We start from the raw sequence: 144,179 nt of genomic DNA on the forward strand, positions 1-144,179 counted from the left end.
TCTCGCCACCCGGGAGTAGCAGTTGTGCAAGAAGGGAAGGAGGCAGAGGGTGCAGATGAGAGTTCCGGAGCTCTGCATCTGGGAGGCCCGGGGTGCTGCTCCCCCTTCCTGCAGTGTGGCTGTGCACCTCTTCATGCAAATAAACCGGGTGCCCTGAGAGCTTCCCAAGAAACCCCCTTTGCAGGAGAAAGGCGGTCCCGGTTTGGGGCTTTTGCAACCTGCGACCGGGAGAGTCCTAATATGACCTGATCTGAACCAATACCACCACCGACTGGCATCTCATACTTGGCTCCCTTAACCTTGTCCATTATGCACCCCTGAGAAACCTGCCTTCCCTCAGCCACTTCTCCCCTCGCTTCAGAGAAGTGCTGCTCTAAAACTACGAAGGAGACGTTCCACTTCCTAGCGGGGACTCCATGAGGGAGGAGACGCCGCGACGGGGAGGGCTTACCGGGTTACCTCTGACTGTGCACAGCTCCGATGAATCCTTCAGGCCTGACCTAGAGGGAGAGCTCTCACACCGCGAGGCCAGCTCCCCTGGAGAGGTTTCCATCTTCTTTAGAAGCACAACCAGGTGCCGGGAAAATGAAGAAGAATCCATTTGGATTCCGCATGAACAGTGTTCACAGGGGATCCCAAAGTGGTCCTACCTCTTGTTAAAGCTTAGGCAGCAGTGATGTAATGAAAAGCAGTATGAATTTACCACTCCAATAAAGGGGTGTTCTCGCTTCTCTTAAAAACATTTCCTGGGGTGCCTGGGTGGCTCAGTTGGTTAAGCAACTGCCTTCAGCTCAGGTCATGATCCTGGAGTCCCAGGATCGAGTCCTGCATCAGGCTCCCAGCTCAGCAGGGAGTCCACTTCTCCCTCTGACCCTCTTCCCTCTCATGCTCTTTCTCACTCTCTCTCTCTCAAATAAATAAATAAAATCTTCAAAAAAAAATTTCCTGGAAGGAACTGGTCTGGTTGTTGCTTATAACCATAGTAAATAATTAGCGAATACAAATCCAATGACAAAAAGTGCTAACAGAAAAGTGACAGCAATCCTAGAACAGAGTGGTCACAGTGTAACGGTGTCTTTCGAGGTTGAGGCCTTGTTTAAAATGTAGGTTTCATTATGATTCAGGCATGGTGAGGCCAACAGGTCAGGTGACTGCCCCTGGAAAGATTTTTGTTATGGTTCCTGGGGAGGGGGAGGGCGGTGCATGGCACACCACACCGGGCCATGCAGGGAAGGACCAGGGTTGGCTAGGAGACAGAGCAAGTGGAAAACCTGGTTTTTATTGTGGGCTCTGAGGGATGGAGTGCATGAGACGGTGTAAGCAGGCTTAGGGGTGGCTAGTTTCGGAGGGCTCTGGGACACAGGGGCTGTCCCTCATTGTAAGGTGTGTGGCCTTGAGGTGATTAGGGCAGGTGGACACAGGAGGGGTGTGAATACGGGGCTGGCTGGTTTGTATACAGAAGGCGCCCTGGCTGGCAGGTCCGGCTCCAGTCAGCAGGGCCCCAGGATGACAAAGCATCAGAAACACATGCTTAATACAGGTCTCTGTTCCATAAATCGTTTATGTGATTTATATGATGAACCTGTGTCTTCTAATCCTAATGAAATACTCTGTCTGTGGTTCCTTTTTTTAATGTATGACACTAATTTTATTGATGATTTAGTTTAAAAAGCTAACGATTTGTGGCTGAAGGGAAAGTAATACAATGATAGGACTTGAATTTTTAAAAAATCTTTCTCAACACTTTGTTCCTCAGTAATAACTTGCAATCTGTTTTCTGTGAAATGGCAGCAAACATTCTTTGATAAGACTTTGCACACGGTATTGATGTTCAGTGGTTTTTACAGATTAGCGTTCAAAGACTACTTGCACCACAGGCTTAGAAGAGTGACTTCTGTGGTTTTTCACAAGGTTGTTCACCAAAGGGCCAATAATTTCTGTGAGGTGAGGTGATGATGTTTTTTTTTATGGTCCTTGCCTGTTATTCTGGGGACCATGAAGGCACTTGACTTTAGTGTTTGTAAAACGCATCCTCCTGATCCCTCCTCGTAAACACCCGTCGTACCTTGCTGGTTGCTACCCACCGTGGCTCTGAGCCCTTCCTGGGGCTGACTGAACCCGACGTCGGAAGGTTCCTGAATCCAGTCTGGCCTAGATATTCTCACAGACACGGAGACACTGGGTCTGCAACATCAAGTTGCGCCATTCGTGCCACCATGTTTTAGACTTTTCTGGTCCTTGCTGCAGGAGAAGGAAACACCTACCCAATGACCCGCTCCTTCACTTCCCCGACGGCTTGCTCACACCACCGCCTCTCCTCTTGCCCTCTTCCAAGCTCCCGGATCTCCATGCACTTTTGTTTCACCGAATGACAGAAGGTGAAAGAGGGATTTTTAGATGAGAAGCGTAACCAACATTTACAGACCACTTCCTGTGGGCTCCATGGCTCCTCGTGGTCCTCGGAGGCCTGCCGCTGTTCTCCCCATTTCCCGAATGAGCAGTCGAGGTGTAAGGAGGTCAGCCTGCCCGAGGTCACACACGGACTCGAGACTGTTCTGAAGCCTCCACGTTTCACCTCAGCGTGTCCTTGTACTTACTTTTATCAGGTAACGGTTCGTAATGAAAATCCTACGTATCACCTTTGGCAAGTATATCGAGTGGACACTCAGGGACCCGTCTCCCCAGCCCTCTGCCCCACCTGGCACAGCGCCCCTCACCAGCGTCCACACATTTGCTCTGCCTCACCCACGCTTTCAGTGCTGCGTGCAAAGGCCAGGCTTATTTTCCTTCTTTCCTTATTTTCCTTAAAACAAAACAAAAACAAGACCAAAATCAAAACCCTCCTTATGTCCGTGGTTCTTAACATGACAGGGACAGAGCCCTCTGGGCATCTTGTGAGAGCGATGGACCGATGCCAGGACGGATTACATATCCATTAAACCTTGGGAAGGATGCTGAGGTTTCGCGCACGCCCTGAAGGGTGGGGAGCCAGAGAGAACCACTTACGGGTTACACGGAGATAATCCAGTGATACTGAGAGCTGTAGGCTGGGCATCGAGGGCAAACTGGGGGAGTCCTCACCTTCCTCGGGCTTCATCCCTAGACTCGCATCGCTGTTCAAGCCTCACCTGGAACCTTCTCCCACAGGCACCTGGCCCACTCATTGTCCTCCTAGTGATCCCATCTTGATGGTGTGGCAGTGACAGCCCTCTCTGGAGGTGATGAAGGCTCTAGGTGGGCTGTCAGGCCCAGTATAAATGCTAATTAATCAATGCTTACCCATCCCCTAGGCTCGGCCTGAAACTCCGCCGCCTCCATCAGATCTCCTGACCGCACCGAACAGCAGGCTCTCCTTCCGTGGGCCGTGACAGCGCGGGCGGTACGCGTGGCTTGTGTGCTGTGAGTCCTGCCTCGCTATCCCGCAGGCTTCAGAGCACACGCGCTGGAGCCAAGATTCCAGATCCACTCACTGCGCAACTTTGGGGAAGGTACGGGATAACGTCCCTGGGCGCTGATTTTTTTCAGCAGCTAGCTGATAGGGTTGCTGTGCGGATCGAGTACTTTCTTGTCTGTATTTAGAACAGTAGTCGGCACCGAGAAAGAACTTAACTAGTCACTGAAGGCAGTCATCTTGTCAACGCCTATTTAAAAAAAACAGTCCTATCAGCCCTTCTCAATGCTGTATACACAGGGGGCATTCAGAACACTCTCCCCAAGTTTCCGACCACACCGGTGGCCGACAGGGTCAAGACTGCTGAGTGCCGCCGGCTCCTGCCCTAACCACCTGTTTGCAAAGGAGCCTACCTCCAGCCGAGCAAGGAAAGAGGCCAGACCTGCTCTAATGCTCTTCGCGTCCCCTCGTCCCCACACCCCGAGGCCCAGCTCCCCAGCGGACGGCTGGTGCTGCCTCGCTCTGTCTTCTCTGATCCTCACAGAAGGGCAGGGGCAGCTGCCAGGGCCGACTGCGACCCCCATCCGACGTGGGGAAACAGCGGGGGGTAGCGCGACCTGCTGCACACACAGCCCGCACGCACCGTCCGCTGGTGCGGGGGAGGCCTCGGGTCACCCCAACTCCCTCCCTCCTCCACCATCCCTGCTGCTGCTTCAGGCTGCGAGCTTCGCTGTTGTTTCTCCAGCCCGAGCTTAGCCTCCTTCCCGCCGCGCGTCCCTGTTGCTGTTTCAATGCGCCACCGGGTACCGGCCTCCCAAACCGCCACCGTCTTGCTGAGTTACAGCTCCTTGTTTGCAACTATCCGGAGACACCCGAAACCCCAAGCCTGCCCCTCTGGCGTCACCGTCCCGTCGCCAGCTGCCCTTCGCGTGTTTGCCATTCTCCGCACTCCCAGCTGCCTGCTCGCTCTCCCACTTGGTATCTGCCCCTGACTCCTGCAGCCAGCCAGTCACCCACCTCTGCTCCGGCAGGCTCTGGAACATTCTGTACACTCGCCCCCGTTCTGGTCACCCTCCCTTCGGTCACGCAGCCTCCTGATGGGTCCTCTACTTCGAGTCCCTCCTGCTCCTGCAACAGCTGCGATCTTCCTGAGGTCGAGATTCTCCCTTGGAGCCCGGGTTCCTGAGAGCCGCCTCCCAGGACGGTGGGACCCAACACTCAGACTTGCTATAGGCTGACCCTTGTACAGTGTGGGGGTTTGGGGTGCCGATCCCTGTGCAGTAGAAAACCCCTGTAGAACTTCTGACTCTCCCCAAATGTAACTACTAATAGCCTATTGTTGACCGGAAGCCTTACCCATAACGAATAGTTGTGAAACACACAACTAACGTATATTGTATGTTCCTATAATAAAGCTAGAGGAAATGTTAAGAAAATCCTAACATGCATTCACAATACTCTACTTTCTGGAAAAAGAAAACCCAGTTATAAGTAGACCCATGCAGCTCAAAGGTCAACTGTACTATGTGCTACGATCCTACCTAAGAGCTAAAATCTTTCAGAGTCCTGTTGCTAACAGTTTGAAATCATCATCCAATCTCAACCCTCATGGCTATTTTCTTGAGAGGTCAGGCTCAGGCATTTTCTGTGGGCAGCTAGCACGGACGCAGTGCTGTGACGTCGTGGGCTGCCACAAACCCGCACAGCACCCTTCCCACCGGCGGCACCCCCACCTGCCGCTTCTGTTCCCCCCCATCCGTGAACTCACCTTCCGCCTGTTCTTCTCCTGCTGCCAGGGTCTGCACTCCCACCTCCTGCCCCCACTCCTGTCCCAGCCAAGTCTCCCGTCCTTCCACACCCCGGCCTGTGGCTCTATTCCTGGCTTTCCTGCACAGCACCCCGTTTTCCCACGAGACTTCCTCCGAGTCGTCTTCTCCACAAGAAGCCCCAGGCAGCCCGCGCTTGGTCGGGCCTGTCCCACCTGAGCCGGCAGGAGCGGGGCAGGTGCTCGCCAGATGCTGGCGGACCCGCACGCCCACCTACAAGGCCTTGGCAGACCCACGCCGCGGCGGGACCGCTTGTCCCTTCTCTCTCGTCAAGGTGATAGAAAGCACGCTCCGACACAGGTGGAACAAAACCTGCCACGACTTCACAAGAGAATGACTGCCGTGTAGAAAAATCCAGAGCACGTCTTCTACGATTTCGTCCGAGACGAATAATCCGTTGGGCATGATGCGAGGGTACATATGGCCCCGTTTTCATCAGGTTACCGTATGGTGTAAGGATCTGAAGTGTATGTACACATTTCAGAACTTAGCCTAGATTTTTAAAAAAACCAATTTACTAAGAATCAGTACTAGATAACTCTCTACAGAAAGGACAACTGAACACTGAGGGTCTAATTTCTTAAGTACTGTATTTATTAAAACTGTATCAAAATGGATTTAAAGCACTCTTGCACCAATTACTTTTTTCCCCTCAAAAACCTACTGCAAAATTATAGTAACGTTAAAATCTAAGTTTCTTAAAGATCTTTGGGAAACCCTATAACGAGCTCCTCAATTTAACACTCAGCTTTGACTGAGGAGTCCAGCTGTTGGCCAGAAACCTGTACGTGGTCTTTCAGACCCAGTGCAGGCAATTACAGAGGGTGGCCCAGGGAAGCGGCCCTCCCCACCCCTGCCCCGCAGACAGCTACTGTGTGGCAGTCTCTGGGGCACCTGCAGTCAAGGACTCGGCGCCTGGGCCCCGCCGTGGCTCTTCCGCCTCCGTGAACTCCTGGCCTACCCACCTTCCCTCCGAGTCTCCGTATCTCTTGCACAGGCACCCTTGCTGAGCCCTCGGTGGGCTGGGGAGCACTGCCCCTGGTTTAGGCTCTTGCTTGTCCTAGAGCGGTGAGCGATTAGAGACTTCACGATGAATTCACTTGGCTCCTCCCAGCTTTACTGAGGTAGAATTGACAAAGCTGTAACATATTTAAAATGTACAATGTGATGATTTGATAGACAGTAGTCCCCCTTTATCTGTGCTTTCAGATACCCGTGGTCAACCAGTCTGGAAGCAAATGATCTTCCTGCTGCATCATCAGAGGGTCGGGAGCAGCCTACCGCCGCGTCCAAACGCCCACGTCTTCCCCCTCACTCCGTCTCTTCACGTGGGCATTTTATCACCTCGCACCACCTTGAGAAGGGTGAGTGCAGGGTACTCTGAGATGCCACATTCACGTAACTTGTATTTCAGAATACGCTGTAACTATTCTGTTTGATTATTAATTATTGTTAATCTCTTACTATGCCTACCTTATAAATTAAACTTTATCAAAGATATTTATGTATAGAAAAAACCTCCATTATGTATTGGGTTCGGTACTATCTGTGGTTTCAGGCACTCACCGGGGGTCTTGGAACGTACGCCTGTGGATGGGGGGCGGGGGACAGTTGTACATACACACGGGCTGTGAAAGGGTTCCTACCCTCAAATTAACTAGCCCACCCATCACCTCAATTACCACCCCCCACATTTTTTTTTTTTTTTTTTGGTGGGGAATGCTTCAGATCTACTAAGCAAATTTCCACTATACAATACAGAATCATCAACCATAATCACATTAGATTCACTCAGAACTAACTTATCTTCTAGCTGAAAGCCTGTACCCAACGTGGAGGGCATGACGCTCAGGGAAATAAGCTGGATGAAGACAAAATATCACACAGTATCACTTCTCTGTAGCATCTTAAAGCCGAACGCCTAGAAACAGCAGAGTGGTGCTGCCAGGGGCTAGGGGGAGACTGGCCTGTTGTCTGAATCCGCTCCTTGGACATCTGGCAGCTCGGCCCTCTCGGGCTCCTGACAAAGACGCTCACAACTACTTCATTCTCCTGAACGTGCGTTCTTGCCTCTCATTTTGAAAAGCATGTTGTAACAATGGCCGTAGGGGAAAACAAGAGAATCTGGAGAAATGAGTTCTCTCATTAAATTAACAATGTAGCTCCAGAAGGTCTTCTCATTTTGGAGGCAGGGCCTTCTCGTCTGCAAAAGGAGGTTACCTGACTAGATGTTATTGAATGTTCCTTTCAGATCCAATATGCCAAGATTCTATGAATCATGCTTCTAAAACTACCTTCTGAAAAAGTTTAAAAAATAAAGCAGCAGAATGAAGCGAAACATTTTTTAAAAATTATGTTTACAAGGTAACCTTTACAAAGTAGCTTTTAAAAATAAATCATCTCACAACTCAAATGCCTGATAGTGTTGCCCTCACACTGGCGGGCAAATATTTATTGTATGTCTGCCACATGCCAGGCACATATACACGGCGTTTCCTCTCCTCGCCCGTGAAAGAACACTTAGCGCTTCTTCCAGGTAAACTTTCTGCGGGCTCCCTCTTGGCCTGGCTTCTTCCGTTCTCTGACGCGTGGATCAGCAGTCAGCAGTCCAGCTGCAGTGTAGAAAGAGAAGCCTTCATGAACCATGGAAAAGGCACATTGCCTAGCAGGCAAGCAACCAGACCTGTAATAATTTACCAGCCTGGTGTAAGTCTCATGACAGCAGTTTGCTCTCACTCTTTTAGGATAGTTCCCCCATTTCAGAGACAAACACCAGGTACATTGTTTGAGTCTGTTCTCCTCCTACAAGGACTATGGTTCCTTGTAGGTTTTTAAGCCTGTTCAACTTAAGTCTGCCCTTGTGTGGGTGGTCACTGTTCACCACAACTGCACTGACGCTGCCCGCTTATTATTACAGGTGTGAAAGTTCTAACAGAGACACGAGGCAGAAAAGAAACACTATACGGTGGAGTAAGAGGAAGGATATGGACACTGTAGATTTAAGAACATGAATATACAAATATACACAATACAGTATGACTTATCAAACCTGAGAAAAGAAACTTCTGGAAGCTTTCACTCTCCTAATCATCAAGAACGATTATGATTTCTAAGCAACTGATAAGTTACTCTCAGCATACGGCCCAAATAATGCACCCCCGTGGTGGCTGGAACCACAGATTTCAAGAATACCAGCCATGAGAAAGCGCTTACAATGCTTTTATAAATATGTAAACAAACCATAGTTTTTCCTTGTCTTTTTTACTCTTCCAACACTAGCACTTCCTTTCCCTGTAGACAAGGTGTGGGTATTTTATTAGGAGTATCTGAAAGGGTGTAAAGCAAAGGCAAACTCCAATCACTCGTTATAAACCCGTAAGTTTTTGCATTTACTTATCTTTTAAAAGGGCATGGTATAAATATTTTAGACAAAATGCATATAAGACTTGTCTAAATTCGAGTTTGAATTATAAGCAATATTGCTTTATTACCCTTCAATATGCCCACTAAGTCAAACTGGCAGAATTATGAAGGACATTAATCCTACAAAATGGTGAATTTTTTATAAGCAAATGGATTTGTAAGAGACTTCAAGAATCGGCTAGCCTAAGCCATAAGTGGTGCTTCTGTGCAGCGCGGTATTGGGACCGAGGGGCTCACGCGGGAGGGCAGGGGGTGCAGAGGCCATCTTACTTGCCCGGAGAGGAAGTGTGGGGCCCAGAGGCGCTAACAGCTGGTTAGGAGTGCCCCCAGCGCTTTCTTCCCGTCAACAGTTCGAAGACGGTCTTCAGCTAGAACCGCCCTAATTTATCCTTAAGTGCTTAAAGCAGTGCCCTAACGAACAAACTGGCCTACTCTTCCTCACCCTGCAGACTCTTGGGTTCCTGACGAGGTGACGGTCACCCAGTGAATCAGACAACATACAATTCAAAGTCATCACAGTGGAAAAACGGAAATCACCAATAATGTTGGAAAGATACAGTATGGGCTTCATTATCACATCGAATAGTTACAAGTCTCTATGATAAAAGAAATCACTCCCTGATTCAACCGTTAAGCGCCTGGTAAGCTGGCTACGCGGTTAGGCCTTAAAGGCCAAAGGAAATGTTCTCTGATGCCGGGAGGGCCTCCTTTTCTTTTTCTAATTCAAATTCCCTTCACAGAAATCAAAACTGAGAAGCGCGTATGGTTCTGGAGCAGAGAGAAACCAGCAAACTGAAACGCCACGTATTTAAGTGAGTATTTTCTGATTTCAGGAAACCAGTGCGGGAACCGGTGAATGCTCACGGATAAGGCGGAGACAACCACCCGCCGCCGCTCCCACGGCAGCTCGTACCTTGTCTCATCCACTCGACCTCTTCCTCGGTGATAAAGCTGCACAAGGCTCTTGCCAGCGCCAGGCGTATGGCTCCGGCCTGGGACGACCGCCCACCGCCCGAGACTGTGCAGGTCGCGTCATGTTTTCCAAGCCGGTCGAGGAAGTGGAAGGGGAACATCAGCTGTTCTCTAGAACACATCCAAGGAAAGGCAGCTCACTATCAAGACACGTGTGTTACAAACTGGTCACGTGGTCAGCATTTATAGAAAGTGTATCGCGCACGCCCACGTGCATACTTCAGTCAACCCATTACAGGATCAACTCCTGGTGTTTCTGATGTTGAGACTGCTCTGCGGACAGCCACATTTCTTCTTCTTGGAGCAATACACACCCTCTCAGAGTTGAGCCCTTTTCTCTCATGAGAACACTGCAAAGCTTGAAAATAGCCTTGTAGAAAAGTCTCAGAGCTGGGAAATTCCTCTGATCAGCTGACTCTTCCTGGATTCAGTAATCAATTATCAATGCGTTAGATTCACTGAACAAAGCATACCATCACATATCTGTGTAACGTACGGTGCTCATCCTGATGTGGTTTTCACAGTTACTAGAACACATTCAACTCCTACCCCCGAAACACCCATTCCTACGACTGGTTCTTAAATTGGCAGGTGTCAGGCAACACGGTGCACAACGCCAGCCAGGCCCGCTTACCTCGGCAGTCTGGAGGTAAGGGAACACAGACAGAACACGGTCCGGACCTTCTCTTGTTCAACCCAGCAAGTGTCTGCTGAACACCATTTATGTACCAGGTCTAATCACCACTGCCTCTGTCAGGTATGCTGATCTTGCCATTTGCCCTAATATCTCTACTGAATATTTATAAAAGCCGATTCATTTTGCACTGACTTGCTTTATCTGACAGTGTTAGCTTTCTAGACCCCAAATAAAACTTATACGATAATGATGCTGAAAGACACATACGGACAGGACATTCAAGTGTTACTCCTCAGGCTACAAGGGCAAAATAATCGCATGCAGACAGATGGACAGAACCTTCTCTCTGAACAAGACCTTCCAAGAACACAGTTAATTAGAATCTGCAATAGTGCTGTTTCAACAGGAATGTTGCTTCAACAGGGATGACACAACAGCAAACACGGGCCTGAAACAACATAAATCCATACTGCTTTTTTGAATAAAGCAACCAAATAAAAGATAGCAGTGTTATAAAAATAGTACTGTTCTATGTAATAGCCATATTATCATAATAACTGAAGAAAATTTAGAGACTGATAATGTAATTCCGCCATTCCATTTTTTCATCAGGGAAAGACAGGCCAAGACAGAATGTCCAGGATAGTGTCTCTGCGTTGCCTGACACAGGTAAGTGGTTAGTGTTGTAAGTGACATTACTGAGCAGCTCTGACCCCCACTTGTTTGGGAGCTTAAACACTTACCTGTGTTCATTCCTCAAAGTCTAAGATTCCCTAACAAATGCTTATATAAAGAAATGGAGACAAACTCAGATCCTCTAATCTACTCCGGATACACTACAGTGCCTGAGCCACGCACGGGTCAAAGTAAGACAGACCACCAAGAAGGGTCTGGACAGTTGGGAAGTGGGTGCACACCGAGGAAGAAAACTTTCTATGGAGGTGTGACCCAAAGGGTAACAACTGAAGATGATTATACATAGCTATCGACTTTAATCCGGACTGCAAACAAATACGTACAAAAACAGGCTTCATCTGCTCTCGGGTGTCTCAGACGGAATCCTGAGTTAAAACCATCACACTTACTTAATCAAAGCTACTTTGAAAAAAATATAAAACAATCTCCTATCTTCTCTGAACACAACTCCTTATGGCACCAATTCAAAAGCATGTAACTTAGCCAATGTACAAATACATGCTCTTTTTGATTTTTCTTTAATCGCTTAGAATGCTAACCTTATCTCCACTATTACATGGCTAGTGCTGTGTGAGGAACGTATTTCTTTTGTATAGATGATCAAGTAAGAGTTGCTTTAGTGGTTGGCTGACAGAGCAGAGGCCTTTCCAAATCAGAAGGGTTATTAATCTTTGTATTCCACAGTACTAGAGACTTAGTAATAAATGCCCACTGTATAAGTGAATGAATGAATAAACAAAAATTTTCTGATAACACTGGGAAGGCAACAAAGTCAACGTTTGTTCCAATGATCTATTTGTGCAAACAGCCTGAAGAAAGGGCTCTGGAAAGAGAGCTTGCCATCCAGCTGACTTGTAGGCGAGCATCTGAGAGATCATGTCCAACTCTCTCCTACGAACTAGCAAAGTGACCTTTAAGTATCTGGGCTAAGGTCACACAGCTAGAAAACAGAACTAGAAGTGAGATCACCTGATTCTCAGTTCAGCTGTCTTCCTACTGGACAGTGGTCACCTTGCTGCTGAATCTGTAAGCTCCTGAGCTGCTCCTGCACGTGCAAAGGCCAGCCCAGGGCTAGCACGGTTACCCCCAATTCCTACAACCGCTTCAAGATGACAAGACGGTCTGGGTGCCCATTTCCACCAAGACTCTCTACTTAGGCTTTCCAATCAGAGAAGAAGTTTCTTGATGATAGAAATCATATCTTAAATAGCTCTGATATCTCCAAAATGCCCAGAACGAGATGGTGCACACAGAGAGTCCTTAGTAAATGCCTGCTGAATTCAAATTGGAGAATAAGTTCTAAGGATACCATTGAATTAGGAGATCAAGCCATACCTGAGATTTATGATTAAATCATCAGAAGTTAAATCTGAAAGCAAACTATTAGGTTATTATTGGTCAAATGCCATTTCTCCAAGCAGTTCCCAGTGCTCACATTCTGGGTCTCTGTCTGGCTTTTCTAAAGGGAAAGAAGAGCTTCCTCTACCCACTTCCCTGTGAGAAGGATGGCAGAATTAGTCTACACCATTTGAATGTAGTTAAGAGTGGGTTACTCCTGGGGTGCCTGGGTGGCTCAGTCGTTAAACGTCTGCCTTTGGCTCAGGGTGTGATCCCAGCGTCCTGGGATCGAGCCCTGCATCAGACTCCCCACTCGGTGGGAAGCCTGCTTCTCCCTCTCCCACTCCCCCTGCTTGTGTTCCCTCTCTCGCTGGCTGTCTCTCTGTCAAATAAATAAATAAAATATTTAAAAAAAAAAAAAAAAAGAGTGGGTTACTCCTCGACACAGACGCACATACCGATAAAATAAATATACATTGCCCGAAGTCATTATTCGGTCCAGAAACTTGCATGACATTAACAGGGTCCTCTTTTCCTTACACAAGCATTGGGGTCAGTGGAGCTTTTGCCCCTTTTCACCTTAAATAGTGCACTATACATTCAGGAAACGGGAGGATTAAGAAGAAGGGCCTAATCATGCAGAACTTGTGTTACTTGTGGAGAATGACAGTAACTACTAGAAAAATGATAACCATCTCCGAAAGAGGCCTTTAGACAGTGACGCAGAGATCGAAGATGAGCCTACTCAGAGGACTTGAACTCTAATACTTATTTATGATTAATGTCTATTTCTCCACGGGATACAAAGTTCAAAAAATAAAACTGCCATATTTGGCACTGAGAACTAAAGCAGAACCCGATGAGCTCTTATTTAAACACATCAATGTCAGGTTTCTTTGCTTGCTCAATATGTAATCAGTTTCCTCTGAGCGATAAAGCAGGTTTTTTCCTAATATTTATGCTGGTAAGGGCTAAGGTTGTTTTTGTTGTTTTGCGCACATTGGCCTCCCACCTCCCCTTCCCCGCAAGAGGGAAACAAAAGGTGGGACTCTACTTCCTTTCATTCTGGCATAGTGTGCATTTCAGAAAGATTCATCTAAAATACTCAACTTCCAGTAGGATCTGATGAAGAGAGGAAGAAGATTCAATTAATGAGGAATTCTAGAGATGCTTTTTTAAAATCTGGAAAATGACCTAAAAAAAACAGCAACAGCTTCCCTCTAGCTAGTTTGATTTAAATTAATTACATTGGTAAAGAGAAACCACCATTCAGACATATATAATCAGAAAACCACAAGCCTTTTAGTAAAACGTATAAAGACAAAATGCAAACGCAAAACCAGAAACGAACCTGTCTTGTGTCACTGGGAAGTAAAGCAGATAATCGATTCCATTTATGCTTATCTTCCCACTTCCGTGCTCATAAACAACCGCTTCGGCTTTTGCACTCTTTCTTTTACCTTAGTAAATATAAAACTTCTATTAGTAAAAATCTTCAAGGTGAATGTTCTGAGATAGTAAAACGACATTAGATTTTTTTCCCCCAGAAAGACAATATACTATTACACTGTATGTGGATAGTTCTAGGAGTATGACAAGTCAAACAAAAATAAAACAGGCCAACTACACCATAATCGATGCAATAGACCTTATTATGGGGTAATTTTGTTCCTCAACTCCATTTTAGGAACACCACAATGATTGAAAATTAGTTTCAACAAGCAACGAAGTAATTCGTATTTATTTATGTTACTTTAGAAAAACAACCAATTTACAGTGTTCTTTTATAATCAATAAAAACATATCTAGTCATATAACTTTTAAAAATATATGAATAGTATGATAAAATATAATTGGTAGAAATGAAAAGAATCCTCAGGAAAGGTCCCATTTCTTTGAAAGCATTAGCGGAAATGCCCAAGGAAGAAGGCTCAGTTGTGAAGAGCTGCAGGTCTATCAGGCCTTAGAAGCTGCACCATAACGAATGTCTGTGTGGCTCCAAGGAAGATGTGAGGTCGAGGACCTCAAGTGTTCACTCTTCACAGTTTCGGTATCTGACAAGCAGATTCCCCGAGCATTTTCATTTTACATGGGAAACCTTTATTACAAACATTTTTTGTTTCTGCCAGTTGAAAATGTGAAAACAAAAAGATTTCACGTAAGTCTGTAAAAATAAAAAGTGTTAACAAGATGGGGTAGGTACGCATCTACATTTTTTCTTGGGACATGAGAAGGTTCAGATTTTTGAAACTTCAACAGAGTCTTAAAAATTAGAAAACCCAATGTAGCAGTAGCAAAAAACAAATGAATCCACTGAATACCAGGGAGCGACAGCAAATAAAAATAACTGTCGTTTCTCAGTTTTCACGGAATTTCTTTTCTCTCCACGGGACGTCATTACCTTCGCTGGTGCTGAAGGCCGTTCCTTGCTCGTCGTACTGCAGAGCTTCAATCAGCTGTTTTTTTGATTGAACAGTTATACTCCTACGGAATCTCTGCACAAATTCTTCTTTGGCACCACAGTGCAGTGTCAATAACCTTTCTAGCAGCCGAATGAACTGTGCATACTGCGGACAATAAAGGAAAAATTCATTAGAAGATGCAAGTGTAATTGCATTTGCTAAATTTTTTTCTATTTTTGTATACCTGATCTTTCCAATGTTGCTTTTCTTGATGAATTTTGACAGGATGACACTTCGGCACCTTCACGCTGCTTTTAAAACAGCATGCAGACACAACACTTCCCCTGTGTATCCCTCAGTGCCCAATCTTTTCTTTTGAGAAACAAAAGAGACTTACCCAGCAAAGAAAATTCAGTTTCTCTGTATTATAATTACATGAAATTGAGATTTAAATTCATTTTCAAAAAATATTTAGATGATCTTCAAGTGTAATTTCTACTCTTTTAATAACTGGATCAAGAGGAGGTTTCACAATAATTTCCAGTTAAGTTATGTATAGTAAAATAGGAAGAGTTTGATTTCGAGAAAATGTACCTCTTAAATTATATTTCATAATACATTTGGCAAATATATCTTTAGCTGTTCAAGCTGTGTTACTTTAACGTTTATGATTTCCTTTAAAACTGAACAATCAAGCTATTTAAAAATTCAAGAGATACTTGACTTAAAGGGCAACCTCTTGAAATAAATTATCCCCGCTACTCTGTGTGTTTTTTTTAATAGTTCTCGAACATGTGATTAGAAAGTAAACAACTTGGTATTAACCCCTTAAAATTAGATGCCAGAGTAATCATTCGGAAGTGTTTATGCAGAAGGCGACAACTAATACTCAAGATCCCTAGTTATGCGGGATGTGAGACCCGATTTTTGATAACCTTGTGCTTTTGTCACCCCTAAAAATCATACTCTTCTTTGTTGCCTCTGACTTTATCGTGAACATCTGCCATTAATAATTTGAAATGCGGAAAAAATCTCAACAGTAAGTTTAAAAAGACTGCTTCAATTGCTGCTTCCTGGGCTGTCACAATAAAAGGGGAATTTTCTATGTGAGGGGGACAGACTTCGCCACGTGTGGTACCTGGACTGACACAGCTCTGCTCCTCCCCTCCATCTCCAGGCCTGTGCCCTCTGCTCTCGGCGGTTCTCTCAGTTCCACTGACTATGAACATACAGAGGGGTAGCTACGAGTCTGGCATGGCCTTTGTGACGTGCTGGGGTAAGGTTTATGAAGTCCCTGCCTCCCCCTGCCTCCCTCGTATCTTGATACCAGTCAGCAGCTTCAGGACTTCTTCTGCTCTCCAGTACCCCCAGGTACAGCGGACTGTCATCTACACACCTACTGTCTATGTATACGAGGTATACATACCATTATGTGTATGCATAGAAAATGCATATATTTGTTTTGTCTTTCCAGTTGTACAACTCTAAAAAAGTCCTTAGGATGTTTTCAAGATGGAAAAACAAAAAAACCCAAAAAACAAACTTGTATTATTAAAAAATCAAAGCAGCCAAAAAACATAGGAAACAATGAAATGATATGTTCAATGAGGAAGCAAAGAGAGATTTTTCAGTTAGATCCAAATGCAGCAATAGCGACTTGGCAGTTAGGATATTAGAAATTAACTCCAGATCTACCACTCACCAAATGCCTGACACCTTGTTAAGCAAATTGCAACGTTTCCAAATCATTAATTTCTCCAATATGTTAAATGAGAAAAAGAGCAATTTAAGTACAAGACTTAACATCAACACGGGTGGCAAGGTACTAACAATGTTAGCCAGTGCCATGGAAGAAAAAACCCTTCTTGGAACAATTTGTGAAATTTACACTCAAATCTTCTAGAAATAATCTAAATTTAGAACATCAACATATTTAAAACATCAAATTTCCTCAGATAATATTGGCGTATATTAGAGCATTCAGCAAAAGAGCACTCCAATGAAAATCCAAAGCAGGGGGCACAAACTTTATAAGGGATGAGACTCACCTGGGGAGCTGGTTAAAAATATGAATTCTGAGCGAGGTCTGAATCTTAGGAAACTGCATTTTCTGACCAGTTTTCTGGCTGCATTTTAAGTAATTCTGACACAGGTGGTTTCGCAGATTCCAAGATGAAAAATACCGCCCTTCTAGGTACTGCATATAAGCCAGGGAGCAGCAAATTGCATGAAGGCAACCATGTGCTCCTTCCTTTTTCTATTTAACCTGTGGTAACTCCTTACACTTGTCATTATTAGCTTGTAAAATTAGCTATCCGTTTTACTGACGGAGATGAAAAATGGCATCTGCCACACTTGCCTAGAACCGCTGGCAGAGGACAGCAAGAGCGCTTGAGGAGAGGAGGGCCTGGACAGCAGGCAGGTCACCTTCCTGACCGCAATAAGGCCCTTTGGCAGAAATCAACTATAAATATGTTTTAGAAAGGAAAACTGTCTTAGGAACACCTGCCTCTGAGAAACAGGACTGTGACGATCCTAAATACAGCAATTGTCTGCATTCTTACGGCACAGGTCCCCGTAAATTTAAAAGATTAATTACTCACATCTTGATCTGACAGTTTTTCCACTAACATTTCTTCTAGTTCCTCCTTAATCAGCCATCTGCTGCCAATCAGGTCTCTGTTAAAATATCACATATATTCTCTTTTAACCAGGCAATTAGAGTTCTAGCACAAAAGATCCCACATGTAGTAGCGATTCTTGATTGGGAAACAAATTTTTATATTCTAGAGCATTAAAATTTCACTCCAGTAAACTATTTTTGAGAAGTGTTATTTCACCCCCTCATTCTACTTTGGAAAAGACACCCAGTCTAGCAAATGTTTTGTTGGAGGACAGAAACACGCTCTTATGGAACTCATCCGATACACCAAGCCACCGGGTTTCTTACAAATTAACATCGCACTTCATTATTTACTTCAAAGAAGAGCGATGGACACAAAGTTGGCCTGCCAGTGGACAAAGGAGTAATCAAGTCCAAATAAAGAGCTGGTGGTCATATGTGCAACTTCGACGAGGGATTCTCGAAGACCTGCGTCTTCTGCATAAGAAGTGAAGCACCAGGCCAAAACAACTGGGCCGACAGATCTAACCCATCACTGTCTGCCCAATGGAAGTCCAAATCTTAACATTCACATGCCTTAATTGTTTTTGGTATTTCAGTAAATATACAGCTATATAAACAAAAATTCTGAGGACCCCATCTTTAAATATAAGTGCCATTTAATACATAAGTCCGGAATGAAGATAAAAATAACAGCTGCAATATCTACTTCCACCCAAACAAAAAACTCACCTGTTATTCTGACCCCTAACTTTAATGATCAGTGCTGAACTAGGGAACACACTTCTAGGCTTTAAGTATGCCTCAACACCACCAATGACAAGTGGAATGTTTTTCATTCAAATTTTGCATGTATTTTAATCAGAGAGAAGAACTTACTTGGTTTTAGTTTTTTCTGAAAATAGACCTTTGGCTTGCAACTGATTCTGATGTTTTTCTGCTTCTAGTAGCTTTCCATATGCTTCCTGTGGCAAATAAAATACACACGCTAAAATAAGGGCTATGGTACCTTATGACTTCTACTTCGTATTTTCCCTGTGAGCATCCCTCGTTTCAGAAGGGACCTCCTCACAGAATCTAGCTGCACAGCAAATAATACTGAAAATGCTTTTTAATTATACTATTTCCCACTCAAACTGAAGAATGGTAATGTAATTTCAATGACAATTTAGTATCATACATAATAGTATACGTTAACTGATTTTAGATAACTCTGTAAGACATTTACTCTATAAAGAACTCTACAAAAAAAACTCCATGAGGGTGATAAACACAAAAGAAAGCTACAAACTATTTTCCTTTAAGTTCCATAAACAAGACCAAAAATTTTCCCGTAAAATAAATCATAATTTATATAGCAACATGCACTTTAAACTTAGGGAATTAACCAGCAAAGTTATGGTATTTATAGCTAAACTACTTATCTAATATTCAATATTTACATAATATTTAAGTCCTCACCATGTTAGTCTATATCTTAAAAAGTTTTCTATTATATTTGTTTTATTATTTGATTTCTTTCCATTAATTTACTTTCTAACAAAGTCTATAAAATGTATGCCACTTGTTAAATTATAATGTAAGCAGGGGGGAAAACTGCCATTTTGTTAGAACTTGTAAAAAGCAATAATCTGGCAATGAACACTATCAATAAAATACATTTTCCAGGAAATGAGTTTACAAAAGTAGAATCATGCAAATTGCCTCCCGGTTTTTTCACTGAACAAATTTTCATGGAGGACTCCCAGCCGTGTGTATTCACTTCTAATTTAACATCATCTACCATACTGATACCTAATGGGTAACATTTTCAAAGGATGAGCCAGAGAGGATATAAATGACACTTTTTTCTTGCTGATCATGACACCTTCCAGCATCATCAGCTACCATCAGATAATGACGACACAACTTGTTACTGCAGACATGTCCATCCATATCTCAAATAGTCTTAATTTCAATTTTGGAAGGGCAACTTCTTACGGGCTCTGATTAAACTGTCATATATATCACAAGGTTGCTGACAGAGTTTGTTCTAAGAAAAGGGGACATGTCCTTTTGCACCGGTCTCTGTCTGTACCAGCGTGCATATGTTAACAGCATACATGAGGATCTCAACAAAGTGAAACCATCACCAGCTCAGTAACTGTAAAGGTAAGTTCCCAGGGAAGCAGCAGCAGCGTACAAGCGTAGAACTGGTTTGAATTGTAATTTCTCAGGCCCCAACCCAGACTTTCAGATGGGGAACCTCTGGGGTGGGGCCCACTGATCTGTTTTAACCATGATCCCGAGTGACATACACTGATGTTTGGATGACTAGAAGTACCAAGAGTCTAGTTCAACATAATATAGCAAAGGGACAAATTCAGTTAATTGTATTCTAGCGTCCATATTAAGTATAACAATCTCTACAGCTATATCCAAAGTACGAATCCATTGCGTGTACAGCAGAACTACAATTGTCTACCCCAAAGAAAGCAAAACTGAACGTGAACCATCCACAGGTACTATGTATACCTGCTATTCAACTTCAAAGTCTACAATTTATCTCCCAAGAATCGGTAAACCTCATTTGACTTTCACCTCATTTTAAAAGGCTAAGATACTAGGTTGTGACCCCAACTGGATACCATATCAGAATAATTTCTGTGCACCTGTGTTTCTAGAAAGCAGTTCTCAAACACTCTGAACATGTAAAATAAAGAAACAAGATCCCACGAGACGAATCCTACCCCACTTGTACGCAGTAAGACACAGTGCACACAGCGTCTCTCTGTGCACCTGGCCCCAGCTGTCAGCAGGCCGAGCCCGGCCATACTGCTACACGTCGGGGCTCTGGTGACGGAACGGCATCAGTCTCTCTGGTCTGCTCCAGAGTCTGGATGTTCTGAGGGTACGGAAGTCAGAGATGTTGTATCTTTCAAATCCAGCTCAAAAAAATACGAATCCAAGAGAACACCAACAACAGTGATAAGGTGCTTTCCCATTTGTAAGGCTGTTAATTTCTGGAATAACTACGGCAACTAGAAAATAATAATAGTAATAGTAATAATAACTTATTATTATTATTATTGACCTGACTCGTAGTCAAATTTCGAGTCAATGTGTGGACTGGTAAAGTCATTATCATTTTCCAGTGACTTTGGGCCGACTTTTAAGTCTACACTCTTCTTAACATTTTTTTCACTATGCTATTACCTTCCACAGTTATATTTAGCTCCATAATCATTTGGAAATAGTATAAGTGAAATAATCAGAAAAAAATGTGTACTATGAGAAAACCACCCATGAACAGTACATGTCAAATTTCAAACATGGTAAATTCTGTACATTTATGGCATATACTTTGATGGTTGTAATCCACTGAATTACATAATTCTCATTAAGCCACCCCATACATTTCTTTCAATAGGAAAACATGTGTCAAGTATTTAGCGCAGTGCCTGACCTGTAGTAATGGTCAAGAAATGACAGCAGGGGAGAGGTATGGCATGCAAGAGTCTAACAACTGAAACAATTCTACTGGTGTACCATTTCTATTTATTCTTTCTCTTCTATATAATAAAACCACTCTAGAGATTCTATCTTGGTTAGTTAGAGACAACAGCTCTCTGGAAACGAGATTCTATAGCTTCAGCTCCCTGAAGAGATGTGTACTAACCTGCATCAAAAAATCCCTGAGGGTATAAAATATGCCAGGAACTGTCAACATCACGGATTATCACTGGTAGCTTCTGGTATATTGTTAAGCTTCCACTTAATTTTTAAAGGACACTGGAGAATTAGTGTGACCCCACCTACACTAAGTTTATATACTGTATTTAATAGTATAATTTTCAAATATGACAGGAATAACCCAGATGTGAAATGCTGAATCATTAATCACAGCTATGATTAATATTTCATAAAATCAAAGCAAGCCTATCCACCCCTCGTGTCATCAGATTTCCATAATGTATGAGTCAAATTTAGAAGGTGCCTAATTTGAAAATACCAGATGCTCAGGTTGCAGAAAAGGGATGCTTAAACTAAACCCTTCCCAGAGCATGAGCAATATGATTTTTTAGTATCCTTCTAAAATCTGTTTTGGCTATATTAATCATGTAGAAATTCCAATTTTAGGGAGGGTAAACAAATTTCTTGTGGGGGTGGTATAGGAAAAGTCAACTGTATTTTGATACCCAAAACATACAATAATAAACTAATAGTAACTATTATCTTAGATACTAGTTAAATAACAGAAAATTAATGGGCTTAAAATACATGTTTGTTAAAAAAAAAAAAATCACAGAAAATCAGATTTCCTAAGTAGCAATCTTCCCAAGTTTTTGGCTACTGGCATATACAATGAAATAAAATGAAATAAACATAGTATAGAATTCATTTATCGTGGTTACTGCTATTTACCTAATGTTTCAAGTGACACACTGCTATCACACACCCTTGCTATCACTTTGTGAATGCGATATGCTATGTATACAGCCTTCAAAGAGCATGCAGGGATACGTCAGCACTGCTCCAGCTTTTTAAAAATCAGCACTCTGCACAGTTTTAAAGGAGTTATTTCATAATACCTCATTGTGAGAAGGGTCACTATTTTAATTTCATTTTTAAAGATAAGGGCACTAAACCAAGTTTTAAACTTCACTGCAAGGTTACAAAGACGGCGCAAACTACGTTAAGAATTCTGTGGCACTAAGTCCCCAGGACTTTTGCTTATTGGAGTCTGGGATCTTCACACAGTGAAGTCACTTCTGGGGCTGCTGTTCTCATGCTTTATGAACATAGAATGCTACTTAAATCATTTAAAATAAATCAGAGAATTTCTAAATAAGCCAGCCTTCTTTCAAAAGGCAAATGAATCCTGTTTACGCAGAAGTTATCAGGATTAGAATTACTTGGTTTTCTTCCAAATTTTAACCTTTTCTTTTTCCACTTCAGAACAGTTTACTATATAAAGATCTACTTACTCCTTAATTTCAAACTTTTTGGGGTACAGATTTCATCTGTGGCCATTGTAATTTATGGAAATACTTCAATTTATGGAAATACTCTGAAAATATTCCCTTGTGTACTGTAAAACAGGTCCTAAATATAAATGAGGTTTACAGATTTAAGAGGCTCAATTCCCGGTGCCGTAAAAACTGCATCTAAAAAGAGATGCACAACCGTATCATAGGAAGTGGGGTGAGGGAGTTTGTGTAAAATGTCAGCAAATGTCCAAGGTATTTGATAACTGATTTTTCCCAAGCACTGGTCTCATGGAACGTTAAAGGGGTTCTGGGCAGTAAGGGTTCCATGACCCAGTGTTTGAGCAGCAGCCGGTTACTGCAACAGGCTTCTTGACTGCCGGACTTTATCATGCTATCATGTAGCTCCTGGTGGAGTTTCCCAGGACACAATGGGCGGCACTGCCAAACTCACTTCGTGGCAGAATGTCTTTCATGAAGAATATTTTATAACCTGTGTTTCTTAGCAAACACTTTGGGAAAGGCTGCAGTAGACATGCCTAGACTTAAATCATATTTTACAAAGGGTTCCCACTTTAGAGTCAAATAATCACCTCCCGTAATGAATTTTAAATAATTTTCAATTCGCTTTTAGTGAGTGAATTTAAAATCTTCCAAGAACGTGTATGTATTAACGAGTAAACCTGAATTAACATTTTTCCTACAATTAAAGGCTCTGCCCATAACTCAACAATGGCTATCCAGGGTTGTAAATGCCTCGCTCACGGGCACAGCCTCCTTCACCACCAGTGTGGCCAGCCTGGACAGGCTCTTGCTGCTGTGGGCAAGGGGCCTCCCCCCCCGCCCCCCCCGCCCCGTTCCCCCCCCCCCCCGCCCCGTTCCCCCCCCCCCCCCCGCCCCGTTCCCCCCCCCCCCCCGCCAGGCTGGCAGGCCCTAAGAGCAGACAGACCACCCTTCCAGCCTGTGCCTTAACTGTGCACACGCGGTTTTCTCCTTCATCTAGACCAAGTCTATTCACAGCTCAGCTGAGACATAGCACAGCATTTTCTCTTCTGCACACACACATATATCCTCTTTAAAAATTCTTCCCTTTCCTTTACACTTTGGCTCAGTTGTTTCAGGAACCTTCTCTTATTCTCCCTCTGTTTGTTCTTTCTGCTCCTGAAACCCTAAACTGAAACTCTAAATCATGTCTGAAAAGTATACAAGTTCTACTCGTCACATGGCTATTAAGGAAATGGAAAGCCATCCATTTTGGGTGAGAAAAGACAGATGAGCCCGTGCCATCAAGCGTGGAGCTCCCTTTCCAGGACTCAACGATCCTCTGAGAAACTCCTTAAGTCTCTTATTTCTTCTTACGTAAACTACTTTTTCCTGTGTAAGACACTACTTGTTTGTACTGTCCTATACTTTTCACATTACACATGCACGCCATATTCACTACGGTATAAAATAAGGGGGTTTTTATTGACTTTCCCAGGAACCTAAAGACATATATTGTGTCTGTAAGAAAAAGGGAGTTCCAAGGAAGGCGGTAACCACCTTTGGAAAGCAACACATCTACAAAGTCTGAGACGGCCACGGTCAGCACGTTCCCTCCACTTTCCGCTTTCCTATCATGCTTCACTTCTGGGCAAGAACAATAAATTACTTCTTTCTTCTCGTCCTCATCTTCCCTCAAAAACCTCCCTGCTTCTCCACAAAGACCCGCTGGACTGATGACAGGCCAACTGGAAACAGTGTTCACTAAAGCACTGTATGTTCTCCTTAACTGTACGCCACATCCGGGACTCTCTTGTATTAGTTGCTGTGAGGTAATATATAAGCCTATTATACAAATAGCGACCAAATACTAAAAAGTGGAACTGGCATTATTACAGAAGATGAAAAGGTTATCTGATGTCAGAAAGGTCTCCTGGGCAAGACTGCACACATGCTCTAGATCTGTGGGGTTTTTTGTTCAGCTGGGTGGTTGGTTGTCAAAAAGCTTGACGCATGACTGCCATGCCTCACAAAATTACAGTTGGCTAATGACAAAAACCTAGTTTGGCTTAGGGTCTTTTTACCCTGTCACATGGTAAGAAACTGTATCAAAAGAAATGGCAACAACAAAGATACATTTCAGAGTGTTTAAGGCCTGCCACAGTCTTTGGGGGCCTACTCCTTGCTGCAGTGGGATCACTCTCCACAGAACGGAACAGCATCTGACCCTCTCCCCCCCAGAAAAAGGCAGAACAAAGGAGTAAGCAGACACGTGAAGCAGTTTCAAGTTTTCTCCTTTTTCTTTACACCCAATGCCTGACTTCCCTACAAAACCACTTCGGTAAACTGACCAGTGGGTATTTAGTCACATACTATATCAAAGTAAGGGAGTGTCTCTAGGAGGATGTCATCTGCATGACCCAGGAAGTGAGGCTGAAGGACTACAGTTGTTAATTAACACTGGCCATACAGGACGCTGACTGGCATATATTTAGGAAAGCATTTGTCCTTTCTCCACACATAAATTTACTCTAAGATTCCATAAAAAGAAGTTTTGGAAATATAAGGTTTTATTAATTACCTGCATTAAAACACTCAAGTTAAACCAAAAGATCTGTAACTCATACGTGTAAACCATTCCGACGAGCAATACAACAAACGCTAATAAGCCCCACACTGCTTGGGGAGTCAGAACACCCGACAAAATAAACTGACCTAAATTACTGAGTTTAACTAAAACAGAAAAGCCCAAAGAACTCTGGTCTCTGTTAACAGAAACTGTATTTCTGTTAAAAGAAAAAAGAAAAAAGAACAAAACCCTTTATTAATCAGATGTAATCTGACATTTTCGGTCAGGGCACGGTAGTATTTCATCCACGGAGAAACCGACCGGGTTCTTGAGCAAGTACCTTCCTAAAACAGAAACCAACCCAAATCGAAGTTCGGCCCCTTCCACAATGTGTAATTTCTTCATTATGATGGAATGCAACCAAATCTCTTGCCCTTGGGTTGCTCAGTTTCAGCCCAAACAAATGCAAATGGCTTGTCAGCTGACAGCTGTTTGATAAGGCTCCCCTACAAGACCTGCATGCTTTACTCTCCTCCGTGAAACTCGGGATGAAAGGCAGAAGGCAGGAAGAGAATTAATGTAGCATACAGTCTAAAGGCAATGCTACAACCGTGATTAAGTAGAAAAGTTAAAAGGCACAGATTTTCCACAGCTTCGCTGCGTGCAACCCATCCGTGTAACAAGTTGACAGGCCTAGCGCGTCAGCTCCATCACCCCCTCCGACAGCTAAAACGCAGCATTGCATCCCTTTTCAGAGAAAATTTGCGTCTGCACCATGAAGCGTTGTACATTATTTCTTAGCACTGCAGGGGGCTCAAGTCCATATGGAACCTTCACAAATATTACCACAGATCAAACCAGCGGCGTTGGGAGGCAGATTTGACATACCTATTTAAATGAACAGCAGGGGTCCTCGGGCAGCCTCGGGCTGCGGGAGAAGCTCGGCGGAGAGCCAGCCGCAGCTCCATTAGTCAGCAAAGACACACTCTACATTTATCATTCATTTCATTTCTGCCAGGGCAAGAAGCTCATTTGCCCAAGGTCAACAAAAAGCGAAAAGAAGGTTTTCTTTTTTTTCCCCAAGAAATAAATGTACCTGACAAGTGGGGATTTTGTCCTTTGGGTTTGTGGAGCGCAAATAAACACCAGAGTTCTAAAAAAGCCGAGCGAATGTGTGCCTGGGATTCAAGCAACCTGAAAGCTGACGGAGGACGGGGAAGCCCAGTGAATGTTCTTGCAACTTTTAAAAATCATAAGATGAAGAAAATAAAACTTGACATCGTGTTCTTAAAGTAAAATGGGTTCTGTTGTTGAAAACTGGGTATTAGCATCTAGCCGTTTCATTCACAGTACCCTAGGGAACCCCCACATTTGCACGCTATCAAACACTTACAGCTCTGAAACAACACAAAGCTGTGCCCAGTACACTCAGACGCAGTTGCAAGTCAAAGTGTAATAAAACCATTTCTCAGGTCTTTTGGAGGCACAAATTCTAAACCCATAACGCTGCATTCGCCTCTGAAAAGCGAAAGCTGTATATGAATAAACAAGTACTGATAACAATTTGACTCTCTCTTTGGTAAATGCCTTACCGCCCTGAGGGCAGCTTATATGAGCCCCTTCCTGCTCCGGGCCTTACCTTCCACGCACCAACATGCATTATTTCTGAGCGGAGCGCCTGCCTCCTAATACGATCTCAATTTGTAAGTATCAGCATTTTAAGGCCAAATCATCCTGATATAAATTCTATGATGTTCATTTAGCAAAAATGAATTAATAAAATATAAAGTCTTTCAACACACTGCCTTACCTCTAGAGGTCTTAGTTTCGTTCACTATGAAACATAATGGGTAAATTCTGAAGCCAAGCAAAATCTCTGGCACACGCACTTAGCTTACAGTTCATATTATTAATCATCGATATAATATACTTACATGCATTAATGAATAATACGACTGTTTGCCAGTATAAAAGAGAAAATGAAATGGACGGCCATCTTCTCCCCACTGGATTGCTAATAAAAAGCCAGATGAAAACAAACAAAAATAAAAATTTATACAGAGAAAGAGACCAAATAGCTATGTTTAACTGAAGTTAGAAGACATGTCTACGATTCTGATTAACAGCATTAATATTTGGAATTTTAATATTTAGTTCATGTTTAACGCGCTGTAAACTATTTAGGATATTTAATATTCCACACTCATTAACATAAAACAATGTTTGTATCTGATAAAATACTCCTATACATTCCATCATGAGGATTTCTAGAACTTGTTTTAAGTAAACGCACAAAATAGCAAAAATCATCTTGTTAGAACAAAAAAATTTAGGTTTGGCTATAAATACAACATGCTCCCAAATTCTTAAAAAGGGAAACTGATAAAGTCAATGATATCGCACCTTCAGGAAATTAAGAAAAGGCATAATATAACAAAGAAAAAAATTAAATGGATTTTTCCATGCCACATTATTTGTTCCAACTCTGTGGTGACATACCTCCGAGAGTTTAAATGTCTAAAACAGAAGGGGCCCCCACAAGGTGTTATGTGTAATTCCTTTTGAAATACAGATGGTCATTCACATCTAATAAACACCAAACAAACTGAGGAATGGAGTCACTGTAGTAAATAAACCAAACCTGACTCCACATCCTTTGCCCTTATTTCCAGAGTTGTTTCTCGGTTAACCATTTGTGGGAACTTCAATACGTTAAAGGTACACTCCTCCGTCAATTACAGAAGTTGAAAACTCTTTTCTCCCAATCTATTACTCACTTTAATTTTTTTTTTCTTAGAGAAAACATCTTTCTTTCTTTTCTTTCTTTCTTTCTTTCGGAATGAGGTGCTTTCTTTTTTTTTCGTGGGGGGATGTGTGTGAGACAAACACACAGCCTTAATGTGTTGAAATCCTGTGTCAACCACCTTTTCATCTGGCGTACAGTGTCTTTCATAATCAAGAAGTTTAAAATACATGTATACTGTAGAATCTGTCAGTTTCTTCTATGGCATGATTTCTCGGCTGTTTCTATCACCCCTACGAAGGAGCCTTGCTAGACATCTTTTTCCCTAGTTGCCTCCTTCCCCATGAAACCTCAATACCACAAATATACTGCAGATCTGCTGATGTACACGGTGGTCCTGTGGAAGGCCATGAACACTCTAACAGCCCAGACTTTCCTCACCTCCTACGGATCCATTTATGCCCCCTCGGGGACAACATCGCTCCTATGGAGAGAGCATGCTTTAAGATTTTGGGCTTTCTAAAAACTATTTTCCTATATTTTCTTCTGCAATTTTTATGTTTTTTTTTCATGTTCAGAAATTTCATCTATCTGAAATCTATGTTTATCAGGCAGAAATCCAAGTTATTACCTTGTCCAGCAAAGAGAGTCATTATCCCATTAGTTTTTTGATACTACAATCTTCTGTTGAGTACATCTTTTTTTTTTTAATTTGAGAGAGAGAGAGAACATGAGTGAGCATGAACGGGGGGGGGGGTGGCAAAAGGAGAAGGAGAGAGAATTTCAAGCAGACTCTATGCAGAGCATGGAGCCCAAAGTGGGGCTTGATCTCATGGCCCTCAGGTCACAAACTGAGCCAAAACCAAGAGTCGGACGCTTAACTGACTGCGCCGCCCAGGGGCTCCACTATGCTCTGGTGTTGAAATTCCACCTGTACAATAAACAGGATATTTCTGTCTTCTGAGGATAACTGACATTACACATAGGCCACTTTAAGTCAGTATATTTAAAACAAAGACCAAAATTTCATACAAAATTATAAAGAAAAGTCTTGCTAGGGACTTTAGCTTGAAAAGAAAACCAGATTCTTACACGCCAATGGCTGTGGATGAATTAAATAGTTCTCTAATATAATTTTTACAGACTTCATGAAATCCTGCATCTTCTAAAATATTTATCATTTCACTATGCAATCTATTTGCACTGTATCATTAAAGCAGTCAGTTAGAAAGTGCCTAAGAAAGACAAATATCATGGTTGCAGATAAGACTCTACTGTAAAACCTGGGAGGGGGTTTTGAGTTGGGTCTCATTGCATGTTGAGTATCTGATTATGTAGAAGTGTACGTGTGTGTGTATACTTGATTTCATAATATTTCATTCAATCTAAGATGTCACAGATTTTAAGATGCCCCACCATGTATCTTATACAAAGAAAGAAGGAAAAAACGCTGATCATCATGGTTTTACATTAATTGTAAAATGAATCCTGTTAAAACTGAAAAACCGTCTTAGAATTCACAAGATACGGAGCTAACGAACACGCTGATGCTCAGTACTCTACTCTGGCCCACCGGTCTGTCTCCAAGGACTGCAACACTACCACCATTTGAGTAAAATAAGCTTGCTGCTGCATTGTGAGAGCTGGGAGGGTGTGTCCTACGGTATTCTTACTTCTTTTTAAAAATTTCTCTCTCCTTCTTGCACATTTACTCTTTCAAATAAAGTTTATAAATATTTCCGAAAACTCCTGCCAGGACTTTGGTTAAAATTATATTATGTTTGTTCATAATTTTTAAAAAATATAATTACGTTTGCTCAACTTTGCAATATCTTTCCTTACAGGAACATGAAATCTTTTTTCTAGCTATTCAGATTTTTACTTACAAGCTTTAAGTTTCATAATTTCCTACATAAAACTCTTGCATATTTTTTCTTTTTTTAAAAGATTTTATTAATTTGTCTCAGAGAGAGAGAGAGAGAGCGCTCACAAGCAGGGGGAGTGGGAGGCAGAGGGAGAGGGAAAAGCAGGTTCCCCGCTAAGGAAGGAGCCCGATGTGGGGCTCCATCCCATGACATGCACCGAAGGCAGATGTTTAACCGACTGAGCCACCCAGGCACCCTTCTTGCATATTTTTCTAAGTTTTATCTGTATTTTAATTTTTGTTGTTCTTGACACTATCCCCTCATTTAACTATGTTTTCTATAAAATTAACTTTAATTATGCAATATGCCCTTCTTTCACTATTTTTTTCAACAGACTTTTTTCTTTTAAAGCACCTCACAGCAGAGTTGAGAGGCAGAGGTTTCCCATATACTATCTTTGCCCCCACATATGCATGGCCACCTCCATTATAAACACCCCCTAACAGTGTGGTACTTTTGTTACAAGTGGTGAACGTACTCTGTCCGGCGCATCATTATCACCCTAAGTCCACAGTTAACATTAGGGTTCACTCTTGTACACTCAGCGGGTTTGGATCCACCACTATAATATTATACAGAGTAGTTTCAGTGCCCTAGGGACCCTCTGTGCTCCACCTACTCCCCTTAACCCCTGGCAACCACTGACCTTTCCATTGTTTCCATAGTTTAGCCTTTTCCAGAATGTCATATACTTAGAATCATATCGTAGGGTATGATTGGCTTCTTTCACTCGGTCATTTGCATTGAAGTCTTCTCCATGTCTTCTCATGGCTTGACTGCACCTTTCTTGTTAGTGCTGAATAATATTCCATTGTCTAGACGTACCACAGTTTAATTACCAATTCATATACTAAAGGACATCTTGGTTACTTCCAAGTTTCAGCAATTATGAATCGAGCTGCTATAAACATCTGTCTACAGGTTTCTGTGTGGACTTAAGTGTTTAACCCCTCTGGATAAATACCAAGGAGCACAAACGCTGGATTGTATTGGAAGAGTATGTGTAGTTTTGTAGGAAACCGCCAAACTCTCTTTCAAAGTGGCTGTACTATTTTTGCATTTCCATCAGTGATGAATGGAGAGCTCCTGTTGCTCGTCGTCCTTGGCACAATTTGGCGGCGTTGGTGTTCTGGATTTTGGCCATTCGAATAGGTATGTAGTAGCACCTTACTGTTGCTTTAATTGGCATTTCCCTGATGTGAAGCATCTTTTCATACGTTTGCCTGTGGTATCTACTAAGAACTTTGGCCAATTTTTAAACCGGATCATTGGTTTTCTTACTGTTGAGTTTAACAGTTCCTTGTGTATTTTGGATAACAGTCCATTATCAAATATGTCTTTTCCAAATATTTTCTACGATCTGTGGCTTGTCTTTTCATTCTCTTGATAGTGTCTTTCTCACAGCAGAAAAATTTTAATTTTAATGAAATCCAACTTCTCCTTTGGTGTTGTTTATAAAAAACCATGGCCAAACCCAAAGTCTTCTGGGTTATTAATTACTGATTCAATTTCTTTAACTGATATAGGCCTATTCAAATTGTCTACTTCTGGTGTAAGTTTTGGCAGATTGTATCTAACCCCACAAGGAATTGGTCCGTTTCATGTAGGTTATCACATCTGAAGGCATAGAGTTGTTCACAGTATTCCCTGATTATCCTTTTAATGTCCCTGGGATCTGTAGCAGTATTCCCTCTTTCATTTCTGGTACTAGTAATCTGTGTCCTCGCTCCTTTCTTTCATTTAGCCTGACTACTGGTTCATCGATTTTATTGATAAAATAAAACTGACATAAAATCTATTATCAAAGAAGCAGCTTTTGTTGATTTTCTCCACTGGTTTCCTGTTTCCAACTTCACTGACTTCTGCTATAATTTTTATCATTTTTTCTTCTACTTACTTTGGATTTAATTTGCTCTTCTTTGTCTAGTCTCCTAAGATGGAAGCTTAGATAAGTGATTTTAGATCTTCCTTTCTACTATACACGTTCACAGTGCTATAAATTTCCCTCTAAACACTTTTTTTATTCACTCTTTTTATAAAGATTAAATATTAGAATTCCCTTGCCAGGCTGAAGTTTATTGTTCTAGACTCTTTCAGTACATTTACTTATGTCTACCTCCTGAAATACAGAGGACTGTCTGCATGTTTTCTAAAATTAAGCTGTATGTATACTACATACTTCCTATAGACTACTTGTCTTCCCCTACCCCCAAAATTCATGTTGTGAACCTAATCCGCAATGTGCTGGTATTCTGGTGTGGGGGTCTTTGGGAGGTGATCAGGTCATATGGGCAAAGCCCTCATAAATAGGATGAGTGCCCTCACAGAAGGAACCCCAGAGATCCTGGGTCCCTTCGTCAGGTGAGGAAACAGGGAAAGACAGCGCTCCATGAACCAGGAAGCAGGCTCTCACCTGGTGTCTTGATTTTGGACTTCTCAGCCTCCAGAACCAGGAGAAATAAATTTCTTTGGTTTGTACGCCACCCAGCGTATGGTAACCTGACTGGACTAAGACAACACTACACCATTTTCACTTCCTTATCTCACCCAACAGTGTGTCTCATTTGTATTAATCCAACTGGAACTACCTTCTTTTCCCTTTTTCTTTGGAGAGTGAGACAGAGGGGGAGAGAGAGAGGTGGTGTGCGTGAGTGAGTGGGCGGGGGAGGAGCTGGGGCAGAGGGAGAGGGAGAGAGAGAATCTGCAGCAGGCTCCAGTGTCAGCGCAGAGCCCGACACAAGGCTCGATTTCACAATCCCGAGATCATGACCTGAGCTGAAATCAACAGCTGGCCGCTTAACCAAGACTGAGCCACTCAGGCACCCCTGGAACTACCTCTCTTTTGATTATCAGCATATTACTCCACAGTAGGATTCTCTGAAATTTAGTTAGCTACCCTAATTAATAAACATTTCGATTGTTTCTAATTTTTTGCTGACACATAATATTTACAATTTCTAATCTGATAAATGATAATGATCTTCTATCATTGTTTTATAAAACATTGTTTCTGATCTGATAATTTCCTATGTTTACTGGTTACTTGTACTTTCATTTATGAATTGTGTATTTTCCCCTTTGCCTATTTTGTCGGACGCTTAACATACTGAGCCATCCACATGCCCCTGCTGCTTGCTTTTTAAATTTATACTGTCTTTTTTCCAACAAGAAGTTTTGAATTTTAAAATAGGTAATTTATTGATCTTTGTCCTTTTCATTTTTTTGTGACTTAAGGACATAATGTTATCCGTTATTTGATAGTTGTATGTTTATCCTTCAACTAGCCACTTTATTTAGTTCTATTCTAGAATGTAAATTTCTTAATTACAAAATCATAATGAACTTTTAAGTCTTGACCCAATTCTGTCATGCTCTGGATACACTCTTTTTTTTTTTTTTTTTAATTCCATTGAGTGGATTAAGAAATAGGACACTTCTGGGGCACCTGGGTGGCACAGCTGGTTGGTTGCCCAACTCTTGGTTTCAACTCAGGTCATGGTCTCGGGGTCGTGGAACCAAGCCCTGTGCTGGGCTCCACGCTAAGTGTGGAATCCGCTTGAGATGCTCTCGCCCTCTCCCTGCCCCTCCCACTTGGGCCACTCTCTCTAAAATAAGTAGGTAAATCCTTAAATTAAAAAAAAAAAGGGGGGGGACACCTCTGTCTACCAAAATGCAGACACCTATTTCCATCCATTTTTTAAAGACTCCTATAAAAATAAAACAGAAAATGAGAATAATCCAAATGTTCAGCTGAAGAAAATTCATCCTTACCAAAACCAATGACAAAACAGAAGGAAACTGAAATTCAACACTCCACACTGAATTAAATATTTTCAAACAAGCACTTGGGTTTACTGGAGCACACTCTGAATCAAATCTTCAAAAATATGAGCTCATAATGGATAAAAAACTAAAAGAAATGAAACAACTTGATTAAACTCAGGGAAGAAATAGGAAAAAAACCTAAAATCATCAGAAATGTACACTGATTCATAAATTACCCAAAGAAGAAGTAGATTAATAACATAATAAAGGACACTGGAGAAAAAGTAGAAAAATGATTAAGAAAATGAAAATGAGACAAAGAAAAAAGGAAGATGAATCAGAGAGACAGACCACAATTGATGTGGAAAACAACCAAAGAAGGAATAACATTTATATAATTGGAGTCCTGAGACACAAAAACAAAAAATGGAACAGAACTAATATTTATAACTATTAAAAAAACCTTTCTGGATGTAAAGGACTTGAATCTACAATACTGAAAGAGCTCATTGGCAGCACGGTAAGCTAACTCTTAACAATCAACTCAATATCACACTTTCACAAAGCTACTAAACAAAGATAAAGAATCCTTAGGACCACCAAGGGAAAAAGATTAAATGACTTATAAGGAAAGAATAATGACTGATCTGAGACTTCTCAAAGAAACAGACAAAGCAGGACAACAATAAAGCAGCACTTTCAAGAAACTCAAGAAAATAAAGTGTGAACCAAAGATTTTTCCCTCCAGCCTAGCTGTCCTTCAAGTATCAAAGCCATAGGAAAATAATTTTAAACACATAAGTGCTCAAGAAATTTTGTTATCTATGAGACCTCTTTGAAGAATCTACTAGAAAATGAACTCCACTCAACCAAGAGATGACAAGGGAAACTTAAGCAAAAGGAGTTTAGTAATTTAATTATAGATGTAAAATTAGAACAAAGATGAGTAAGAAGTGTATACAAAGAAATGTCGAAAAAATAGAATACACAGATACCTATTTTTCTATGTGTATATGTAGATATATATTTGTGAAGCTGGAATTCAATGTTTTTAAAACAGTTCCTGTCCACCAAAATACATACAGGTAGAGAAAAATCACAAGGTATTTGTTACCAATGTGGCGACCATCATGTTACTTAGATCATCATTACACTCCATTCCATACTGATACGTGTGGATTTGGCCACCATGTTGTCAACTGGCAGGATACTCATATCATCTCTGCACAATTAGCATTTTGCCCTTCACCTATACTGTGGCATGTTTTTATAAGAGAATTACTTAAGGGACTCCTGGGTGGCTCAGTCGGTTAAGTGTCTGACTCTTAATTTCCGCTCAGGTCATGATTTCAGGGTCGTGAGACTGAGCCCCAAGTCAAGCTCTGCACTCAGCATGAAGTCTGCTTGAGATTCTTTCCCCTCCACCCTCTCCCTCCCCCTCTGTTCCTCTCCCCAACTCCCCACTCCTGTTCTCTCTCCTGTGAGCTCTAAAATAAAAATCTTTAGGGGCGCCTGGGTGGCACAGCAGTTAAGCGTCTGCCTTCAGCTCAGGGCGTGATCCCGGCGTTCCGGGATCGAGCCCCACATCAGGCTCCTCCACTATGAGCCTGCTTCTTCCTCTCCCACTCCCCCTGCTTGTGTTCCCTCTCTCGCTGGCTGTCTCTATCTTTGTCGAATAAATAAAATCTGTAAAAAATAAATAAATAAAATAAAATAAAATAAAAATCTTTAAAAAAAAGAGTATCATTAAAAAAAATTAGAACAATTCAAATTTTGAATATTTTCAATATTCAGATATCCAAATAATGATATTCTACTGTAATTCTAACACAGCTTTTAGTTTGTGGTTTGTATTTTCTAGGTGGGCAATCCTGACATCTGTGAATAATAACTTATTCCTAACCTCTGTATCTTTTTTAATCGCACTTTCAAAACAATACTGAATACCAGAGGCAAGTGTAGGCATACTTATCTGATTCCTGAACTTTAGGTATAATCCAGTGGTATGTTTTTTAATTTAATGTGTTTCTGTTTCTCGTGACTGTTTTTCTCAAACTAAGAAAGTTTCTTTGTAGCTCTAGTTTGAGAGTTTCATCAAAAAATAAATATGAAAATATGAAAATATTTTTCCCCGACTCAAATAACACATTAATAAATTCCTAATGTTAAACCACCCTTATATCCCTGGGGGTAGAAAGGTCCTTTGGTATATTCTCTTAATATAATGCTTTCTCTAGTTTGTTATCATTTTAGTTAGTGAGAACACACTATAGGCTTTTATGTAATTTGTGTCCAGATTTAATAATTGTGTGAGCCTTCAAAATGAACCTGAAGGCTTTGTTATTTTTTCTGCTCTGCAACAGTTCACATAATATAAAAGTTCATGCTTTTTCAAGTATGACAGAACTCACTGACAGAACCTCTGGCCCTGGTGCCTCTCTGGTTAGTTCTCTGATTACCTTTGACTTCCAGCTTTTAGTCTAACCCATATTCTCCTAAGACAATTTTGGGAATTATATTTTTCTTTAAGAGAGTCAGGGAAGTGTGGCAGTGCTTTGGAGTCGAGACTGTCAGGGCCTACCTACATCCTACCTCAGCCACTTCCTTGCAGGCTTGCAGTTTTGTTCTCTCAGATTGATTTCTTGGGTGTTCAGAATGATTTGGTATTTATCTAGCTGTGTTCAAGGGACAAGGCAAGCTTAGGATCCCCCTACTCCTCCACCATCTTAATGCCTCTCCCTCTGCCTCAGCCACTTCCTAGCTGTGTGTTCTTGGTAGATTACTCTCCGGGTTTTAATTCCCTTAATGAAGGAATGGGGAAAGTGATAGTGTCTACTTAATAAAACTGTTGTGAATATTATGAGTAAATACATACAAAGCACTCAGAACTGTGCCTGGCCCACTCAATAAATACTAGTTATTAATTAGGATATTTTTCAAATTAATTAGAATAAAGTTACCCACAACAATATCTTCAACTTTAAAAATATCCTCTATATTTAAAATGATTAATATTGTCCTTTTATGTTTTCTTTTTTCCTTGACCAGACCTGCCAGAAGTTAATCAATTTCACGTTTTTTTCGAAGAACTAGTTGGTTCTTATCTCTGTTTTAAAATTTCTTCATTTGTCAATTTAGTTCCTTTCCTACCTTCTTGAAATGAGTAAGGAGTTCATTTATTTCTAGTCTCTGTTAATGTCTAATAAATAAGTCTGCTTCTGCATAATACCTGTCTATATCCCATAGGGTTTGATATGAACTGTTCTCATCTTTCTACATTTCTAAATAATCTATAATCTCAATTCTGATTTTCTCTTTAATCCAACAGTTTTATGGTTCTATTGATTTAAAGTGAAAAGATCTAATCTATATAATCTCTACTTTTTGGAATTTGTTAAATTTTCTCTATGACCTATTACATGATAATTCAATTAATATTCCATTAGCATCCATATAGAAAAAGGTATTCTTTGTACTTGTATGTGTAGCTATAAAATCATGCTGTGTTGTTATTCAAATTCTTTAGAGCCTTAGTTAACAGCTTTTGCTGTGAACATTTCAACGTTAAATGCATGATACAAAAAGGTTCATGGTCGTCAAAACCACTTAAAGGATATTAGATTCTATCAATATCAATTAACATTCTTGTCTCATCAAACCAGTTCTCGACCCCCCTGAATTCCATTTCATCTAGTGTTAGGTGCTATTCCTTGCGTCTGTCATCAATCTGGCACATATCTTTGTTTTTCCCGATATTTTTATCACTTGCCTTAAACAGTAGAGCAGGATTTTTATGTTAACTCAATCTGGAAGCTTCCATCTTTTAATAAAGGAAGTGGAGGCACTTTACAAGCATCATAATCTATTCAAATCTAAATTTCGCTGATACTTTTTAACATAAAAAATTAGTTCGTCTTATGTTTACAAAGTACAGCAGAACTGGTAGGTAGGTGGCAAAAAATATTTTGCTAATTCTAAAGGAATCCTGTCTAAATATAGTTAACTGCAATATGTAGTAAAATCTTACCAATACTGACATAGTTCCAAAATAACAGGAGCATTTTGCAGGGATGTCTAGAAGTTTCAGTTGTTACATTCTAGCTGATAGTAATAACAGACTTCTAATGCTGAGAAACGGCTATGATTTGGAAGAAACAGTTTCAGGGGGGCAGATGTGTAAGAGATGTGACTAGTAGAGAGACAAAGAGCAGACACACAAAGACATGTGAGTGAGGAGCCTGTCAGGCTGAAAAATAGAGAAGCCACTAGAAATTAAAAAAAAAAAAAATCAGTTACCACATTTACAGAAAAGCCATTAAGTTTCCATGTCTTGTATATACAGTTTTATTTCGATAAACTTGAGCTGCATCTTTAAAACTGATGTGCACTTGTAACACAGCCTCCATTTACTATCTCCCCAAGAGCTATCAATTGAAATGATGTTATAGTTTATAATCAACTATGTCAAAGGAATGAGGAAATATAAAAGACAATATATTTATAAAAAGACCTCTAACTTTTATAACAAGATTCAAAGTAAAAGTTATCATTTCAAAGAGTGAAGTGGAGCAGCAGAATGAAAGAATGCCTAGCTCTGGGGGTGCCAGGGAGGCTCCGTCAGTTAAGCGTCTGCCTTTGGCTCAGATCATGGTCCCAGGGTCCTGGGATGGAGCCCCACGTCGGGCTCCTTGCTCGGCAGGGAGTCTATTTCTCCCTCTGCCCCTCCTCATGCCCTCTGCCTCTGCTTATGCTCTCTCTCTCATTCTCTCTCTCTCAAATAAATAAATAAAATCTTAAAAAAAAAAAAAAAAGAACGCCTAGCTCTGAACACAGGTTAAGACTTAGCAGAAATATCAGTGTAAAACAAATACATTTCTTTTATTGAAATATCTGCTCTCTTACCAATCTCCATTGAATCAGCTCTAAAAGATACTGAGTAATGCCACCTGCACAATGCGCATCTGTGGTCACCAGGCTCTTTCTAGGAGATCCACACAGCTTTGCTGCAGAGTAACATGCTTACTAAGAGTCAGCTGTGTCCATTCCCAAACCTATTACAACTGTATTTATTTTTCTAATTACATGAATTAAGTATTACGTAAGCATATATAATATGAGTGGAAACAGAAAAGATAGTTTTTGTTGCTGTGAAAACTAAGTTGAAAGCTTTAGAAAAACTGAAAGGCGTGGGGCGCCTGGGTGGCGCAGTCGTTAAGCGTCTGCCTTTGGCTCAGGGCGTGATCCCAGCATTCTGGGATCAAGCCCCACATCAGGCTTCTCTGCTGGGAGCCTGCTTCTTCCTCTCCCACTCCCCCTGCTTCTGTTCCCTCTCTCACTGGCTGTCTCTCTCTGTCAAATAAAGAGATAAAATCTTTAAAAAAAAGAAAAGAAAGAAAGAAAAAGAAAAACTGAAAGGCAAGTTACTAAAAAAAAAAAAAAAGTTTGTTCCGCTTCAGAGTGGTTAGAGGAAAAATCTGTAGAAATATAGAAATACCCTGCACTCAGATTTCTTAGAAAGTTTAAGTTCTTTGGTCCAATGTGAGGAAACCAAAACTAAAAAACTTTGATGATGTGTCAGTGACAGCAGGGTTAGATAAAAGAAACAAGGAGAAAAACATACCTACTCAAAGAAAAAAACCCTGGGGCACCTGGGTGGCTCAGTTGTTAAGCATCTGCCTTTGGCTCAGGTCATGATCCCAGGGTCCTGGGATCAAGCCCTGCATCAGGCTCCCTGCTCAGCGGGAAGCCTGCTTCTTCCTCTCCCACTCCCCCTGCTTGTGTTTCCTCTCTTGCTGTGTCTCTCTGCGTCAAATAAATAAAATCTTAAAAGAAAAAAAATCTCTAGGGTTGTAATAAAAGATTAATGCATAAATATAAATTTATACTGAGTGTTTTTAAGAAGTAATTTCTAGCTATAGTACATAAAAAAAAATTTTTTTTTAAAGTATGCTCAATGCCAAGTGTGGAGCCCAGCGTGGGGCTTGAACTCATTACCCTGAGATCAAGACCTGAGGTAAGACCAAGAGTCTAAGGCTTAACCCACTGAGCCACCCTAGCTTTAGTACTTTTTAATTTAACTGACATCTACCACCAGTCCCCACTGGCTAACAGGCTTTTAATGTAAATTGGAAAATAGTAAATATATTATTTCTTGGCAACCTTAAAGCCTGCTATATGTTTTCTTCAAAATTTAATTTTACACATATAAGACATAAAGAGAAAATCTTAAAAGAAGTCAGAGAAGACAGAGGGCCAGGAAAGAACAATGGCTAACTGCTCATCAGAAACAATGCAAGACAAAAGACAATGGAATTAGAGCAATAAAGGAAAGCCCCCCCAAAAAGGGGGGGATCTATATTCAGTGAAAATATGCTTCGGAAATGAACAAAAATTTTTAATTTGTAAATAAAAAAAGCGAATTAGTCTCCAGCAGATCTTCCTCAAAAAGGCATATTAGAATGCAAATAAATTAGTGTGACATTAGTACAGGCATAAACTCTAATCTGATCTAATTGTAGTATTACTTAATTAAAAAGAAACAGTTTGTAAATTCCAGTTATTTATTATTAGTTATAAAATATCACTGACTGACCTCACAACTGCCATGACACAGGGGTGTGTCCCCACCATATGTGGGCGACTGCTGATATGTAATGTAACTGCTCATTCTTGAACAAACTTACCTCTTTGTTTTGGAAAGATCTGTTCAGGGTGCTGTAAAATAAATTACAGTGCATTAGATAATTACTGCACATATTATAAACCTAAGTGAAATTTTAAAAAATATTAATGAAGAGAACTACCTTCATTATTGGCCTGGCTTGCTTCTCAAACAAACCACTTGGAAAAAGGTAAGCAATAGCTCTCTGAAAAAATACACAAAGGTTAATTAATAACTGTTATAAACACAAGTTAATGTTATGACTCATAGTTACTGAGTGCTTACTACATGCCAGATACTAGACTAAGAATTTCATATACATTATCTCATAATCTTTTAAACGGGAGAAAAAATTACCACATACACATCCTCCAAAGAAAAATTATTCGTGACTATTAAAGTGGTTATTAACAATTTTCAAGTGTCAGTTTCAAACATGAGCACGATACCACAAATCTCTTTCTTGAAAGCAAACGAAAGGGGCTCCTAATACAACCTCTGTGGTACCGTGCTCCACATCAGCCCTTCGCACTCCCCGGCGGCAGCGCAAATATCAAAGACTGAACACGACAAGAGCAGGCCCCAAGCCTCATCCACCGCAGCCCCGACGTTTGTAGATGCTCTCTGAACTCCTCCCAGGAAGTTTTGAGAGGTTTTTATACTACATTTTCCCAACCAAGTTCTCTTAAATGTCTGTTTCTCAATGGGGATGCTATTGGCATTTTGAGTGTGACCGCTCTGTTGTAGGCAGCCTTGCCCTTCCCCTGTCCTGCAGGTCACTGAACACCCCTGGCCCTTCTCCACCATCTATGCCAGTAAATCCTTAGAGCCTGTGACAAATCTCGCCCCCCCCCCATTTCCAAATCCCCTCACCTCCTAGTACTGCCACCAACTTGAGAACTGCGTAAGCCATGACAGTGTCTTCTCCAATACCACTCCTCGCAATTAAAAGGAAACCACACGCATTTTCATCTCTCTTGAATGATGTCAGATGAGACGTCTGTGGCCTTGGATCTTTTCAGCACTGTATCTGAACCCTAAATGAACTGGCAGCTCACGGTAAACACTCGGCTGTTCTTTTAGAGAGGCTGTTCTCAGGACGGGCCTCTCTGCCCACCCACACAGTAAATGTGCTAGACCAGATTCCGCCCCTGAAAGTTAGGGACCTGTAACTTGGGGCTTATCAATTCAGATATCTTAGGGAGCCCATCTGTGTCTCTGGGTCAAGCTTCATTCTCCCATTCGGCCTTTTGGCAATAAAAGACACCAAAGAAACCCTTAGATCACACAGCTGAGTGCTAATTTTGTGAACATTTTTTCTTTTTAAAACCAGGGACTCCTCTGCTTTTCCTTCTCTGAGGGAGAAAAAGTGTACTTTTTAATAAGTGATTCTGAGACAACTGATTGCCATTTGGAAAAAGATAAAAGTGGATGCAAACCCAACACCATACACGAGAATAAACTGCAGATGGGTCAGACAGCTAAACACGGAAAATCAAATCAAACAAGTACAAGAAGAAAACACGGCGAATTCCTTTATATAAGCTACACCCCCAAAGGCAAACCAACATCATCACAGGCTATTCGCTGATTTATAACAACAAAATATAAGAACCCCCCCAGACAAGGTTGGCTACATAAATGATAGCACACCCATGCCATCAAGCACTCCAGCCATAAAAAAAGATTGATAAAAGAAAGACGCAAGGGAAATGTACTTAAGAGTAGTGTGACCTTTGGCGTAAGAAAAAGAATTAAGAAAATACATATAGGAATAGGGAAAAATATACATAGGTTTCTTTCCACAAGGAAGGTACAGTGGAAACTAAGCAAAATCATCATTTATTAAGGGCTGGGTGGCAGCAGGGTGAGGGCCACAGAGATGAGTAAGGCTTCCCTGGCTATGCCTTTATTCAGCTGAACTTTGAAGCATGAATATGCCATATATATTAAAGACAAAAATTTCCAAAAACAAACTCTAAAACTTAATACAAACAAAAACAAATAAACCTAACTTCTAATGACAAAAACAACAGCAAAGAAATCAACATTACTCGGAAGGCTTATTGTTAATAATATTAATATTAAAATTCTGAAATGTTTTATGTATATTATAGCATAAAGTAAATAAATTTATTAATTTTATGGTGACCAAAATGTTACTGTAGGGGAAGAGATATAAACATAAAAGAAGAAATGTAATGTTAAGTTTGAATTAGACAAATCAACACATACTCGTGATCTTTAAAAAATATTATTTCTTGGATTAGTCCTACAATATTTAAAAGACAGTACTTTTTAATTCTGTCCCCTGAAACAGCATAGATGCAATGAAACTCTAGAAGCAGTGAGTGGCCCCTAGCATTAAAATCTTGGTTTCTATATACAATTTCCTAGTATAAGGAACAGAGTATCATAAAGAAATGATTAATTCTAGGCCTAAGGCAGGGAAAGTACAAATAAGCCTAAGACACCTTACTGTGCTGGAAAACAAGGAAGTGCTCGAAAGGACAGAGAAGCCAGCTTCCAGGAGCTCCCACTGGCCACACTTAGGACAACGTGAACACCAAAAAGAACAATGACAATGCCTGATAACACACTCAATATGTACATGTTGAGGCGTGTGCCTCTACACACACACACACACACACACACACTCCCTCTCTCTCTCCACGGTTCTGAAGTAGGGGGCAAGGAGAAAAGGAAAGCCTCTTTATGAAACAATACCAGTTAATAAAAGTAGAAGGAATGGCAGAAGTAGAAAGTCACTGTTTTATAACTTCCAAAGTAATCTCCAATTTCAGCCAAGGAGAACCGGTAGATGATAAAGTCATTGGCTGAAAGGTTACCAGGGAATAGAATATTCAAATGGACCCCAAATAATCACCCTACAGATAACTTAGTTACAAGGGGGAAAAAAATCACTTTTACAATAAAGAGGTCTAGTGGTCACCACATTAACCAAGGGGTCTTATGTACAATCAATAGTGGGACAAACTCATTATGTACCTCCTGGTGTGAGGGAACAAGAAGTATACACTATCACACACATATTACCCTTTGTACATTCTAAGTCTAATCACAAGGAAGCAAGTAGAAAGCCAGAATGTAGACAACTGCATAAGACAAGTGGTCTGGATTCTACAAAACTAGCTAGTAATACAGACATTTTAGGGAAAACTGAGGAAATTTAAGTGTAGACTATAAAATATATGACATTACAGAATTATTGTAAGTTTATTAGATATAATAGTGATATCATGGAAAAATGGTATAAAGGATGTATGTATTTAGGGGTAAAGTAAATGCTGATACATTTAGGGGTTAGGTGTTACGATACTGCATTTTCAACATTCACTCTAAGTTTTATATATACACAGAGAAAGGAAATGTGGCAAAATGTTAACAACTGGCAAATCTATGTGAAAGGTTATATGTGCATGTGTGTTTGTATTCACTGAATATTCAAGTTTTCTGGAAATTTGAAAAATTTCAAAATAAAAAGCTGAGGAAAATGTTAAAAATTAAAAAAGAAGTCAATCAGATCTTTCCAAACCTAACCTGTCTCAGCAGGGCCACCATGAGCCTACAGCACTTGGGGGCCAGCTGGCCTTTGGGCCTGATTCTCACAGTCAGCCATGGCAGCCCCAAGGCTGGTCAGATATCTCTGCAAAGGGGCTATGGACTCAAGGCCTGGGTGGGACTATGAGCGTGGAAGACCGAAGTGTAACTCTGCAGCCTGGGGTAATAAGCACACCAGGATTACGGGGGTGGAAGTCCAACCAACTTCCAAATCAGGTTCAAGCTGTCACTGGCATCATTTTCAAATATAAAAATTATTAGTAACCTAGGTGACCACTGTAGAGTTCAAGAAGGCAATGAAAATGTAAAGGATTCCATCCTGCAGCTAGGTTTCTCATGAAAGCTAAGACACAGACGAGTCACCAGGAAGTTAATCAGTAGAACTTGAAAATAAAGCATCAATTGCAAAGGGTGTCTAGGTCTTACAGGCAGTCTCTGTATTAACTTAAAAACAAGTTAATAAAATATTTGGTGGAAATTTTTAAAAAAATCTCAGCTATAAATAAATTAACACATATTTCCTAATTCATAATTCCTCACTATATTAGGTGATAATGTTGATCTTATTTACTTATTTCTTTTAGAGAGAATGCACAATGTAGGGGAGAGGGCAGGAGCAGAGGGAGAGGACAAGCGGTCTAAGTGGTCTAAGCGCTGAACATGACACAGGACTCAATCTCACAACCCTGAGAGCATGACCTGAGCCGAAACCAAGAGTCAGACGCTTAATCGACTAAGCCACTCAGACACCCCTAGGTGAAAATAACAACACAACCAACTATACTATACTGTACTAACTATATTATACCATACTCTATACTCTGTTACTAATTACTGATATGGCATGTACAATGTACTATATGCTATATTGTACCAGCTACATTAAGTTTTGTATTAAGTACTATGGAGAAGGTCCATAGAGCAAGACACCATGTTAGATAAACAGCAAAATCACAAATTCAGTAAAAACAATGAAAAACAAAGGATGGCAGAAAAAGGAACAAAAGAATAAACAGTATGTAAGATAAAACAGCTTTTTTTTTTCAAAATTTGTATTACATCTTTTACACCAAATTATGAGGAATACACTTTCTAATTCCAGTGAAGTTACCACACAGTGTTATATTAGTCATAAACTGGTTACTTTTTAACCGAGCAGAAGATACAAAACAGGAAGGGAACACTGCCAGCATGTGTTCCCTCATCTGTTCAGCACGCATGGGACAGTGCATGGGACAGTGCGACCACGACCTAACCTATCACTTTCATTTATCTCCTACAGGCACTCTAAACAGATTTCTTACAAATGCTGAGGCAAACAAAAAACTACCTGGATTTTATGAAAAAATAACTATGTTGACTTTCCAGGCCTGCACAACTTGCAGTTTTAACAGTTAAAACTCAAGTAGGTGGGGGCGCCTGGGTGGCACAGCGGTTAAGCGTCTGCCTTCAGCTCAGGGCGTGATCCCAGCATTCTGGGTTCGAGCCCCACATCAGGCTCCTCTGCTATGAGCCTGCCTCTTCCTCTCCTACTCCCCCTGCTTGTGTTCCCTCTCTCGCTGGCTGTCTCTATCTCTGTTAAATAAATAAATAAAATCTAAAAAAAAAAAAAAAAAAACCTCAAGTAGGTGAATACCGTTTCAAAAACAAACAAACAAACCAGTATTTATAGGAAGAAGAGAATTTTGAGTGTACGTATGAAGCTGAGCAGCCAGCCCACTGACGTGTTCTGGGCAGAGCATCCTGCGCTGTAACATAGTAAAACCCTTCCTTCGCTGCACTTCAGAATTCAGAACAGAGGGAGCGGTGAACGTCTAAATAACAGAAGACCTTTATTATGTCCTATAACCATAAAAATATTCTCCGGTAACACCATTCCCAGTGACTCTAATCTGTAAGGACCTCAGCTTTATCTAGCTGCTGTGGGGACTAAATAAGGTATTTGCCAAAGCACAGCACCCCGCGGGCACTACACAAATGTTAGCTATACAAAAACGTTCTATGTGAAACACTTCCCCCACATTGTTTTGTTTTAAGACTTAAAGTAGCAAAGCTAGAACCTGAACCTCCTGAAATTTAGTATCTGAATATGGTCTTCCCTGCTGAGGTCAGGGAGCCAACTTAGGTCTCTCAGAAAACCAATTTACTTCTCCACTGGCATCAAAGACATTCAGCTATTTAGTGGCAAAATTAGGAGAAAAGCCCAACTGTGCTCAAAGGAAAAGAAATTGACCATTTACTGTGAATCAGTCAACTGATCAATTTTATTCAACAAATATTCATGGCACCTAAGTTCTAGGGACTCTGCTAGTTTAGGAAGCTACAGTTCCTGACCTCATTCTAGCAGCAGAGACAGATGCACACAGAATCTCAAGGACGGGGGTTACTGTCACAGTATACACGAAACAACACGGCTTAGTAAGAGAATACTTTACAGGACCTGTGCTGGAACTATTTCTAGGTTACATGGAGGGTACTAAGGGAAGTGGCCATTAACCTTTTTCAGCAATACTTTTCATCTGGCTTTTCTCAGCACTCACTTGTTCCTTGCCAAGTCAGGCCCTTCACACACTGTTTTCTCCTCCTGGAATACCATTGCTCCATTTAATGTTTCCTGTTCACCTTTGAGACGTAGCTCAAATGCCAGCCGTCCTGAGCGACCTCCCCTGACTCTCCGGCGGGTTCTGTCATTGCACTTCTTTGTTTATACCTGTTGGAGAGCTCTCCTCGCTTGCCTACTGCCTTACCACGTCAGTCGCCCTGGACAGACAGCGCTCTCGGGTCTCTCCAGACCACACCATCTGGCCAGTCTAGTCTATTCTCTCCCCATCCTTCTTCCTGACTTGAACTTCCACACTCCTTGCAGCAATCACAAAGGCTGATGCTCACCTCATTTCCTTTACGTATCAATCCCTGCCCTGTGTGTGAGCCACCGACACAAGACTCTCAGTGTCACCCAGGCCGATAAACCCCCCCCCCAACTCCCATTTCCATCCTTAGAAGCACACACCCACTTCCTAACTACCTCACTCTTCAGCCCAAGACTTCAATCAGGCCTCACCATAATTCCAATCCCGCGACTGCTTGGGCTCACCAAGACTTCCTTTGGAACCTCATGACCTACAGCCAGGGCTCTTCCACAGAAGGTTGCTGTCTTCCCCTCACAGCCATGTTCCCCTCCTACCTCTCTCCAATTTCTTTCCCTGGTCTCTTGTAAACACATCTCTGCTCCTCAGAGTGCCATCTCTGATTCTCCTCCTATCAAGCAAATTCATGTAGAGAGTGGCTAAATCCATTTCTCTAGTTTCCAAACCATTCCCAACTGTCAGCTGTCTTTAGGACTGTTCCACTGAAGTATCCTAACAGTACATTCAGAGCTGCTCCTCAAATAACTTACTTTTGCCTTCTCACAGTATTCTCTCCCAGGCCCTGTTACCAGTTCTTTGGATTTTACCTTGGTCACATGTAGCGAGTGCTCTTGAAGGCAAAAGACCTTGGTTTCTTAGTCACCAATTTCCCGCCCCAGATGGAGGACATCGGAAGGTACCATGGTCCCCCTTATTTGCGAGGGATACATTCCAAGACCCTCAGCAGCAGCCTAAAGCCCCCGAGAGTACTGATCCCTATATATACGTTTTTCCTATACGTACACAGGTATGATAAAGTTTAATTTATAAATTAGATACAGTAAGATTAACTAACATTAAAATAACTGTAACAATATACTGTAATAAAAGTTATGTGAATGTGTTCTCTTTCTCAAAATACTTTATTGTATGGTACTGACATCTTCTTGTGATGGTATGAGATGATACAATGCCTATGTGATGAGAATAATGTGAAGCAAATGATGGAGGCACTGTGATGTAATGTTAGACTACTAGTGACCTTCTGGTATCTCAGAAGGGGGATCATATGCTTCCGGACAGGCAACCGAAACCACAGAAAGCAAAACCACAGATAGCAGGGGAATACAGTACTCAAAGGATAAATAAAGAAGCAAATTGATTGTAGAATCCTTGAGTCAATCAACTAGAAAATACAATACTTTATAGACAATTGGGGAAATTTAAAAACAGATTAATATATAAATGACCCCATACCCTGCTACAGACTATATTCAAATTAATTTTAAGTGTGATAATGGTATTGTGGTTATATAGGAAAATATCCTAATTTTTTGGAGATGTATACTCAAGTATGTAGGGGTATAGCATCTTAACGTTTGTAACGGACTTTAAAAGAAAATAGTTCAGGGGTGCCTGGGTGGCTTAGCCGGTTAGACTCAGGTCATGATCTCCAGGTCCTAAGATCAGGCCCCTGGGTCAGGATTCCTGCTCAGCAGGGAGTCTGCTTCTCCTTCTCCTTCTGCCCCTGCACCATCCCCTCCCCATGCTTTCTTTGGGGGGGAAAAAAAAAAAAGAAAGAAAATAGTTCAGCCACAAAATATACAGGAGAAGCAAATATGGCAAAATGTTAAGTTATTTAAACTAGGTGACAATCACAGGGTATGCATTATACAATTATTTCTGCTTTTCTGTATGACTGGAATTTTCATTTACAGTTAATAAACAAATTAATGTTTACTGCTATTGCTATTACCCTAGAATATTTCAGTTTCTCAATTCTGGTTCCTACCCCCATGTAATATACATACATACATACATATACATATGGTATCTGTACACAGATGTGTGTGTGTGTATACACACATACACAAGTCATCAATCTTTTGCTCTTCTATAACTGAATATTCGAACAACCGAAATTGTTTTAGTAAACCTGTTGTTTCAGTTAGATAAAAGCAACCATTTCCTACACTTCCAAATTTCTATTTATTCTTGCAGTGTATTTTTTAACTGTTTTCAAAACCAATATTTCAGGTATTTGGAATCATGTCATTGAAAAACAATATAAAAATGAAATTGCAGAATGATATTACTTATACTTCCAAAGTGTTCCCTTTCTTTCAAATAACACAAGGCAAAAAATACAAATTCTTACTTGGGGGGAAATGACGAAGCTATCCTCTGGTCAACAGTCTGGAAGAACTTTCCCTGATGATGGAAATATTCTATAATCTGTGTGACTAAAGAACTAAACTTTACTGTTAGTTAACATTAACTAACTTCAAACAATCCCACACAGCTAGTGGCAACCACACAGCTCGAGACCGTGTCCACCAAAGCCTTCCTGCAATAGGAAGAGCACTGCACTGATGCCACTGTTGTGTATCTCAGCAAGGTTTTCAAACTTTGTTAAACTGTTACAAAGTTATAAAGTCTGTGATTTATACCCACTTTCATAAGAGAGAGTAGTCACAACCAAAACATCTTTGAATAGAAGATTTCTATGATGAATCTGGTCACAACAGCCATTCCTCTTTCTCTTCCGTGAGGTGAGAGCATTTTAATACTTCAGACCTGTGATTTGAGTCCCTGGGGGTTTGAATGGGGAACTCAGTATCATGGAAACCATGTGGAAAGTTAAATTTCCTGACATGTCTCTCGGCCCCAGAGACCCTCTGCTACTAACCAGAATAACTCTTACTGTGTCTAAGGCAAGAGCACTTGGATTCTGTACCTCATTTCAGCCTGGATTTCAATGCTGGGAGTAGAAAGTAGAAACATTTATATATAGGAAGTTGCAGGAAAATGTAGGTATATATATATATACACACAAACACTCCTGTGGGGCATAAATGAAAGTAACATCACAAAAGACTCTAGATACCTAATTAGTCTTCTTGTAGTGTTCATTAATTCATGACTGCTCCCTTCGTCCTTCCCCCACCTCCCATCCTCTGTTGTTCCTTTCCACAATCTTAACCTGCTACTGGCAAGAAAAAGATAAATATCCAGTTGTGACCAATACTGAAAACTCCTGCTTGTTTTGCACCTCTTTCCTCCCAGAAACGAAGCAAAAGAAAGAAAAAAAAACCACCAAATATAATGACAAAAACAAGCATCCACTTCCTACTTGTAGCCTTGGAACGCCTACCTGAAGGAACAAGGTCACCCTCCAGAGCCCATCAGGACAGAGCCTTGTCTGCTACGTGCCCTCCAGGAAACACTCCAGCCAGACTCTGCAGGGCCTTCAGTCCAAGTCCGTGGTAACTGTCCCACCATCTTACAGGCAAGAATGGTGAGGGGAGGAAGGCATGCACCACCTTTCTCTCCAAAGCCTGCTGCTGATAGTGACATGGCTCCTGGACATTCTGCACGTTTGCAAAGTATGAGAACACATTTGCTGCAGTCTGCTGTTCCAGCACCCACCTCACCAGCACGGTCTCACTGAAGTCACTGCCATCTCTTGTTACTAGAAGCTCTGCATCAGCTATGGGGGCACTGGCCCCTGCAGCAGGAGAAAGACCCACCAGGCAGCACAACAGCCTTCCTGCTTCCTGCCTTTTAGACCGTCTTCTTTTAGCATTTCCCCAATGATAAGATTTCACCTCTCCTGACCAGGATTACTTGGTTGGAATTTAAGGCCAGGCTAGGAGAAGTTGGGTCAGTGGCAGGCACATCCCACACCCATAAAGGGGTCGGTTAGGGCCTAGTGACTTCACACCTCTTTTAGTAGAAAAGCATTTGTGCAAGCCCTCCCAGATATGGCATTTAACTCTCCACCTCTCTACATACCCCCACTAATTTGCCCCTTTGGCTTCCTCAATTGGTTTCTATTAAAAGCCACATGCTCAAGAGACTTCCTCAACCTCTCTTTGTAGATGGTAGACAACTTCATCCTCACTCCTTACAACTGAGAGGCTCTGTCTCACACTGGAAAAACATTTCATGGAAGGTAAAGTCTTCCATGGGCTGATCTCTTGAGTCCTTGAGACTTCCCAAATTACACAATATAAAAATACTATTCCCAGTTCAATATAAAGTTATGGATGGTATTTCAAAGAAGAGAATTATAACAAAAAATAAGTAGCAAAAATGGTTGAAGGCTTTTCCCATAAAATTTTAAATTAAGGTAAAGATTTGGTCAGGAAAAGTTTAGAAGTACCAGAAAAGAAAATGAAGAAGAAAGGCAAAGAAAGTGTTAAAATACTTCATCATTTTTAAGCAATTTTCCTGATGCTATTCAAAAATATCTATATTAGCATGGTAAAGATGCAGAATTTAAATATTATGATTTTAGGTGAAATTAAGTCAACCAGAAAACCAGTGGAGGAAAGTGGTAACTTGACTCTCTGCTAATTTTTTTTTTTTTAAGATTTTATTTATTTATTTGACAGAGATAGAGACAGCCAGCGAGAGAGGGAACACAAGCAGGGGGAGTGGGAGAGGAAGAAGCAGGCTCATAGCGGAGGAGCCTGATGTGGGGCTCGATCCCAGAAGGCCAGGATCACGCCCTGAGCCGAAGGCAGACGCTTAACCGCTGTGCCACCCAGGTGCCCCGACTCTCTGCTAATGTTGACCCATCTATCAACTATAATGTTCTCAGACTCCTTGGTGCATGTGGCACTTACCAGGCACTAGAGAAGAAGTACCAGTAGGACATGGCCTAGGTCTTCAAGTATCTAAAATTAGATGAAACTTGGCATTTCACATGTGAATTGCGGTTTGGCCCACTTGGACCACATTTACCAACCACAACAGAATGAACAGGAATTTCCTAATTATCTGAAATAAGCACCTTTTCACTTCTAAACAATCTACGTAAAACACGGTTATGTAAACTCAGAAACACCCAGTTCTTCTACAAAAACAAAGACAAAAATATATGCATTTGACCTGTGAACACAGGTTTGAACTTCTGCGGGTCCATGTATGTGCTGATTTTTTTTAATAAACAGCACAGTGCTGTAAATGTATTTTCCTTCTGATTTTCTTAATAACATTTTCTTTTCTCTAGCTTGCTTTATTATAATTATATAGTATTTAATATACATCGCATACAAAATATGTGTTAATCAACTGCTTGTGTTATTAGTAAGGCTTCCAGGCAACAGTAGGCTGTTAGTAAGTACTTAAGTGTTGGGGGAGTCAAAAGTCACATGCGGATTTTCGACTATACAGGGGGTCGGTGCCCCAACCCCTGTGTTGTTTAAGGGCCAACTCTGTAAACAGTTAGGACTCAATTCTTCAAGAAGCTTGAAAACAGTACTACTAGCCTAATGTTTGTTTTAGGTTAGCATTTGTGTTTCAAGAGAACCTTTTCCCAGCCTAGGAACCAGATTCTGGATGTAGCCCTGTATTGTCAATATCCATGAATATATACCTGAAAGAGATACCAAATCATTGCCAAGATTAATGACGTAATTGTTCATTCTGAAGTTCACTCAGAAGAAACTCTGGGCCGGGATGGGGGAGAGAGAAAGAAAGAGCATTTTCCAATAATAAGTTCTAGCTTTCCTATATTAAGTTCTGAAATTTGTATGGAATTCAACATGGCAAAGTTCTTCGGTGTTTTTAAACTTATGTTACATTTGACAAAATTTCGTATATGAAGTAGTTTCATATATGAAGTAGGTTCAACGGTTGGTTGTCACAATAACAAAAAAACAAAACACAAAAACCATGCTTCTTTTGGAAATAAATAAGTGGAGTGTACATTTAATGGTAAGTATAGAAACCTTTAAAAATGTATTAGACCACAGCACTGTTTACCTGAATCTAAAACAAAAAAGTGCTGACAAAAGTAAGAATGTCAATTAAAAAAAAATTAATCCAAATAAGTCATGGAGTAAGGCAATTCTCCTTTTGTAAATATGTTTCCTACATTTTCAGATTTTTAACTAGAATACCAGTAATTCAAGGGTTCCCTAAAATGAAGGCAAAGTATTTAACTACATTCTTAGGCTTAAATCAAAGTATAAAAGGATTGCAGGCTCAACCCAGGAGGAGCACTGGGTCAGGAATGCAATCTCTATTAATTAGGTATCCCAGCTGGGTAGTGGGTTTGCAGCTGTTAACTTGATCAATGACTTACCTAAATGTCATCTCTACTGATTCGCTTATAAATTACCAGCAAGTGAGACTAATGTACAGGTGCTAATTTATTTAAACTGTTCTCTACAGTTCTACATAGCTTTATAAACTGCATCTGGCACCTAATGTTAGCTGTCAGTTGTACTTAGACATGCCTGTCCTAACGACTCTGTTCATTAGAAGTGAGCACAAATTATGAAATATTGTGAAAAATGATACATCAAATGGAATGGGCACAGCAAATCAATTAGAGAAACTTCATACAGCATATTCACACTTAGGAGAATAAAACATTCTGGTTTCAGAATGAGGTCTATAATACCAATTAAAAAGTAATTGGTAGACTTCAGCAGTGTTATATATCAATTTGCTGGCTTTTTTCCTGAAATTCTATAGTAATGTAGAACTTAACTTTTAATTCCCAAATAAAGACATTAGTAAATGCAAGTGCAATTTTGTATCCATAATATTTAATATAACTGAGATGTCTCCAAGTTAAAATTGATAACTGATACCACTTAATTCAAAAAGGAAAATGCAAATAGCAGTGGTTCTCAACTTTTTTCTAAGCTGACAGCATGATTCTGAGATCACTGTCACCCAGTGTCTGCTCTAGCATAACAGAGTGTTACAATGTCACTGGCCCAGGCTTTCCCTTTGGGTCACTGAGGGAAACCGCTGCAGCCCCGCCTCGGTCACAGGCTCACAGGCTCTGGGGCTGATTTCTTTACAGTCTCCAAACACGTAGAGTCTTCCCTTGGCCAAACTGTAACTGCTTTAAGTTGAATTACAGAACCCACTCAGCGCAATGTTCAATCTGACAGTTCAATCCTCCTCATGGTAACTATACGGTGAGAGCCAAAAATATTTTTTACACGCTGATGAACATTTGGCAGTAACCTGTGAAGGTCTGAGGAACGCGAGTTGAGAGCCACAGCATTAAGATGTATTTTCAAACACAGCGTGCATGTCCCTACTCGCAGGTCACCGTATACACTACTTACTGACCATGAGAGGGCACCCGCCTTTCCTCCTGCCAGATCTGCCACAGGTGGTCGGCGGCGTCACAGCGGTTCAGTGGGGAAGTGCAACAGGTGGTTTCTTTCTCTCCAAAAGAACTTAAAATATTAGGCAAAAATGAAACTATCTAAAATGGAGAAAATCTGTACTTGCCCATGACTAATTTCTTTCCAGTTAATTTGTTATTTCAAAAACCAAAAATAACTTTTTCATATAAATGCAATACCAAGATTGAACATTAAATATAAAAAAGTAATTCTGCAAAAACAATTCTAGTAGATATACAATGCTGCAGCTTTAATAAACTTCTAAATAAATGTCACTTTTAAATAAATATTAAAAGTGACAATTATTCTTATTGATGTAATTTTATGTCATATGCCTTCTATTTTACCAACCCATATCTGTACTCTTTTTAAAAGTCTTTATAACTCAAAGAAACACTAGCATGTAAGATTAACTAGGTATAATTTTCACACGTTCTATATGCTGGACAGATTTCTATTCAAGTTTAACCTTCTGGAATAAAGTTCTGAACTAGAAATCCACAAAAAATGCCGATGAAGAGCTAAAACAGATGACATAAATTCATCATTTTACTTAGTAGGAAGGGCACACAGGTCCTCACGCTAAGTCCAAGGGGCTCTTAGTTTTAATTCACAGGCCTAACAAGTTTAGTTATGCCAGAAGGCTGGAAGGTGAGAGCAGCCAGAGGCAGCCATGCCACACAGAGGAAAGGAGATAGCAGGAATCAGTACTAGAGCATGGCCAGGCCATTCAGTACAGGGACAAACAGGAACCACAAGCCCTAGTCAGGGTATCAGCTTAACAACCATGCTAAAAGGAAAATCCTGAGGCACTGTAAGGTTAAACTATATTCACTATACTAAATAAGGTTGGGGAGAACACATTTATTTTAGAAAATGTTACCCAAAAAATTAATCTTTGAAAGTGCAGAAAAACAGAGTTTGCATATAGGAAGCACCTTGTACAGCTCTGGGTTCCTCAACAATAAATACCAACCCCACAACGTTTTTCTAAGGACTGGATGTGGTAATATAAATCAGGCTCCCGGACAGCACCTTGAACATATATAGGAGGTTTTTAATAAATGGTTATATTTTTCATTACAAATAACTATTAAAAATAGGTTTCCCTTATCTAGAAACTTCACTTCTGTGGAATATCTAATTTCTTGATCATATAAAGAGTAAAATTACTGTACCTGGTTTTAAATTCTATATTAAAAGCCAAACACATTACAAAAAGCATTATAACTTCTAAATATATAAAAGAAATCATGACAGACTGCCAAAAAATTACCTGGAAGCTTAAAATATTTTCCTGATTTTGGATATCAAATTATTTGGTTTTGTCTTCAGAAATAACTAAGCATTTTGTCAGTATGGAAACGCTACATAAGACTCATTAGCTATATATTCTCTTTCAGGTTATATAAACAGCCAAATTACAAACAAAAATAACAGTTTTGAAAACATACACAAAACCAGGAACCGCAATGGGTATGTAATTTTAATGGTTTGGTAACAGTTGATTGTCACTGTCCCCTTCACTTTCACATCCATGTAGATGCCAAAGACCGCCCACTAAATTTAATAAAATGCCCAAACAGTTAATTGATATAAAGTGTGAGACTTAGCGAGGCAGATCAATTACATACAGGAAAGTCTAACACAGCAGAATTACGTTACAGGTGTCAAGGAAAGGGGTAACACTTCCGTGCGGCAGTGTGCTGGGTGAGACAAAAATCTCAACCCGTGGGTAAGACGCCACCTCTGATGTCAATCACACACTGATAAATCAATATACGCAAGAGTATTCCTATTGTTCTCAACACGCAGTCTTAGGTGGGATGGAAGATTTGTGTGACAAAGGCAATCAGAGAACTAGTGAAGAATTCAAATTATGGTAGATTTTACTTATTGCATTTAACAGTATTAGTAATAGTAACAGTAATAGTAATACACTAGCACCTAACTTACCAATGTGAAAATTATACAGTGAGCCTAGGCTTTCAACCAGGTAAAATAAATTAAATTATAGGCCATGTATACTACCTAGCAGTTAAATCCTCTTGAAAATATTTTTAACAACCCAAACTAATATTCTGATTAAAGATCCAAGCACTGAACTAACCACTCCAAACAACATATAATTTTTAACACTAACATTATGAAAATGGTTATCTTCTCAGACAGAATTACAAAACTGTTGAACAATTCCATTTCTTTCAATGAGCTAAATATGCTCCATGTATACCCCAAAAGGTAGTAAACTCAGCTGGGTAGTGGGATCCCCTTGCTCAGAAGAGTTACTCAGGTACACACAGGTCACAAGGAGAGAGAGAAGCACCAGTTTTAAATGCAAACAGCATAGAGAAAATTACCCACAAAAAATCCCAGGGCCAAATGAATTCAACCAAACATTTAGAGAATTAATACCAACACTTCACAAACTCTTCTAAAAACAGAAAAAAACACCTATCAACCCATTCAATGAGGCCGAGTATTACCCTAATATCAAAGTGAGACAGAGACATACAAGAAAACTACAGATCAGGGGCGCCTGGGTGGCTCAGTCGTTAAGTGTCTGCCTTCGGCTCAGGGCGTGATCCCAGCGTTGTGGGATCGAGCCCCACATCAGGCTCCTCTGCTATGAGCCTGCTTCTTCCTCTCCCACGCCCCCTGCTTGTGTTCCCTCTCTCGCTGGCTGTCTCTGTCAACTAAATAAAAATAAAATCTTTAAAAAAAAAAAAAAAGAAAGAAAGAAAACTACAGATCAGTATCAGTTAGATGCAAAAATCTCAACAAAATACTATCAAACCAAATCCAACAATACAGTAAAAAAAAATCATTCACCACAATTAAGTGGGATTTATTCCCAGATGCAAGGGTACCTCAATATTGCAAATCAATCAACATGATACATCACATCAATAAAAGAAAGGATTTAGCCATATAGTCATCTCAATAGACGCAGAAAAAGCATTTAACAAAGCACAACATCCAGTCATGATAAAAGTCCTTAACAAAGCAGGTTTAGAGGGAATATACCTCAACATAATAAAGGCCATAAATGAAAACTTACGGACAACATCATATGCAACAGGGAAAAACTGAGAGCTTTCCCCCTAAGATCAGGAACAAGACAAGGATGTCCACTCTCACCGCTTTTATTCAATATAGTACTGGAAGTTGTAGCTATAGCAACTAGACAACAGAAAGAAAGAAAAGGCATCCACAGTCTGTAAGGAAATAGTAAAACTTTACTATCTGTAGACGACATGATACTACATAGAGAAAACCCTAAAACTACTAGAACTGATAAATGAATTCAGTCAAGTTGCAGGATACAAAATCAATGTGCAGAAATCTGTGAGTTTCTATACACTAATAATGAAGCAGGAGAAAGAAAAATTAAGAAAACAACTCCATTTACAACTGCACCAAAAATAATGCGATACCTAGGAATAAACCTAACCAAAGAGGTGAAAGAACTACACCCTGAAAACTATAAAACACTGAAGAACACTGATGAATTGAAGACGACACCAAGAAATGGAAAAGCCATTTCATGCTCATGGACTGGAATAACAAATATTGCTAAAATGTCTATACTACCCAAATCAATCTACACATTTAATGCAGTCCCTATCAAAATACCAACAGCATTTTTCACAGAACTAAAACAAAAAAATCCTAAAATTTATATGGAACCACAAAAGACTCTGAATAGCCAAAGAAATCGTGAAAAAGAAAAACAAAGCTGGAGGTATCACAATTTCAGACTTCAAGTTATATTACAAAACTGTATTAATCAAAACAGTATGGTACTGGCACAAACAGACACATAGATCAATGGAATAGAATAGAAAACCCAAATATAAACCCACAATTATGTGATCGATTAATCTTCAACAAAGCAGGAAAGAATATCCAATGGGAAAAAGACACTGTCTTCAACAAATGGTGTTGGGAAAACTGGACAGCTGCATGCAAAAGAATGAAACTGGATTACCTTCTTTCACCATACAGAAAAAGAAATTCAAAATGGATTAAAGACCTAAATGTGAGAACTGAAACCATAAAAGTCCTAGAAGAGAAAACAGGGAGTAATTTCTCTGACAGCAGCCATAGCAATTTTTTTCTAGATATGTCTCTTGAGGCAAAGGAAATAAAAGCAAAAATAAATTAGTGGGACTACATCCAAATAAAAAGCTTCTGTACAGCAAAGGAAACAATCAGCAAAACCAAAAAGCAACCTACAGAACGGGAGAAGATATTTGTAACTGATATATCTGATAAAGGATTAGTGTGTGTGTGTGTGTGTGTGTGTGTGTGTGTGTGTGTGTACACACACATATACATATATATATACACACACACATATATATACACACATATATATGTTCTTCATATATTTTTTATATATATATATCTCATATATATACAAAAATAAAAAACGTATACAAGTTAACACCCCAAAAACAAAAAATCCAATTAAAAATGGGCAGAAGACATGAAGAGACATTTCTCCAAAGAAGACATCCAGATGTCTAACAGACAAATGAAAAGATCCTCCAACATCACTCATTATCAGGCAAATGCAAATCAAAACTACAATGAGATATCACCTCACACCTGTCAGAATGGCTAAAATCAACAACACAAGAAACAATAGGTGTTGACGAGGATGTGGAGAAAAAGGAACCCTTGTGCACTGTTGGTGAGAATGCAAACTGGTGCAGCCACTGTGGAAAACAGTACGGAGGTTCCTCAAAAAGTTAAAAATAGAGCTACCCTATGATCCAGCAATCAGACTACTTAGTATTAACCAAACCAAACCAAACCCAAAAACACTAATTCAAAGAGATACACCCATCCCTATGTCTGTAACAGCATTACTTACAATACTAAATCATGGAAGCAGTCCAAATGTCAATGTATAGATGAATGGATAAAGAAGATGTGATACATACACACACACACAACTATGCACATTGGAATATTATTCAGCCATAAAAAAGAATGAAATCTTGCCATTTGCAATGATGTGGATGGAGCTAGAGAGTACAATGTTAAGTGAAAGAAGTCAGAGAAAAACGAATACTGTATGATCTCACTCATATGTGGAATTTAGGAAACTAAAAAAAACAAAAAAGGAGTAAAGGAAAAAAAGAGAGAGAGAGAGAGACAAACCAAGAAGCAGACTCTAAACTACACAGAACACACTGATGGCTACCAGAGGGGAGGGGGTGGGGGGGGTGAAATAGGTGACCGGCATTAAGGAATGCACTTGTCGTGATGAGCACTGAGTGATGTATGGGAGTGTGGAATCACTCTACCGTACAGGTGAAAGTAATATAACATTGTACATTAACTATACTGGAATTCGAAATAAAATTTTAAAAAGTTAGAACAAGCTTCAAAGTGGTTAAATTTTATGTACCTTTGCTAGCTATGTTAGGATATCTGGCAAAAAAAGTATTATTTATTATTACTACTTTTCAGGGCTAGAACAACTCAAGAGTCGAACAATAACAGAGTTCTAATTTTAATTCTCGAATCATTTAGAATAATGCCTCACTTTGAAAATTCAAAAATATAGTTAAGATAATAAAAAACACTCAACTCAGGTTTACTTATGGGATTTCCTGTAAACTTCACTAGACTTACATTACCATCTGTTTTACCATTTTGTAAGAAAGCTGAATTTAAGACTCCACAATAGGATAAATTTTCCAAATTGTGTATGAGCATTCACAGTGGCTCCAAAGACCTTGAATCAAGAAAATTATCCATTTCTCATTAAAATCTAAAACTCACTATGCTTCATAATACTTCAAATACAGAGTAGCATCTCTCTTTGAAACCTTGGTTCCAACTTGCAATACATAGCATTTGTCCTTATTCTGACAGTTTGATTAAAACTGGGTGGCACAGTCCGTTAAGTCCATTAAGGGTCCGACTCTTGGTTCTGTCTCAGGTCGTGATCTCAGGGTCATGAGATGGAGCCCTGCATCAGGCTTAAGTTTCCCTCTGCGCCTCCCTGCTAGTGTGTGCGCGCTCTCTCTCCCTCTAAAACAAATAAACCATAAACTCTACAGCAATTACTTTCCCAACACAGTAACGGCACTTACGTCAATATCCTCTTGCGTGAAAGTTTCTGGATCTTCTCCCATCATGTTGGCTAAATGTCTCTTTCCTATGTTGAACTCTTCAATCTGCTTTTTAATAAAATCCACTGTGTAAGCTTCATGTCTCAAGGCTGCAACATTTTTCTTTGTTGTTACACCTGTGGTATGCCTCAGCCTTAATATCTAGCAAAAAATACAAACGAAAAGGGAAAAGGTTTTAAATTAAATAATGATCTAGTAGGCAACAGTGTCTAAATAAAACAGGGTGTTCAAACAACTGTCTTTATTATAGTACTCAGTTGGCAAGAGTCTGGAAACAGGTAAAAGGCCTGTTAAGAAAGCTGTTCACTAAAACTGTCCTCCGCTCAAAAGCTTGCTTTTAAAAGCCTCTGCTTACACAGTAGTTTAATCTACTGGCATTTCAACACATTAGAACCCCAAATACCTGTAAGTGATATGCTACCTCCTCATCTACCACAAACATCCACATTTGATACCGATTGGTCAATGTCAACTAGTTGTGGTATTTGACACGCAGTCAATGAAGAGTAAAATGACACTCCCTTAAAAAGGCAAATGCACATGCAGACAGAACCGAGGGAAGGAAGGAGCATGTATGGCGGACAGCACGCTTGGGCTCTTGGTAGTCACCTTGTTTTAGGGTTCATCTTTCAATGCCTTAAAATAATAGTTTAGCTTAGCTTTAGACTATTCTGTGGTCCTTATTTTAAGCTGATACAGTGAAGGAACTGCTTCACTAAGCACTGACAAGATTCATCGTTAATTTGGTTCAATACACTAACTTAATAAGTCCGGGCTTTCCCATCTCTTTAAACTATCAGTAATGATACCACGCTTGCGGCTGTTGATCCTTTCAGGTTGTAGCACTAGGAATTTCCCCTCGAGGCATTAATAGTTCGCCCACAATAAAGGGTGCTAAAGAACCAGAAAAATGCTTTCAAATGACTGTTCAGCCACATTCAGTAGCTGGATATAACTAGAACAGATATTTCTGGTCCTGGCTTTTCTCAAAATCTTAATCTGTGGTTCTCGACTTTCATCCCAGCCCCAACAATTTTAAACACCTTAAGCAATTCAGACCTTAAGAACTGTAATTCTTAGTAACTCATTCACTTCCCTTTCAATTAACATAAATTCTCTCTCGCACACACCACCATCAACACCATCCCTGCCTCATCCATTGCCTAACCCTTTGAGAATCAGAGATTCAAGTAACTGTAATAATTTGTCACTATAGTTACAATAAAAAGCAGAAGAAAAAATACAGGACAAATATTACGTTACCCTATTAATAGTAAAAATTATGTTCTTAAACTCTTACAAAGCAAAATAGTGTTAAAACGATTTCTTGAGGGGCGCCTGGGTGGCACAGCGGTTAAGCGTCTGCCTTCGGCTCAGGGCGTGATCCCGGTGTTATGGGATCGAGCCCCACATCAGGCTCCTCCGCTATGAGCCTGCTTCTTCCTCTCCCACTCCCCCTGCTTGTGCTCCTTCTCTCGCTGGCTGTCTCTCTCTCTGCCAAATATACAAATAAAATCTTAAAAAAAAAAAAAACAAAAAAAAAAACGATTTCTTGATACTCTTAAATGAGTAAGATAGGGCAATTTAAAATTCCATGAAACTTTATAGTTTATTTTTCCTCAGGGGAGCACAAAGGAGTTTCTCTCTTTATATTATTAATCAAGAATCTTAAGATGCTCTAAAGATACAGTGTCACTTTCAATCAGTAAAAACATGACCCAGACTTGCTTACGTACAGTTAGCCTGCCCTTTTAGAGCCTCTTTGTACACCCCTGCTACCTCTCCTCGCCACAGCTAGCGCCAACAGCACCAAATCCTCATCTCAAGAGTTTCACCATCTTATTACATTTTTACTTTTTCCAGGATTTTGCTTGTTTTTTTTTTTTTTAACAATTTCATGTTTTCTTTGAACATGGGAAGATGTTGCTTCTTGTATTCAAAGTAAAGAGAAAATGCTGTCTACCCCAAGAATCATGGCAAAGCTATGGATTTGGAGGAGAAAGCAGCTGTCACTCAGTAGAGGTGATTTTCCCCAATGTTCCACTGCCGAAAGGATGATTACACTGCTGGTTTCGTAAGTCATATGACAAAATGTTTTAGTCCATAACTAAAACAGCCCATTCGTAATACAGGTGACCCCACTACACTTCCCACCAATCACCAACCACAGCCCTCAGGAGAAATGAGCCTCCCAGTGAATACAGGAGACTTCCACTCACTGAAATAATGAGTTCTAAAGAAGAGTAAGATTAGGAGGAAAGGGATGAGTTCAATTTGGGGCATGACAAGTTTGAGATGTTTGATGGGCATCCCGGGAGAGATAGGTGTCCTGGAGGCAGATGGCTCTGTGGGTGTGCACACAGGAGAGATCTGAGCTGGAGATGCCGTCTGTTAATAATCAGCATGGGACATGATGCGACACCATCAAAGTAGGGGAAATGGCAGGCATTAGTGTTAGAATAAGAAACATCTATTTTCCTGTGCAAAGAAACACCACAGTTAGTGAGGGAAAGTAGACGGAAAGGTAAGATTACTTATGTCTTATGGCCGTTATTTTTATGAAACAGGACAAGAGATGGGTCTGCAGAGTAAGGGGGGACAGGTTTGATGGACTGAATACTTCATATTCAAAGAGCAATGATACAGTGGTTGTAAAGTCGACAGAACAATTAAAGGAAGAAAGTAAGAAAAAAAATTTAAGTACTCCTTTATACTGGATGTGAGCCAGGAGAATAATACCAAAGAAACAGTTATGAATCTATAGCCATACAATAGCTATAATATTTTATTAATTATCTTCCTGTTTCCTATATATTTCCTTTGTATGTTTCAGTGGTACATTCAATGTACTAATTAGTTCAGAAGAGTTCTATCGTAAGGCAAATTGTACCCTTCAAATTATAAAGTGTTCCATTGTCAGGCAATACTTTTACCTTAAATTTAATTCTATTGAATTGTAATATTGCAACCCTTTCAAACTTCCCTTTGCCTTTTCCTGGAATATCACGGCCCATATTTTTCATTTAAATTTTGAATCACTTTAGGTTTTGTTTGAGTCAATCTGAGGTTTTTGAATACATGAGAATATCCTATTTAAATGGACTTAATAGATACCGTCTCATTTTCCATCTTATTTTATCTTTATTGTTTTTATGCTTTCATTCCTGTTTTCTTTCTTCTGCTAGATGGTATGTAGTTTTTTTATATTTGTCTTTTGATCTGGCAATTTAGACATCAGACAGCCTGCTTTTATTTTAGTAATGATTACCTATATATCTCCGAATAAAATGTTTAAATTATTTCTCCTATTAACTTCAGAAAGTAATACTCATTGAATTCTCATTTACTTATTGTTTTCTTCTTCAACCATAGAAATTATCTGTTTTTCTGTCCTCCATCCATATCAGCTTCTCTCAGTCTTACTTCTTATCCCTTTGTTCTGCATTCTGTCTGATTTTTAAACCTTCGCTCCTTGGGGTTTTTTTGTTTTCTGCAGTGTTAATTCTGCAGCCACTCTGAATTTTTAGCTTCACTGGTCTATCTCCAAAACTCTTTCCTTAACCGTTTCTTTAATCGTATCTTCTTGTCTTACCTCCTGTTTCATACAGCTCTACCTCACCCAACCTTTTAAGACTGTCCCTGACAGTGTGAAGCAGTGATAGTAAAATAGTTCTTCCATTTTGTTGAGTAGATATTCCTTTGTGTTTTCTTCATCTCTCTCTCCCACACTGTTCCTTTTCTTTTGTTCTGACAACATTTTAGTATCACCTCAAGCGAAAGAGTTGATTATTGGCTTGAAGATTCATTTCTTCACTTGATTTAAAATTATCTTGCGTCTGTCTATATTCTTCAGCCTTTGTGACATGTAGGGCTTTCTTTGTTTTAATATAAACGAGGCTTAAAAAATTGTAAAAATTTTTTACTGGTGTTCATTTACAAAGGGATTTTTTAAAAAGTCCCTACTTACTATTTTTCATTAACATCTCTTTAGGATCTTTTCAAAGACATTTGTATACACTGCCTAAGAATATAACATTCTGGAAATTCTTAGTTATTGTAAAGCCATCACAGCATCAGTAGCAGACTACTAATAGATTATAAACGTTCTAAATCACTCCAGCAATGATTCACACAAAAATATTTACTTTCAAAAGAGTCCATTATTCATTAGTACAATCGATTAAGAAAGATGAGGCTGAATAGGAATCGACTAGATCTTTAGCTACAAATAGCCAGAATTCCTGCAGAGAACGTGTTTTGCTGGTAAGTACAAATACCCCACAAAATTTTCTACAGGTTCTATTTCTAACTGAAAAGCTATGACAGAGAATTTTCCTCACACTTTGTTTTTATGGACTGGTATAGATACAACTTGACAGATTTGTTTCTTTTTTAAGATAATCAGTGGGTCAGACAACTATAATTTCAATCAAGCGGGTTGCCAAAGAAGCAGACACATCCCGACAGAGCAGTGATGTCCCAAATTTGGCCAAATGCCAGTGCTACACACTACTTTAATGATATTACGAGTATTAAGGAGTCTCCTTTTTGTTCAATTGGATAAAATGGAACAAAGAAGAATGTGCCATTAATCTGAATAGAAAAGGCAAAAGAAAAAATACTTTGAGAAATTAAAAAAAAAAGGTAAAGACTAAAGTCAGATTAGAGAGAACATGGACAGAAAGAAACAATATAAGGACACCAACAGAGAAAGGATAGTAACCTTTTTGAATGAGTCTATATTTTTATCAACTAGAGGTCTCCGGATACAAGCAAAAGAAAATGACTTTGCTTAAGCAAAAGAGACATTTCTTAGAAGACTAACGGGCCCAGGACCATACTTGAAGCAGACAGCTACAAAACAGAAACTCCAATGATCCACAACACATTCAAGAAGTCTGTGGCCATTAAGATAAAATGCTATTCCAACTGTCCTTAGCTCTGCTCAAGATCTCACAGGAGGGACTATCTAATGGGGCTACCGTGGGTCACATGCCCCAGATTATAGTTCTTCCAGACTGTATCCAGTGGGGAAGAACTCATTCCTCCTGAGAAAATAGGAGTGCCCTGGTGAAAGGGAAATGGACACCAGGTTAAACAAACAAGGAAATCTACTACATTACTTGAGCAAAATTCACCATTTATATTCTTTTCACAAACTTATAAATTTAGACCCTTAACGTACTTACCAATCAAATAAAATATAGGGACTTTATTTGAATTGTACTTTGAACAAACCAACAATAAAAAAATTATTGCTGGGACAACCAGGGAAATTTGAACATGGAATAGGTAACAGATGATATTAAAATTATTGTTCATTCTGTCAGATATGTGCATAGTGGCATGGAAGCTACGTTTTTTGGTTTTTTTTTTTAAGATTTACTTATTTATTTCAGAGAGAGACCACGAGTGGAGGGTAGGGGCAGAGGGAGAAGGAGAAGCAGACTCCCCGCTGAGCAGGGAGCCAGATGCTGGGCTAGATCCCAGGACCTGAGATCAGGACCTGAGCGAAGGCAGACGCTTAACCGACTGAGCCACCCGGTACCCCATGTTTTGTTTTTTTTTTTCTTTTAAAATCTACCTGTTAAGAGATGTACATTCAAGTATATATTAAGTTATATAATGGGAAGTCTGAGATTTACATAAAAGCTTACAGAAAAAAAGGTAGGGAGACAGATGAAACAGGACTGGGAATATATTAATAATTGTTGAAGCCAGTTGACTTACACATAGGGTTCATTATAGTATTCTATTTCTATAAATGCTTGAACATGCTTCATTTTTCATAATAAAATTCTAAAAGGTAAACTATTTTACATGTTCATTTAACAAATTTAAGCAACCACCATGGGTCGGGCTATCTACTGAATTTTAACCAAAATAACTGTCAAGCAGAATTGAGTGGTGTTAAATGAGAATATTGCCACACTGAGAGAAGGAAACATGAAGCACGGTCAAATTGCAGTTTTCTTATTTAAGTTACTAATCTATCCGGCAAAAAGGAGTGTGGCAGGTGTTCACATGTACACACATGTACACGTGCACATATCCCTATATGTAAGAACTCTTCACATGTTTAAATTCAGGAAATGATCACTGAGCATCTAGGAGGTATCAGTGGGATCAGAGGAGGGATACAAAGGCTATACTATTTTTCTCAAGACGTTTACAAACCAGCTGTAGGGGAAAGACCTAAACACACAAGACACTTAGTTAATAAAAAAGAAGTAAATGTGGGTCTTTCATAGTTGCAGGTAGCTTCCAAGATGGCTCCCAGTGATTCTACCATTGGTATTCATCCTGTTGTTCAGTCCCCTCCCCTTGAGTGTGGGCTTCTGTAACTTGCTTGAGTAACTTGCTTCTGATGAATAGAATACTACTGAAGTGACAGAATGTCACCTTTAAGATTATGTTACAAAAGACTGTCTTCCCTCTTTTTCCCCCTCTCTTGATCAACCTGACGGAAGCCAGATGTGGTGAGCTGCCCTACAGAGACCCACGTGACAAGAACTGAGGGTGGCCTCCAGCCAACAGCCAGTCCAATAGCCTGGCAGGATATGAATCCTGCTAACACCCACAATGAGCAAAGTGAGAGGAAGATTTCCACCCTCCAGCCTTGAGACAACTGGAGCCACAGCCAACACCTGGACTGCTACATTATGGGAGACCCTGAGGGAAAACCCAGCAAAGCTGTGCCTGCAATCCTGACCCACAGAAACCATGAGATACCAAACGTCTGCTGTTTTAAGCTGCTAAATTTGGGGGTAACTTGTTAGGCAGCAATAAATAACTAATTAATTCATCATCCTACTTACAACAATGAAGCATAATACAAGTAGATTTAGTACATAAATCTATCCTTAAAAGGACAGGGTGAGATCTCAAAAGAAAAAACTTATCCCATCAAAGGGGCTTTAATTTCCATTGCTAATAAAACAGAATTTTTTAAAAATTCAAAGTTACCTAGGGGAAAACGTAACTAATTTATAGAAATGCAGACAGCATTTGATACAAATGCAAGTCAATTTTTAGTTTCAAACAGTTTTTAAGCAATTTATCAATAAACTTTATTAAGACCCTATCATAAACCAACTGGATGCTATGATAAATACAGGACATTATAACCTCTAGGAGCCCGTAAGATGAGAGATGAAAAAAACACATACTTAAGACAAGAACAACGTTTTTACAATAAAATCAAAATACACAAGGCCTAAGCCACCAAATGCCATTGATCGTTCTTTGGCAGACAGTCCAATTCAATAAGGGGTGTACTGACTCAGTAAACAGGGAAAGTTTAAGCACTAAGTGTGTAGTAGAAAATAAAATTAAGAAAACATATCATTGATAATTGGTAAAACTAGCTTTCAAAATAGAAAATTGGTCTACTGCTTTTCCTTATTATAAAAGTCATAGGGGTGCCTGGCTGGCTCAGTCAATAAAGCGTGCAACTCTTGATCTCAGGGATATGAATTCAAGCCCCATGTTGGGTGTAGAGATTACTTAAAAATAAAATCTTAAAAAAAAAAAAAATCAAGGGCACCCAGGTGGCTCAGTCAGTTAAGCATCCAACTTTTGGTTTTGCTCAGGTTATGATCTCGGGGTCCTGAGATCGAGCCCCATGTCGGGCTCTGTGCTCAACAGGGGGTGGGGAATCTACTTGAGGATTCTCTCTCTTCCTCTCCCCCTACCCCCACCCCCGCTCACACACACACACACACACATTCTCTCTCTCTATATATAAAATAACCTTTTTAAAAAAGTCATAAATTTTTCATAAAGCATTCTTACATTATATTGATAAGAGGATTTAAGAATGCATGGATAACCCTTGTAGCACACGATGACTGTCAACTGCTTATAATGCCAGTGCTACTCTCATTAATGAAAGATTTAAAAAAAATTCAAGTACTTTAGTATACCAAAGCAGATCATAATCTGGGCCCTGTCAAACTTCGCCATGTCTCACCATTCTTGCACCAATTATTATACCAATTAAAACTGCTGTAACCAATTAGTTGTTGCTGCCAGATCCACTGACTCTGTACATATCTGTCCCTTCTATACCTATTACATCATCATAGAACAGAATACCTCTTTTTTTTTCATGGAACTCCTAATTGCTCCTGAAGACTCTATCATCTCCTTTTGAGAAGCCACCCACCACTCCACCCATTTCAACTCATTTGCATAGGCACTGCAGTTCTGTGCTCTTCTTTATTTACCTCTGTAAACCTCATGGTAAGCGGAGTGTAGGTTCCTGATATTCAGGGGTTTATAACCTGAAGTTTCACCATTCACAAATAAGAGTCCCTCCTCCATCCCAAATTTGGTACACTTAGGTATTTGCAATTGTAGTGGCATTAATACAAAACATGTATACCACAAGAGTGGTACACAAGAGGAAGTCTGCTAGTGAGGGTCCCAACTGAGCACAAGGAGTCATAGTTTAACAGAACGTGTTCCTTTTTCCATGTGGCACTCACTTTTTTGCCTGTGACCCAGTAATAACTACTATTTAGATCACCACCTAGGACACACTTATAAACAAAATGCAAAAATACCCTGTATGAAATGTATTTATTATTATTCCACTGTTTTATGAAACATGGCCCCTAAGAAAAATGTAACTATGTTTTTTTTTCTGAGCATGGAAGTGTGGGGCAGAGGGGAAGAGAGAGAGAGACAGAATCATAAGCAGGCTCCACCCCCAGTGCAGAGTCCCAGGCAGGGCTTGATCTCATGACCCTGAGATAATGACCTGAGCCCAAATAGAGCTAGATGCCCAACTGACAAACCACCCAGGTGGCCCAAGAAAAATATAACTATTAATGTTAGAGATGGAAGTGAAGGAGTATTAATATTTAAGACAGGCAAGCTCTGTGCCAGAAAAAAAGGTCTTTAACCATATATATGTTAATAGTAGGGGTCAGACTGGGGTCAGTTAAGTCTTTTGGTTATATGTGAGTTCCACTTCATGTAGTAAAACATAAACCGTGACAATACTAAGAAATTTGGGGATTCAGCAGTCTCGGGATCATCCCTGGAGAGGGCTACAGGTCAATACTGTCTGGTAATTATTTGATAATGATTTGTTTACTTCATAGTGCCTGGCTCAAGTAAAGTGCTCAGTAAACATTTTCCATATGGAGGGGTTAAAAGCTTTATTTCAAGTCAGGGAAATGAAAATTAAAGTAGCAAGGAGAAATCACTGTTCACCCATCTTACTGAAAAAAATACCTAATCCCAGTAGAAAAAGGGGCACTCTCATACATCAATGATGGAGTGAGGATTGCTACTGCCTTCCTGGAACTCTATGTGGAAGTATCTATTAAAATTTAACATGTACACATACTTTGCAGCTGTAACTGCAACTAGAATTCTCTCCTACACAAATAAAAGCAACAGTACCTAAGAATTATTACAGGATGTTTACTGAACATTTTATTAATGGTAAGAAAATGGAAACAAAACAAATGGCCATCAATTATTACCACTGACACATATGCATGCATATGATAAAAAGAAGACAGAGAAAGACAGAGAATACAGACTCTGGAGTTTGAGGGAGGGAGGGAAAGTTAGCACCCCACCCCCCACAAACACACATAAAGTGTCAGCAATAAAAACATTCTATATGCTATAGCCTCTTTTAGAGCTAACTAAGCATATACAGGGAAAATATACTCAAAAGAGATGCATGAAAAAAAAAAAAAACTTCCAACATATTTTCCAATAGTAAAGTATTAAGGGGCACCTGGGTGACTCAGTCGGTTAAGCATCAGACTCTTGGTTTTGGCTCAGGTCATGATCTCAGGATCCTGGGATGGAGCCCCAAGTAGGGCTCCCCGGCTGAGCGGCTTCTCCCTCTCCCTCTGCCCCTCCCCATGTTCATGCTCTCTCTCTCTCTCTCTCAAATAAATAAAAGCTTTTTAAGAAGTATTAAAAAATAAATGATGGATAAATGAATACATGGACTGGTTGATTTAGGTTAAAATATAAAAGAAAGATGATCAAAAATATACAGCATTCTTTTCAATAGTTTTTATATCATAATATTTGACTTCTCTACAATATTTGGTACTTGTTAATCACTTTCCCTACTTAAAACGTTCACCTGTTTTCCATGACACCACACTGTCTGGTTTTCTCTCTACTTCTTTGGCAGTTCATTCTCAATCTCTGGGAGGCTCTTCTTCTTCCTTAACTGTTGTCCTTCAGGGCCCTGTCCCTCTACTTATTCCACTTCAGGACACCTTCACTAGGTGTTTGAATTCACTTCCAAGGCCTCGATTACCATCCACAAATTAACAGAGGACTTGTAAATTAGATCTCTTCTTGAACTATAAACCTGTCAATCTTTGGGCCTACTGGAAATCTCCACGTGGAAATCCCAATTATAACTGTATAATAAACACAATTATATCCAAAACTAATCTCGTTTTCTTCCCTCTCAAAACTTTTCCCTCCTTTTGAGATCCCATATCAGCAAATGCACCATCACCCAACTGATTCCCGCGAAGCTGGAATCTTGGCTTCTCACTGCCCTCAAGAGTAAAGGAATATACAAGTTCTGGTCTCCATCTCTCCAGAGACAAGGTGTCGGGAAAATTAAGAAAACAGAAACTGCACAGATGCAGGGCACTTTTAAAGTCACTATCAATCCTATCCACTGTGTGACTTTCTCCATTAAGTCTTCCAGACTACTGCAGGAGTCCAGTTCGCATTCACCTCCTCCAGCACAGCCCTCCTTCCCACTGGACCGCGGGGCAAGCGGGAAGGACCGGACCCTACATCACACCTAAGCCACAGACTCCCCTTAGGTTGGCAGCCAACTCAAGGAAAGGGGGGGGGGGGTGTCGCTCTAGTTCCGTCTGTAGATAACTTCCTCCCTCACTGAACCCTGCGAAAACCAGAAACAACCTCGAGTGGCCGCTGCAAACCAATACCCACTCCTCTTCTCTTAACCTCAGACCTCTACTAAATACTCCAGACCCTTAAGTCCCTGTCTGAGGGCACGCTAGACCCCAAGGGAAGATACAGGCGCCGGCTCCACATCCTCGCGCTACACGGACCAGCGCTTCCACTTCTCCCTTACCTGGAATCCGGTACCTGTCTGCAACTCAGCAGCCGCGGCTTTCCAGACACCCTGTTTCCGGGCGAGGCTAACCCTACCTCCGAGAAAGAACCGGTAGGAAGCTGCTGCACCGCAGAACACACAGGGTGCCGCCATTTTGGCTGCCGGAAACCCGGGCGGGAGGGCGAAGGGGCGGGCCTGAGGCCTGCGCAGGCGCCGGTGGGAGCTAGGTTCCAGGGGCTGTCGGGAAGAAGCGGGGGGGCGTGTTCCGCGGTCCGGGGCGGCTCGTCGCTGGTTGGGTGTGTGAGCCCTCGGGGCGTGTCCGACTCCACCCCCTGGTTCGTCGCAGCCCCAAGCTGAAGTGGTGGTGGGATTAGCTCTGGGCCTCTTTCCCCTCCCGCAACTGCTGAATTCTGCCCTTGTCTTGGTACGACTTCCACGTGGCTCTTTAACCAACTCTTACTTCCCTGGCCCAGTGCTGCACCTCGAGACGGCTGTCCCTGAACAGCAGAACCCGCGCCGCCCGCCCGTACCTCCTTTTGCAGTCTGACTTCACCCTACTCCAAAGCAGAGGCTGCTCTCCTTGCTCACGCAAGAATTGACTCCAAGCTTTGGCTCCTATATGTTTTTCTACTATGGGTTTCCCCTTCTCTCTACCTTTCCACATTTTCAGGGTCCAGAGTCTCCACCTCCCTCCAGACCACTCTACCTTCCATGGCCTTCTGCCTTCCATGGCGTTCACACTTCTATTGTTTAACTGTGTAACGCGCAGGCGAAACGTTCGCGGGTGAGGATGAAACAGTCTTAGTGGTGTTTGCACGCCTCTCCCCATAGTGTTAGCGTTAAGCCTTACTTGAAACCCAATCAGAATTAAATGCACGGTCATAGAATAGAAATGAGTATACTTTGCTTTCTGAGACTTGTGTGCCCTTGAGAGTAACTCCCAGGGTGCTTTCTACAAAATACATTTTAAATGATGCAGTAAGCCACCCTGAAAGGATTTCCAAACACTTAGAATTGAAGGATCAGTAAAATTAAAATACAAATACACAAAGTTGTCAAGCAAATACATACACCATCATTGCTTAAAACACATTTAGTCATTAAAACGGTAGAAATGACATAATCCCAGGGGGAAAAGGTGTTCTTTTAAATGGAATGCATTTCCTTGTATTGAAAATTCACTCTGTTGTTCAGTTGTTCCCTTTTAGGCTAATATAACTTTCATTAGGGGCGCCTGCGTGGCTCAGTCGTTAAGCGTTTGCCTTCGGCTCAGGGCGTGATCCCGCCTTCCGGGATCGAGCCCCACATCAGGCTCCTCCGCTGGAAGCCTGCTTCTTCCTCTCCCATTCCCCTGCTTGTGTTCCCTCTCTCGCTGGCTGTCTCTATCTCTGTCGAATAAATAAATAAAATCTTAAAAAAAAAAAAAAAAAGAAGAAGAAATTGGCAGAGATTCACAAACCAGGATTTGGGAACCAAATCTTTATAGCTCATTAAAATAGATGCCTTTAAACAATAGTTCCTGCACATTGTCACAAAAATGTTTTTAACTTAATTGTGGATATTTAATTAAGTAGAAAACAATCAAATAAGTATGTGAAAGTAGAATTTTTACTATTTCTGTAAAAAATGACATTTTGGAACATAGAAGAACTAAGTTCAGAAATTAAGGTTAGGAATTGTAGAGGTTTTTCTTCTACATTTTTTCTCTAAAATTCATGTTACACTCTTTCATTAGATTACAGTAAATGAATGTAATACACTTCCCACCTCTAGGGGCAATACTTGGACTGCTGCATGAAATTTCCTGTGTAGCCTTTGAGTTTGGAACAAATATACCACTATAGGTTGACATTAGGTACATAATTTGGAGTCAGAAGGAAAGGTTGGAATCAGGAATGTGCGGGTAAATATTTAAAATATGAAAAGAAATATGAAAAGAAATTGTAGTTCTACCGCACAGCTAAAGCTTAGGTTCATTTAGTTTTCCTCTCATTCCCTGAGCACCTATTATGTCAGAGGCATCAGGCATCCTAGGCACAGGGATCATAAAGTCCCCAAAGTCCAATATGGTGGAGTCACATCCAATGTGAGAGTCTGGTTCTAAAGTCAGCTTGTAGTCGAAATGTTGAACTAACAAGTGCTGCTGAGATGTGAGATGGCAATAACTTCTAGATACTTCTGGTGGGAGGGTAGTAGTAGAGCCCTCCTGAAATCAACCAACCAATCAATGGTATTAAGGGGAGTACAGCCTACAATCCATCAGTTACAATCCTAGGTATATACCCTGCAGAAATTCTTGCACAGTGTACCAGAAGACATGTATCTATGTCATCAGCAAGACCCTGAACTCAGGAAACTGCTAGAAGCTTCTACCTAACTATAAATTTTATCTTGTAGAAACTAACGAATTGCTGGAACAAGAAAAAAAAAAAACCATTTTAGTATGACCACGCCCCCCCAGGACAGACCTCTGTGCAGATGAGTCATAAAGTGTCTGAGCTTCATTATAATGTTAAAATCCCCACCCTGAGAGGGACATAAGTCTCATTAACATAACATGCAACATATTTATAGGCATGTTTTCTGAGTGGGAATGTATAACTCTATGCCTGACCATTACATGTGATGAAGAGACCTCCCCCTCTGAATATTCATCCCAAACCCTAATAAAGGAACCTGCTTACTCCTGCTCCGGGAGACACGGGTTTGGAAAGATTCCCATGATCTCGGGCAACTCCACCTGGTGTAGCCTCTGTGTCTAACTCACCAAGGAGCAGACACACATCAGTATACAAACAACAAAGTAACCTATCTATGGATCAGAGGATGGATGGATGTCAATGACAGTGAATGAATCACAGCTACACGATATGGATGGGAAGTCGCATATACTTACCTAGTCTGATTCCATTTACATTAAGCTCAAAACCAGGTAAAATGAAGCAAGATCTTGTTTAAGGGTCTATCCCTCTGTAGGAAAACCATAAAGAAAAGCAAAAGCATGATCAACACCAATTTGGGAATGGTAAATAACCCAGGAAGGAAGGAGAGGTTGTTGTGGGCAGGGCACACAGAGGCATCAGTGTTTCTGGCAATGTTTTTTGTCTTTAGATGACTGGTGGATATACAGGTGTTCATTTCTATCCTTGAATTTCTAAAAATATAGATACATATAACAGGTAGAGCTGATTTCATCTCACCTCCCACCGTGACTCACACCAGGATATGTGTCAGGCTACAGCAGGAGTATAAATCAGTACAAATGTTATTTCTTTTTCCCGTATTTCTCAAATCCCATTTCCTTACTCTTCTCTCCTTCATCATCTCCTCTTCATCTCCTACCCTCTCTCTTTTCCCTCCCTGTGTCGATAGCTTAATGATGAATGATGGAGTTTCCAGAAAATTCACACACACACACACACACACACACACACACACACACACACCCCTCTTTAAAGGATTCCTGAAATGACAGAATTTTGTGAGTTACCATGAAAAACCTTAACCTAGAAAAAGCACAAAGCCTTCATGGGTCCACACATAACTGAAATCTTCACAGAACTTTGGGTCAAAGATGACCAAACACTCTGTGGTTCATGGAAAGTACGCGGAGTGTGGAAGAAATATGTGTTATTATCTGAACTCTGCCACAAACTCACTCTTTGACACTTTGTGGTTCATTTAGCTTATGCAAAACCTACATTTCTCATTAGCGTAACCAAGGGGTGGATTAGACCAGTGATTCTCAAAAGTATGGTCCCCAGAGCAGGAACTTCAGCATAACCTGATTATATTGTGTGTTAAATTGGATCCAATTTAAAAGATGTTGAAGTCCCAACACCCAGTACCTTGTACTGTGAACTTATTTGGAAATAAGGGTTGCTCCAGGAAGAAGATGGCCATCTGTAAGCTGTAAGCCATGCAACACGTGAGGCTACGAAGCAAGGAAAGAGATCTGGAACAAATTTTCCCTCAAATGCCTCAGAAGAAACCAGCCCTACTGACACCTTGATCTTGGACTTCCAGCCTCCAGAACTGTGAGACAATAAATTTCTGTTGTTTAGGTCACTCAGTTCATGGCACTTTCTTATAGCAGCCCCGAGAATATACCTAGTGTATTTTTTTTTAATGTCTACAATTTTTTGGTACTCCTCCTTTTTTTTTTTTTAAGATTTTATTTATTTGAGAGAGAGAGCACAAGAGAGAGCATTAGCGGGAGGAGGGGCAGAGGGAGAGGGAGAAGCAGTCTTCCTGCTGAGCAGGGAGCCCAATGCGGGACTCGATCCCAGAACCCTGGGATCATGACCGAAGCCAAAGGCAGATGCTTAACCCACTGAGCCACCCAGGGGCCCCGGTACTCCTCCTTTTAAAAGGTGGAGCCCTTCCTTTTAAATATGAGCTGGATTTAATGACCGGCCTCTGAAGAATAGACTTTGGATACTAGTCACAAAAGCTGGCTTCCTGCTTGCTCTCTGTCTCTTGAAGTACCCACTCTGGGGAACTCAGATGCCGTGTGGTGAGACAGCCATACGGAGAGATCTGCCTAGTGAGGAACTAGAGTCTCGTGCTAACAGCGATGGGAGTGAGCCATCCTAAAAGTGGGTCCTCCAGCCAAGTCTTCATATGACTTCAGGCCCCAGTCAACAGCTTGATTACCACCTCATGAGAGATCCTGAGCCAGAACCACTAATCTCAGACCCTTGGTCCATGGAAATTATGAGATAATAAATGTATGTTCTTTTAATCCACTAAAATATGGGGTGATTTGTTATGCAGCAATAGATAACAAATACACGTGGGAATTCATCAGAAATGCAAATTCTTGGGTCCCAGTCCAGACCTGTACTACATCTCGGAGTGAGAGGAAGCTTCATTCACAGTTCTTGCTGTTGTCAGATTCCATTCCATCTCATCCAGTGTCAGTACTCTTCTATCTTGACCATCTGGTCTGACCATGCAGATTCCTACGTCTTTTGTATGCATGTGTGGTTAAAAAATACATAACATATAGCTCACCATTTTAACACTTTTTAAGTGTATATAGTTCAGCGGCATTAAGTACGTTCACCTTGCTGTGCAACCATCCCCACCATCCGTCTCCAGAACATGTCATTCTTCCCAAACTGAAACTCCATCCCCGTTAAACCCCTCTCAGTCACCCTCTTCCCAATCCCTGGTAACCACCATCCCACTTTCTGTCTTTATGAATTTGGCTATTTTAAGTACCACGTATAAATGGAATCACACAGTGTTTGTCCATTCGGGCTTATTTTACTTAGCATCACGTTCTCGAGTTTCACCCATGTGGTAGCATGTTTCAGGATTTCATTCCTTTTTAAGGGTAAATAATATTCCATTGTACATATATTCCATATTTTGTTTATCCAGCCATCCATCGAGGGACACATGGGTTATTTCCACCTTCTGGCTATTGTGAATAGTGGTGCTATGAACAGGAGTGCACAATTATCTATTTGAATTCCTGCTTTCAGTTTTTTGGGGTATATACCCAGAAGTGGCATTGCCGGAGTCTCATTTTTAATGGGGCCAGACTTTTACCTTAACCTACCCAGGCAGGTGACCACACAACTTCAGTGAAATTTCAATCTACAACTTAAAAAGTTTTTATTATCTAGACCACTCCCAGCTAAATAAGCAGTGTACATGGAGTTAGGAAAGGAGGAATCCAAATGTCACTGGAGTGGAAAAATATTTATGAGAGGTAATTTTAGTACATAATCACTATGTATGAAGCTTCTATAACAGTTTAAAAACTGAATCTGTCTCAGCCTATAAGTAAATCTACTCTCCCCAAATGCGTATATTTTACAATATTAATTGAATTTTAATTAATAACAAATAGAACAAATATCTTCTTTGGTATTTTCCCCCACTGTGTTCGATGTGGACCCAATCCATCTACATATGCTCTTTACCTACGAGCTGTCAATTACGCTTGCTATAAAAGACCCAGCACTTAGGGAGCTGTCAGTCAATGCTGTTATGATGCTTCAAGAATCATTTCTCCAGGCTTCGTTATCAAAAATAAAACAAATTTACATAGAACAGAAAGGTGGATCGATCACACCATTTGCTGTGCATTGAAAATGATTTCCAACATACATAGTTTCAGGGGCAGTGTGCTTGGGGCCAGTGGCTTCTTGGCCATATTTGTAAAATGATTTTGCATAGATTAAGCCATTTTTTTATGTGCGTGTAGACAGTAGAAGTAGTTACTCTGATTGGGTGCTGAAATTATAAGTGGTTTCCCTGTTAGGAATAGGAGCACAGACAACACGTTCTATGACATAACGGGTATTTCTTTCATCCATGCCCTCCCTTCGCATGGATTTGGCTCGATACAGGACTCCTTTGTGATGAGCCCTGAACAGAGGTCTAGAAGATCTAGAAAAAGGGAGCTAAACAGCCAAGATTACAGACCGGATATAGTCCAGATACTAGGATTTCAGAGCAGAAAAAAAAATGTTAAGAAGGAATATAATTGAAATCAATAAAATCAGTAAGGGCCTGGCTAAAACAAATACAGACTTCATAATCAAATTCCAGAACACTAGAGCCAAAATAAACTTCTCGAGGCATAAAGAGACTATTTTAGGCCAAAGAGAGGAGGTACCACTTTACACAGCAGGGAGGCGATTTAAAAAGTGCATTGCGGGGAAGAGGTTGATGCGGACTGAAGATGTAAATAAGTAGAAGATTGTCATCTGGGCCTGAAAAAAAAAGGCATGTTCTGAAGTATAATCTTCATTCTTACGCTTTTGAGGAAGTGAAGGTAAAAGCAACATATTTCTAGCGTCTCTGTCTGAGAAAACATATGCATTTAGATGGACCATGAGATAACAATTCCAAGAAATATGGAAGAGAGTTGTATAAGTTACACATCATATACAAGTGAACACACACAAAATATTAATTGAAAGAGCAGTATATAACATTATATGGCAGTCACTGAGGGGTGGTCCAAGTTTCGCCTCATTGAATCATAACAACATCCTTATGAGGGAGACACTATTTTATCCTCAGATTAGACATAAGGAAGTTGAAGCATGGGTGTGTTAGGTAACTTACGTGGGGTCCCACAGCTAGGAAGGTATGGAGCCAAGCAACATGGTGCCAGAAGACACACACCTAACCACACTTCCATATTACCTCCAGTCCCAAGAGAACTGTGAGTAAGTTAGCCAGGGTGTCTTTAGAACCCTCACTCTCCCCTTTATACATTGTATCTGCTTGCTGTTAACCATTCTCTTCAGGGACCCAGTGCACTTGTCCTCTAGCATTAACATAGAACCCCGCTTAATTCTGTCTGCTGCTCTCACACGTCTCACCCATCCCATCTCCGGTGTAAGGACATGAGAATACTTCTAAGTTGCTCTTTAGTGGTCAAAAACTGGCTGCCTTTCAGATACATTTTCTTTTGTCTGCACAGTGGTGTGTGTGTGTGTGTGTGTGTGTGTGTGTGTGTGTGTGTGTGTGACATTTAAATCTGGATACTCTAGGCTGACCACATACCCTCCACACCCTCCATTCACTGTGTCCCCTCCGCTCTTGGAGTCCCATTTCAGGCTGTTCCCACTCATGTTCATATCACATCCTGCTTTCTGCAGTGCCCACCATGAACGCGACACATACGAACTTGAAAAATGTTTCCTGATGTAAACATGAACTATTCAGAGCTATTCAGATTTTGCAGACTCAAAGATAGCTAGGAATGCTGGGGCTCTAGGGCTCAGAGGATTTTTCCAGAAAGGCCAACTAAGGAACTGGTTATTTCATAATTTGGAGACCTAGATAAACCCGCCTACTACCTCCGCTGACTTCGCTGCCCAGCTGAAAAGCGGAAATTCAGTACTTTAGGAATTGAAGTAAGAATTCAATCTACACAAAAACTACTGTGTGTTTATCACCCAATATTTACTGATACCTACTGTGCAGTGCTCTGTGATAGGAACCATCTGAGTATTAATATGATAACCTGTCTTTCAGGAGCTTATACACTTATAGGGAGAAAAAGATATTTACACAAATATGATCATTCTAGAAAGGTTGTGATATAGCCATGAGAGAATTGAAAAGTAATTTGGGAGTTTGAGAAGGAAAACATTACTTCCTGCCAAATGGATCGAGATGGTTTTATTTCCTGAATGTTTTATAGAGCTGCAAATCAAAGTTGAGAAAACCATCTAACTCGTTTCTTTACCATTATGCAGAACCACTTCCAAACCCTCTCTGAAAGCAATTACCTATCCCATTTGATAATACCTACTAAGTAGAATTTTCTATCTCAATTTATCAAATCAGTCGATTAAAAATTATTCGTCAATATCCTTAAATGACTCTTAAGCATTTGCATGCCACCTTTCCGAGTTCCACTGAAGACACATTGCTGGCCCATTTTCCAAGTGTTTTCCAAAATCAAGTATCATATGTGAAATCTGAAATTGTGTCCAATTTCAAGAAGCATATCACAGCCTAGTGTCTAATTAAACTATCTCATCTCTTTATGAATAGTTTGCTGTGATTAGATTGTAAACACCTGCATGGTGTTATTTTGACTTTAGACTCAAAGGAACATTTTATCCTGGGAAATACAGAGTCCTGAAATAAGCATATCAGTTTTCAAACCAAGCTTTTAGAGTTACATTCTTGATGACCTTTGAAATTTACAAAATATTTATGCTTCTGTGGTAAATCCATGATTTCCTGTCACCTTATATATATATATGTCTGGCACTTTTTAGATATAGGCTGTGGACCTCAAGGCACACACTTGTGAAATATTCATATGTCTTATAACTTCTTATCCAATCAGTGCAATGTGTTTCTTTATGTAGTCAGAATCTAGAGTTCAATTTAAGAATTCAACAACTCATGCAGTTATGCCAGAGAAGATAAAATTGATAGTACAAGGTAACACGACTTCCAGATTTTTTTAAGTACATTTGGCCTATTTTTGGAAAGGGAGAATGTGAGAAAAGAAACAAGATTTTAGTTTTGATCTTCTGTCTTTTGTGTGTCCGTAATCACACACACACACACACACACACACACACACACACACGCACACACGCAAGTATTATAGTTTTGCAGCTTCCCAGCAGCAGGGAGGGATTCCTTCTAGACAATAGGTACAAGCTTTGGGTTAATAACACTGTGTCAGTTTGTGTTCACTTTCAGGCAATGGTATCCACTCTTAACTGGTTTCAGTAGAAAGGGATTTATTACCAGGTATTCAAAAAAATCACTGGAAGGGACTGTAGATCAAGCCACAGCTGCACTGTGAGGAACGGCTCCCCGAGGACTGCAGCTATTATGTGCGCCAGCCAACTGGATATGCCTCACGCTCTGCTCATCTTTTCCCACTTAAACCAGCTACAAATTCAAGCCTCAGTCTCACATGGATACCTCTGATCAGCAGAGACTAAACCATACCTGGAGCTCAAGCTGCAAGGGAGTCTTAAACTTTCCTGCTTTAGCAGTACCGGAAAAGAGTAATTTTTTAATTGTTTTGCTCACTGCACTACTCCTAACAGTTTTTCAGACAGTACCCAGCACCTGGAATATATACACATTGGTCGAAGGAAGGAAATTGGGAGGGATGTTGAGCAAGGTAATCCACGGTTTTTGCAACAACCACTTAATAGGGATATTACAAAGGGGACTTAAGCTTCTAGTAGATGCTTACATGAGACAAATCTGAAGTCCTTGTCAAATCCCTTGAGTGCAAGGTCCATGTCCATTTCATTCATATTGTATCCCCAGCTGGACTGTGCCTGGCACGATACTAAGCGATCAATAAATGCTTATTGGTTAAATGAATGATTACATGAAACATAAAATTGTCTTTTTTCCTCCTATCGCCACCATCCTTCAGGGGTCAAGTTTCATACACAGATTATTCTCCAATTTTTGTTTGATGTCAGAGAGGTATCTTTAATAATTCTGTCACTTGATTTCCTTTTCCTAAGTGAAGGAGGTGTACAGATTGAGAATTTGCGAGCACCTTTGGGTGCACCTTCTCTTTATACTGTCAGCTACGTTTATTTTGATGACTGAGTAGTACAGTGTAAGTATACTGGCCATTACAGTAACATCGTGGTTGCCCATTGGGTCCATTTCTACTTTTATTACATAGAAAAGGACCATTGATGATTTTTATCCCTCAGAAAATGCCTTCCTTCTAATCTTAGGAAGTGGCATCTTAGACCTCGAAGCAAGGCAAGTGCAACATGGTGAGTTAGAAAATAATGGTCAACGGATCAGGTTCCCAAACAGCATGTCCTCCAGGTGGCTTTGTTTCTGTGATTTGGGGTGAAGGATAACAAGGAGAACTGCCAGTTTCTTGGCAAATGCTTCTCTCCTTTGTTTCATATTCATAATACTTGGGTTTTTTTTTTTAAATTTTACTTATTTTTTATTCCTTTTATTAGAAACCCTGATTTTTTCACTTCCTTAAAAACTTCACTGATGTTTCATTTTCTGTCCAGACATCTCCATTATCTTCTGCATGCAGACCCAGTGTGTACATATCTCCATAAATGAGTTATTGTAATGATTATTTAATTGAGGTACCCAAAGGTCAGCACCTTTTGGAATTAATTAAAGTGAATGGATTGCACATTATAAACAACTCCATGTTTTATTTTATAAATTTCCACTTTGTAAGATTTGTCTTTCTCTGAAACTAGATTTATAACCATATCTAGACCAAAATGTATACCTTAACTTTATTCAATAACGTATATTTTTCAAAGGGTTTTTAAATATTTTACCTCATTTGATTCTCAGAGCAATCTAATTAGAGTTTAAGCATACCAGGAACTGTCAAGTTTGGATACCCTGGCTTGCATATTTTAAGTGTTAAAAGCACATATTAACATTGGAAAAGTGTTATTTGATCTTTAGAAAGGAAAAAAAAACACCTATTAACGCTATGAAAGTAGTAGGAAAAATAAAATATTATCTAGGTAGATTGGTTGTGAAAATGGAATTGCCTCTTAAATTTCTTAGATGTTCTTAACTTCGTCACACACATTCACAGAATCAAAATACCCTGAATAATGTGAAAAAATTCTTTAATTTTTTTTAAATAATTTCAAACACGAGTTTGCCCTAAATATTGGTATCCAGGTTTAATGATTATGCCCTTGGCCAGGGGTTCCAACTTATTCTCCAAGTTCATAGTAAGAGTGAGTAAGTAAGGATTTAGAAAAATAATTGGCTGAGATTCCCCTTCTATTTTTTCCTTGCCATTTTCCTTCTTTGACTTGTAATTCTTTCCACATAAGCCCTTTCTCTCATAGCTTGATATTAAGATCTCTCTTTTTTTTCATTGTGGTAACGTACACATAACATGATATGTACCATCTTAACTATTTGAAGTGTCCGGGCCAGCGGCATTAAGTACATCTGCGCTGTGGTGCGACCATCGCCACGGTCCATTTCCAGAACTCTTTTCATCTTGCAAACCTGAAACTGTAAGCCTATAGAAAAACAGTCCCCCCTCCCCCAAACCCCGACAACCACCATTCTCTTTTCTGTCCTTGTGAATTTGATGACTTAAGGAACCTTATATAAGAGGAATCTGACAGTATATGACTTTTATGATCTGCTTATCTCATTTGGTATAATGTCGTCAACATTAATCCATGTGGCAGAATTCCCTTTCTTTTTTAAGGCGGAATAACATTTCATTTTATGAATGTACCACCTTTTGCATAACCCTTCATCTGCCTATGAACACTGCAGTTGCTTCCACGTTCTTGCTATTGTGAATAATGCTGCTACGTGGTTACTATTTGCACAGAATGTCTTTTTCCATACTTTCACTTTCAATCTATTTGTGTCATTGATCTAAAGCAAGTCTCTTGTAGACAGCGTATAGTTGGATCATATTTTTAAAGCTAGTCTGCCAATCTCTATCTTTTGACTGTAGATTTTAAATTATTTACATTTAAAGTAATTACTGAGGAGGAGGGACTTACTTCTGTCACTTTGCTATTTGGTTTCTATATGTCTTATGACCTTTTGTCCCTCATTGCCCACATTACTATCTTTTCTTGTGTTTAGTTGATGTTTTCATGGTGAAACGTGTTAATTTCTTCTTGATTTCCTTTTGCATATTCCATAGATATTTTCTTTGTGATTACCATGAGGATTATATGCGACATCCCAAGGTCATAACACTTTAATTTGAATTTATACCAGCTTAACTTCAATAACCCAAAAAACTTCTCCTATACAGCTCCATCCCCACCCCTTTCAGTTATCAATGTCACGAAATTGCATCTTCACGCATTGCGTGTCCAAAACATAAACTAAAATTGTATTTTTTCTGCATGAGTCTCTTTAATTATGCAAAAAACAAAATGTAGAGTTATAAACCAAAGTTAAAGTAATACTAGCTTTTAGACTAATATTTTTTTTAAATGTATTTGTCTCTTAAATCATGCAGAGAACAAAAAGGGGAGTTACCAATCAAAATTACATTAACACTAGCTTTTATAATTGCCGGCGTATTTCACTTCACTGAGATCTTTATTTTTTCGTATAGCTTTGAGTTGTCTGGTGTCCAAGCATTTCAACCTGCAGGGTTCCTTTTTTAATTTCTTATAGGGCAGGTCTAGTGGTGACAAACTCCCTCAGCTTTTGTTTATCTGGGCTTGTCTTAATATCTCGCTCACTTCTGAGGGACAGTTTTGCTGAATCTAGGATTCTTGATTAACGGTTTTTTCTTTCAGCACTTTGAATATATTAGCCCACTGCCTCTGGTTCCAAAGTTTCTGAAGACAAGTCTGCTGATTATTCTATTGAGGATTCTTATTTACTAAGAGCCACTTCTCTTGCTGTTGTCAAGATTCTCTGTTTGTCTTTGACTTTCCACAGCTTGATTGTAATGTGTCTTGGTATGGGTCCCTTCGAGTTTATTCTGTGTAGAGTTCATTGAACTTCTTGTGTATATTCATGCCTTTCATTTATTTTTGTGGAGTTGGGGCCCATTATTTCTTTAAATAATCTCTCTTTCCAGGGCACCTGGGTGGCTCAGTTGTCAAGCGTCTGCCTTTGGCTCGGGTCATGGTCCCAGGGTCCAGGGATCGAGCCCCACATTGGCTCCCTCCTCGATGGGAGGCCTTCTTCTCCCTCTCCCACTCCCCCTGCTTGTGTTCCCTCTCTCACTGTCCCTCTCTCTGTCAAATAAATAAATAAAATAGTTTAAAAAAAATCTCTCTTCCCCTTTTTCTCTCTTCTCTCCTTTGAGATGCCCACAATGTGTATGCTGACTGGCTTATGGGGTCCCACCAGTCCCTTAGCCTCTGTTCACTTTTCTTCAATCTTTTTTTCTTCCCTCAGATTTGATATTTTCAATTTTTCCATGTTGACTCTCACTGATTCTTTCTTCTGCCTGCTCAAATCTGCCTCGGAGTCCCTTTAGTGAATTTTTCATTTCAGTTATTGTACTTTTCAGCTCCAGAATTTCTGTTTCTTTCTTTTTTTAGGTTTTCAAATCTCTTTTTTGTTATTTTCATTTTGTTTATACATCATTTTCTTTATTTTCTCCATGTCTGCCTTTAGGTCTTTGAGCATCTTTAAAACAGATGTTTTGGAGTCTTCGTCTAGTAGGTCGATCATGTTTTCTTCCTCAGAGACAGTTTCTGTTGTTTTCCCCCCATCTTGAAATGAGCCACATTTTTCTGTTTCACTGAATGCCTTGTGGTTTTGTTTTATTGAAAACTGGGCATTTGAATAAAATAATGAGGTAACTCTGGAAAGCAGAATCTCCCTTTTCCTAGGGTTTGCTGATTTTGGTTTTTGTTTTTATTTTTTGCTTGTTGTAAGCTGCTCTGTGCTGGGGATCAGCCTGGGGTATAAACTAAATGTCTTCTCAAGTTTTTTTCTGAGCCTGCACTTTTCCCTGAGCATGCATGACGACTTTCTAAATCCCCCCCCCCCATATATGTGATTGTTTCTGAATATCTTAGAGCTTAACTATCTGGCTCCCAAAAGAGGAAATGGGGGGGGGGAACAAAAGAAAATTTTAAAAAACACTGGCCCTTTAAATCCTCTGACAGTCATTTCAGTCTGGAGAGAAGAGGCTTGTAAACAGTGGAGGGATGAAGGCAACAATGCCTCTCTGTGTCTGCACTCTGAGCCTGTTCTTCTGTGATCAGAAACAGCAATCAGTGATCAGAGCACAGATCCCTGATATTTGGAGGCAGGGTCCTTATTATCCACCCCGGCTCCCTCAAGCTGTATGCAAGCTGCTCCTGAAACATGTGCACAGCTGTCTATTGTGGGGCCAGAGGATGGGAGATGGGGAGTTGCTACAATGAAATTGACTGAAATTAAGTGCAATTTACCATCCAGAAAATTTACTTCCCCTGGAAGTAGCAAGCCTTCAATAGACTCCAGAGTTCCAAAATAGTTATAGCAGACAGAATCTGCCAGTGCAATTACTGTCTAGGTGGGGAGACAGATTCCTAGTGCTTCCTACTCTGCCATCTTCCCAGAATCCTCCCTTTATTTTTTATAAAATAAAAGGTGGCTTTCTTATTATTTCCTAAAATAGTTCTCTTTGTTTTGTATTTTTGAGACAATAAAATGTTTCCCTGTAGATTTCTGCAAAACTCTGAATAGCTTGTCCCTGCACCAAATAAACATTTTTTAAATAAATTCCAAATAACATATTAATAGGGAAATCGTCTGACATTTGTGCCCAAAGCAAGACGTTTTCCCACTAACATAGTATCATATTAAGGAGCAGATTTTTGTTTGTTTTGTTTTTACAGACTATGAACAAAAGCCGTTTTAGGAAAAGCAGTAACATCGTTTTGCAAGTGCCATCAATATTGAGACCATATTCTATGCCAAAGATTCTTTACAGTGACTGCATGTTGAAAAAACTACTGCTGTCTGGCCCCAGACCCAGAGATCGTGATTGAATGGTCCGGGGTGTGTCCTGGTCTTTGGGAGTTCTAAAAGCTCCCAGGTGATTCTAATGAGCATGGGAATCTCTGCTCTATGTTTTCTTTCTCTTGTGGCAATCAATGAGTATGCTACTCAAAATATGACTGCTCAGACATTTTTGTACTCTTCCAGGACAGAGCTCACGATTTCTGAATGAGCACTGTTCTTACTTTACAATTCCAGGCATATTGTCTAATGTTCCTATGTGTATTGGACACCGTTGGGGCTCAGCCAGATTCAGTTGGATCTCTTTTATTCTTATGCAACCCTCCTTTGGCTTCTGTACGCTTTTGCTTGCAACTGTCCACACCTGCACCTTTCTTTGGAGGTCTGCACAAGGTCTGCTGAAGTCACTTTGGGCACAAGTACAGAAAGCAGGAAATGCCTGGGAGGTCTTGCCTCCTCAGGGAAGCCCCTAGCTAATGGCTGACTGGTGAAGCCAATGAAAGCCCAGCTCTCTTGCCTGCAGTTGGGATAAACTGAGGCAAAACTTGTAACCCAGTTCCCCTGCCACGTCAGGCTAGTTCTTCTCTTCAACGAACTTCGCCTGAGATCATACCCTTGCTTCCCTTTTCCCTTTCTGTGTTTTGCTTCCCTGTCCCTTATTAGTTTCTCCTGCAAGCACTTCCTGAATAAATCATTTGCACACTTATCTTTGTCTCAATATCTGCTTCTGGTGGCTCCAAGGTAACTAACCCTAGAAGTAGGTTAGTTAAGAGAAGAAAGAGAAAGTGAGAGAAACAGATTGGAAACAAACAAACCAACTTATTCTGCAATGCTTGAAGACATTTCAGGGTCAACAAAGAGGACTTTCTATGTTTAATCATTTGGAAGTTAAAAGATTATTTTGTGTGTTTTTAAAAACTGCCCAGGGCTATCATGCCATGACTGTTGATATTTTCATCTATTAGGGAATAGCACCAATAGCAAAATATTTTCACATATGTGATCATCAGTATCAAATTTGCAGAGATGAGTGCATGTATTCTGCCAGCATGACTTAACAGGGCAGACTTTTGCAAACTGACATATCCTAATTATGTTCTTTGGTTACTGGCATGAAAAATTATGACATGCCCATACAGGGACATAGTTCCAGGAAAAGCCAGCACAGGCAGGGTTTCTCTTCCACTCATGCAAAGAAAATATCGGGTTAGTTCAAGAATCATTTTGGACCAGTTGCAGGTGGAAAGACATAGTGGACTTCAATCTTCTTCTGACACATGAGGCTCCAGGAAGCACTTTTATAACAGATACTCATTTTCCCCCTGAATACTGTAACCTTAGCAAAGAAACAAATGCGAGCTGAACGTTAAAAAGTGACCTGAGCCTTCAAGTCTCAGTAAGGAATTGGGGCCAACAGCAGCATGGAGGTAGTTCTTTTCTAAATCCACAGATTCTGAGCCTGAAAAAAAGGCTTCATTTCCCAGAGCTATCAGTCTGATGCATTTCTCGACAATTAGATTTACTAAAGAATTTTATAGAGAAAAAAAAAAGAGAAATTAAGCAAAATGTCCAGATGTCATCTGTTAAAAATGCTTTATTGAGACAATAAACAAATAACATCAACAAGTACTAAAATTTTAATTAAAATATGATTTACAATGTTGCTATACACCACTAGAAGCGTTCTTATTGATAGGAAATAAGATTGCATTGCTTGTATCCTTAGGACACTCAAACATCCCATTTGACTTTGTGGGTCTCCCCCCAAGTAGGGCGCTCTTATGATGTACTTTCCATGCCCATGAGCATGAAAATTTTCTTCAACACTTTAAAACACAATGGCAGTATCAATCGTTCCCTTTCATTGCTGGCTACATCACTAAATAGATGTATATTATGTTCTCGCGCCTTCTGCTCAGAAAAATCTAAGTATTGCATTTCTGTCAATTCATTGATTGAAGAGCTTCCCCCTCAGAATGTTGACAGCTGTTTCAGACGTTTATAAAATAACTTGGATAACAGCTGCAAACGGATTGGCTAAAGAAGATTTGGAAGCGTGTAATTAGCATTCATCAAATGCACACATTTCCATTGAAAACCCTCTTCAACCCAAAAGTTGACTACCAGGAAGCTGATGACTCTTGTTCAATCTGGGAGCAGGCCTTGCTAACACTTAACTTTCCATTAGCTGATTTAAAAAGGAGCATATTAATATAGTTACTATTGAATACTATTGAATAAGTTATTGGTGAATGCCGTCTATAACTGACACTGCTTTAATTTTTGTCTTTTATGCATCAGACAAGCATCCGTGTGAGAGTGGCAGGCCATCTCTTAATAATGTAAATAACTGATAAATTCCTGGTACTTGAGCAGATGTAATTCCCAGATATAAAGTAGAAATACACCCCGCTAATTAATTACCTTTATGGACCAAAAAATACTCTTCGCAAGAAACAACAACATATATACCTTAGTCACCCCTGTGTTAAAAGTGCATAAAAGCCTCAAAGTAGGGGCGCCTGGGTGGCTCAGTCGGTTAAGCATCTGCCTTGGGTTCAAGTCATGATCTCTGGGTCCTGGGATTGAGCCCCACTTCCAGCTCTGTGCTCAGTGGGGAGCCTGATTCTCCCTCTCCTTCTGCCCTGTGCCCGCCCACCCCACCCCACCCCCCGCTCATGCATGCTCTCTCTCTCAAATAAATAAATAAAATCTTAAAAACACACACACACACACACAAAACAATCCTCAAAGTAAACGCCAGAATGTTAACAGTGGTTGGTTAGTGTGGCATGACTATGGAAGATTTTCTCTTCTTCCTGTATATTGTATGTATTTTATTTGAATGTGTGATTCTTACATGATTGAGAAAATAAACTTTATATGAAAGGCTTGGAGTACTTCGAGGAAGCTACAAGTGTACCTTCAGAGACAAAAGGAGCACTAGTCTTCCTTAACTATCTTGAAAGGACTTTCAGTTTATTTTATTTTTTAAATTAATTTAATCTAATTTTAATTTTAACTGTTTTTATTATGATATGTTAGTCACCATACAGCACATTATTAGTTTTTGATGTAATGTTCCATGATTCACTGTTTGCGTATAACAGCCGGTGCTCACCACAACACGTGCCCTCCTCAACACCCATCACCGGGCTAACCCATCCCCCCACCTTCCTCCCCCCTGAAACACCTCAGATGGTTTCCCGGAGTCCATAGTCTCTCATGGTTTGTCTCCCCCTCTGATTTCCCCCTTCAGTTTTCCCTTCCTTCCCCTAATGTCCTTCATGCTATTGCTTATGTTCCACATATGAGTGAAACCATATGGTAATTGTCTTTCTCTGCTTGACTTACTTCACTTAGCATAATCCCCTCCAGTTCCATCCATGTCGTTGCAAATGGTGGGTATTCATCCTTTCTGATGGCTGAGTAATATTCCATTGTATATATGAACCACATCTTCTTTATCCATTCGTCTGTTGAAGGGCATCTTGGCTCCTTCTACAGTTTGGCTATTGTGGACATTGCTGCTATGAACACTGGGGTGCATATGGCCCTTCTCTTCACTATGTCTGTATCTTTGGGGTAAATACCTAGTAGTGTAATTGCTGGGTCATAGAGGACCTTCAGTTTAAAAAGAACTTCTCCTGGCACTGGGTTCCTATGGATATATGAGTAGATACCACGGTGCTTGCAACATAAAGAGTGAAGTGCTTATAAAAGGGCTGGGGTCCTACAAAGAATGAGGACACTCAAGTGGGGCTCACATTAAGAAAGAAACTGTTTTACCTGATTAGTAATATGACTACAGATCTGAATATCCATATAGCAAAACATACACTGTCCAGAGGAGTTGATATTGCTCTTGAGCCCCACCCAAAAGCATACCCAACTCGGTGCGTTTGTTCCCACTGTTCAGCCTCTCTCGCGTTCATTCCCTCTTCCTCACTCAGTGTGACTTCTTCAGGGTTCATTTGGATTGTTGGCTTCTTCCCTGAGCCCTTCCGTCATTCCTGGACTAGGTGCATTCTCCTCCTCGACTCCATCTCCTCTCTTCTCTAATACACTGATTTGACTCCGGCTTCATTCTCAGAGACCATGAATAGCTCTCTCACCGCAGCCAGGAGTTTTTACAGACAGGGTTGGCTTCTTTATCACTCACCACGATGAGATAGCATCTTTTTAATTTTTGTGTATGATGCATGTATTTATTTTATTTTTTTACCTGATACTAACGACTAATAATTTTTTACAGCATCATTGAGGTATAATTGCCTATGTATATTGCACATCTTTCAAGTGTACAACTTGATAAATTATTATATATGTATACATCCGTGAAACCATGACCAATAATCATAATAATGAACAGATCCACATGCCCAAAAGTTTCTTTGTGCCCCTTTGTCATCCTGCCATTCAGCCCCAGTCCCAGGTGACCACTGAGCTGCTTTGTTACTAGAGTTGAGTCTGAATTTTCTAGAATTTTATGTAAATGGAATTATGCAGTATGTACTCCTTTTTCAAGGGCAGAACTCTGATTGCTTTAACTTGGTTCTTTAAACATTCATCCACATACTTTTGTATCAATAGTCCATTTGTTTTTATTTCTGAGTAATATTCCTTGGTATAGATTAATCACAGCTAGTTTATCCATTCATTTGTTAATGGACACTTGGGTTGTATCCAGTTTGGGGTCATTTATAAATACAGTGCAAGTTCTTGTGCAGACATATGCTTCCACTTCCCCTGATTACATAAATATCTAAGAGTGGAATACCTGGGTCATAGGGTAGATGTATGCTTAACTTTTTCAGAAAGTGAGCATTGCTCTGGATCCTTGCCAACACTTGGTGTAGGCAGTCTTTTCATGGTTAGCTATGTAATGGGTATGAAGGTGTGTCTCATGGTTTTAAGTTGCAATTCTCTAATATCTAATGGTACGGAGCATGTTTTCATGTTCTTATTAACCCTCTATAATTATCGTCTTCAGCTAAGTATCTGTTCAAATCTTTGCCCACTTAAAAAATTGGCTTGATTCTTGAGTTATGAGTTCTTTATCCTTTATCCTTTGTAGGATAGATGTTTTGCAAGTAATTTCTTCTTGTATGTGGCTTATCTTTTCATTTTCCTAATATTCCTAATATCCTGAACAAAAGCTTTTCATGTCGAAGAAGTCCAATTGTTTTGATTTTTCTTTTTATAATTCATACTTTCAGTAGTCATATTTAAGGACTCTTTGTTGAACTCAAGGTCACAAGGTTTTCTCTTATTTTTTATTCTGGATGTGTTTTAGTTTTTGCTCTTATGTGTAGATATGTGATTTCAAGTTAATATTTTTATATGATAACATAAAGATTGAGGCTATTTTCAGCATATGGCTATCCAATTATTCTAGCCACCATTTGGTGAAAAGATTGTCTTTTTGTTGATGAATTGCCTTGGCACTTTTGTTGAAAGCAAATTTACCATATATATGTAGTTCTATTTCTAGAATCTCTATTTCATTGACCTGTCTAACACCAATACCAAACTATCTTCTACTGTGACTTTATTATAAAGATTAAAAACAGATAATTTAAGGGGCGCCTGGGTGGCTCAGTTTGTTGGGCATCCAACTCTTGATTTTGGCTCAAGTCATGACCTCAGGGTTGTGAGATTGAGCTTCACATCAGGCTCTGCACTGATTGTGGAGCCTGCTCGGGATTCTCTCTCTCCTTCTCCCTCTCTGCCCCTCCTCGCTGGTTCTCTCTCTCTCTCTCTTCCTCTCTCTCTAGAAAAAGAATTAATTAATTAAGAAAAACAGATAGTTTAGGTCCTTTACCTTTGCTCACCTTTTCCAATATCATTTTGGTTATTCTAGGTCCAGTGAATTCTAGGGCACCCACTCAAGCTTCAGTATCCAGGGTCTTTGTTGGGTCTTCATCACATAGCCATGATTGATTGATTGCCATGTGGTTGACCGCAATCTTCAGGTCAACCGTGTGACTATATCTGGAAGGAACATGGTAAAGCTTTGGGAAGAGGGGGCAAATAAAAGGAATGCTAGTTGGTTGGTGGAAATCTGAACACCACTTGGGAAACAAAGACTGATTAAAACCAGAGAGGCAGAGTGGTCAAAAAAAGCTTTTACCCTCTTGTACTGTTGGTGGGAATGGTAACTGGTGCAACTATAGTGGAAAACAGTATGGAGGTTCCTCAAAAAGTTAAAAATAGAACTACCCTACAATGCAGTACTACCAGGTATTTACCCAAAAAATACAAAAATATCAATTTGGGACGCCTGGGTGGCTCAGTCAGTTAAGTGTCCAACTCTTGGTTTTGGCTCAGGTCCTAATCTCAGGGTCCTGAGATCAAGCCCCGCATTGGGCTCTGGGCTCCGTGTGGAGTCTGCTTGTCCCTCTCCCTCTGCTCCTCCCCCTGTGTATGCACGCTCTGTCTCTAGGATAAATAAATAAAATCTTTAAAAAAAGAATACAAAAATACTAATTCAAACAGATTCATGCACCTCAATGTTTACAGCAGCATTATCTACAATAGCCAAATTATGGAAGTAGCCCAAATGTCCGTTGACAGGTGAATGGATTAAGAAGATGTGGTCCTTTCTGCCCGTGGATACCATCGTATAAGCATTCTTGAAGTCTTTCCCCCCACTGCAGTCACGTCTAAGTCAGAGTCTCTCAAAGAGCCTGAAGAGCTGTGGAAGCTCTTCGTTGGAGGTTTGAGCTTTGAAACAACCAATGAGAGTCTGAGGAGCCATTTTAAGCAATGGGGAACACTTGTGGACTGTGTGGTAATGAGAGACCCAAACACCAAGCACTCCAGATGCTTTGGATTTGTCAACTGTGCCACTGTGGAGAAGGTGGATACAGTCACGAATGCAAGGTCACACAAGGTGGATGGAAGACTTGTGGAACCAAAGAGGGCTGTCTCAAGAGAAGATTCTTAAAGACCTGGTGTCCACTTATCTGAAAAAGATTTTTGTTGGGGGCATTAAAGAAGACACTGAAGGACATCATTAAGGGAAAATTAAAGTGACTGAAATCATGACTGACCAAGGCAGTGGCAAGAAGAGAGGCTTTGCTTTTGTAACTTTTGATGACCACAACTCTGTAGACAAGACTGTCATTCAAAAATCCCATACTGTGAATGGGACCTGGTGAAGTGAGGAAAGCCCTGTGCGAGCAAGAGATGGCTAGGACTTCATCCAGCCAAAGAGGTTGAAGTGGTTCTGGAAAGTCTGGTGATGGTCGTGGAGGTGGTTTTGGTGGGAATAACAATATTGGTCATGGAGAAAACTTCAGTGAGCAAGGTGGCTTTGGTGGCAGTCGAGGTGGTGGTAGATATGGTGGCAGTGGGGATGGTTATAACAGATTTGGTAATGATGGAAGCAAATTTGGAGGTGGTGGAAGCTATAAGGATTCTGGCAATTACAACATTCAATCCTCAAATTTTGGACCCAGGAAAGTTTGGAGGTTGAAACTCTGACCCCTATGGTGGTGGAGGCCAATACTTTGCCAAACGATGGGACCAAGGTGGCTGTGGTGGTCCCTGCAGTAGCAGTAGTGATGGCAGTGGCGGGAGGTTTTAATCACTGCCAGGAACCGAAGCTTAGCAGGAGAGGAGAGCCAGACGAGGGACAGGAAACCTATCGGTTATAGACAAATTTGTGAACTCAGCCAAACACAGTGGAGGCAGGGCCTAGTTGCTACAAAGAAGACAGATTTTAGACAATACTCACATGCTCTGGCAAAAAACTTGAGCACCGAATTTGTGACTAATTGTATAACAAGTTGTGTTAGTTTCTGTTCTGTGGAAAGGGTAATGCATTCCAACAAAGGGTTTTAATGTAGATTTTTTTTCTTTTTCCAACCATGCTGTTGATTGCTAAATATAATAGTCTGATCATGATGCTGAGTAAATGTGTCATATATATATATATATACATATATATATATATATATATATATATATATATGTATATATATATACATATGATGAAATATTACTCAGTCATGAACAAGAATGAAATCTTGTCCCTTGCAATGATGTGGATGGAGCTAGGGAGCATTATGCTAAGCAAAATAAGTCAGACAGAGAAAGACAAATACCATATTATTTCACTCAAATGTGGAATTTAAGCAACAAAACAAAATGAGCGAAGAGAAAAAAAAAAGACAGAGAGAGACAAACCAAGAAAGAGACTCTTGAGTACAGAGAACAAACTGATGGTTACCAGAGGGGAAGTGGGCGGGGAGATGGGTGAAATAGGTGACGGGGATTAAGGAGCGCACTTGTGATGAGCACTGGGTGTTGTATGGAAGTGCCGGATCACTACATTGTACACCTGAAACCGCTATTACACTGTATGGTGACTAACTGGAATTTAAATAAAAACTTAAAAAAGAACTTTTAACAATAGGAATGGTTAAGCAATTTAATAATTTTGCTATGTAATACATATGGAGACCCCTTCCTATAACCACAAGAGTTTATAAAATTTACATTCTCATAAATATGGGCTACATTGTGTTACCCCTGAATTCATATTGGAGGGGGAGTTGAAGTTCTAACTCTCCATTACCTCAGAATGTGACTATATTTGAATCAGGATCTTTTAAAAGGTAAATTAAAAGGGGGTCCTTAGGGTGGGCTCTAGTTCAATATGACTGGTGTCCTTCTAAGAAGAGGACATCAGGACACAGACACATACAGAGGGAAGGCCATGTGATGACGCAGGGAGAAGACGGCCATCCACAAGCCAAAGAGAGAGGCCTCAGAAGAATTGAAGCCTGCCGGCACCTTGATCTTGGACTTCCAACCTCCAGAATTTTGAGAAAATAAATTTCTGTTGTTTAAGCCCCCAGTGTGTGGTACTTCGTTGTGATAGCTGAGCAAAAGTATACAGTCGCCAAAATATAGTGTGAATAGTTTAATAAATACATAAGCCAGGGCAGACCTGGTACAGAACAGAGGAAAGCCATGCAAAGCCGAAGTCTAGAGCTAAAAATCACCTTGAGAAATCTTGAAATCCATAAAATCCTTGGGGGAGGGATTGGACACCCACAGGGAGACCAGGCCCCTATTACCCAGATCCAGCCATCTATAGGGGCCTGGTATTCATTTTGGCAAGTGCTTGCTTACATCAAACTCAGGCCTGTGGGCCAACTCCTTCCCACCGGCTGTTTTTGTAAATAAAATGTCGCTGGCACACAGCCATAACTATTTGTTTACATATCGTCTACGGCTGCTTTCGTGCAAAATGGCAGAGCGGCACGGTTGCTACGGAGGCCATATGGCCTGTGAAATCTCAAATAGTTACTAAACTTCACGGAAAAAGTTTGAAAAGTTTGAAATGAAGTGAATATTACAACAAAGTATTTCCAAATGCATGATGAGCTTGCAGCCATCCAGGCCCCTCAAGTTCAAGGTGATTCATGTATACTTACAATGGAATTCTGAGAGCCGTGGCGTCGGGGGTGACCTCATGGATGGGTGAGCTGGAGGAAGTAGAACAGATGTGCTCAGGGCACTTTGGAAAATGCCATTTGGACAAAAGGAAGGAAGGAAAGGAGAGCTCGTAAAGCAGACAGGCTGAGTGCAGGGGGCTGAACTGAACAAGTCTTAAGAACCCGGAAGTGCGGAAGACATTCGTCAGGGGCTCACACGGAGAGCACCCAAGGTGCAGGAACCCCCCTAGAGAGCGCCGTTCTGCTCTGGAAGCAGAAGGGCTAGTCACCCAGATGTCAGCTGGAATGAAGTGTCCCAGACCCGGGCTGTCCGGATGGGCGTGGATGTCCTTCCCTCCCTGCCTTACGAGATTTCTAAAAATTCCTGGGAGCTAACATGCCTTTGGTCACCTTTGTCTCCAAGCTCCTCCTTTCAGTGAGGCCGTCTTATCTACTACACATCAGTCCAGATGGTACATCCAACCTCTTCCGTGAGTTCGTTTCATGCGCATGCGTGTACACACACACACACACACACACACACACACTCATAGAAAGCATTCCGCAGAAGAAAATATTTACTATAAATTTCTGAACCGTGGCTCACATAGTTCTTCAAAACCGTTGTCCTTAAATGTCTTTGGCTATTTCACCAACTGGGACATTTCTTTTGGCTGCGTTTCCCGGCACCCTCTTCCAGCCTCATACCGGGGCGCTCTCCCCCACTATCTTCTCCGTCCACACCCTTCCCTGCTCTTCTCCTCCTCGCAGGCCAAGGTAGCTGTCCTCCTTGGGCGGCTTTAATGTGTTACCACCGTCTTCTTGATGCCGGTGATATTATAAGTCTGATTTATTTTAGTCCTTTGTATGGGATTTGCTTTTTCTCTGTAACATTCTGAGAATTTTCAGTCATTATAATTTTTTTCAGATGCTTCCTCCCCCCTGTTTTCCCCTATCCTTTTGGCACTCTTCTTATCAGCAAGTTGACCCTTTACTACTCTCTTTCTTTCCTTTTTTTAAAAATTATTTTCGGAGGTCGAATTACTACTTTCTTCTGGGAGGGTTCCTCGATCTGATCTTCTGCTCATAAAAATCTGCTTTTGGTGGAATTCATGCTGACTTTCACCCCACCCATTCAATTCCTGATTTCGGCAATTACAGTTCTCAATTATTATTTCCAGTTGGTTTCTTTTTAAAAATAACTGCCTGTTATTAAATAGAATTTAATATTCCATTTTCTAGAAGGAAAAGAATAATGAAAGACTGCAGGTTGGAAAAGTTCACAGGCTAAGTAATAAAATCAATTCTACCTCCAAGTACAGTATGGTAAAATTGAGAATCGCAGAGACAAAGAGAAAGATTAGTGTGTTTTCTTGGTTTTCCTTTCAAATAAGAGTAATCTGTAGATACCAGCCACTTTTCACCTCTTCTTTATTTAATAATGACAGTCTCGTGGAGGACTTGTGAAAGTGTGGTGTTGGCTATTGTTTGAAGTTAGATAATCATTTTCATAAAAAGTTTTATTTATTTTTTAGCCATCTCTGCACCCAACGTGGGGCTTGAACTCATGGCCCCCAAGATCAAGAGTTGCACACTCTTCTGACTGAGCCAGCCGGGCGGCCCTTAGGTTAGATATTCTTTATCACCTACGGGAGACGGCATTTTGTTTTTAGTTTCCTAAGAGTTTTTATTTTTCCATTATAGTTAGATGTTAGTTTTAACCATATATTTTCTAAAGCATATGATACCTGCACATTATAGACTAACGCTGCTTGTAAGTACTATTGGTACTGAGTGCTTGCCGTGAGCAACTTTTAATTCATACTCTTCAATTTACTAGACAATAAATGTCTTGAATTCTCTTGTAGGAAAGTGCCAAGACTCTTATTTAGTCTGCCTTTTTCCTTGAAGCCTGATTGAAATTTGACATTTCGGGGCACCTGGGTGGCTCAGTCAGTTAAGCATCTGCCTTTGGCTCAGGTCATTATCTCAGGGTCCTGGGACCGAGCCCCACATTGGGCTCCCCACTCAGCGGGGAGTCTGCTTCTCTCTCCCTCTGCCTGTCCCCCTGTTCCTGTGTGCTGTCTTTCAAATAAATAAATAAATAAATAAATAAATAAAATCTTTTATTTTTATTTATTTTTAAAATATTTTATTTATTTATTGGAGAGAGAGAGAAAGAGAGCTGGTCTGCTGCTAAATGGATCAATCGAATTTTAAATTCTGCTTACCAGATTTTTCACTCCTGAAAGCCCTGGTTGGCTTTATTCAGAATTATTTGCTCTTTTGTCATATTTCCAAGCCTCTCTTCCACAACACATCGAACACATTTGCACCATACACTAGTTCTTTACATTTAATATTTATTTATTTATTTATTTGAGAGGGAGAGCCCAAGCAGGGTGAGGGGCAGAGGGAGAAGCAGGCTCTCCACTGAGCAAGGGAGCCCGATGTGGGGCTCGTTCCCGGGTGTCCAGGATCATGACCTGAGCTGAAGGCAGACGCTCAACAGACTGAGGGACCCAGGCGCCCCTAAATTTAATATTTAAAGTAATGGTTCTTAACTTGAATGTACATCAGAATGACCTGAGAACTTGTTAAGTCGCTCGTGGCCGGGCTTCACCTCTAGAGTTTGTGATTAGCAGGTCTGGGGCGGAACCCAGGAATGTCTATTTCCAGAGAGTTCCCAGGTGTTGCTGATGCTGCTTAGTTTAGGGACTGTGTCTTGAGAATAACTCATCTAAAGTATTTGTAGGTCAGATTTTTCTAGCTCTGGTTGGTGCTATCTCTCATGACGCTTGTGTTTTCGTGGTCTGGTTTGGTTTTGACTGAAAGCTACTCATTTTCCTTGTTTTTTTTGCGGGGGGAGGGGTTATTTATTTTTTTTGGAAGGGGGGAGGGAAATACTTGGGACCTGGGATAAAGGTGCATTTCTGAAGAAAGGATTTGTGTTTGCTTTTATCAGATTTCTGAGGACACTCCCAGGCCATTCTAGATTAAATTCTTTTTTTTTTAATGATTTTTTATTATATTATGTTAGTCACCATACAGTACATCCCCAGTTTCCGATGTAAAGCTCGATGATTCATTAGTTGCATATAATACCCAGTGCACCATGCAATACGTGCCCTCCTTACTACCCATCACCGGTCTATCCCATTCCCCCACCCCCCTCCCCTCTAAGGCCCTCAGTTTGTTTCTCATAGTCCATAGTCTCTCATGTTTCATTCCCCCTTCTGATTACCCCCCTTTCTTTATCCCTTTCTTCCCCTACCGATCTTCCTAGTTCTTATGTTCCATAGATGAGAGAAATCATATGATAATTGTCTTTCTCTGCTTGACTTATTTCACTTAGCATTATCTCTTCCAGTGCCGTCCATGTTGCAGCAAATGTTGAGAACTCGTTCTTTCTGGTAGCTGAGTAATATTCCATTGTATATAGGACCACTTCTTAATCCAGTCATCTGTCTAGATTAAATTCTTGCCTTGAGGGTTTTGAAACCCTTAGTGAGGTTGATTGAGTTCAAGATGTTTTCATTCATTGCCTTAAGGATGGGTGATAGAAGGAGTTAAGATGGCAGAGGAGTAGGAGACATCTTTTTCAGCCGGTCCCCCAAGTCGAGCTGGATAGGTACCAGACCAGCCTAAACAACCACGGAATCAGCCTGAGACGCAGGAAGATACATCTGGATCTCTACAAATGAACATCTCCAGCGCTGAGTATTGAGGTACGAAGCAGGGAGCCATGAAACCGCGCACAGATATCGGAAGATAAACGGAAGGGGAGGGAGCTGCCGCATTCGGTCACCGCGGGGAAGTGGTAGCCACCTGCACGGGAGAGCGGGCGGACTCGGGGATGGCACCCGCAAAACAGCAGACTGAGACCGTGAGCCGGGTGCGCGCGCCACCAGGCATCTCGCGGAACCCCGGAATCCCGGTGCGCTCACTGGATCCAGACTGAGACCGGGAGATCCGGGAGCGCGCGCGGGGCGGCTGGCGGCTGGCGGCGTTAGAAACACAAAGGACAGAGACGCGCCGGCCCTGGAAGTGAGGGCTGGGACGCCGGGTGTGGGGCGCACATCCCGGGACGCTGCAGGGTTGAGCAGCACCAACAGTAACAGAGTTAAAGTGGCCAGAACATCAGTAGAGAACGGGCCGCAATCCCTCTGTTCTGTGACAGAGGCTGAGATTTGGCCGCTGCTGCTCTGACTCTCAGAAGAGGCACAACAAACCGCCAGGGAAAGCTGCCAGAGAACAAAAGCCTGGAAATACTGGCTCACAGCGTGCCCATCCCCATCCCCCCTCGCAGGGAACACGGAGACTCTACCCAAACATGGCTGCCTGAGTATCGGCGCGGCAGGCCCCTCCCCCAGAAGGCAGGCTGAAAAATCAAGAAGCCCACAACCCGGGCGCCTGGGTGGCGCAGTCATTGAGCGCCTGTCTTCGGCTTAGGGCGTGATCCCGGCATTCCGGAAAGGAGTCCTTCATCGGGCTCCTCCGCTGGGAGCCTGCTTCTTCCTCTCCCACTCCCCTGCTTCTGTTCCCTCTCTCGCTGGTTGGCTGCCACATAAATAAATAAATAAATAAAATCTTTAAAGAAGAAGCCCACATCCCTAAGATCCCTATAAAACAAGGGGCATGGCCTGGGACCCAGTCAATAATTTGGGCTCTGGACAACCCCGCAACCTCTCCTCATCAGAATGACAAGAAGGAGAAGCCCCCTCCCCCCCCCCAGCAAAGAAAAGATAGTGAGTCTGTGGCCTGTGCCACAGAAATAATGGATATGGATGTAACCAAAGTATCAGAAATGGAATTCAGAGTCACCATGGTCAAAATGATGAGTAGAATTGAAAAAACTATTAACGAAAAGGTTACTGAGAATATAGAATCCCTAAGGACAGAAATGAGAGCGAATCTGACAGAAATTAAAAATTCTATGAGCCAAATGCAGGCAAAACGAGAGGCTCTGACGGCCAGGGTCACAGAAGCAGAGGAACGGGTTAGTGAATTGGAGGATGGGCTAATAGAGGAAAAAACCAAAATAGAAGCTGCTCTTAAAAAAAATCCAAGCCCACGGATGTAGGTTACGGGAGATTACTGACTCAATGAAATGATCCAATGTCAGAATCATCGGCATCGCCGAGGGGGTGGAGAAAAACAGAGGTCTAGAAGAGATATTTGAACAAATTGTAGCTGAAAACTTCCCTAATCTAGCGAGGGAAACAAACATTCGTGTCCAAGAGGCAGAGAGGACCCCTCCCAAGCTCAACCACGACAAACCTATGCCACGTCATGTCATAGTGCATATGTGCAAATATTAGATCCAAGGGTACAGTATTGAAAGCGTCCAGGGCAAAGAAATTTCTCACGTACCAAGGCAAAGGCATCAGAATTACGTCAGACCTGTCTACACAGACCTGGAATGAGAGAAAGGGTTGGGGGAGCATATTTAAAGCTCTTTCAGAGAAAAGCATGCAGCCAAGGATCCTTTATCCAGCAAGGCTGTCATTCAGAATTGATGGAAAAATAAAGACATTTCAGAATCACCAGTCACTAACCAATTTCGTAACCACGAAACCAGCCCTACAGGAGATATTATGGGGGGTTCTATAAAAGTAAAAAGGCCCCAAGAGTGATACAGAACAGAAAGTCACAGCCAATACAAACAAAGACTTTACTGGCAACATGGCATCATTAAAATCATATCTCTCAGTACTCAGTCTTAATGTGAATGGCTTAAATACTCCCATAAAACGCCACAGGGTTGCAGATTGGATAAAAAGAAATGACCCATCCATTTGCTGTCTACAAGAGACTCATTTCTAACCCAAAGATGCATTCAGACTGAGAGTAAGGGGATGGAGTACCATCTTTCACGCAAATGGACCTCAAAAGAAAGCTGGGGTAGCAATTCTCATATCAGATATATTGGATTTTAAACTACAGACTATAGTTAGAGACGCAGAAGGGCACTATATTATTCTTAAAGGAAGTATTCAACAAGTGGATATGACAATTATAAATATATATGCCCCCAACAGGGGAGCAGCAAGATACATAAGCCAACTCTTAACCAGAATAAAGAGACATATAAATAAAAATACATTAATAGTAGGGGACCTCAACACTCCACTATCAGAAATAGACAGAACACCCTGGCAAAAACTAAGCAAAGAATCAAAGGCTTTGAATGCCATACTCGACGAGTTGGACCTCATAGATATATATAGAACACTACACTCCAGAAACAAAGAATACTCATTCTATTCTAATGCCCATGGAACATTCTCAAGAATAGACCATGTTCTGGGACACAAAACAGGTCTCAACCGATACCAAAAGATTGAAATTATCCCCTGCATATTCTCAGACCACAACGCTCTGAAATTGGAACTCAAGCACAAGGAAAAATTTGGAAGAAACTCAAACACTTGGAGACTAAGAACCATCCTGCTCAGGAATGACTCGATAAACCAGGAAATCAAAAATCAAATTAAACAATTTATGGAGACCAGTGAGAATGAAAATACAACAGTCCAAAACCTATGGGCTACTGCAAAGGCAGTCCTAAGGGGGAAATACATAGCCATCCAAGCCTCACTCAAAAGAATAGAAAAATCTAAAATGCAGTTTTTATATTCTCACCTCAAGAAGCTGGAACAGCAACAGAGGGACAGGCCTAATCCACGCACGAGGAAGCAGTTGACCAAAATTAGAGCTGAAATCAATCAAGCAGAAACCAGAAGTACAGTAGAGCAGATCAACAGGACCAGAAGCTGGTTCTTTGAGAGAATCAATAAAATTGACAGACCACTGGCAACACTTATCCAAAAGAAAAGAGAAAGGACCCAGATTATTAAAATTATGAATGAAAAAGGAGAGGTCACGACGAACACCATTGAAATTGGAAGGATTATTAGAAATTTTTATCAACAGCTATATGCCAATAAACTAAGCAATCTGGAAGAGATGGAATCCTTCCTGGAAACCTATAAACTACCAAGATTGAAACAGGAAGAAATTGATTTCTTAAACAGGCCAATTAATTATAAAGAAATTGAGTCAGTGATAAACAACCTTCCAAATAACAAAACTCCAGGCCCGGACGGTTTTCCTGGGGAATTCTACCAAACATTCAAAGAAGAAATAATACCTATTCTCCTAAAGCTATTTCAAAAAATAGAAACAGAAGGAAAGCTACCAAACTCATTCTATGAGGCCAATATTACCTTGATCCCCAAACCAGGCAAAGACCCCCTCAAAAAGGAGAATTACAGACCGATCTCCCTAATGAATATGGATGCCAAAATCCTCAACAAGATACTTGCTAATAGAATCCAACAGTACATTAAAAGGATTATCCATCACGATCAAGTGGGATTCATACCTGGGATGCAAGCGTGGTTCAATATTCGCAAATCAATCAGCGTGATACATCATATCAACAAGAAAAGACTCAGGAACCATATGATCCTCTCAATCGATGCCGAAAAAACATTTGACAAAATACAGCATCCTTTCCTGATTAAAACCCTTCAGAGTGTAGGAATAGAAGGTACATTTCTCAACCTCATAAAAGCCATCTATGAAAGCCTACTGCAAATATTATTCTCAATGGGGAAAAGCTGGAAGCCTTTCCCTTAAGATCAGGAACTCGACAAGGATGCCCACTCTCGCCACTATTATTCAACATAGTACTAGAAGTCCTTGCAACAGCAATCAGACGACAAAAAGGGTCAAAGGTATTCACATCGGCAAAGAAGAAGTCAAAATGTCTCTCTTCGCAGATGACATGATACTCTATATGGAAAACCCAAAAGAAGCCACTCCCAAACTATTAGAAGTTATAGAGCAATTCAGTAACGTGGCGGGATACAAAATCAATGCTCAGAAATCAGTTGCATTTCTATACACGAATAACGAGACCGAAGAAAGAGAAATTAGGGAATCCATCCCATTTACAATAGCACCAAAAACCATACGTTACCTTGGAATTAACTTAACCAGAGACGTAAAGGACCTATATTCTAGAAACTATAAATCACTCTTGAAAGACATTGAGGAAGACATAAAAAGATGGAAAGATATTCCATGCTCATGGATCAGAAGAATTAACATAGTTAAAATGTCCATGCTACCCAGAGCAATCTACACTTTCAATGCTATCCCGATCAAAATACCAATGACATTTTTCAAAGAACTGGAACAAATAGTCCTTAAATTTGTATGGAACCAGAAAAGGCCCCGAATCTCCAAGGAACTGTTGAAAAGGAAAAACAAAGCTGGGGGCATCACAATGCTGGATTTCGAGCTGTACTACAAAGCTGTGATCACAAAGACAGCATGGTACTGGCACAAAAACAGACACATAGACCAATGGAACAGAATAGAGAGCCCAGAAATGGACCCTCGGCTCTTTGGGCAACTAATATTTGATAAAGCAGGAAAAAACATCTGGTGGGAAAAAGACAGTCTCTTCAATAAATGGTGCTGGGAAAATTGGACAGCTACATGCAAAAGAATGAAACTTGACCAGTATCTCACACCATACACAAAAATAAACTCCAAATGGATGAAAGACCTCGGTGTGAGACAGGAATCCATCAAAATTCTAGAGGAGAACATAGCAGCAACCTCTACGACATCAGCCAAAGCAACCTTTTTCATGACACACCCCCAAAGGCAAGAGAAACAAAAGATAAAATGAATTTATGGGACTTCATCAAGATTAAAAGTTTCTGCACAGCCAAGGAAACAGTCAGAAAAACTAAGAGGCAGCCCACGGAATGGGAGAATATATTTGCAAATGACACTATAGATAAAGGACTGGTATCCAAGATCTACAAAGAACTTCTCAAACTCAATACATGAGAAACAAATAAACAAATCAAAAAATGGGCAGAAGATATAAACAGACACTTTTCCAATGAAGACATACAAATGGCTAACAGACACATGAAAAAATGTTCAAAATCATTAGCCATCAGGGAAATTCAAATCAAAACCACACTGAGATACCACCTTACACCAGTTAGAATGGCAAAAATAGACAAGGCAAGAAACAACAATTGTTGGAGAGGATGTGGAGAAAGGGGATCCCTCCTACATTGTTGGTGGGAATGCAAGTTGGTACAGCCACTCTGGAAAACAGTGTGGAGGTCCCTTAAAAAGTTAAAAATTGAGCTACCCTATGACCCAGCCATTGCACTACTGGGTATTTACCCCAAAGATACAGACGTAGTGAAGAGAAGGGCCATATGCACCCCAATGTTCATAGCAGCAATGTCCACAATAGCTAAATCGTGGAAGGAGCCGAGATGCCCTTCAACAGATGACTGGATTAAGAAGTTGTGGTCCATATATACAATGGAATATTACTCAGCCATCAGAAAGAACGAGTTCTCAACATTTGCTACAACATGGACGGCACTGGAGGAGATAATGCTAAGTGAAATAAGTCAAGCAGAGAAAGACAACTATCATATGATTTCTCTCATCTATGGAACATAAGAACTAGGATGATCAGTAGGGGAAGAAAGGGATAAAGAAAGGGGGGGGGGTAATCCGAAGGGGGAATGAAGCATGAGAGACTATGGACTATGAGAAACAAACTGAGGGCTTCAGAGGGGAGGGGGGTGGGGGAATGGGATAGGCTGGTGATGGGTAGTAAGGAGGGCACGTACTGCATGGTGCACTGGGTGTTATACGCAACTAATGAATCATCGAGCCTTACATCGGAAACCGGGGATGTACTGTATGGTGACTAACATAAATAATAAAAAATCATTAAAAAAAAAAGGATGGGTGATTGTTTTGCTACTTAACCACCAGTTTTGAGATTGGCCATGTCATTCCTGTCCAACAGAATAGAGGACGTGCTAACTTCCAGTTTAACTTTACTGTGAGGGTGTCACCCTTTCATGTTCCAGGTTTGTGGGGTGGGGGACAGGGTCCTACGTAGCCCCCACTTTGGGCCTTTTCTTCCAACCCTACTCTGCTGAGCTGTTGAAAATTGGTTTGGCTTACCAGGTCACCAAAGCTCTCAGGTTGAAAGTAGAATGTAGCGCCCTGCGGGCCCCTGCAGGTTCTCTGAGTTGTCTCTCTCTTCATCTGTTTCGTTTTTTCACTTTGTCTATGATATTTTTTCAACATAGCGCAATAAATCTCAGTAGGAAAATCTTGGAATTATGTCCAATTTTCTCTGGCTTCTGGACTTTATGTAGAAGGTCTTTCTCCAATAAAGATTTTGAAAACTTTTCTTTAAAATTTCCTCTAATAGTTTTGTGAGCCATCACTGATGTATATCTATCTCCATATAGATATATCGATATTATAGATATATATAGATATTATCTATATATCTATCTCACAGTGCAGGACTCTAAGTTTGGTTTACTCAAAATGGATGTTCAATTGTTCCAATCCGTATATTGAATAATTCATTCTTTACCTACTGATTTAATATATTTCACATATTTCATGTATCGAATGGATATATATTTCTGGATTATATTCTCAGAATATACCTATATTCTGATATAATAAACTATTTGTCTATTACTGGCATAATAACAGGCTACTTTAATTATAATAGTTTTTAAGGACATTTTCATATCTGATAAGATACGGCTCTACTCATTATCCTGTTTTTCAAAATATCTTGGCAATTTTTATGGAATTAGTGTTCCAGAGGAAACTTAAGACCAATTTATTCAGTTCCTTCAAAACTCCTTTGGTATTCTGACTGAAAAAGCATGACGCTTACATAGGGCGTTGGGAAGATCGCTATCTTTATGTTATTTGAGTCTTCCCATCTAAAAGTATGGTGGGTTTTCCCATGGGGGCCGTAGTTCATGTTTATCAGTAAAGCTGCATAGGTTTGTTTTTTTTTTTTACAGGTGTGTATAGGTATATTTTTTTTTCTTATTGAATTTTTTTAGTTGTCATTTTTGCAAATGGGGTTTTGTTTTCAATTCATTTCTAACTAGTTATGGCTAATTAGGAACAAAGATATTAAGTTGTAAATGCTTATTTTTTATTGAGATATAATTGATGTGTAACATTATATTCGTTTCAGGTGGTTTTGGTCTATGTAGACATCATATCTTATGTAAATATTGCCTCCTCACTTATTCCCCTCGTTTTGTTTTCTAGGTTAATTCCACTAAATCCATTAAGTAGGCTGCCCAAAGTACTGTAGTCTTGAATAATGCAGATACTAAGCATACCTGGCTTGTTCCTGACATTAGTCAGAATACCCGTAAAATTTCAGAATCGTTTACTATTGATTTCTGATAAATGCTATTTAAAATATTTAAGAATTTTTTGGGGGCGCCTGGGTGGCACGGCGGTTAAGCGTCTGCCTCCGGCTCAGGGCGTGATCCCGGCGTTCCGGGATTGAGCCCCACGTCAGGCTCCTCCGCTATGAGCCTGCTTCTTCCTCTCCCACTCCCCCTGCTTGTGTTCCCTCTCTTGTTGGCTGTCTCTATCTCTGTCAAATAAATAAATAAAATCTTTAAAAAAAATTTAAGAATTTTTTTCTTTTGTTAAACATTTTTTTATAATGGATATAGAATTTTATGCATATTTTGTACCTATGAAAATCACTACCAGTTATTTGGCTTTTATTTTTGATTTATTAATGTAACATTTTACTTTTTAAAAAAATTTTTTTAGAGAGAGAGACAGAAAAAGAGTGTGGGAATGAGGGGCAGAGGGAGAGGGAGAGAGAGAAATTTAAGCAGCTTCCATGCCCAATGCAGAACGGATGTGGGGCTCCATCTCACGACCCTGAGATCTTGACTTAAGCAGAAATCAAGAGTCCAGATGCTTAACCAACCGAGCCACCTAGGTGCCCCACATTTTAAATTTTCTAATGCTGAAGCAAATTATCAATCCAAACAATAAATCCTAGTTAGTTATTTTATATCATTGTAAAATTACTGCTTGACTATGTATGCTAATATTTTTCTTAGAATTTTGGTTATTTATTCTTATGCTATTGTTTTCTCATGTAGAACACGGTATGTGTCTGCATATAATTTATGGCAAGTTCATTTTGGATTGTTGCTCATCTTTGAATGAGATGAGTTCTTCCCGGACCAGTTATCTGTGGGAGGTGCATCTCAGACAGCAGGCAGGGTCATGCTCCAGGCTGGCAGGAATTCCTGTGACAGGAGCCTGTGTAAGTGTTCTCTAGGCTATGACTTCTCCCTGGACAAGGGACATAAGCCCTGCAGTCAGTTCATGAGGCTGAGCCCCTGTCCCTTCCTCCCCCCACTACTTCACCAAGACGCCTCTTTCTGCAACGGTGATCTGTGTGATGGTTTATCCAGCATTACCTTACCTGCTTCTGGAAGTTTCCCATCAAACCAAGGCTAGGGACATTGCAACAAGCAGCTCTCAAGAATGATTAATTTTGTCCCTCTGAGTGTGTTACTTACTTCTGAGGATGGCGATTTTATATCAGTCAGGATCCAGTGGGAAAAACAGAATTCCACCAGTTATTTTAGCAGAGTGAGTTTAATATATGAGCTTGATTAGACAGATGCTGGAAGATGGAAAAGGAGAAAAGGAACACTGACTTAACATAGCCATAGGAACTGCAGAAAGCAGCTACCACTCTTAGCACTGGAGGAAGTCAGGAGAGAGCCTGACATCATTCCAACGTAGGAGCTTGGTGGGCGGGGGACACAGACCTCTGGGACAGATGTCACCCAGTTGGTCGCTATTTCAGAGGGGATAAGATGATGTTCTAGGAATGAAGAAAAATCTGGAAACTGAAATCAACTGTTTGTGGACCCAACGGCCGCTTCTGGGATGAACCCTAGCCCTGGACAAACCCTCTCCTTCCCTCCTTCTGTTCCTCTTCTAGCACCCCCTACTGGCAGACTCCAGCAGGAGAAATGTGCCTGCAGTACAGGGTAAGGGAAGGGTGTTTGAGCTGGAGACTGAGAGTAGCTTCACCATCCGCTTGGGTCACTGGGGACGTGGGGACACCTCCCACTTCTGTTTCACCTTCCCCACCTTTGCCAGCCCTTCCTCACAGGCTTTGGTTCAGGGTTAGTGATGTCCCCTCATTTCAGTGGAAACGGATTTTGCTTCTGTTTTTTGTTCTTTTAATATTCTTGCAGGTACTTTTTCTTTCAGTCCTCCAGCGTGATTTTTGAGGAGGCGGAAGGGCAACCCTCTTTACCCCACCATTTAAAAACTTGAAGTCACAAATGTGCTATTGGCTGTTTAAGTTCCTTTAACAAATCTTTCTCTCTCGCAGCCTTCTGGATAGCATTTTATTATGACTTCCTTTTTCTTGTGTCATTGAGAACACGGTTGTCTTTTCTCACCCTAATAAGATGCATAATTGTTACTTACATTTTCTTCTGATTTCTACAGTCATTTTCAGAGATAGGGTTTCCTTCTATACTTTGAGAATGATGGTCTATATCCCCTAACGAGCAATAAAAACGTATGTATAGACACACACACACGTATGCACGCACACGTGTGCACACACACACTAGACTAGAATGAGAGAGAATCCATCTAAGACTTGGTTTCTACCATTTAACGGGTGTGTAGATTTCCCTAGGCCCCAGGCATTGGTCATTTTTATTTTGCTAGAATCTCATTCTCATTTATATTCCAGAGTTCAGATTGAATTCACTGCACGGCCCAGTTCTGAGTGTCTGGCAGCTATCTGTAAATGTCACTGTATGGTATTGCAATGGTAGAAGGATGGGGAACAGCTAGTTGTGTGGCCTTTCCTCTAGCTTCCCCCAGGGATGCCAGAGGTGTTGACTGAATGCCCTTTCCAATACATATAGGAATCCATCAGGAGGATACCTGTATGAGACCCAAGATAAATAGAATTCAGGTCTCCACACCAGTGCTAGCACTCGGGCCTTGTTGTTGAGATTGATTACTGAGTGATCAGTAACCAGTATTGGTGACATGGAGAATGGAAGGCACATGTCTAACCAGCTGAAGGCTTCTCTGAGCCACGCCCACTCAGCCCCATCTCTGGTGACCCATTCTGAATGAATGACCAGGACCTGGGACCCTGTGCTTGGCAGTCATGAGACCTCATCTTGGCTCTTACTGTGTATGTTATATTACCCATCCTGCAACCTTCTTTGCTAATTTTGTTGGAAGTTTTTATTTTGAGGGGCACCTGGGCGGCTCAGTCAGTTAAGCATCTGACTCTTAATTTCGGCTCAGGTCTTAATCTCAGTGTTGTGAGATCGAGCCCTGAGCCCGGCTCCGTGTTGGGGCAGGTGTGGAGCCTGCTTGCGATTCTCCCTCTGCCTCGCCCTGTGTCTCTTGCTCTCTCTCTCCCTCCTCCTCTCTAAAAACAACATCAACAAAAAACCCACAAAAACTTAAAATTTTTATTTTGAAATCATTATAGAGTGGCCAAAATTTAAGATATAATTACAGATTAAACATTAAAAAATTCAAAATAGTTATAGATTAAAGAGTTGCAAAAAAACATACCTGCAAGTCTCAGGTACCCTTCCCCCAGTTTCTCTCAATGATAACATCTTACATAACAACTGTAGAGTAATGTCACACCAGGAAATCGACAATCTATGGAGCTTATCAGAGTTAACTAGTTCTACATGCATTTTGAGGAATAGGGATCTTGGGGGGGAGAAACAAAGGGGTCGGGGGGTGTAATGTCCAAATGTATGTCCTGTGTAGGTTCAGGTACCCCCCACCCCAGTCAAGATACACAAGAGTTCCATAACCACAAAAGCTCTTTCCTGCTGTCTTTTTATAGCCTCCCCTCACAACTACCATCCCTGAACCTCTGGCAACTGCCAATCTAGTCTGTCTCTATAATTATGTTATTTTAAGAATGTTATATAAATGGAATGATGCAAAGATTTTGAGGTTTTTTTTTTTAAGTCAGCATAATTCCCTGGAGATTTATGCAAGTCGTTGTGTGGGTCCAAAGTTTGTTCCTTGTCATTGCTGAGTAGTATTCCATGGCATGGGTGTACCGCAGGTGGTTTGCCATTTGCTCATTGATGGTCATCTGGTTTGTTTTCAGTTTTCAGCTATTATGAACAACACAGCTACGAACGTTTATGTACAGGTTTTTGTGTGGACATAAATTTTTATCTCTCTGGCATAAACGCTCAGGAATGTCATTACTGGTTGTAGGAGAGTTACAGGTGTAGTTTCACCAAAACCACCAAACTGTTTTCCAGAGCAGTGCTCCCATTTCACATTACCACCAGCAATGTCTGAGTGATCCAGTTTCTCTACATCCTCACCAGCATTTGGTGTTAACATTATTTTTATTATTATTATTTTAAACATTTCCTGATGACTAATAAAATTGAGCAGTTTTCTATGTGCTTATTTGCCATCTGTGTATCCTCATCAGTAAGATGTTCACGTATTTGCCTATTTTCAAACAAGAATTTTTTCTTTAAAGATGAGTTTTGGGACTTCCTTACATATTTCAGATATAAGTTCTTTGTTGGATATGTAGTTTTCAAATATTTTCTCCTGTTATGTGGCTTGTCTTTCATACTCTTTTTTTTAAAGATTTATTTACTTGAAAGAGAGAGAGAGAACATAAGCGTGGAGTGAGGGGGGTGGGGCAGAGGAAGAGGGAGGCAAAATAGACTCCCCCTGAGCAGAGCCCTGACATGGGGCTCGATCCCAAGACCCTGTGATCATGACCTGAGCTGAAACCAAGAGTCGGAGGTTTTAACCAACTGAGGCCACCCAGGTGCCCCCATCTTTTCATACGCTTAGTGGGGTCTTCCACAGAGCAAATGGTTTTAATGCTGTTGAGGTCTAATCTATTAGATTTTCCTTTTATAGATCACACTTTGGTGTCCAGTATAAAAACTTGAAGATTTTTCCCTGCGTTATTTTTTTTTTCAAAGTTTTATGTTTTACATTCAGGTCTGTGATCCATTTGTGTCTCTTTTATAAAGAACTAAATTTACTGCCAAAGGAAGACTATTGTGTCTTGTAAGTTACATTACCAACACCAGCCCATGACTATTACTGCTAGTAGAACATACTAGGCATCCACATTATTGTCTCTTTTCTCTTACTGCCTAGCTCTCTAACATATAGAACTGATGTGATATATGGAGACATATAGTCCAAGGAAAGTTTTTTAAAAATTTTTATTTATTTATTTTAAGTAATCTTTACACCCAACATGGGGCTGGAACTCGTGATCCCATGATAAAGAGTTGCACGTTTCTCGACTGGAGCCAGCCAGACGCACCACTCCTAGGAACATTTTAGAAACTACTAAGTTTAGAAATAATATGCCATCCCTAAGCCAGGTGAGTTTCTGATTCTTTCAAAAATGTAATTTTAGGACACCAAAAGGAGAAGTTGAGTCCAAGCGGTTAGCACACAGTTTTTCCCTTCCGAATGTAATCCACAGCAGTACCCGCTTGTCACCTACACAGATTCTGGCCCTCTATGGGGAAGCCTGTAGCTTCCAGGTGAGGATTAGATCCCTCTGATGTGCCACGCTATCTGCAATCATCAAGTTTTTAAACTTGACTTGGTGGAAAACAGCTCCCCCACCCAGCTGGTGTCTTCTGTAGGAGGGCCAAGGAGGTGGAGTGTGGCCCTTTCTCTCTTTCCTTGGCTCTGCTCCCCATTTGCCCGTCAAAGCAGAGTGGAGGAGAAAGCAGAAGAGTGGTAAGTGAGGAGAAACATCTGACTGCTACTTTCCTAGGACATTGTGGTGCCCTCTGATCCTGGCAAAGTTGTCAAATGTAGTCTTTATTTTGGGGGCATTTCTGTTGATTCTTTGGAGACTCTTGTCACTGGGGACCCTTAATCTCTAGTTCTTTCAACCCAGGGGGATGCTTTTCTTTTGGCTTAATTTGTATAATAGACTAGAGTTAATTTCTTTGTTGGCCAGCATACCTTATCTAGAGAAACCTTTTGGTTTTCAATGAAGCTGGTCTTCTGAAGGCAGATAAAGCAGCTGTTGATATAATCACCCAGAGCAGATAAAGATCTGTTAGAAACAATCTCCCTTCAGTGGAAAGGATTGAGGAAAGGGAATCACTGTTAAGTGAGCTGTGATGGCCTATAGCCCTTGTAATGGTTACCTATGGCTGTGTAACAAACTACCCCAAACTTGGGCAATTTGGGCTGAGCTCACTGAGGGCCTCTCTGGCCTGTTCCCGGCTTGACTTTTCTTGGCAAGTCTCCCTCCCGTGTCCAGAGCCTCAGCTGGGAAGCCTGGGACAGCTGTGAGGCCAACTCCAGGGGCTGTTTCATTGCCCGGCAGGGTCAGGCTGGGCTTGTCCTCATGGTGGCAAAAGGGCTCCCAGCAGCAAGAAAAGCAGCAACAAGGCCTCTTGACACCTGGGCTTGGACCGCACACAACCTCACTTCCCCTGCACTCTGTAGTTCAGAGCAGGTCACACACAGCCTGAACCTAAGAGCTGGAGAAACAGACTTTAGGTCTCTATGAGCTGAGTTACAAATCATGACTACATGTAGTAATCTACCACATGTTTTAATCTTGGTGCCTCCTTCTCATCTTCCCAAGAGAATAAACCGAGGGACAGAAAATAGGGGACCAGGAGTAGCCAAGCCCGTCTCTAAGACAGGTCGTTAAATCACTTCTGTGACCACTTACAACCTTCCTGAGTAAGCGTGCCCAGATCCTGCAGACAGTGCTGCTTTGGACCAGAGGAGTGAGAATAGAAAGATGGGAGATTAATGCAATGTATGTGTTCTCTTTTTGGTGCACAATATCAAATAAATAGGCCCTTTGTTTCCTTTTATAAGTACCGCATTCTAACACTGTTTCATTTGGGCTCAGGAGAACTGAAATAGGCTTTCTGTAAATAGCCCAAGCTGTGACCAAAGCCATTTTGTAATGAAATTCAAGTTCAACTACTGAGATGGTATTCAGATGCTATACATTACTTCCCATTTGTCCGACACTCAGTGTGGGGAGAGGGGGCAGATGCAGCATGATTACCGTCTCCCACCCATGTTTTTTGAAATTCTTTTGTTGCCACGAATTTATTGAGCTTGAGTTTAAGAAGATATTGGCTTTTACCTTGCATCTACAGCAAGTAACTTGTTGAAAAGACAAGTTCCAAATGCACTGAAATGGTCTTAATCTGATTTTCTTGTGTACGAGTGAAGGTTCAATGCAAAACAATAAGTATGACACACATTTTGGCCTATTAGCCTAACTAGATAGGGCTGTTGATTTTGAACTGTTTTCAAGGTTTCAATAACATGAACGTATCAGCTGGAAATGATACATTTCTACCGATTTCCATCCGCCCACTCAGATGGAAAAGCCAGTATATTTTTACAACTTAAAAAATCAGTTATTTTCCCAGGCAAATTCACGAGTGGAATTTTCAAGGCATTTTCCAACGTTACACCTGCATTCTGGAGAACAGAATAAGCTTCTCTGTGTCTCAGGAAGGCAGAAAACACCAACCACTGAATACCTCTTGCCTTTGCACAATGATACTATTTAGTATGATATGTATTTAAATTATAGATGCGAACCAGGATTTAGGCACTTAGCCAATATCTAATTACTGGCATTATTGCTGAAATGAAAATATAATGTGGTGTAATATGATGATGGAAACTTGACCCATTCTGTCTAGATTTTTGGTATGCTGCTGAATATTATCAATGTTTGTTTCTCTGGATAGAAGACAGAATCGTGCAAAGTGTTAAAAAAATATAGCAAGGGCATACTTCTCTCCTTTGGCTCTGACATAGTCACAGTTCAGAGTAATCTTAGGATGAAACTGTTCAAATACCTACGATCTTACCAGCCGAGTTCACAGAGTATTTGAACACCTCCTCTTGTGAACCACTGTGTTCGGAACCTCTTTTGAGCTGTCTTGTAACCTCCAGAAAGAACAGAATGCATTCAGCACTACAGACTGCTGAATTACCCTTGTCCATTTGCCTCTGGGTAGTATTTTATTCTTAAATGTGCAATTCTCACTTTTCCCAGGAAGATTTTTGTGACCCACAAACAGAAAGTTACTTATTTCTGTGTTTTGGGGTTTTTGTTTTTTCTTTTAGGTGAAGTCCCAAGACCCGAAGGAAAAAACATGGGTTTTGCTGTCATACACCAATAATTCAGTCCAGAATCCACCACGGTCACTTTCTAGCTCCTTGAACTTTAGCCTCAGCCTCTGTGTTACTGGGACAGTAGCTCCAGCAATGCAAGTGGTTGGTGATAATTAGCAACAAGGAAAGTAAATTTCTTAGCAGATAGTAAGGGTGTCATAGACAGTAGATATTGTTATATTGTACTTTGCACAGAATATGCCTGGATTTATGTGTATAGTTCATCTTTTAGTTGTGTACTCTGAAATTTTCTTTTACTGTATAAAACATTTTGTTTATACCTGGAACTAGTTCCCACATTCTGTTAGGCTCGTTAGTATTCCTGATAAGCACTTAGCCAGAAGCGCTTCGCATCAGTTCGACCCCTAAGTGGTTGGGTGGGACAGAGTGTGGTTAACTGCATTGTCTGCTCAGTGTGTGATGTTGGAGGCAGGACATGTGTACTTTTGTTTTTGAAATTATAAACTCTAGTTGATGACATTTATCCTGATGGATGTATGATAAAATGACCACTTTTTACAATGTTATTTGATTTTTTTAATTTTTTTTTAATTTTTAAAAAGATTTAATTTATTTACTTATTTGAGAAGAGGGAGTGAAAGTGGGGGGAGGAGCAGAGGGACAAGGAGACTCCGCACTGAGCTCGGAGCCCACCATGGGGCTCGATCCTGCAACCCTGAGATCACCGCTGAGCCGAAAGCAAGAGTTGGATGCTTAACTGACTGAGCCACCCAGGGGCCCCTAAAATGTAAAATATTATTATTTTTAATGCTATCTTAAATTATTTTAAAATGTTTTTAATTATTTGAAAATATGATGCTTTGAATATTGTTACTTTAGAAAACCTGTCAATGGAATTATGCAGTATCTGTCTTTTTGTAACTGGCTTATTTTACTTAACACAGTGTCCTCAAGGTTCATCTACATTGCTGCAAATGGCAAGATTTCCTTCTTTTTAAAATTTTTTTTAAATAAGTGCTGCAATTTCTTTTTTTTTAAATATCTATTTATTATACTATGTTAGTCACCATACAGTACATCCCTGGTTTCTGATGCAAAGTTCGATGATTCATTAGTTGCATATAACACCCAGTGCACCATGCAATACGTGCCCTCCTTACTACCCATCACCAGCCTATCCCATTCCCCCACCCCCCCCAAGCCCTCAGTTTGTTTCTCAGAGTCCATAGTCTCTCATGCTTCATTCCCCCTTCTGATTACCCCCCCTTTCTTTATCCCTTTCTTCCTCTACTGATCTTCCTAGTTCTTATGTTCCATAGATGAGAGAAACCATATGATAATTGTTTTTCTCTGCTTGACTTATTTCACTTAGCATTATCTCCTCCAGTGCCATCCATGTTGCAGCAAATGTTGAGAATTCGTTCTTTCTGATAGCTGAGTAATATTCCATTGTATATATGGACCACAACTTCTTAATCCAGTCATCTGTTGAAGGGCATCTCGGTTCCTTCCACGATTTAGCTATTGTGGACAATGCCGCTATGAACATTGGGGTGCATATGGCCCTTCTCTTCACTATGTCTGTATCTTTGGGGTAAATACCCAGTAGTGCAATGGCTGGATCGTAGGGTAGCTCAATTTTTAACTTTTTAAGGGACTTCCACACTGTTGTCCAGAGTGGCTGTACCAACTTGCATTCCTGCCAACAATGTAGGAGGGACCCCCTTTCTCCACATCCTCTCCAACAATTGTTGTTTCTTGCCTTGCCAATTTTTACTTCTTTTTTAAAGCTAAATAATATTCCACTGTATATGCCACATTTGCTTTATCCATTCATCCACCAATGGACATTAAGTTTTTTTCCACATCTTGGCTTGCTGCAGTGGACATAGGAGTGCTGCCTTCTAGAGTTCCTGATTTTGATCTGGGGAGATATAAACCCAAAAGTGGGATTACTGGATCCTATGGAAGTTCTATTTTTTTTTGAAACCTCCATACCGTTTTCCATGGAGGCTGCCCCCTTTTACATTCCCACCAATGGTGTAGGAGGATTCCAATTTCTCCATAACCTTGTCAATACTCATTATTTTTTGGTTTTTGATAATAGCCAAACTCATAGTAACAGAGTAAAATGGTGGCTGCTGTGGCTGAGGGGAAGAGGGAACGGGGGGTTGTCCTACAACGGGTGTCGAGTTTCAGCGATGCAAGATGAATAAGTTCTAGAACTCTGCTCTACAACATCATATAACAGTACCGCACTGTGCACTTAAACATGTAAGAGGACAGCTCTCAGATCTCTTACCACAATAAAGAAGTCATTGCCACATACATTTATTTTAAATTATGTGAAGTGTTAGTACATTCTTAAAAAACCCATAGAACGTACAACACCAAGAGCAGACCCCCGACTAGGGATTAGGGGTGATAATGTTGTGTCAGTGTGGGTGCCTTGATCATAACAAATGTACCGCAGGGTGTGGGATGGTAATAGTGGGGAGGCTCTGCATGTGTGGGGACGGGAATGTGCGGGAACTCTCTGTACTTTCTGCTTGTTCTTGATGTGAACGTAAAGCTGCTCTAAAAAATAAAGTCTGTATTTTTAAAATGTTATTAGTACATCAACTCCTTGGTTCCATCCATGTCAGAGTATCATACCGAAATCTACTAGAAACTCTCAAGGAGACCTAATATAGGCAGTATTATATGTATAGTCCCCTGCCTTGGTCCCACTTCCCCACGAGCTGCTGTGCCATTTTTCTGCTTTCTTTCCCTGGATCATTTTCCGAATGCTCTCCTTCCGTCCTGTCTTAAACCCATTGTGCTGGCAAGGCCAGTGCTGCTTTCCACTTGGCTAAATGCATTACTGATTCTCAGTGGTTACATGTCGTAGCATCTGGCACAGCTGATTGGGCGACCCTTGAAACACGTCCTTCCTTTGGCTTCCAGCTTGCTACAGGTTTCCGGTTTTCCTCCTATTTTTGCCCATTCTTCTTCATTTCTCTGCTTCTGGAATGCTCAGTGCCCTGGGACTTCCATGCCTTTCCAGATTGACTCACCTCCCTTGATAATCTCATTCAGTTTTATGGCTTCAAATTTCAAATTCGAATCTTCAGTTCTGAACCCCCCCCCCCCAGTAAATCCCACTGCCTGTGTGGCCCCTCACTTAGGGCGTCCCATAGGCATCTCTAACTCACTGTTTCCCAGAGTGGGATGACCTTGGCCCCTCTCCCAGCCCTGCTGCACCTCCACTCTTCCCAGACACCTGCAGGCACTCCTGACTTCTTGTCTCACAGCCCACATGCAACCCATCCAGAAATCCTGTTGCATCTACCTTAAAAACGTACCTAGAATTGGCTCGTGTCTCACCACCTCCACTGTCCCCAAACTGGCTGAAGCTACTCTCCTATCTCATCTAGATTGCTTCACCAACCTTCTGAGTGACTTTCCTACTTCCACTTCTGTTGTCTTGAAACCTCAGTCGGGTCCTGTCATTCCAGTACTCAAAACCTTCCAGTGGCTCCCCTTTCACTCAGAGTAAAAGGAAAGTCTTTACAATGTCTACAAAAGCCCCACAAGATCTGCCTGCCCCATTCCCTCCCCCCCCCATCAGCCTGCACTTTCCTTTCTAACCTCACCTCCTACTGGGGTCCCCTTGTTCACCTGCTCCAGCCACACTTGCTCTTTTTTGCTGTTTTTCAAATATGCCAAACGTGCTTCCATGTAGGGCCTTGTCCCTTGCTCCTCCCTGGTTCTGGGTCCCTCATGCCCCAGATATTCATGCCTTGCCACAGTTACTCATATGACACCCCAAGAATATTTTCAAATGTCCCCTTCTTTTTTTTAAAAGATTTTATTGATTTATTTGATAAAGAGAGACAGCCAGATAGAGAGAGACAGCCAGCGAGAGAGGGAACACAAGCAGGGGGAGCGGGAGAAGAAGAAGCAGGCTCCTAGCGGAGGAGCCTGATGTGGGACTCGATCCCAGAACACTGGGATCACGCCCTGAGCTGAAGGCAGACGCTTAACGACTATGCCACCCAGGCGCCCCCAAATGTCCCCTTCTTAATGTCCCCAGCCTTTATCCTCTTTCTCCTCTTCATTTTTCTTCAAAACACTCATCATCATCTTTTTTTTTTTTTGAGAGAGAGAGAAACTGGGAGGAGGGTAGGGAGAGGGAGAAAGACTTTTAAGCAGGCTCCATACCCAGTGCAGAGCTTGACGCAGGGCTCCAACTCACTACCCTGCGATTATGACCTGAGTTGAAATCAACAGCTGGACGTTTAGGGGCGCCTGGGTGGCTCAGTTATTAAGCGTCTGCCTTCGGCTCAGTGCGTGATCCCGGCATTCTGGGATTGAGCCCCATATCGGGCTCCTCTGCTGGGAGCCTGCTTCTCCCTCTCCCACTCTCCCTGCTTGTGTTCCCTCTTTTGCTGGCTGTCTCTCTTTGTGTCAAATGAATAAATAAAATCTTAAAAAAAAAAAGAGTTGGACGTTTAACCAACTGAGCCATGCAGGCGCCCCCATTTTCTTCTCATTATATACCTATTTGCTTTCTTTATTGCCTGTCTCCCCATCTAGAATGTAGGCACAAGACTGTGAACGTACATGATTTTGTCCCCACTGCCATAGCCTTAGCCCCTGAGCCCGCATAGTAGACACTCAGCTGACACATGATGAGTGGACTAGTGAATGAAAGCGTGTTTCCCTTGACTGAGGTTATAGCCCCTCCTCATGCAAATGAGAGATAAGTACCTGACTGTGCTCTTGAAAACGTTTCCAATCCTAGAAAAAGGTAAGTCAAAATCCGTAGAACGATTGTTGCTGCAAATATAACCGACATATTATGCTACAGCTCGAAATGTAAAGTAGACATCGTTTCCATCAGGAAGAAAGGTAGTTATTTGCACTAAACCCAGCTCAGCTAGGTGTCGAAGGGCAATTAAAGAGGCACAGGCGGTTCGTCTGTAGACCCTGAAAGGCAAGATAAGTCGTATTTTTGAGTTTATGGCTTGATTATATCAATTTGTCTTCCTTCTACTTTTATTACTTAGTGAATGAAAAACGAGTGGAAACATTTTTTACAATTCCTCACGTTTAGAAGTTTTTAAGTTTAGTAAGAAATGTGTCTTAATCTTTCAAAGCTCTCCCTAAGCGTAGACTTCTTCATTTTATGTTAACTTGAGTTCAGAATGGAATTTCAATGATGCGATTAGTGTTGAAGGCAAGGTGCATGGTGGAAAGGAATTTTTGTTTGTTTGATTTGGGTTTATCCCCTTCTGCTTTTGTCAATAATTGGCTCTGAAATCTCAAGGAACTCCCATCACTCTTCATTTTCAGGCTGCAAAATATGAAGAAGAAAAATTACAGCTCTTTTGTAAGAATGCTGCCGTGTTTTAGAAACTGATGTTAAGAGAGGTAAAAAATACTTTCAAATCTGAAAAAGAAATTTACAATGTAATATCAAGTGTACTCAACGTGTATTCTAAGAGTGGAAACAGTGCTCAAAAGCTTCTGTGGGAACACCTCTGCAAGGTGCCACCCGGTCCACAGTGACGTCTACGGCTCCACTAAGGTGGTCTGGCTCCACCCCAGAGGGCCAGCTTTACATGGATGACAAAACATCATAAGAGCCCAACTTCCAGGGCTCCGTATTTTGACATATTTTAGAAATGGGTAGAAGGTTAAATCATCAGTAAAGGAAGCACACTAATAAAGGTATTTTTAAATGACTTTTCAGGGGCGCCAGGGTGGCTCAGTCCGTTGAGCGTCCAACTCTTGATTTCGGCTCAGGTCATGATCTCAGGGTTGTGAGATCGAGCCCCGAGTCAGGATCTGTGCTCAGCAGGGAGCCTGCTTGGGATTCTCTCTCCCTCTGCCCCTCCCCCACTCGCTCACACTCTCTCAAATGAGTAAATAAAAATCTTAAAAAATGACTTTTTAATACTGAGTAAATTATCTAAACTAATTTGGAAGTTTAGTGAAACATGTGCTTTATATTTGACCCTAGGGCTGTTTTTTTATACCCCCATTTGTTCTTTTTCTCTCATTTCGTTTTGCTTACTCTCCCTTTCTCCCTCTCACTTACTGAGTAATAAGAAATAAACTCATGTCCATGAAATGTGCCTCTTATCTCCTCTGCTTGATCGGTATGTGTTCTCCCCTGCTCAGCGAGTCTTGTGGGATTTTAGCTGTAAAAAGCCCTTCCCCAACAGTCTGTTCTGAAATGCTTTATTCTCCTGTGCTTAGGCCAGGATGTGGCTATTATTTAAGTTTATATAGGCTGAGAAGTAGCTATTATCTCAATATAGCAGTATAACAGTTGGTTACTTCCTGAAGTACCTCTTTAGATCAAGAATCCTAATAAAAAAATCTTTAAAAAATGTGTGTAAATTGCAGAATGTGGAATTAACCAGCCTCCAAGTACCACTCAGGCCTCTCCTGGGCTCAATGGTGGAAGGCCCCCTTTCTCCTCCCGGAATGCCACAGAACTGGGGATTGCAGGTGTAGTGGTCACGACATTTACTTAAAGATGACAAGCCGTGGGTTCAGCCTATAACCAATGACCTGGGAAAGACCACTGGTTTTTCTCTCTGCTCATCTTTCCGACATAGAGCTCAGAATAGTGTAAAGAAAGCAAAAAGGCTTGGAAAGAAGGTGCTCATGGAAGTTCCAACTATGATTATCCCGTTCAGATCAGTTTTCTCGGTTTTAAGTATTTCGGCTTAAAAAAGAAAGCCAAACTGCTTACATTTGGTAGGAGGGAAAACTCCGCGGCTTTTTTTTTTTTTTTCTGCACCAAACGTTTCTATTTTATAGCGGTTTCATGATGCGTACCCTTTTTCTGTTTTTAGATATGACGGATGCCGGTGCTGTCTCCGCTGCGCTTGGGATCGGGGACCACAGCCATCAACGGGCGGAGTTGCTCATATCACTACGAGTACAGGATTGCATCCATTTGCAGCCCACTTGTGGTCAGCAGAGGAGAGCACGTCTGAGTCTTGCTGAAGTGATGATTACTCGTTTAGTGTTAGGTAAGACTGAGGGGTTAATTCCGCCTTGGCTACTAATATATCAAACCTTCAGCTCATGACCTTAGCCTCTTCTTTCTGGAGGTATAGCCATCCTGCCACCCACCCACAGAACCAGACAGAGATGTTGCTGTCGTTGTTAAGGTAATAGAGGCTTTCTTGGGTATTTTTGATTGTTTTATTTTTTCCTTTATGTGTATTCATGGAACTGTAAATCTCCTTGTCTGGTGTCAACTATTCTCCACAGCATCCATATTAACTAGGATGTTTGGAAATAAGAAGTAAATATTCATGACATAAAGCATAGGGCCCTTAATTTTTAAATATTTTGGCATGTTTTAGGGTATTTTAACAGTGAGATCAATTCCTGGTTGAAAAGTCAGAATTTTCATTTTTACTAAGTTCTCAGGAGAGGGAAGCTTCTCTCCTTATCCCGTCATCCACTGAAACACGTGGTTCATGTGGCAGTGGTCAAGCCTGTGGGGTTTACCGGCATCGTGCCCGCCACCGTGAATGGGTGAGCCCACACTCCGCCTTCAAATGGCTTAGCTTTTCTCTGCTCAGAGACAAAAATCCCTGTCCTCTGACCTGCATCTAGCCCACTGGGTTCAGATACCACCCACAGAGCACATGTGTAATGGGAAGTAAACTTTTTTCATGAGTTCAGGAGGTTGCTCTGGGGATTGAAAAAGGGAAAGATCTTAAACAATAACCCATTTCCCCTTTCGGTACAGGAACTGTGTTGGAGGAGCCTTGGCTACAGGACGAGCTCTCAGCGTGGGGGTTCTCGCAGTGCTGGTAATAGGGAGGGGCCAGAAGAGGAAGCTGTGAACCTGGCAGGTCACCTTCATCGATGTTTGAAAAGATTTTATTTATTTTTGCGAGAGAGAGAGAGAGAGAGAGGGAGCATGAGTGGTAGGGGTGGGGCAGAGGGAGAAGCAGACTCTCCCCTGAGCAGGGAGACCGACGTGGGGCTCGATCCCAGGATCCTGGGATCATGACCTGAGCTAAAGGCAGACACTCAACCAACGGAGCCCCCCAGGAGCCCCTCCTTCATCAATTTCTTAATGTGGACAGGCAGGTCGGGTGCTTTGTGTAGGGTCCACTTAAGTGCAAAGCTTATCTGAGGCAGAGAATAAATTAATATGACTATGGAAGTGAGCAGTGCAGCCAGAGAGGAGAGGGAAGGCATCAGGAACACCCGAAAGGGGAGGGATTTGAAAAGATACCAACAAGATGGGGCCAAAGGGATAAGCTTCGCCTTCTCCTTGTCAGTGGATGACAAAACTTTTGAGGATAGCAAGGTCAGGCTGTATGTCGTTCCACCAATAATTCATTTGATAGGTATTTATTGAGCACCTGTTGCATGCTGGGCTTTGGGTCAGGCACCAGGGATACAATAATTAATTTAAAAAAGAACAAGAGGGGCGCCTGGTGGCTCAGTCGGTTAAGCGTCTGCCTTTGGCTCAGGTCATGATCCCAGGGTCCTGGAATCGAGCCCCACGTTGGACTTTCTGCTTGGCGAGGAGCCTGCTTCTTCTTCTTCCTCTGTTGTACTCCCTGCTTGTTCTCTCTCTCTCTCTCAAATTCATAAATAAAATCTATAAGATAAATAAAGAAAAAAGAAAAAGATGAGGTCTTTACCTTCCTGGGACTTACCGTCTAGTGGGAAACAGGATATTCACTAGATAAATGCATCTGGATTATGAGTTATGATTAAGATCCGGAAGAAAAGGAACAATGTGGGAGATCTTCTCTAAATTGGGTAAAAGGTGGAACAAGGGAAGCTTTCCTGAGGAAGTGACTGCTGATCTCAGGGATGAAGAATGTGTAAGAGTCGTATGTGAAAACGTGGAGGAAAGAACATTTTGGAAAACTGGGAAGGGCGGGGGGCAACAGGCCCAAAGCTAGAGAGCAGCCTGAGCCGGGAGGAGAATGAGACCAAATAAAGTCATTGGGTTTAGCCGCGATGAGATCACGCAGGGCCTTGGAAGTTCTGCTAAAACATTTTTATCGCAGTCTAAATGAAATAGAAACTTCTGAAATCTTTTTTTTAAAGATTTTATTTATTTATTTGACAGAGACAGCCAGCGAGAGAGGGAACACAGCGGGGGAGTGGGAGAGGAAGAAGAAGGCTCATAGTGGAGGAGCCTGATGTGGGACTCGATCCCACAACGCCAGGATCACGCCCTGAACCGAAGGCAGACGCTCAACGACTGCGCCACCCAGGTGCCCCAGAAACTTCTGAAATCTTTTAAACGAGAGAAGGGCACAATCCCACTAGAGCTTTCAAAAGCTCGCTCTGGCTGTGTTATGGAGAATAACTGGAAGGGGCAAGAACAGGATGGTGACGCAGTAGGCAAGAACCATGACACACGGATTGGGTCGTGGCAGCGGACACAGACAGACGGTTTGCGGTGCGTGTGTTTCCGCATGACCCATCAGAAGCACACGAGAAGGGCCGTCCACACCTTTATCACGCCCCGCAGATCTGCTGTGATCGGAGGAGGTGGGCAGACACCCATCGCCGACGTGCTGAGCGGAAGAGAGACAGCAGGCTCGGGTCCAGGCATCTGGGTGGTGAATGAGTCAATACAGTTGACTTCTTTCTTGATGAGCCATTGCCCATGGGCAACGCTCCTTTTAGAACAGATGCCCCCAGAGAGTGCCTGTGGTTGGTCGATCCATTTCAGCTTGGCACTGTTTGAGCTGCTCCGCTGGCCTACACCTTTCTCGTCAACACCTTCTCAGGAGCCACCCACCTTGGATCACCACTTGCCAGGCTGGCGTGTGTGGGTGTGGTTCCCACGGTGTGGCCCCGCTCTGTTCCCATCGCACCTCGAGGCTACCTGACAGTATTGACCCAGGGAGGGCCAAAAAATTCCACAGTAAGGATCTGGAATGGAAGCAGGGAGAAGTAAGCGCAAGGCTGCGAAAATACCCTGCTAATAGTAGGAGAAATGTAAATGAAAACCACTTACCAAAAGATGCCTTTTATAGCATCTGCATTATTATACTAACAGAAGTAAATTGTATTTTGATTGTGGCCGGTTGAAAACCACATCCTACATGTATGAGGTATATAATCAGCTTAATCAGTTGCTGATCCCAGGACAATTGCATCCCAGTGTATTGGGAGAGTGCAAATAACATAGAGTTTATTCCGTTCTTCTTAGTAATTTAAATGTCACTTTGTTAAATGAACTTGAAGACAGATTTGCATTACTTCAATGCAGGGCTTCCAATAATAATGTAACACTTTTTTTCCCCCTTCCAGTACCAAGGCAATGGCTTAATGTAAAAAGCAAGTGGTTAAATTTAAAACATTTTCCCTCAATGAGTGTATTTTAGCGCTGCGATTTGGGGGGGGGGCGGGGGGGGGGGTCCTGGGGTCAACTGTATTTTCAAAGTCTCACTAAATGTGCCAGGTATTAAGCTATTGTGTTTTGACCCACTCTCTCAATCCCGCTTGCATGATATTTTATGATCCCGGGGCTGGAACTCTGCACGTCACACTCTTGCTCAGCCAGCGGCTGCCGTGATAGACTCTGCCAACAGGGGGCGCTCGAGGTTGGGGGAAGGTGAGCTTTGGAGGTGGAGGGTGTTATTGGTCCCTTGGCATTTGTCTCCTGCTCCTGTTGCCTCACCCAGGCTCACCTCGCCACTCACACAACAGCGTTCATTCAAACAGTAGCAGTTGACTCAAACCAGTGGCAGGGATGACACTCCCAGGACCAGCTTCACCTCCCCGCCAGTCAGTGATGCCAGCACCTTCTCAGACCATCAGGTCCCGGCGCTGTGCAACCTCTTCTTGGAGCCTCTAGCTTTGAATCATCTCAACCCCCAGCCCCGGGGGAGCGGGCTGCATCCTGCAGTTGGTACCACTGTCATATCTTAGTGTTTCCTTTTTGCTTTTTCAACTCTCAATATCTCGCTAACAGTTCTGTATGTTAAATGATCTCTGTTAGTGTGAAATGGTCTCTGATGTAGTTTTCTCTCCTAGCTGGACGCTGAGTGACGCATAAGTTACTGCGAGCCACTGAGAGGGACTGCTTTCGGTGGGGCTTTGAGAGTTCAGCCTCCTTCAGAATCCTGAGACTACACGGACCAGGACTTGGTGTCGCGGAGGTGTGACCTGCATGGATCCATGCGAAGCTTTGTTTTTTATTTAACAGGCTGAAAAAGTCCATGCCATAGGAGCATTGTAGAAATGATAGAAACAGAAGCCATAGAAGAAGCACCGGCTGATTTTTCCAGCTGGACGCTGCTGAGAATTCTTAAATAGTAGAATAGAGAGATCTCTTTTCCCAGGGAACTGATAATATAAAAGAATTTTCAGCTCTGGGTTAAAGGGACTGCAGCTCAAAACACGAGATTACCCTTTAGAAGCTCTTACTATACTTGTGGCCAGGGTTACATTGGGAACTCAGGGAACCATGGTCAACTGTAAAGTCCTTTTCTTCATCATTTATAGACACTCTGGCAACAAAATGCTGAAAAGGAGCTTATAAAAAACCATACAATGGAGGTGGGGTCAGAAAGCCACAGTTTCTATCTTTGGCTCCCGTGTTTATAAGATGAGTGATCTTTGGCGAGTTATGTGCCGGCTTCCTCATCTCCAAAACCACAACAGTGTTTCCTACCTTGGATGGCTGTCTGAAAATTAAATAAGATAATGTCTGTAAGGAGGTGAGCCAAGGCTTGGCATCCAATGTCCACACGGTGTTGTTGGCAGCCTTTTCCCTCCGCCGAGCATCCGCTCCTCCAAGGCACAACCAATCGGGTTGTTGTGAGGTTGGGGTGTACTCTTGCCGTGCGACAGGAGTCGCAATTACCCTTTGCTTTCTGTGTTTAGCTTAGCTCCTCCACCCCCAGCCCAGGCCCCCGTAATTATGGTCTTCACACTAGCCAGCAACAAAGAAAACCAAGACATGCTTCTTACACTTAATGCAGCTGGCTCCACATCCCACTTTGTTTCCAACTGTCATCCACTTCTCGCCTTCCTCGGGACATTAGGAAGTTACACTGCAATATGGCAGAGAGAATTCAATCATCCTGAAGCTTCTCTATCCAGGCAGTTCTGATTGCCTGGTCTATATGGGCCATGACTTTCTGCTGTGGGGGCCGTGGGATTTCCAGCCCTGTCTGTACCTTCCCTAGGCATTTCAGGGTTCTCCAAGCCATGGTGCCACCAGAAGAGAAACAGGTCATTTCCTCCTGATCTAGCCCACTGGTCCAAGAATCAGTGCTTTGTTTGTTGGTTTTTTAAAGATTTATTTATTTATTTGAAGGGGAGAGTGGGACGTGTGTGAGTGGGGGGAGGGGCAGAGGGAGAAGGAGAGAAAATCTGAAGTCAACTCTGCCCTGAGCGCAGAACCCAATGTGGGGCTCGATCTCACGACCCTGAGATCATGACCTGAGCTGAAACCAAGAGCGGGACGCTCAACCCACTGTACCACCCAGGCACTGCACCCCGCCCCCGGATCCGTGTTTTAAACAAAACTCAAATCAAATCCCTCTTCTGTTCTAAAGCCTTCAGTGATGCCTCATTATCTGTAAGGTAATATCTAGGCTACCATCTGATATTCAAAGATGTCACCCACAGTCAGCCATATCTCCTGGTAGTCATGCTCTTTTGTGGTCCCTTCAGTGTCAACTCCCGGCTGTCAGCAAGCCTTGGAAGGCTAGGTCATAGGAACCCTTGCAGCTTCTATCTCGTTCTCTTGGAACACTCTGGGGGAAGATAACTGCCATGTCAAAAGTCCAACTACCACCTGACACCACCACCTATGAGGAAGGCAAAGGGAGCTTCATGGAAAGGCCATGAGACTACAAGGACAGGGAAGGAGGCCAGCTGCCCCACTGTTCCTGTCAAGCCTTCAGATGACCGCAGCCTCAGCCACCTACTGACTGTGGTGGCGGAGAAACTCCAGCGAGACCAGCAGGAGAACCTGCTGGTGGAGACCAGTCAGACAGTGGGTGGAGGCGTAAGAGTGAGAGGCGGAGAGATGGGGTGCTGGCCAGCATCTCCCTCTCTCAGACGAGGTCCCCACCACATGTTCTCTCTAGGGGGGCTCCTTCTCTATCAGTCCTGTAGTCACAGAGTCCAGGTTCAAGGGCAGGGGACGCAGGTACCATCTCTCGCTAAAAGAAGTCTCGGGATTCAGGGCCACGTTTACAAACTGCCACAGTCTGACCTGTGGCCACAAGTTGTTTCTATCTCTCTTCTGTGCAAAATAACCTCCCACTTCCCTCTTTTGCATACACCCTACCATTGCAAGCATCACACTGTTTTAATTAGTTGTTTACAGGTTTGCCTGCCCTCTGAACTTCCTTCAAGACAGATAGGGTGTCTAATTCATCTTTGGATCCCTTGTGGCTGATATGCTTATTACCCAGCATATAATATATATCCAGTAAAGGTTGAACCACCATAAATTACACTGTACACATACAGTAAGTGGATTGTAATCAACATAAATTGAGAAAGGAGAATATCAGCTAATGGTTAGATTAAATCCTGTATTTAATTACATATTTCCCAAACAGATATCTCCCTCTTTTCAACTCATTAGGATCATCTTGAAAATTAAAAGTAAATTTGAAGAAATTGGGGAGTATGAACGGAAGCTGCAGAAGGCTGTTCTTCGGTCTTGCTGGAGGAACAAATAATTATATTAATATTCACTCTCCTGCTCTAACTGCGCATGTTTCATCTATATTTTTGCCTTCCTTTCCTACTGAGCAGGGTCAGGGAAAGAGCAGGAGTCAGAAGGGTCCAACCGCCTGGTGTGACTTGACTCAGTAGGCAGGTAATTCACCAGCTCCTTCAACCTCTTCCATCAAAAGCACTTCGATCTAACACATCCGAAGTACACGGGAGGCAGCAGGTCGGTCCTGGCCCCGAGCCATCGTGGACAAGGGAAGGGGGGAGAAGGAATGAGGGAGTAGAAGTGGGGGTGGGGGAGGAGCTTTGATTTAGATTTAAAAAATCAAACCAAACCAAACCCAGGAGAATGTCTCCCCCATCGGCACTGGGTCTTTCCTAAATTGGCAGCAAAGGGGACTCAGGGAGAAGTGTTGAGCTCCAAATGTTGTGATGTCAGCCCCACATCTGCAAACTGGAAGGAAAGCCATCCCTCCTTGATCAGTCAGTGCTGAACCTAGTACGGGATCGAGTTTCCAGGAGGATTCTCCTGGAGGGGTTGGGGGTTCGGTGATGAGGGCATAGAGATAGCCTGGAGAGAGAAAACCATTATTCATTCATTCATTCTATGATGAACGAGTATCTCTATACAGCCTACTGTGTGCCAGGCACTGAGCCAGGCCCTAGGAAGAAGATAGAGCACGAGACAATCAGGGTTTCCACCCCTGGGGAGCTTGCACGCCAGTGAGAGAGACACACGACAAGTGTTAAGTTAAAAATCCTTGGGGCACCTGGGTGGCTCAGTTGGTTAAGCATCTGCCTTCGGCTCAGGTCATAATCCCATGGTCCTGGGATTGAACCCCATGTGGAACTTTCTGCTCAGTGGGGAGTCTGCTTCTCTCTCTCCCTCTGTTCTCTCTTTCTCTGTCACTCTCTCTTAAATAAATAAATAAATAAAATCTTTTAAAAAAAATTAACAACAACAACAACAAAATCCATGCACTGCTTGTGTTGTGGTGACTTTCCAGAAAGGAAATCAACAAGGAGATATTACGGAAAGGAAGCGGAGGGGGCAGTATTTTAGGCAAGGTAGTCAAGGAAAATCCTTCTGAAGAGGAAACGTTTCAGTTAACACATGAGGGGCAAGAAGGAGTCAGCCATATACAGCTCCGGGAGAAGGAGACACCAAGGCTCAGAGAGTCCGGGAGGTTCTAGGAACTGGTGGAGGTGGGCAGGGCCAGAGCCTGCAGCCGTCGTAAAGCTGACTGGAGAAAGCGGGGTTTTATTTTAAGTGCCATGAGAAATAATTAAAGGATTTTAAGCTGGGGAGTAAAATAGTTATGTTTTAATAACATCAGCCTGGAGGCCATAAGGAGAATAGAATAGAATTGGAGAGGCCAGTTGTCAGACTGTTCCAATGGTCCAGACAGGATACGAAGGTGGCTTAGACACAGAGTGCCAATGGGGATGGAGAGGAAGGAGTACATTTGAGGTGGACTTTGGCAGTAGAGCCAGCAGGACCTACTGATAGATTGGATGGGGTAAGGGAGACTGAGACGCAAGTGAGAGAAGCCTCTCAGATTTCTTCTTGGGTGGGATAATCTCCGAATGCTTGAGGACATCCAAAAGGAAATGTCAAGGCCATGGCTGGATAATGAGCTGGAGTGCAGAGGAAAGTTCCAGAGACACCAGCAGAGGTTTACATGCATGAGATCAGATGAGCCTACTGACTAGAACATGCGACAGAGGAGAGGAGAAAACTGGCCCAAGGCCCAACGGCCTCTGATGTTCAGAGATCATGGAAGACAAGGACTGGGGTGGGTTGGCTGAGATGAATCTTTATGCCTTTGTTCATGCTGTTCCCTCGGTCTGGAAAGCCCTTGTCTCCTTTCTTCACCTGGTAAAATCCCATTCATCTTTCAAGACCCGATTAAAATGTCGCCACTTCTGAGAGTCTCTTCAGACTCCCTCTCCCCGTCCCCACCATAGCAGAATCCATCGCTCCTTTTCCTGTCCTCCCATTGCTCTTTGTTCCCAGGCTCTCTGGGTCCTGAGAACACTGTGTTCCAGGCAATTGTTGACTTTTCCATTTCCCGAACAGAGCTGGAGCTCTTTTGGGCACATACCATGGCTTTATTTATTCTTAAAAACAAGTACATTTCCAGTACCTAGCAAACCATAAATATTTGTCGAGTGAGTGAACCAGTGGAAGAATGGTATCCACAGTACAAATTAAAGTAATCCCTGCAATCACCTGGTGGCTCCGGGCCACTTGAAGAGATTGCCTGATTTAGGTTAGAAAGAAGGGGCTGGAGTCTTGCAGCCAGACCTTTGAGAGCTCAGGTGGCTGCAGAACAAGTGGTTGCTTATACAAGAAAGCTCGAGGACTATCTGTCGATGAATGCTCACCACCGAGTCACTGATGTCATGTAAGAGCACTAACGTGTCTTGTGCAAGTCAGCCCAGAGGCACTGGTGAAGGTGAAGGTGTTCAGGGTGTGCTGACCTCCAGCAGAAATCCAGATTCTAGAATGTAAAGATGCAGAAGGATGCAGGAAGAAGTCCTTTTCTGGCCTGCAGTTCCTTTTCACTGAGCTGAGTTCCCACGTGCAGGCGATGGCTGACAGCGGAGAACCCACCCTCCCAGGAAAGAGGGAGAAGAGCTTTGCCAAAGAGGGGCTCAGTGAGGTGGTGCAAAAGGAGCAGCAGATCGTGTCTCTGCTCACTCTTAAGTTGTTGCTGTTCCCTGCACTCCCTGCGAAACTGGGGCCCCCGTGGCCTGGCTGCAGCCGTCCCGCTGAAACAGCGCCGGGGCAGGAATGGACCTGCCTGGGCACGGCAGTGTGTTTGCACACCTCCGGACCATGCGTCTCCAGGCTGATTTTTCTTGTTATCATTGTGGTGCAGTGCAAAGGTGGGGGTCTGGGTTCTCTGCTCAGCCTTCAATCACTGCCACCCACCAACTCCCACAAGGGGGTCGTCTTATTCGTCTTTCTTTTTTGTCTCAAGCAAGGAGATTGCTTTACCAACTCCTTGGAAGAATTCATCTTGTAAGCAAAGAAACAAGTTCTTTGACGATGGTTAGTTTATTCCATGTATCAGTAAGAACCCTGTGTGATGGTATGTCCAGAGCTGAGACACGAAGCAAAGCTTAATAAAGGGATTCCTTTTTTAAAATTTTATTTATTTATTTATTTATTTATTTATTTATTTATTTATTTGAGAGAGAGAGTACGAGAGCAGGGTGAGGGGCAGAGGGAGAAGCAGACTTCCCGCTGAGCAGGGAGCCTGATGCGGGGCTGGAGCGATGCAGGGCTCGATCCTGAGATTCTGGGATCATGACCTGAGCCAAAGGCAGAAGCTTCACTGACAGAGCCACCCAGGCGCCCCATGAAAGGGATTTGTTACAACCATGTGGGCAAAGTTTAGGAAAAACGATAAGGGACCGTGCAGTCTCTGTGGCTACTAACAGCAGGAGCTTCAGCACCCCTGAACTTGGCCAGGGACAAGGGGAGAGATCGATTGCCAGGTGTGTGTGTGTGTGTGTGTGTGTGTGTGTGTGTGTGTGTGTGTGTGATGGGGGCTCATGGGAGATACGGCAGTGAGTTGGCTGAATGCAATGTGCTGAGAGGAGCTGTGGCCTTTCTTAGGAGACAGGGACTTAGGGAAGATATTGAGGGAATAGATGCCTTCCCTCCACTCTCTACCTTCCCTCTGACCTATCAGCGTCCCCCAACGTCTGAAGCAACCAGAAGCCAGAAGCCAATGGAGCGTGGTGGTGCCATCCACACCGTGAACATCCCTGGCCACTGAGCAGGTTGGAGAAGGGTGAGCAGGGGATCTGAAGGGGCACGTGGAAAATTTCCCAGCCCAGACCTGGCCGGATACTCGGTCACATTTGCCAGGATTTTCATAGACCGATCCCATGCATGTTCTTTGCCATAGGATTTGGGGGTGAAAAACACTGTTGTCAACGTCCAGGACTTTATGGCAGACAGAGAGGCACTTGTAGTGGAATCAAGCCTTCATAGGAAGAGGCCATCTGCCAAATAGACCTCCAGAGCTCTTACCTGCTCTGAACGAGGTAATACGGGTCCTTGAGCTTCTCCTTGTTAGTGCCCAATGACCTTGATATTAGCTTTCCCTGGACCTTGTCTTAAGATTATTCTTAAAGGATTTGGCTCCCTCTAGTTGGTCATTTGGGTTAAGATAACCCTGCCCTCATCCCTTCTGTCATTGAACTTTGGTTGCTATCTTGCTCTCCTGATATCTGACATGAGCCTTCTCATCTCCATCCCCTAAATGGGTTGACTCCACTAAACGGTGAGTCAGGACCTTTCCATCCATAGACTTCATGCTTTGGGAGCCTTGACTCATCCCATTCCTATACTGACCACCTTCTCTAGGTCATGCTGGGCCCGGGTCCTGGAAAGTCAGGTCATTTTCTTTGGTGTCCAGGATCATCACACTGATGTAAAGTGATATCTATACCAGTCTGAGAACCACTGCCTCATCTTTTCCAGGCTTCCGTTTCCCCCTTTTTAGGTAACTGTTAACCCCATAAACCCTATCTTCCTAGACCAAACATGAACCCTTTCTTTTCTTTCAAGACATCTTGGATGATATGTCCTACATTCGGTCTCTGATTTGATTTGTTTTGGGGATGCTGGGGTCCACCTTTATGCTTCATCTATGGAGCCAAGGCCTGGTTCCTACCCTCCCCCATTTTTCTCCCATGTTTTGACTTTCACAGTCATTCCTAGTTTGACCCTTTCTCTTCACTTGAGCAAGGTGTCTCCCAGCAAGGAGATGAACTGTAATGTTTTCTGCTAGATGGTGGTTTCCAGTGCACCATTGCAGCCAGACTGGCCCCTGAGAGTGAGGCCTCATAACAGTGTTTTGGAGGTCTAAGAATTCCCTGAAGTGCTTTTGGTGTCATTCTCTCCAATTTGCCAAAGTACACAATTTTACGTTGCACTCTGAGATGAGGAGATGTTGCACGTAAGTTAGATGCAAGATTTTGTGCATATAGGGTATTTCTGGGATTTAAGGTGACACATTATTTTGTGTTCTAAAAAGAAATTATTTTTCAAATGAGAAAAACATTGTACATCTTAAGGTGCCTTTGCCAGTGTCTTATGAGTGTGGGTGGGAAGTCACAGTTTGAGGAAATCATCTAGCATTTTCCCAAGGCGCAACGGAATTTAATGCTTCCTCCACTCATATATGTTATTACCTTTCAAAGAGATTTCAGGATGGTTCCCCATTAAACAGGAAACCAAATTCAAGAAGGACCTTGAAGTCATAGGTTGATACCATTTCCCAGCACAGAAATCAGTCCTGACATCTTTCAACTAGAAATTATGTGTAGAACATTTCTCGAAATCTCTCTGTGTAAAATTATATTAGCATTTTGTCCAAGGCTTTATACAGAGTATATACACAATAAGTGTTGGCTAACATGGAATGTTTACATGTTCACGGTGCTTTTTTATAATGCTGTATACGTCACCATCACCACCATGATCATTCCTGACCTCCTTTACTAGTTAGGGTGAGTGTCGTTGCAACAGAAACCCCAACTCAAATTAGCTGTCAACGTACGTGTGATGTGTCTCATCAGGAGAGTCTGCAGATGGGCTGCAGTGTTGAGTCACTTGAGGCAGTGAATTAGTAGTGTCACCAAGGACCCAGGTGCTCACCATCTCTACTCAGTAGGGGTAGCAAGGCTGGTAGCAAGTGACAGCGCTGATTCCAGGTGACATTCCTGATATGACACTGTTTGGGGAAAGAAGAGCTACTGTCTCTTCCTGTGGCTCTATTTGAGAAGAAAGGACCTTTCCCCAGAAGCTTCTCGGGAAGTCTCTACTGCTGGCTCATCCGTAAGGATGGAGTGACAAGCTCGTTCCCGAGTCAGTGACCAGCACGACTTGTCTGTGCTTCCTCTAAAGTGGACAGGGTCTTGGAGGATCAACCCTGATGTTGACCACATATTTGTAGAGTGACTTCAGTTTGCCAAATGCTTCATGTGTCTACCCAATAACATCTCCATGAGGTAGGTCTTATTGTCCCCATTTTATATATGAGATAGTAGATACTCATAGAATAGTACCTTGTTTTTAAAAACTGTGTTCTCGCAGGGGGACCTGGGCGGCTCAGTCAGTTGAGCATCTGACTCTTAATTTCAGCTCAGGTCATGATCTCAGGGTTCTGAGATCGAGCCCTCCCTTGGGCTCTGTGCTCAGCAGGGAATCCGCATGTCCCTCTCCTTCCCCCTCTCTCCCTCCTCCTGCTCGCATGCTCTCTCTCTCTCTCTCTCATTCTCTCAAATAAATAAATAAATAAATAAAGTCTTTAAAAATGTGTTTTTATAAGAAATGTTAGAAATAAAATATCACAATTTTAAAACCCCAAATAAAAGAATGTATTTAGCTAATAATCATTAATGGTGGCTAAACCATTAGGTGAACAGCTAGTGACAAACGTGACAATGGACACATCAGTTTGACAATGCCTGAATCTATTAATCATTCTTAATATCGTGAAAAAGCGAGGCAGCCAGATATTATCACCTCCTGATGTGAGATAATAGGAAGTACACAGTGTAAATCTGAATCTCGCCAAGCCTCCGATTCTAGCCACCAGTTTATGGGAAATCCAGGAGACAGAAGAATGCATTAAAGATCCCATGGGAATGCAAGGAAGCCCCAAATGTGGGAAACTGTACAAAACAAACAACCTACTGTCTTCGACAGAGAAATTGTACGAGAAAGGGAAGAAGAGGAAGGGGAACTTACAGATTAAAGGAATTTAGGAGACATATCAGCTAAATGCAGATTGGATCTTGTTTCAGTCTTAATTTAAACAAAGTGTTTTTTTAAGTTAAATGTTTTATTTATTTTTTTCCTTTTTTAATTCAAGTACAATGAACATACAGTGTTTTTTTTCCTTAAAGATTTTATTTATTTGAGAGAGAGAGAGAGAGAGCAGGAGCAGGGGGAAGGGCAGAGAGAGAGGGAGAAGCGGATTTCCTGTCGAGCAGGGAGCGAGACATGGGGCTCGATCCCAAGACCCCGAGATCATAACCTAAGCCGCCGAAGGCAGACACTTAACTGACCGAGCCACCCAGGTGCCCCAACATACAGTGTTATATTAGTTTCAGGTGTACGATATAGTGATTCAACAATTCTATACACTTTATAACATTACATACACAATGTTTTAATAAAAATTATGAGACCATGTGGAAAATCTTAATGGTGGTTGAGAATTTGATGGTATAAAGGACTTTATTAATTTTGTTGAATATAATAATAGTAACAGGGATAGATTCTGAACTGTTTATGGATTAAATTATACAATGTCTGGGATTTGCTTTCAAATAATCCAGTACAGGTTGAGGGGTGGTGAGTGAGTGGAGAACAGATGTTGGTCTTACGTAAATAATCATTGAGGCTGGGTGATGTATACATTGGGGGCTCATCACATTATTTTTTTCTACTTCTGTATATATTTAAATATTTCCATAATAAAAACTGAATTGTATAAAAAGAAAAGAAAAGAAACCTTTTCCTACAAATCGCCTTCTACCCACTGTCCGCAAGGCAGATGCGCTGTAAGTCTGTTCTTTTCTTCATAGCATTTGCAGACCCGAATTTATGAATTCACTGGCCTAGAAAGGGTGCAGCCCTTTGAATAGTTTCTTCTCGCGCTTGATATGTAGATTTCATCATTGTCACCCTTCCCTTCATGTGTAGATTTATTCATTTATGAGATAAATATTTACTGGTCTCTCCTCTGTTCTAGTTAAATACTTATCAGTGGGCATACAGTAGTGAGCAAAAGAGGCAAGGGCTGAGACCTCTTAAAATCTATAGTTCCAAACCTAAACAATGAGTGGGTGAGGAGGGCATAGAAGGGTCCAGGGTAGTCCTGGGAAGTTCCCATGCCATCAGTCTCCTGAAAACAGGCCCGTGATTTGTCTTCCTACCGGTAGCCCAATCTCAACTCAGATACCACGTGGAAATTGACTATCAGGCCTGAGTTTGCTGAAGTCACGTATCTATCGAGGATTAGAGAGTAGATGATATAAAAATGTCTTTTGTAATTTGTCCTGAATTGGATGTTTTGTTTTTTTTCAAATTTTTTATTATGATATGTTCATCACCATACAGTACATCCTTAGTTTTTGATGTAATGTTCCATGATTCATTGTTTGTGTGTAACACCCAGTGCTCCATGCAATACGTGCCTTCCTTAAGCCCAGGTTTCCCCGTTTATAATCCCTCACCAGAGGCTGCAGGTTAACTCCTGTAACATAAGAAAAGTTGTATATTTTGCTAAAAGTTGTATCCCATGCTAACGTGCCAGGAAGTTTTAACATTTTGATCACAGTGAGACCTGGAGAGTCAATTACTGGCTTGTATTTTGTGGAAAGAGGATAACAGAACCGATGTCTGGAGTTTTATGTTGATAAATAAAAATACAAACAAAATCGAGATGCCAATAACCCCGCTTCCTGCTGTAGCATTACGTTTATGACAATGGACAATTTCATGAATGTTCCATGTCTTGTGTTACACATGTATTCAAGCCTTTGCTACCAGATTAAACTCCTTCTATATACATATTTTCCAGGCTAGAGACTAGAGTAAGTTTTTTGTTGAGTATATAAGTTTCTCTCTTCTCTTTTTCTTCCCACCTGGCCACCTATCCCTCCCCACGTGGAGTGATCTGTCAGAAAGTTTTGGTAGGAAACTCTTGTGGACTGGGGGATGAGGATCTTCTGGTACAGGAACCATAGGAGAGAAGGGGGTCAACAGTGGTGAAAGTGAAGGGAGTCCATCAACAACAAAAGCTCAAACCTCCATCCTGTTTCTCTTCTCTCCACATTCCTCCCTTCTCTGTCCCTAAATGTCCAAAGGTTCCCCCGTTCATGGGCCTTTCTGCAACTGAGGGCTGAGATATGTGGGCAGTTGTCCCAGAATGTCAGTTTGTCCCATAGATTAAATAGAAGAAATAGGAGCGCCTGGGTGGCTCAGTCGTTAAATGTCTGCCTTTGGCGTTAAACGTCTGGCTTCAGCGTTATGGGATCGAGCCCCACATCAGGCTCTTCCACTAGGAGCCTGCTTCTTCCTCTCCCACTCCCCCTGCTTGTGTTCCCTCTGCTTGTGTTCCCTTTCTGCAACTGCGGGCTGAGATATGTGGGCAGTTGTCCCAGAATGTCAGTTTGTCCCATAGATTAAATAGAAGAAATAGGAGCGCCTGGGTGGCTCAGTCGTTAAACGTCTGCCTCAGTCGTTAAACGTCTGGCTTCGGCGTTATGGGATCGAGCCCCACATCAGGCTCTTCCACTAGGAGCCTGCTTCTTCCTCTCCCACTCCCCCTGCTTGTGTTCCCTCTCTCGCTGGCTGTCTCTATCTCTGCTGAATAAATAAATAAAATCTTAAATAAATAAATAAATAAATAGAAGAAATCACTCTTGGAGGGTTTTTCTGTTTTAACACTTTTCGAGCCCTCAGATAGGTATCTAGGGAGCCCGCCCGGGGATCACTTGGGATCTCACGAGCATGCTAACAACCAAATGATTTGTCACCCACCTAGACACATCCTACTCCAGGACGGTTTTCACCATGCACAGATTTAATTTTTATTTTTAGTCATATATTACGTTGTTTAAACTTCTCTTTGGCCATTTGAGTAGAAAGACATTGACATTGCAAAATAGTTACTAATAAGAAGAGTAAGATGGCAATGAGTCTGCAAATTCTCTTAATATGACCTACAGAATGTCTCATATTGTGCACAACTATGTCACTAGCACTTCAAAATTCAATGTTAAAAAGAGAAAAAATATCCAATTTGGCTTTTAATTTACTGGGAAGTAAAAATGTGAAATTATTTATACAGTCAATGTGTTGTTTGCAAAGTTTCTACATATTAGTATGAGATGTTCTCTCTTACCTTGCCATGGATGGGAAAAAAATGAAAATGATAAACACGAGCCAGTTAATTTTTTAAAAGCAACATGCAAGATTTCTAACTATCAGGCCTTGGGATAGATTTTTAGTCCATTTGACACCATAATGTGTTGTTAAATTTCAACCCACATTTTAATATACATTCAGTTTCCAAGGATGGGAAAATACATCATTTGAAAATTAATTCATCAACAAAATTAATTCATCAATCAGTTCTTAAATGGGTATTTCAAAGTGAAACATCCTATGTCATTCGCATCTTGATAAACTTAAAATGTAATCTATTTCATAGGTGATAAGATTAAAAGATCATAAAATAGGAACCCTAAGATAAGACTGATATAAATTTTTTTTAAAGATTTTATTTATTTATTTGACAGAGATAGAGACAGCCAGCGAGAGAGGGAACACAAGCAGGGGGAGTGGGAGAGGAAGAAGCAGACTCCCAGCGGAGGAGCCTGATGCGGGGCTCCATCCCAGGATTCTGGGATTCCACCCTGAGCAGAAGGCAGACGCTTAACGACTGAGCCACCCAGGTGCCCCTGATATAAAATATTTTTAACTAAAAAATCACAAAACATTAACTGAAATTGGGAAAACAATTCCAGGATATAAGGGATTATATATCCCTAATAAAGGAGTTTGCAGGAAGAAGGGAAAAGGCAAGAACACCGCTTGGTAAGAGCCCCACCAAATGCTCCCTCTTCCAATGTCCTTGTGCTACTAAGCTTTGAGATTTTTCCTTGGGGTCTGAAGATCTCTGCAACGCGCAGATACTCCGCAGCCAGGATCGATTGATCACCAGCGAATTAACAGCTGTTCCTTGGAGCTGGCTTTCGGCTGTCTCAAAGGTCTAGGAATGACTGAGCAGAAACCTGTCCTCCGAGAATCCAGGAAGGGGGAAGGGCACACGTGGGGGCTCTGATGATCAGCTCGGCTTTGTGGGGAGTGCTCTTTGTACCCTGATCAGCCTAAAGGTCAAGCAGGGCCATCCGTTTGCAAAATGAAATCAAGAATGACTTGCTCCGGTGGTGAAAAATCACCCAGATCAGTGAGGGATGACACATCATTTCAAAATGCATAAAGTGACATTTGTGGAGAAACTGGGAGGTCGGAACAGAGTCTACAGTTTGGGTCACCGGGACCGTACTAAGTTTACTATGTAATATGTTAACATTAGGGGAGGGTCGGTGATGGGTCTACGGGGCTGTCTGTAGTCCTTGCCTGTCAGTGTAAAATCACATACAAATATAAGGTTGAAAAATAAATCAAGTGCTGAAAAGGTCCCTTTTACAAGAGGGCCAAAATCTCAGACAGATTTTGATGCCACATGGAGAGTGTCTGTTTGCCCAGTGCAAATACAAAACCTCACCTGAAAAATATTTGAGAAGCAGCGCCTTGAACAATGCATTTCAGATGCCGAGCGCACGCAGTTTATTCTTCCGGAGTGTTCTCCGTCCTGCAGATCGGTTCGAGTGTCCTATTGTAGTCGGTCTGCACCTGGAGCTGCGGGGGCAGGGCCCTGCTCGGGCGTTTATGTCCTCGTAAGGCTGCCTTCCCGGCCACCCATTGAATCGGGCCCCTACTGCATTTCACACTTGGATTAACTCAATCATGCAAATTATGTCAAGCCTAAAAGAAATCAGGCTGTGGGCAAATAAGAAATGCTAATAAAAATTGAAAATACGGCTCACAGTCGCGCTGCTCCTTTACGGCCCTGCTGCCCACAGGCCTTCGAGGTACAGGGTCTGGCCAAGAGGAAAAGGGAGGGGCAGACAGGTTTGAATTATCACATAAATAAAAATCACAGGCTTAATTAGATTCCCAAATCTTGATTCATCTCTTTGGGTGGAATAACCCGGCTCCAACAAGATTAGCGGGATAAAGCTTCCCACACAAAGCATTGCTTGAATTATTTTCGTTTGTCCTTACTAAGCAGAGAGTTCCAGAGGATTTTCTGCAGGTTTTCTAAGGTCCTTCCTGTATAAACAGCCTCCTGTCTCGGTCCCAGGCTTCTGCTCTGACGGGCCCTCTTCTTGGATCGCCCTCTCGTAGACACCTGTATCACACGGTCCGGGGCTAACCGTCCCTTCCGAGGACCAGCTCAAACACAATCGCTCAATTCAGAAGGCTGGATGATGGCTTTCAAGGGACCGGCTCCCTGCCGTCTCTGCTCTCTCCTGGTTTGCAGGCTCACAGGAGTCACAGACATCTACTGGTTTACGTTGTACTTTTTCGTGGACGGGAGGCCCCCTTCGGCCTGGCATGCAGGTCCCCCCGTTGGAGGGTCCATGTCCTCCGTGCGTCTCCCCCAGATCTAGCACCAAGGTTTTTACTCGCCATCGTTGGTGTTTTGTAACTATTTTAAGAAGGGTTTACTGAGTGTTCAGGTGATAGGTGCAGAAGTACCACAGTGAGAAGTGTTATTAGAGCTTCTGACTTCTATCTCAGACTTGCTCCTTGCTCTGACGATTTGGTTTCAATTCTCTATTGGCAAAGAATACGAGCCAAAGAGAGGGACCCACCATGGACATTTCTAAACAAAAGCCAAATTGCAAAAGGACCAGAAACACACAAGGAGGTGCTGGGGCGCTAGTGGAAACCCTTGAGTGCATGATTCCAGCTTGTCCTGGGCTCCTAGGGGTGAACCCAAATGAGTAGCAGGTGCTGCCTTGACCCCCTGCTCCCTCCGGAATTCTTGCTCTGCTTAGCCCTGGGCTCCCTTCAGGGCCTTCATCTACTTTGCTTTAAAGCTATTGACTTAAGATTGCCTGCACAGAAAACTTCCTGTACCCACGAACATGGATTAGATTTAAGTTTATTGAATGCAGAAACTACATTTACAACTTTTCTGTGTAGGTCACAGCACTTAACTCAGACTGTAGTTCAACATTATTAGCTTCGTAATCACCCCTACCAGTGGAATAAGTTGACCTAGCAGGGCCTTTCTCTGACCTCACCCTTATTTCACGTCACCTGCTCCTGCCATGTTGCTTGGGAATGTCGCGTGGGGAAGGCGCAGTGGAGCGCAAACAATGTCGTCCATGCTAATGGCGACAGGGTCACTGTTGATGATGGCAGGAACAACTTTCACTGAGTGCTTCGAAGAGCAGGTGTTGCGGTTAAGGGACGCACGCTCATGATCTCACTGAATTTTCCTTCGGAAAGCTTCTGGGGCGGATGCTCCATTACGGTCCTTATAAACCTTGACACACAAGGGATCTGGGGCTTTGGGGGGCTCAGAGCCCTCGCCCCCAATCAGCAGGGAGAGCAGCACTTCTCCTGGGCCTGCCGTCTGCCTCCTTCTCTGGGTGCATCAGGCAGAGCGAAGGCCGCGAGACATACGTGTTCTTCTAAATAATCGTTGTTCTCAACAGAGGGACTGGAATGCTGCTGGTTCTTTCCTTTGGGTTGATGTGAACAGTCTGCACTGACCAGAGTCCGTTCTCCACGAGCAGCGGGGAGGCCGATGCCTGCAGATTCGTGAATCCTTAGAAGAATGTACTTCAATGACCATACGCAGGTGGAAGGAGCCTGCAAGTTCCCCGAGGATCTTCCTCCACAATCTGTGTGTTTTCGAAAACAGCCGTAATGTTAGACTTTATGCCACATTCATCTCTACATTCCTGCCTCTCCTGGAGAGAGAACTGTGACGAATACTGGCGATAGAATTATCCTCCGTAATCATTTTTCTCTTAAACCAACTCACTTACAGTTAACGTCCACCAGAGTCGGTGGGTTAAAAATAACCTCCTATTTTCTCCCCTTCAAGGTGATTGGCATCTCTTTCTCCGCTCAAAATTCGAGAGAGTACGAAAGCCCAGCCGCGGTTTTACTTCTAGCGGCTTGTTGGAGCTGCACACACACACCCTGACAGATACAACAGGGATTAATGAGCCGTGGCCAGAAGTTTGATTTTTCTGTCAAGTGCTCCCATCCGTTTTTAATAAACAGAAGAACAACATAAACCCCATTGCCTGCTCTCCACAGCTTAAACCCAGCCGGTCGCTCCCAGTACCATGAGTGTTGAGCTGAGTTATGATTCTAAACGACTGACAAATGCTTTTACGAGCCCCTTCGGTAGACTAGTCTGGCGACTGGCTTTGCTCCCCCGGCCCCATCGCTCTGCCTCTCTCCAATATGGGCCACTCGGTGCTTTGCCAGGGGAAACCGTCAAGTGTAATATCACATTTACAACTAAATGGCTTCAATTTATTGTCACTGGTGTAAAAATGCCAAAATACCCACTGTTTTCCCTTTAAGCCACGCTGTGTGCTCTTTTGCAGAAGGCTGTCTCCCGCAACGACTAGAAGTCGAGCCAAGGTACGGAGAACTTATCACAGCAGATGGTAGGAACCAGGTAGGATCGCAGAGCGACGCCTGACATCGTGGCACTCGTCCCCTGTTCTGATGAAGCTGTCTTCTCTTTCCATGAAATACCTATCCTTACCAAAAACACTCATTCCTGGAAACTGCTTTGTCCATATTCGCTCGACACTTGTGCTGTTCAAAAAAAAAAAAAAAGATGAATACGAATGTCTTTTCTCTTTTCCTTTTGATTTTGCAAAACAAAGTAGGATTTATGTGGGACATTTACTTCTTTATTCCCCGAGATAGTCGCTGCCTTAAACCAAACTGACCACAGGATGTCACCAGTGTTCCATGAAAATCCCCTGGAAAGGGCATTTACCTGGTAATGCAAAACTTGTTTCTTAAAGAAGAAAGGTCAGAGCGCATGCATGCGGTCACACCTACAATTTTAAATAAAATAAAATCTGGTTTTGCAGAGGCAGCCCCAGCTTTATCACGTACAATCAAAGCAGATCTGAGCCCACGTTGTCCTTGAAGAAGAGGTCCCAACTACAAGTAGAGCCACTAAACTTAACAGCCCAGAGCTGCTATTTAATTGCCCCTGAAGAGAAGTCACCCTGAGGTGGAGTTAATAACCAATACCAGATCTTATTTTTTTTCCACTTTAATTTTCTTTGAAAGCTTCATGCTCCAGCAATGTGGTGACCGATAGCTAACGGAATTGTACGTGGCGCAAACACCTTCCTTGTAGTGACATACTTAGCAAATCCCCAGATGAGAATCTAAACAGATAAAAGGGACATGAATAGACATCTATTTTTAAAAGAGAAATTAGGTAGATCACGAGCCCGGTCCTCTCTTGCGCTGTGACGGGGCTCGCACAGCCGTGGTGCAAAATCGCAGGTGCGGCTGAGAGCTCTAAGAGGCCGTGCCCAGGGGAAACATGAGGGGAAGCCGAGGGCCAGAAATTAGGGAGGCAAAGGTTCAGACTGTGTCGTAAAACATTTCTCCTGTCTCTTCATAAACGGAGAGGCCGGAGTTCTCTATAAAAAACAAACTAACAAAAAACCAAAAAAACCAGAGTGACTTTTCAAAGTTCTCTCTGCAAAAACCATAGGCCCAGCCAGCCAAAGAGCAAGGCTGCTTGTCAGCTCCTTCTTGGCTTGGATGAACCCAGTTCCAGAAGATTCTTGTTGGTTTGTGTTATCAAAGCTTGGTGAGTTGAGACAACAAGTATACGCGTTTATCAATTCCCCTGTTATCAGGGTCCTCACCTTTGCTTGATTGTAACGTGTCCGCAGACTGCAGAAGCCTATTCTTTACAGGCAAGCAGTCAGCCCACACTGGTTCATCCTCGGAACAGTATGGCAGGAAAGAGTTGGCACGGAGGCTGTTTCCCATTCTTTCATCTGTCCGTTCATGGATATGAATGTGAACATTGTTATTTTCTAAAACTTCATCTAAGCAATGCTTCTATTGGTATGGCGGCTGATAAATGCTCAATCGACCCCCCCCCCCATGTTGAATTTCTAACTCCCCATGTCTTGGAATAGGACCATATTTGGAGATAGGGTCTTTAAAGTGGGAATGAAGTTCAAATGAGGTCATAGGGTGGGCCCTAATCCGCTAATCTGACTAGCGTCCTTATATGAAGATGAGGTTAGGGCGTAGACCCACACGGGGGAAGGAAGACCATGTGAAGACACAGGGAGAAGGTGGCCATCCACAAGCCGAGGAGAGAGGCCTCAGAAGAAACCAACCCTGCCCACACCTTGGTCTCAAACCTCCAGCCTCCAGGTTTGTAGGACAGTAGATTTCTGATGTTTAAGGCACCCAGCCTGGGCTACTTTGTGATGGAGGCATAGAGAACTGTACCCAGGCCAAACTATCTCATCTTGGCAATACAAGTTCTGTAACACTAATCGCACGCTCTTTGGTTGAGCACAGCTCCTGTCTTCATGGTAGCGGCCGACACGGAGAACTTGCGGAGCGTGAGTGGGCCCAGGGACAGAGGT

The 144,179-nt window shown here is 41.6% G+C and overlaps 1 protein-coding gene and 1 pseudogene across 1 annotated transcript; one reads left to right on the top strand and one right to left on the bottom strand.

The window, feature by feature from the left end:
• Positions 1 to 7,637: 7,637 nt before the first annotated feature.
• Positions 7,638 to 70,931, bottom strand: MRPS9 (mitochondrial ribosomal protein S9). The gene is made up of 11 exons (XM_045771587.2): positions 70,762 to 70,931; positions 59,622 to 59,801; positions 40,063 to 40,125; positions 39,943 to 39,973; positions 26,761 to 26,840; positions 18,188 to 18,273; positions 17,289 to 17,364; positions 14,685 to 14,850; positions 13,635 to 13,743; positions 9,554 to 9,723; positions 7,638 to 7,829 (listed from the first exon to the last, which is right to left on the bottom strand). The coding sequence occupies exons 1-11, from the start codon at positions 70,894 to 70,896 to the stop codon at positions 7,738 to 7,740; spliced, it is 1,188 nt and encodes a 395-aa protein (XP_045627543.1). The 5' UTR covers positions 70,897 to 70,931; the 3' UTR covers positions 7,638 to 7,737.
• A 20,897-nt stretch (positions 70,932 to 91,828) lies between these two features.
• Positions 91,829 to 93,335, top strand: LOC148109619 (heterogeneous nuclear ribonucleoprotein A1 pseudogene; annotated as a pseudogene).
• Positions 93,336 to 144,179: the final 50,844 nt, after the last annotated feature.

Source organism: Ursus americanus, chromosome 7 (genome assembly GCF_024610735.1).
Source record: "Ursus americanus isolate L20-20 chromosome 7, mUrsAme1.1.p, whole genome shotgun sequence".
Lineage (NCBI taxonomy): Eukaryota > Metazoa > Chordata > Mammalia > Carnivora > Ursidae > Ursus > Ursus americanus.

Bases quoted from the DNA above. Each gene is read 5' to 3' on its own strand.
- MRPS9 (XM_045771587.2), bottom strand. From the start codon at position 70,896: ATGGCGGCACCCTGTGTGTTCTGCGGTGCAGCAGCTTCCTACCGGTTC. The intron at 59,802-70,761 runs GTAAGGGAGAAG...ATTTTTTGCTAG, and splicing joins AGACAGGTACCGGATTCCAG to ATATTAAGGCTGAGGCATAC. The intron at 39,974-40,062 runs GTAGTTCTCTTC...TTTATTTTACAG, and splicing joins AAGCCAGGCCAATAATGAAG to CACCCTGAACAGATCTTTCC.